This window comes from Petromyzon marinus, unplaced genomic scaffold (genome assembly GCF_048934315.1).
Source record: "Petromyzon marinus isolate PM22_M1 ecotype Great Lakes invasive population unplaced genomic scaffold, UKy_Petmar_22M1.pri1.0 PM_G_Scaffold_35, whole genome shotgun sequence".
Classification (NCBI taxonomy): Eukaryota; Metazoa; Chordata; class Hyperoartia; order Petromyzontiformes; family Petromyzontidae; genus Petromyzon; species Petromyzon marinus.
In genome coordinates this window covers 2,214,142-2,358,320 of record NW_027422928.1, presented here as the reverse complement: position 1 = coordinate 2,358,320, position 144,179 = coordinate 2,214,142, and the positions used below count along the sequence as shown (strand labels likewise).

Sequence of the window (144,179 nt, the reverse complement as noted above, 5' to 3'; positions counted from 1 at the left end):
ACACACACACACAGCACACACACACACAGTACACACACACGGTGCACACACACACACGGTACACACACACGCACGGCACGCCCACACTCCTTCCGTCATGTGACTAAGGTTGACGCGCCGCCCCGTCTCCCGAGGTGACCTCTTTGCTCTCTCGTCTCTCCTCGACACGTAGATTCATTTCTTACTCTTACCTAGAAACGTCATTGTCTGTCTGTCTCTGTGGACACAACTTGCGAGGAATTGTACTCACACACTGTGGGGTTTACGTTTCAAATAAAGTGCCCAGATACCACGCGATAAGCCCCGTGGTGAGCCAGTGCTTTTCCTATTTCGAATCAGTCAACATGAAAGTAGTTAAATTAACAATTTATTACTAATCTCCATATATACCAAAGGCAAAGTTGTGAATGTGTGCGTCTGTTCAAAATGTTTAGCGTAATTCCCGACACGCACCAAGCTGGAAATTTGCCATGTGGGTAATTTCCAGACTGTACACCGTGCAAACATTATAAAAATAGACTTTTGAATATTTTTGGGGGGGGACGCGCAATAATGGATAAGCATAAAAACACCACGATACATAGGACTTACTTTGATTATAATCTTGGAATTGTGTACATGTTGAAATTGTTAAATGAGCATTTTGAGCACACTGCTGTTTTAATAAATGTTCATGATTCTGAGAATATAAGTGTAATTCTGAGCATCATAATGACCATATTGGAATTGTCATCATGAATGGGGGTGCAATGATTTTTATAACAATAGGAATGCGGTTTTGAGCATGACTTGATATTTCGGACTCATTTATGACAATAGATTGATGATTTTGTTTTGCTCATCAATCAGGATACTGTTAATGATGCGCATGCCCATAAATTGTTGAAATGACTAGAAATGCAAGTTGTGTATACTCTCCAACCCCATTCCTCTACCTACCCATTCCCTTGACGGGCTCCGTGCCCACTTAAACCCATAACGGTGATGATTCCACCTCTCGCTGTAACAATCAAAGCACCTCCAACTTAAATTTTGATTTAAAGCTTTCGTGACTGCAGTAATTCATATTCTTAGTTTTTTCGGTAAAGTCACGTTGAAGAGAAACAACAAAATAACAAAATATATATAAAATAAAAAAAATAAAAAAAATAAAAAATGAATGCAAAGGTGCTGGTTGGTGTAACGCCAAAACACATCGTCAACGCCGCTCCCAAGCCCGCCCTACGTTAGTTAAAGCGTTAGAATCAACAAAATAAAAAGTTCCACAGAGGAAACTAAAATGACATTACGCAATCCCCAAAGTTGCACGCGGTAGGCTACACGACTCGGAGAACAACGTCAGACTTCAAGACTTGCATCGCCATCAACATCATCATCATCATTCTTCCTCTCCACAAGTCATCGCACGTCAATATTCAATAAGCTGCACACACATGCAAGTAACCTCTCGACCCGCCACCTGCACAGTTAACGCGATCAGACCCGGGGGTCAAATTAAAATTGTGTCTTTGGTGACGTATTACAATCGATGTAATTTTAATGATGTACGTACAGCAACTGCTGTACGTACATCAAATTATATCATTGACAACGGGGTCCGCTTTTGCGAAATCTGCGTGCGGTCTTTTAATTGTATAGATACGTAGTCAGTTCATTAGTATGGGGTTCCTCTATAAGGAATTGTAATTGTAAAATGTATAACTTAATAATACGCTTCCAGGCCGCACTTAGCTTGTGGCAGTCAGAGCAGTTAAAATGACTGTACATGTAAAATAAATTTGATTAAAACATTTAATTTAATTTTACGTAGGTATAAAATAAATGTAATTTAAATAAAATAAATGTAATTTATTTTAAAAAATGTATTTAAATAAAATAATTTAATTTGTTAAGAATTTAATTTAACGTAGGTATAAAATAAAATTAATTTAAATAAAATGTTAGTTATTAAAAAAAATTAAATTAAACGTGGGTATTAACTAAAATAAATGTAATTTAAATAAAATAAATTTAATTTATTAAAACATTTAATTGAACGTAGGTATAAGATTAAATACATTTTAAAAAATAATTTATAAAAAAATTTAACGTAGGTATAAAATAAATTTTATTTAAATAAAATAAATGTAATTTTTATATATATAAAAAAAAATTACGTAGGTATAAAATAAAATGAATTTAAATAAATTTATTAAAAAATTCAATTTAATTTTACGTAGGTATGAAATAAAATAAATGTGAATAAAATTTATTTTTTTACTAAATTAAATTTAACGTAGGTATAACATAAAATAAATTTAATTAAAATTAAAAAAATATTCATTTATAAAAAAAAATACGTATGTATAAAATAAGTTTCAATTAACTTAATTAAAATATTAAATTAAATTTAACGTAGGTATGAAGTAAAATGTAATTAAATTAAATAAATAAATTTTATTTCCTACCTCCGTGACTTTACCGAAAGAAGCAAAGAGTGTGGGTCCATGTGACATCAAGGCTGTCCTAGTCTAGGCAAGGCCTCAGGGTGTACCGGGCCTTTCACAACAACAGCCGCAGCAGCAGCAACAATGGTTCTCTTGAGAAAATGCTTTAAAAAATAAAGTCAACGTAGCTTACCTTGACACTCGCGAACTTTAATGATTAAAATAATTAAAACAAAACTAAACACTCACACGCACATGGGCGCGCGGCGTTCAGCGTGTAGGGCATTAAAAATGGTAGCGTCCTCCCGCGATCTGATTGGTCGCCGCGTGCCAAAGTGGGGAGGGGGGGAGGGCCAGCGATCCGATTGGTCGAGAAGCAAACCTGGGAGCGTCTCCGGCGATGGTGCACAGCGATTGGTCAACGGTTGTCCTATGCTAATTTTGGCATGCTAATTAATTTTAATATGCATTTTGATTTAAAGCTTTCGTGACTGCAGTGATTAATATTCTTAGTTCTTTCGGTAAAGTCACGTTGAAGGGAAACAATAAAATAATACAATATATAAAACAATAAAAATTATCACGACGTTTCGACCATAACACAAACGGTTGTCATCAGGTGTGTCGGTTTGCATAAATGTATTTATTTTTAAACGGTGTATTTATTTATTTATAAAAAACGTTAGTGCCACGCGCAGCGATTTGGCAGTTTATTTAGAAGGACTAGTCCATCTATGTTCTGAAAAGAGGAGGGGGGGAGACGAAATTTGTTTAATGTATGCTGTCTGAAAGCCACTGTAAGCGTGAACAATCAATTAAGACCCGAAATGGTTTATCAAATCTTTCCAATGATTGCTAAGCCAGAATCCATCTTCTCGGTTGAAATTGTCTCTGTGCTTGTATATGTGGATAGCCTCATGAACGAATCTCTCATGGTAGCCAGATGGCTTACAAAGAACCTCTCTCTTGGAAAAGTCAATGTCAAGTGAGCCTACTGAATTATAACAATGATCTGCCACGGCCGAGGTGTTGGTCCTACCGTGTTTTAGGTCTGCTTTGTGTTCATGAATGAGGTCCGAGACATGGCGTTTGAGTTCACTGGCTATGTGTTCCTGGTCGGATATGCATTGGGCTCTATGGTGCAGAGTCTTGATGAGGGAATTCTTCTGGGATGGATGGTGGTGGGAATCCGGTTTCAGGTAAGCATCCGTATGGGTAGCTTTCCCGTAGACAGAGTTGCTCATTGAACCATCAATTTTTTTACCAATTCCACTTTACAATAAAATTGTAGACACGGCACAATATATATTTCTGAATCTTTATTTTTACCAACATTTAAAAAAATATTCTCCGTTAAGGCAAAATTCTGAAATATTGGATTTTTTACAAAGCCTTGTGAATTCACCTTGTATCTGAACAAGTTCAATTTGTGCAAATATTTTTTTTCAAACGTATAAATAAAAAAGACTGCTTACAAATATCAGCTCTATGTTTTCAAGTAAATACATTTTGGGTAGTGAATAAATTAGTCTAAATAAGCTACACATGACGAATTGTAGGCAATTATAGTTATAATCAAAGACATTTTTAAACAATCACGTGGTCCCTGTAGTCGCTGTTAGAGACAAAATCTGCTTGAAAAGAGTTTATCAACATATATGAATACATTGATTCGAATAAGCAGTGTTAATTTCCTATTTATGGCATGCCAGTTATGTGTCAGTTTTCGATATCAACAGCACCTTATAAAAGAATAACATTTAAAATATGCACAGACAAGTATTCATTCGTAATTATTGACAGGCTTATTAACAAAATTTAATTACTGCAATGAAATATACTGCATTAGGTTACATCGTATTAACAAGAAGCTATTTTAAAAATACGCACCGCCTGCTTAACAGTGTATGTACAACGTACTATTGTAGTGTCATTCAAAACGAGTAGGCCGTTGCCTGCTGGCATCTGGGTCAAAATGTAGCAAATTATAAACATTAGCTACAAATAATAGATCACGGAGTTTAGATCGCAACACAAGCAATCGTCATCAGGTGGGACAAGCACAGCAGCAAGAAGACAAAACTGAAGTAGGCGCCTACTTCAGCGTCTTCTTCTTGCTGTGGTTGTCCCACCTGATGACGATTGCTTGTGTTGTGATCTAAACGCCGTGGTCTGTTATGTTTCTACCCACGTGATGACTACCGAAATAACTAGACAGTGTGGATTCCTGCAGTCATAAAAGCTTCGAATCAAGATTGCCTACAAACTACACAACCGAGATGACGCATCAATCATCGCCCCCTACTGACAGGCTCTTGTCCACATGCAAGCTGGTGCAGGGCCACCACCTTGTGTCACACAGGGGCAGCTGCTACTTTGGGATGCTCTTCGAGTGTCTCAGACAAGATACGACACAAAACTCCGAGTTGCCGAGGCAATTAAGCGAGCAAAGCGGAAAAGCAATTATCATGAGAACATCGTGAATGCTTGGGAGCTTATTGGCTCTCGCTCCTGGTGAGAGATTGACCCATCCCACAGGTCCACAAAGACTGGCCGCTCTTACTCTGCAGGTTGAACCTAAGAACTGAGTGTTCAACTTCACATTCTTGTCATTAAAGGCCTGTGACAAAGGTGCATCTATTGTAGCGACATCGTCTCTGGCTTACACATCTACCGGTTCTCCACTTCACTTTGTATTGTCTAGGAAGTCCACCCACACCTCCACTTCCACAAACTGCTGGGAGTTGTCTCGCTCTTCCTCACAGTCAGAATTCTCCTCCTGCTTCACGTTGCCTCCATCGATGTGAAGGTCCGATTTTGGAGTTGAATCTTCATCTTCACATTTCACCTTCACTTCTTCGCTATTCACCATCACTTCTTCACATTTCACCTTCACTTCTTCGCTCTTCACCATCACTTCTTCCCTCTTCACCATCACCTCTTCATATTTCACCCCGATACCTTTAAAAGTGTCCAAGCTGGGATTTTCTTCCGGTTCTTGTTTCATGAGGGATGGGGTCATGGTGGCACTTTGACTTTCACAAGCTGATTTCAGACTCCACTCCTTGTGGATCTTCTGATGCTTTTGTGTTCTCTGGTGTACTTGAAGTTGTTGTTGCTGTGCAAATGCTATCCCGCACGGAGTGCACCTGAAGGGTTTCTCTCCCGTGTGTGTTCTCTGGTGTGTTACAAGAGGAGATGACTGTGCAAACGCCTTCCCACACACACTGCACTTGAAGGGTTTCTCTCCTGTGTGAGTTCTCTGGTGTATTTTAAGAGCAGATGACTGTGCAAACGCCTTCCCACACACACTGCACTTGAAGGGTTTCTCTCCCGTGTGTGTTCTCTCGTATACTTGAAGATGTGATGAAAGTGCAAACGGCTTCCCGCACAGAGTGCACTTGAAGGGTTTCTCTCCTGTGTGTGTTCTCTGGTGTTTTACAAGATCAGATGACCGTGAAAATGCCTTCACACACACACTGCACTTGAAAGGTTTCTCTCCCGTGTGTGTTCTCTGGTGCTGTGTCAAATTTCCAGTCCGATCCGTGCTGTATGCACGCTGGTCGCATTGTTGACTTGTCGTACCGAGCTGTGCCGACTGCCTTTGCTCCATTAGACCAGCGTCAGCTGCAGACAGAAAAAAATATCCACACCATCGACACGTCAATGCATATATACAGTCACATGTGACTTACACGTCTATACTTATTCATATATTCATGATGTAGTAAAAAAGTGTCCCAAATTCATCACAGGGCTGTTATGGCACACAATGAGAGGGCAAATGGTTATAAACATGCCTGGAAGCCCTCGTATCTTCAAAATGAATGTTAACCCAAAACTCTAAGTACACAATTTCGGCTGTCTGGCTAAAAAACGAATATTTATGAGAGCTAAATTCAGCTTACATAGCAAAGGGTGTTGAAAACAATACTATTTGTGTAATGCAGAAATGCATAAATCAACGTTCAATCGCAACTTAGAGGTGTGAATCCAGGCTCAGATGTCCTTGAATGCTGGGATGAACAGTTCCGACTTCAGCTGAATGTGTGTGCTGTGTTCACCTCCTGTTTCCATTCTTATGAAGAGTTCCAGAGGAAAACAAAAATAAACTATTGTTATGATATAACCTCCGTGTTCAACAGAGTTAATAGACGTTACTGCAAACACAAACTGTACACTGTCACTGGGTAAACAGGCGGTGGCGTGTCTAGAATCACGCCTGGCCACCTTCATCTGCTTGGCATGAATGCTTCCTCACTCCACCAAGTAATTAATTGAGGATCAACGAACATATCCGAGGCTAACTGGAGTTTGCGTGCCTCTCTCCGTGGTGAGATGTTAACTACCTCACCTGGTATACAGGAAGTCGTGGGTTCGATCCCAACCCTGACGCCTGCTGTATATTTGGAGTTTGCGCGTCACTCCGTTTAGTGTCTTTGACCGATAGACATTGACACACTTATTCTTGTTTCTTTCGGTAAAGTTACGTAGATAGAAAATAACAATAACAGATAATACAATTACATTAAATAAAGACCACTTGTGTTGCGATCAAAACGACATGAGTTGTTTTGCTTTATTTGGAATTATTCATTTATTTTATTGTTATTTTCATTTAATTTTCTATCTACGTGACTTTACCGAAAGAACCAAGAATATTAATTCCTGCAGTCACCAAAGTTTTAAGTCAAAACATTCACACACGTTGACAAAGCCTCACCTTGTGTTGTTGTGGGCAGGTCGCTTCTGATAACAAGAGCGGTATAGCAGCTCAAGCGGGCTTGGCCTGGTGAAAAAAATAAAAAAAACTGCGTGAATATTGACAATAAAACAATGTTACAAAGTGGCGAGCCGGGTGAAGACAAATTAAACTTAAGCGAGATAATTAAAGTGAATGCAATCAGGCGAGGGCAGGAGGCAAGGCCCCGCGTGGCTAGGCCCCGCGTTGTAAAGTTCCAACCTGGACATCGATTCCCATGCTCGCTGCTACTCAACTGACATCCCTGCGAGAGAGAGCGAGGCTCTACCTTGGTAAACAACAACAACAACCACCACCACCACAACGACCACCACCACCACAACGATGAGAATTTCTCACCTCGGATTTCAGTGCAAGCGCGCACACGGCAGCTTCCTGTTGCCTCGCGACAGCAGGAAGTAGTCTGACGTCACTTCCCTCCCACGAGCGGCTGTGTGACTGATTAAATTATGTTAATGAGGCCGGCCCATATGTCGAGGGATGGGGGCGTGGGCGCTGAACCCGTCGCAATAAACTCGCGACAGCTTTAACGGACACATTATGTTAATGAGCCGCCAGTCACTGGGCGTAGCTTTGCCCAAATAAGGATTGCCACTGGAACGATATCGGAAGTGACCCAAGCGGAGGTGACGTCACGCTCAAGAGCGCGGTGGACGGGAGTCGGGGTGAATACCTTGGTGACATAACGTCACTAGCGAGGTACACCTCCCCCTGGCGTTTCACGCCGATGAAGTAATGCAGAGTGGTGACGTCACAGAGTTGGAGTTGATTTAGATTCATTTTTCATTGCTCCCTCCCTTGGGTGTGTGAGCTCAGCAACAACGTGGACATTATTGTGTATACACTGTGTGTGTGTGTACACTGTGTGTGTACACTGTGTGTGTGTACACTGTGTGTATACACTGTGCGTGTACACTGTGTATACACTGTGTGTCGCTGTGTGTCGCTGTGTCACTGTGTGTGTAACTGTGTGTGTGTACACTGTGTGTATATATACACTGTGTGTGTACCCTGTGTACGCTTTGTGTATATACAGTGTACCCTGTGTGTACACTGTGTATATACTGTATGTACACTGTGTGTACAGTGTGTGTGTACACTGTGTGTGTACACTGTGTGTACACTGCGTACACTGTGTGTGTACACTGTGTATACTGTGTGTACACTGTGTGTGTGTACACACTGTGTATACTGTGTGTGTGTACACTGTGTGTGTATACTCTGTGTGTGTACACTGTTTGTGTCCGCATTGAACCAAACCCCCGGCAAGGCCATCTACTTAATGACGAGAGAAAATTCACATGAAATGTCCTTTTCAATGAAGTCTTCCAGATGTAAATTGATACAAGCTTTTAATGAAGAAATACAATCATCTAATTCAAAACACAACACAATTCAAAGATGTTTAATTTTAAAACTTCAAAACGGAGCATGGGGTACTTGCGTGAATGCGTCCTTCGTGTGCAAATGTTGTGACTTTCCTGGCCTGAAGGCCGTCAATGTGTTGGACCCTTATTGGTGCACAGTGTCTCAACAACAGCAGTGGGGTTTGCTTCAACCGATAGGTACGAACATCCAGACGTCAATCAGCAAGGACCATTTCTAGTCCCATTTAGACAAAATCTACGTCAACACGTAAGACAAAACTACAGTTCGTGTTGTAGAGAATGTACCTGCTCCTATACGTGTAACTTTCAAGTGGTATGCCTTGTAACTGCTGAATGATCCGAGCGTGCTCCCTATTTCAAAGACAATGAGTTGCTCCAGAGGCAGACGCTTCGTGAAACACAAAAGTACCCTTTGACCTGTATCACAAGAACAACGGGTCTCACCTGAGTTCTCTGTACAGGTTACTTCCAAACACACACACACACTTTGTCCTAATATCACTTATTCAATGTGACCCTCAGACAAAATGTTACATGTACGCGCAGTCAGACAAGTATTCATTCTAAATCATTGACGGGCATATTAACATTGAATTACTGCAGCAAAATTGACTGCATCAGGTTACATCGTATTAACAAGAAGTTATTTTAAAAATACGCACCGCCTGCTTAACAGTGTATGTACACCGTACTATTGCAGTGTCATTCAAAACGAGTAGGCCATTGCATGCTGGCGTCTGGGTCAAAATGTAGCAAATTCTAAACATTAGCTACAAATAATAGATCACGGAGTTTAGATCGCAACACAAGCAATCGTCATCAGGTGGGACAACCACAGCAGCAAGAAGACAAAACTGCTGAAGTAGGCGCCTACTTCAGCGTCTTCTTCTTGCTGTGGTTGTCCCACCTGATGACGACTGCTTGTGTTGTGATCTAAACGCCGTGGTCTGTTATGTTTCTACCCACGTGATGACTTTACCGAAATAACTAGAGTGTGGATTCCTCCAGTCACAAAAGCTTCGAATCAAGATTGCCGACAAACTACACAACCGAGATGACGCATCAATCATCGCCCCCTACTGACAGGCTCTTGCCCACATGCAGGCCGGTGCAGGGCCACCACCTTGTGCCACACAGGGGCAGCTGCTACTTGGGGATGCTCTTCGAGCATCTCAGACGAGATACAAAACTCCGAGTTGCCGAGGCGATTAAGCGAGCAAAGCGTAAAAGCAATTATCATGAGAACATCGTGAATGCTTGGGAGCTTATTGGCTCTCGCTCCTGGTGAGAGATTGACCCAACCCACAGGTCCACAAAGACTGGCCACTCTTACTCTGCAGGTTGATGGTAGGAATTGAGTGTTCAACTTCAAATTCTTGTCATTAAAGGCCTGTGACAAAGGTGCATCTATTGTAGCGACATCGTCTCTGGCTTACACATCTACCGGGTCTCCACTTGACGTTGTATTGTCTAGGAGTAACTCCACCCACACTTCCACAAACTGCTGGGAGTTGCCTCGCTCTGCCTCAGTCAGAATTCACCCCCTGCTTGACGTTGCCTCCATCAATATGAAGGTCCGATTTTGGAGTTGAATCTTCATCTTCACATTTCACCTACACTTCTTCGCTATTCACCATCACTTCTTCCTTCTTCACCATCACTTCTTCCCTCTTCACCATCACCTCTTCATATTTCACCTTGATATCTTGAAAAGTATCCAAGCTGGGATTTTCTTCCGGTTCGTGTTTCATGAGGGATGGGCTTATAGTGGCACTTTGACTTTCACAAGCTGATTTCAGACTCCACTCCTTGCAGATCTTCTGATGCTTCCGTGTTCTCTGGTGTACTTGAAGATTTTATGAATGTGCAAACGCCTTCCTGCAGAGTGCACCTGAAGGGTTTCTCTCCCGTGTGTGTTCTCTGGTGTACTTTAAGATGTGATGACTGTGCAAACATCATCCCACACAGAGTGTACCTCAAGGATTTCTCTCCTGTGTGTGTTCTCTGGTGTGTTACAAGAGGAGATGAATGTGCAAACGCCTTCCCACACACACTGCACTTGAAGGGTTTCTCTCCTGTGTGTGTTCTCTGGTGTACTTTAAGATGTGGTGACTGTGAAAACATCATCCCGCACAAAATGCACCTGAAGGGTTTCTCTCCTGTGTATTCTCTGGTGTTTTTTTAAGAACAGATGACAGTGAAAATGCCTTCCCACACACAGTGCACTTGAAGGGTTTCTCTCCCATGTGTGTTATCTGGTGTTCTTTAAGAACAGATGACCGTGAAAACGCCTTCCCACACACACTGCACTTGAAGGGTTTCTCTCCTGTGTGAGTCCTCTGGTGCCGTGTCAAATCTCCAGTACGATCCGTGCTGTATGCACACCGGTCGCATTGGAGCCTTGTCCTACCGAGCTGCGCTGACTGCATTTGCTCCATCAGAACAATTCTGCGGAGGAAGCGTCAGAGGAAGCGTCAGCTGCAGACAGAAAAAAATATCCACACCATCTACACGACAGTATCGAGGCACAGAGGAATGCATATATAGTCACATGTGACTTACACGTCTATATTCATATATTCATGATGTAGTAAAAAGTTTCCAAAATTCATCACAGGGCTGTTATGGCACACAATGAGAGAGAAAATGGTTATAAACATGCCTGGAAGCCCTCGTATCTTCAAAATGAATGTTCACCCAAAACTCTGAGCACACAATATCGGCTGTCTGGCTACAAAAGGAATATTTATGAGAGCTAAATTCAGCTGACATAGCAAAGGGTGTTGAAAACAATACTATTTGTGTTAGGCAGAAATTCATAAATGAATGTTCAATCGCAACTTAGAGGTGTGAATCCAGGCTCAGATGTCCTTAAATGCTGGAGTGAGCAGTTCCGACTTCAGCTGCATGTGTGTGCTGTGTTAACTTCCTGTTTCCATTCTTATAAAGAGTACCAGAGGAAAACAAAAGTAAACTATTGTTACGCTATAACCTCCGTATTCAACAGAGTTAATAGACGTTGCTGCAAACACAAACTGTACACTGTCACTGGGTAAACAGGCGGTGGCGTGTCTAGAATCACGCCCGGCCACCTTCATCTGCTTGGCATGAATGCTTCCTCACTCCACCAAGTAATTAATTGAGGATCAACGAACATAGCCGAGGCTAACTGGAGTTTGCGTGTCTCTCTCCGTGGTGAGATGTTAACTACCTCTCCTGGTATACAGGAAGTAGTGGGTTCGATCCCGACACTGTCGCCTGCTGTATATTTGGAGTTTGCGCGTCTCTCCGTATAGCGTCTTTGGAAGAGGTACGTGGATGACACTTTTGTCATCTGGCCACATGGCCGGCCTGCTCTAGACCAATTCTTCGACCACATCAATTCCATACACCCAGCCATCAGATTTACCATGGAAGTCGAAAAAGATGGCAAGCTACCTTTTTTGGATGTCCTAATTAAAAAGAGACCTGATGGTTCAATGAGCCACTCTGTCTACAGGAAAGCTACCCATACGGATGCTTATCTGAAACCGGATTCCCACCACCATCCATCACAGAAGAATTCTCTCATCAAGACTCTGTATCATAGAGCCCAATGCATATCCGACCAGGAACACATAGGCAGTGAACTCAAGCACGTACACCAAGCTCTTAGGGCTAATGGTTACTCCGACTATACAATCCGCAAAGCTATCACTCAAACAATGAAGAAGGACCCTCTTGAGGAGCCGTTCAAAACCATCACTTTACCCTACATTGCGGGGATCACAAAAAAGATCTCCAAAATCTTGAATAAACACAAGATCCAGGTCCGTTTCAACACATTACATAAAATCCGTGATCTGGTTCCGTCTGTAAAATATGTGATTCCGGACATACAGTACCCTGGTGTCTACAAACTAAGTTGCCTCTGTGGTAGTAGTTACATTGGAGAAACCAAACGCCATGTCTCGGACCGCATTCGTGAACAGCAGATCACTGTTATAATTCAGTAGGCTCACATGACATTGACTTTTCCAAGACAGAGGTTCTTTGTAAGCCATCTGGCTACCATGAGAGATTCGTTCATGAGGCTATCCACATATACAAGCATAGAGACAATTTCAACCGAGAAGATGGATTCCAGCTTAGCAATCATTGGAAAGATTTGATTAACCATTTCAGGTCTTAATTGATTGTTCATGCTTACAGTGGCTTTCAGACAGCATACATTAATTTTTCGTCTCCCCCCTCTTCTTTTCAGAACAGAGATGGACTTGTCCTTCTAAATAAACTGCCAAATCGCTGCGCGTGTGCTGACTTTTTTTACACTGTTTAAAAATAAATACATCGTTTAAAAATAAATAAATTATTGCAAACCGACACACCTGATGACGACCGTTTGTGTTATGGTCGAAACGTCGTGCAAATTTGTATTATTTTATATATATATTATTATTTTATTGTTTCCCTTCAACGTGACTTTACCGAAAGAGCTAAGAATATGAATAAATTATGCTAATGAAGCCGGACCATATGTCGAGGGATGGGGGCGTGGGCGCTGACCCGTCGCAACAAACTCGCGACGGCTTAAGGATACATTATGTTAATGAGCCACCAGTCACTGGGCGTAGCTGTGCCCAAATAAGGATTGCCACTGGAACGATATCGGCAGTGACCCAAGCGGAGGTGACGTCACGCTCAAGAGCGCGGTGGACGGGGGAGGGCTGAATACCTTGGTGACATGACGTCACTAGCGAGGTACACCTCACCATGGCGTTTCACGCCGATGAGGTAATGCAGAGTGGTGACCTCACAGAGTTGGAGTTTAAGTTGATTTAGATTCATTTTCCATTGCTCTCTCCCTTGGGTGTGTGAGCTCAGCAACAACAACGTGGACATTATTGTGTGTACACTCTGTGTGTACACTGTGTGTACGTATATACACTGTGTGGACATACACTGTGTATACACTGTGTGCGTGTACACTGTGTGTGTGTACACTGTGTGTGTACAGTGTGTGTGTACACTGTGTATACACTGTGTGTCACTGTGTGTCGCTGTGTCACTGTGTGTGTGTACACTGTGTGTGTGTATATATACACTGTGTGTGTACTCTGTGTGTACACTGTGTGTATATACTGTATGTACACTGTGTGTACACTGTGTGTGTACTGTTTGTGTACACTGTGTATACACTGTGTATGTACACTGTGTGTGTACAATGTGTGTACTGTGTGTGTGTACACTGTTGTATACGGCCCCTTTTTCCACAATATCCATAAGAATATTTACGGATGCATACACATAGATTTATTTTTCCTTTCTTTCGTGACAAACAATATTTTTTTATAATGAATAAAACCGTAAGCCAGAAACACGAAAAACCAGATGTCGGTCATAAACAGGCCATATATATAAAGAAATAATAAAACTCTCAAGAGTTTGATGGGCCCCTTAGGAAAGGTCCCTCCGAGGTCAGAACACCAAGAGACTAGACACGGAGACGCCAACAGGGTAAATCGTATACATTTTTTATCCTTATTTGCCAGTAAAACAACAAAAAAATTAAAAGGCAACAACAAGAATAAGATAAAATTAGCAGTCCTAACGCTCACTCCAATTAAGAACAGGCCACCAGACACATCAGTGAATTATTATCCAATGATTAATTCGCTATCAAATGATTTTCACCTTTAATACCTTTACTGTTAAACCAAAGCCTGGAGCAGGAATACCGAGTCACATCAAAGGTTATCGAGAAGGAATGAGGCGAACGGGCAAACTTACAAAAGAGTTTAAACAATATCCCAAGCAACCCCGACCACCTCTGTCTCTCGCAACGCGGAGAAGCAGGAATCACACCTTATCACAAGATGCCATCTGGAAAAGCCAGCCGGGTTTGATGAGGAGACACACCCCACCCCACACACGGCAACCAGGCAAACAAAGTTTTAAAGAAATTGCAATATAACATTAATAATAACGTGTTCACCTTACACGACATTCCATTATAGAACCTTACAGAACCAAGAGACATGGATTCCAACAATCAAGAAACGGACCTCTTAAACTCAGGATGATAATTATTTTTCTTTTTAATAATTCCATCATAATAATTCGAACCTTGGTAAAACCGAGAGGTGTCGGGAGGACGTAGTTACAAACACGAGTCGTGGCGAACATGGGACCAAATGGTATTTGAGAAATCTAAGTCGAAAGTATAAAGAGATAGGTGCTCCCGACCACCTTTGTCTCTCCCGAAGAGCGCGAGAGAGGAATTTCACGCCAGGGCAAACAGATCGTTATCGCAGGAACCATCTGCCACACACGGGACTTAGTAGTGGCCCCACCCCACCCTGCACACGGGCAGCAAAAGAGCGAGCGAGCTTTAAGTTAAATAAACTCACACATTTATAAACACACAAAGTGACGAAAATTAATAAACTAAGTAAGAGCCAAGGTAACGGGGTGGATTAGGCTGGTAGAATGTGGAGTCGAAATGATATTTGCAAAGTATAGAGAGATGGGAAGATCCCGGCCACCTTTGTCTTTCTCTGCAGCACGTGATAAAATGCATAGCCTCGGAAGAGCATCTTCACTTGGAAATAAATCAAATACTATGAATCACAAGCAGGATCATAACTGTGTATGATAAGATACCAACTGTGATGTGAAATGTTAAACATAAAAAAATCTTAACCATTTCTTTGTGCGTCGAAAACGTGTACGAAAAAGGGGGGGGAACCCGCCCCTCTCTTTGGATGGATGGAGTAGACAACCAGACGCCTCCAAGATGAATCGAGGTGTCTGTTGTCTTGATGTTTATGGCTTCAGGAAAGACCCCAACAGAACCGTGTCATAAATGACACACACACAAACATACACAATGACATACGAACCCCCCCCCCCACCACCGACACACGAACCCCCCCCCACCGACATACGATCAGATCAGAGATAGCTCCGCCTCGTGAGGAGGAGCCGAGAAGGAGAGAGATTTTTGGCATAAAAAGGAGCCGTTTCAGCATTGAAATCAGCTCATCAGCCCTCGAGGCCAGCTCAACAGAAGAAGACTCATCTCAACTCAACTCAACAGAAGAAGACTCATCTCAACTCATCTCAGCAGAAGACCCGCTCAACTCATCTCAGCAGAAGACCAGCCATCACCGACGCCAGAGACGCCTCTACAACTCGCCGAATTGGCGAGTGTCGCCGATTGGCGACCCGCTGCCGCTGTTAGCGGCCAGCGCCACCACGAGCGAATCGTGAGCCTGCAATCTACAACCACCAACGACGGAGCACCAGCGTGCCAGCTGCTCGCAGACGCCCTGCGCGCATTACATACCGTCCGCGTACAACCGCGCCGCTGCGGGCGTGCTTCTAACGCCATCTACCAGACGGTCATCGCAGCTACAACAACGTATCTACTCGTTCACCAACGTCCGTCGAGTCCGAACCAACTACTGAAAGAAGAATCAACTGATACGTATGATACACTGCCCCCCACTACACGACAAAACAGACGTCTGCTTGACGCAAAGAATCGATTCCGAACATTGGCCTACTCTTTCACCACTCATACCATTCAACACACACACGGGTCATTAACAAAGCCTAAAACCTCAAGCCATTGAACCATCCGTGATTGTGGAAACATCGCAACGACCGAGTGAATAATCCATCGTTTTTAAGAGTGTTCATAATTTTCCTCTGTAATATTGTGCCGGGGCTGTACTTCTAACCGCATAAATTACCAACTGACCCATTAACAAGGATTCATTATTGGCACCTCACCACGGAGCGCCGCTCGCGGGGGTGAAGAGCGTGTTCAACCGGTTCCCTGTCAAGGGTCTGGCCACAATTAATTAAAAGATTGGCCCGAGATAAGGATCTCAAAAGGAAACATCGCCACCCATTGAGTCGCGTTGAAAAGTCTATTAGAAATACTTGAGTCGTTCGTTAATATTTTTCTTTCTACATAATCTTGCTGGTATCCACGAATGAAATAACGAATTCAAACGCATATTTGTGCCTCCAAGAATAATACTGGTTGGAGTACCCTTTCAACGAGTAGCGTTGCATAATAATCAGTCATCCTATTGTTAACGTGACAATAATTGCATTAAGGGCCGCGCATGATCAATGACCGAATGCTGTGTTGTGTGACAATTCAAGTAACGAAGCATTGCGGCCATCAAGTGGTGTTGATAAGGCAATCAGAATTATTTCAGTCGAACGCTTTAATTGCATAATCGTTGATGAATCAATGAACGAACATCGCCGTGGTACTGTGCTGACGATTTCAAGCATAATAATTTCGCATATCAGAATGTGTTAAGGATTGGATACGAATCAAAGACCGAGTGCCGTGTTGTGTAATCATTCAAGAATACGAGTTTGCATATTATAAGGTTAAGGTTTTGATAGAATAGTTCGCTTGTTTTTAATCTCTCTCTCAACAACCGATCGATTGCGTTACGCATCGGGAATTAACCACAGGTGCCGCTATCGAAGTGAAACAACGCAATCGTGATGGTATCATGTTAACGCTGTGTTGAAATTCCAACATCTAGAGATTGAGTTTTCATATTATCCAAAAATTTAAGTTAGCTAGAAAATAAAATTGATCAAAGCAGAAGGTTTGTGTGTGATTCTTCCTGAAATTCTGCATAATATTGTTCTGCGTATGAGATCTGAATCCTGGGGACCTATCATAAGCACACTATCACCACACATAATCCATAACACACATAATTCATAATGTTCAATCGAGAGTAATCGTATCCTTATCGATAATACGGAATTAAAGAGCAGAGTCGAATCGACTCTCTCTCATTCACGCTCACAACGCCTGCATCACTGCATACGATTAATTGCGTTATTCCAATTCATAACACAATCCTCGTCACCGAGGCTCGACCTTATAATCCATAACGACCTGCATTATCATGACCATGCCCACTCGCATAAATTAATACGATTATATCTCGAATCAGCATAATTTATGCACATAATTACACTGATGAACATAATTTCGGATAAATTATGCAAATTTCAAATTTCATTAATTTTTTATTATTTTCATCAATTTTCATAACACCTATATATACAACAGTTTCTCCCCTGTGTGAGTTTTCTGGTGCAATGTCAAATGTTCAGTACGATCCGTGCTGTATGGACACCGGTCGCATTGATGCCTTTTTGCACCGAGCTGCACCAAGTGCCTTTGCTCCATCAGACAAATTCTGCAGAGGAAGCGACAGCTGCAGAGAGAAAAAAAGAATATCCACACCATCTACACGTCAGTATCGATGCACAGAGGAATGCATATATACAGTCACACGTGACTAACACGTCTATACTTATTCATATATTCATGTTATAGTGAAAAAGTGTCCCAAATTCATCACACGAGCTGTTATGGCACACAATGAGGGCAAATGTCATAAACGTGCCTGGAAGTGCTCGTATCTTCAAAATGAACGTTAACCCAAAACTCCGAGCACACAATTTCGGCTGTCTGGCTTCAAAATGAATATTTATGAAAGCTAAATTCAGGTGACATAGCAAAGGGTGTTGAAAATAATACTATTTGTGTTATGCAGAAATGCATAAATTAATGTTCAGTCGCAACTTAGAGGTGTGAAGCCAGGCACAGATGTCCTTGAATGCTGGGATGAACAGTTCCGACTTCAGCTGCACGTGTGCTGTGATAACTTCCCGACTACATTCTTAGAAAGAGTAGCAGAGGAAAACAAAAATAAACTACTGTTTTTATATAACCTCCGTGCTCAATAGAGTTAGACTTTACTGCAAATACAAACTTGACCCTGTCACACACTCAGAGGTGGAGCCAGGATTTTCAGGTAGGAGGGGCAACCCCTTCAGCAATGAAAAATGATAAGAGTTAGTAAGTAAGGAGTTGTTAGTAGGGAGTTGTTAGTAGGGAGTTGTTAGTACGTAAGGAGTTGTTAGTAGGGAGTTGTTAGTAAGTAGGGAGTTGTTCGTAAGGAGTTGTTACTAGGACTTGTCCCTTATATTCTTAGCTCTTTCGGTAAAGTCACGTTGAAGGGAAACAATAAAATAATAAAATATATATAAAACAATACAAATTCTCACGTTTTATATCTTTTTATATATTGAATATAAATTACTGCAGTCACGAAAGCTTTAAATCAAAATTTAGCTTGTGTTGCGCCCGAAACGTCGTGATTTATTTTATTTTGTACCTACCACGTGATGACTTTAACCTGAAAGGACCAAAGAGCATCACGCTGAAGAATATTCTCCATGTCTCTGGTGGACTGGAGTAGGCTCGTGGCTCGTGGTCACAGCTGTGGGTGACAAGAGTGGCGGATGCGGCGTGCCCAGCCGACTTGGGGACAGATCTGGCTGAAATGAAGCTTTGTACATGACCCGCAGTGGTGAAGTATGGTCAAACAACCTCCCCCTCCTCCCCATTACCGCCATGGAGTTGGGGAAGCCTTCATCCATTGGTGGAATGAGATGGGCGGAGTTTATTCTGTATCAACGATATATTGAAATGACAAGAGGGACCTTGAAAGTGTTTCTCAGAGGGGAGAATCACATTAGGCTTAAGTTTCAACGCGTACCATTGAAGTATTGTTCATTGTAAGAGCTGGCTAAGTGTACATGTTGTGGCGGCTTGTAGAAGAATAAAAAAAGATTTCCCCCAAAAAAATATTGCTCAAAATGCCCCTCCAATATATTGCCATTAAAAATATTTAAACAAAAATAATAATTGCTGTGCTATGTAAATAAAAATAACAATTTTCTAAACCTTGGCCACAATATGTGGACTTGTCTTCATGTAACAATGCATAGATTTCTGTTTATATGATTGTGGTTATGAAGAAAAAAACAGCAATGTTGTAATAGAATAACACTCTTAGACATTTCATATTCTTAGTTTTTTCGGTAAAGTCACGTTGAAGAGAAACAACAAAATAATAAAATATATATAAAACAATAAAAATTCTCACGACGTTTCGACCATAACTCAAACGGTCGTCTTCAGGTGTGTTGGTTCGCATACATTTATTTTTAAACGGCGCATTTATTTATTTATAAAAAAACGTTAGCGCCACGCGCAGCGATTTGGCAGTTTACCCAGGACTAGTCCATCTATATTCTGAAAAGAGGAGGGGGGAGACGAATTTTTTTATAATGTATGCTGTCTGAAAGCCACTGTAAGCGTGAACAATCAATTAAGAACTGAAATGGTTTATCAAATCTTTCCAATGATTGCTAAGATAGAATCCATCTTCTCGGTTGAAATTGTCTCTGTGCTTGTATATGTGGATAGCCTCATGAACGAATCTCTCATGGAAGCCAGATGGCTTACAAAGAACCTCTGTCTTGCAAAAGTCAATGGCATGTGAGCCTACTGAATTAGAACAATGATCTGCTACGGCCGAGGTGTTGGTCCTACCGTGTTTAAGGTCTGCTTTGTGTTCACGAATGCGGTCCGAGACATGGCGTTTGGTTTCTCCAATGTAACTACTACCACAGAGGCAACTTAGTTTGTAGACACCAGGGTATTGTATGTCCGGAATCACATCTTTTACAGACAGAACCAGATCACGGATTTTATGTAATGTGTTGAAACGGACCTGGATCTTGTGTTTATTCAAGATTTTGGAGATCTTTTTTGTGATCCCAGCAATGTAGGGTAAAGTGATGGTTTTGAAAGGCTCCTCAAGAGGGTTCTTCTTCATGGTTTGAGTGATAGCTTTGCGGATTGTATAGTCGGAGTAACCATTAGCCCTAAGAGCTTGGTGTACGTGCTTGAGTTCACTGCTTATGTGTTCCTGGTCGGATATGCATTGGGCTCTATGATACAGAGTCTTGATGAGAGAATTCTTCTGTGATGGATGGTGGTGGGAATCCGGTTTCAGATAAGCATCCGTATGGGTAGCTTTCCTGTAGACAGAGTGGCTCATTGAACCATCAGGTCTCTTTTTAATTAGGACATCCAAAAAAGGTATCTTGCCATCTATTTCAACTTCCATGGTAAATCTGATGGCTGGGTGTATGGAATTGATGTGGTCGAAGAATTCGTCTAGAGCAGGCCGGCCATGTGGCCAGATGACAAAAGTGTCATCCACGTACCTCTTCCATAAGGTTGGGCGCAGAGTGGCAGTCTGGATGGCGTCAGTCTCAAATTTCTCCATGAAAATGTTAGCTATAACTGGAGAAAGGGGGGAGCCCATTGGGGTGCCCTCAGTTTGTTTGTAGAAAGTTCCATTCCAAGTGAAGTATGTATTGGTTAAACAGTGTCTCACCAGGGGGGGTACCTCAGTGTTTAGTCCTTGATGAACCAAGTCTTCAATGATTGCAATGGTGTCAGGTACAGGAACCTTGGTGAATAAGGAAACTACATCAAAACTGACAAGAAGGTCGTCTGGGGACAGGGAAATACCGTTGATTGTCGATACCAGGTGAGTAGAATTTTGTACCGCAGAGGTGGTCTTTCCAGTGAAAGGACGCAGGATTTCAGACAAAAAACGAGCTAGTTTGTAGGTGGGGGAGCTGATAGTAGAGACTATGGGACGAAGAGGTGTATCTACTTTATGTATTTTTGGTAAGCCGTATAATCTTTGTGGCCTGGCAGCAGAAGGTTTCAACGAAAACTGTTTAGATTGATCAATTAATGTGGTTGAATCAGAAATTATAAGTTTTCGTTGAAACCTTCTGCTGCCAGGCCACCAAGATTATACGGCTTACCAAAAATACATAAAGTAGATACACCTCTTCGTCCCATAGTCTCTACTATCAGCTCCCCCACCTACAAACTAGCTCGTTTTTTGTCTGAAATCCTGCGTCCTTTCACTGGAAAGACCACCTCTGCGGTACAAAATTCTACTCACCTGGTATCGACAATCAAGGGTATTTCCCTGTCCCCAGACGACCTGCTTGTCAGTTTTGATGTAGTTTCCTTATTCACCAAGGTTCCTGTACCTGACACCATTGCAATCATTGAAGACTTGGTTCATCAAGGACTAAACACTGAGGTACCCCCCCTGGTGAGACACTGTTTAACCAATACATACTTCACTTGGAATGGAACTTTCTACAAACAAACTGAGGGCACCCCAATGGGCTCCCCCCTTTCTCCAGTTATAGCTAACATTTTCATGGAGAAATTTGAGACTGACGCCATCCAGACTGCCACTCTGCGCCCAAACTTATGGAAGAGGAACGTGGATGACACTTTTGTCATCTGGCCACATGGCCGGCCTGCTCTAGACGAATTCTTCGACCACATCAATTCCATACACCCAGCCATCAGATTTACCATGGAAGTCGAAATAGATGGCAAGATACCTTTTTTGGATGTCCTAATTAAAAAGAGACCTGATGGTTCAATGAGCCACTCTGTCTACAGGAAAGCTACCCATACAGATGCTTATCTGAAACCGGATTCCCACCACCATCCATCACAGAAGAATTCTCTCATCAAGACTCTGTATCATAGAGCCCAATGCATATCCGACCAGGAACACATAAGTAGTGAACTCAAGCACGTACACCAAGCTCTTAGGGCTAATGGTTACTCCGACTATACAATCTGCAAAGCTATCACTCAAACCATGAAGAAGAACCCTCTTGAGAAGCCTTTCAAAACCATCACTTTACCCTACATTGCTGGGATCACAAAAAAAATCTCCAAAATCTTGAATAAACACAAGATCCAGGTCCGTTTCAACACATTACATAAAATCCGTGATCTGGTTCCGTCTGTAAAAGATGTGATTCCGGACATACAATACCCTGGTGTCTACAAACTAAGTTGCCTCTGTGGTAGTAGTTACATTGGAGAAACCAAACGCCATGTCTCGGACCGCATTCGTGAACACAAAGCAGACCTTAAACACGGTAGGACTAACACCTCGGCCGTAGCAGATCATTGTTCTAATTCAGTAGGCTCACATGCCATTGACTTTTGCAAGACAGAGGTTCTTTGTAAGCCATCTGGCTTCCATGAGAGATTCGTTCATGAGGCTATCCACATATACAAGCACAGAGACAATTTCAACCGAGAAGATGGATTCTATCTTAGCAATCATTGGAAAGATTTAATAAACCATTTCAGTTCTTAATTGATTGTTCACGCTTACAGTGGCTTTCAGACAGCATACATTATAAAAAATTTCGTCTCCCCCCTCCTCTTTTCAGAATATAGATGGACTAGTCCTGGGTAAACTGCCAAATCGCTGCGCGTGACGCTAACGTTTTTATAAATAAATAAATGCGCCGTTTAAAAATAAATGTATGCGAACCAACACACCTGAAGATGACCGTTTGAGTTATGGTCGAAACGTCGTGAGAATTTTTTATTGTTTTATATATATTTTATTATTTTGTTGTTTCTCTTCAACGTGACTTTACCGAAAAAACTAAGAATACTCTTAGACATTGTTAAAAAATAACATGGAGTCGATTCCCGTTGCGGCTTCCGACGTTCAGATGGAGTCGATTCCCGTTGCGGCTTCCGACGTTCAGATGGAGTCGATTCCCGTTGCGGCTCCCGACGTTTTAGATGGAGTCCATTCCCGTTGTTAGTAACATGGGAATCGATCGTTGGTGAATGGAGCTCGTGGAATCGATTTTCAATGGAGTGGGGGATAAAGCGGGAATCGAGATGGTGGTAGTGATTATAGCTGATGGAATCGATTACCATTGGGATAATATTGGTGTAGTTATATTATTGTTACTGCTCCTCTGTTTAAATATAATTTACGTGCAAACTTTTCCGACTACACACTTATTAAAACAATGCTCTCGATAACTTTTACCCCGGGGTATAAATATTGTTTTGTGATTTAAAAAAAACCCGGAAAAAGCGGGAAACATTGAACGTCCTGCTCACTGATTGGTCCCAGCGGCACCCGGCCACCTCCCACCATCGCCTTCTCCTATTGGACGCTGCCTTCAGCAGCGTTGCGCTCCTATTGGCTCAGCAAACGCGGACCACGAATCGCGTTTAGTCATCATAGCTCGACACGATTCAGGACGAGGATGAATCGAAACAACGGAATCGCGTTCGAGTCAAAAACATTTCATTTGAATATGGTACGTCAACAATGCAACTTTTATTTTTTACATTTATTTACACCGGCGCGAATGCCAACGTGAGTTTTATTGTCGATGTTGAGTTTTGTAATTTCGTAATGTAAAATTTTTTTGCCTCAAAGTCGCTTCTGCCTCGGAGCCAATCGGATTTGGCGTCTCCCTTCCCACGTGACGCGAAGTTTTTTTGTTTTCCCGCCAATTTGTTTTGGCTCCTCCCCGTCACCCACCGCCATTTTTTTTAATCCGTGAGGGGGGTGCAGACGCCTGCAAATTTATTTTTGTTGCTCAATTAACGACGAGGAGGAGGACGACGACGAGGACCCGCTAGGAGTGTGAGGTCGCGACTTTTGAGAGAAAGCCTGAGGTAAAGAATGCCCTCTACCGTCCACTCCGTGATTTGCAGACGATTTGCAGATGCAGCAGTGTTGAGTTTGTGGACGCTAAAGGGGGCTGCAACTAACCCATCTATCGTGCAGTAAATCGATGTGAAAAAAAAACAAAGTATAAATTACATCAATATAATAAATGTACTCAGTATATTCTTCTTTAAGCTGAGCTATTAACACAGAGCAACTGGGTATACACTACGCTATATAATGAATGCCATATAGTAAACCAATAAAAAACTAAAATATAAACTACCTCAATGTTTTATGAGACCTCCTTTACCAGTAACAAGATATAGTAATAGGTTGTACTCTTTTAACTGGCACAAAAACTGACACCTTTATTCAAGGCATCATGTGTTGTGGTTATTACAAACATGATGCCTTGAATTTTGATTTAAAGCTTTCGTGACTGCAGTAATTCATATTCTTAGTTTTTTCGGTATTGCCGAAAAAACTAAGAATATGATGCCTTGAATAAAGGTGTCAGTTTTTGTGCCAGTTAAAAGGGTAAAACCTATTACTATACCTCAATGTTATCAATAAACTCTATATACTCTCCAACCAGCTGAGCCACCAACAATAAGTCGTTATATATCACAATGCCATATGGCGAAACAATGGGTGGATTCTTATACTAGATTTGAATCTTTCATGACTGCAAGGATCCATGCTCTTTGGTTCTATTCGGTAAAGTCACGTAGGTAACAAAAATAAAATAACAAAAATCTCACAACGTTTCGGCCACAACGCAAGCGGCCTTCATCATGACGGCACGGTCCCTTCACCTGATGAAGGCCGCTTGTGCTGTGGCCGAAACGTCGTGATTTTTTGTTATTTTATATTTTAATTAACCTACGTGGTGACTTTACCGAATAGAACCACAGAGTGTGTGGGATCCTTCCCCTCACCTCCAGCACCACGGACAGCGACGGGCCCCGTTCACACGGACGAGTCCATCCACGCTCCTCGGGACGGAGGAGGGGGGGAGAGAAACAGCCACGAGGCGCTGTTATACTCCACGTTACAAACCACAACGTTAACCGTGCTGTGAGAGGTGTTAAGAGGCGGTGCCAGCAAAAGAGCTGCGGTCTGAGGTCACCGTAAAAATACAATTAGTTAAGAACCGACGTGACTTTACCTAAAGAACCAAGAAGATTAATCCCTGCAGTCACGACAGCTTTAAATCGAAATCTATCGTGTAGTGTTGAGTCTATGGTGTAGTGTTGAGTCTATGGTGCAGTTGAGTCTATGGTGCAGTGTTGAGTCTATGGTGCAGTGTTGAGTCTATGGTGTAGTGTTGAGTCTATGGTGCAGTGTTGAGTCTATGGTGCAGTGTTGAGTCTATGGTGCAGTGTTGAGTCTATGGTGTAGTGTTGAGTCTATGGTGCAGTGTTGAGTCTATGGTGTAGTGTTGAGTCTATGGTGTAGTGTTGAGTCTATGGTGCAGTGTTGAGTCTATGGTGCAGTGTTGAGTCTATGGCGCAGTGTTGAGTCTATGGTGCAGTGTTGAGTTTATGCTGTAGTGTTGAGTCTATGGTGCAGTGTTGAGTCTATGGTGCAGTGTTGAGTCTATGGTGCAGTGTTGAGTCTATGGTGCAGTGTTGAGTCTATGGTGCAGTGTTGAGTCTATGGTGCAGTGTTGAGTCTATGGTGCAGTGTTGAGTCTATGGTGCAGTGTTGAGTCTATGGTGTAGTGTTGAGTCTATGGTGCAGTGTTGAGTCTATGGTGCAGTGTTGAGTCTATGGTGCAGTGTTGAGTCTATGGGCAGTGTTGAGTCTATGGTGTAGTGTTGAGTCTATGGGCAGTGTTGAGTCTATGGTGCAGTGTTGAGTCTATGGTGCAGTGCTGAGTCTATGGTGCAGTGTTGAGTCTATGGTGTAGTGTTGAGTCTATGGTGCAGTGTTGAGTCTATGGTGCAGTGTTGAGTCTATGGTGCAGTGTTGAGTCTATGGTGTAGTGTTGAGTCTATGGTGCAGTGTTGAGTCTATGGTGCAGTGTTGAGTCTATGGTGGAGTGTTGAGTCTATGGTGTAGTGTTGAGTCTATGGTGCAGTGTTGAGTCTATGGTGTAGTGTTGAGTCTATGGTATAGTGTTGAGTCTATGGTGCAGTGTTGAGTCTATGGTGCAGTGTTGAGTCTATGGTGCAGTGTTGAGTCTATGTTGTAGTGTTGAGTCTATGGTGCAGTGTTGAGTCTATGGTGCAGTGTTGAGTCTATGGTGCAGTGTTGAGTCTATGGTGCAGTGTTGAGTCTATGGTGCAGTGTTGAGTCTATGGTGCAGTGTTGAGTCTATGGTGCAGTGTTGAGTCTATGGTGTAGTGTTGAGTCTATGGTGCAGTGTTGAGTCTATGGTGCAGTGTTGAGTCTATGGTGCAGTGTTGAGTCTATGGGCAGCGTTGAGTCTATGGTGTAGTGTTGAGTCTATGGGCAGTGTTGAGTCTATGGTGCAGTGTTGAGTCTATGGTGCAGTGCTGAGTCTATGGTGCAGTGTTGAGTCTATGGTGTAGTGTTGAGTCTATGGTGCAGTGTTGAGTCTATGGTGCAGTGTTGAGTCTATAGTGTAGTGTTGAGTCTATGGTGCAGTGTTGAGTCTATGGTGCAGTGCTGAGTCTATGGTGCAGTGTTGAGTCTATGGTGCAGTGTTGAGTCTATGGTGCAGTGTTGAGTCTATGGGCAGTGTTGAGTCGATGGTGTAGTGTTGAGTCTATGGTGCAGTGTTGAGTATATGGTGCAGTGTTGAGTCTATGATGCAGTGTTGAGTCTATGATGCGGTGATGAGTCTATGGGTAGTGTTGAGTCTATGGTGCAGTGCTGAGTCTATGGGTAGTGTTGAGTCTATGGTGCAGTGTTGAGTCTATGGTGCAGTGCTGAGTCTATGGTGCAGTGTTGAGTCTATGGTGCAGTGCTGAGTCTATGGTGCAGTGTTGAGTCTATGGTGCAGTGTTGAGTCTATGGGCAGTGTTGAGTCTATGGTGCAGTGTTGAGTATATGGTGCAGTGTTGAGTCTATGATGCAGTGTTGAGTCTATGATGCGGTGATGAGTCTATGGGTAGTCTTGAGTCTATGGTGCAGTGCTGAGTCTATGGGTAGTGTTGAGTCTATGGTGCAGTGTTGAGTCTATGGTACAGTGTTGAGTCTATGGGCAGTGTTGAGTCGATGGTGTAGTGTTGAGTCTATGGGCAGTGTTGAGTCTATGGTGCAGTGTTGAGTCTATGGTGCAGTGCTGAGTCTATGGTGCAGTGTTGAGTCTATGGTGTAGTGTTGAGTCTATGGTGCAGTGTTGAGTCTATGGTGCAGTGTTGAGTCTATAGTGTAGTGTTGAGTCTATGGTGCAGTGTTGAGTCTATGGTGCAGTGCTGAGTCTATGGTGCAGTGTTGAGTCTATGGTGCAGTGTTGAGTCTATGGTGCAGTGTTGAGTCTATGGGCAGTGTTGAGTCGATGGTGTAGTGTTGAGTCTATGGTGCAGTGTTGAGTATATGGTGCAGTGTTGAGTCTATGATGCAGTGTTGAGTCTATGATGCGGTGATGAGTCTATGGGTAGTGTTGAGTCTATGGTGCAGTGCTGAGTCTATTGGTAGTGTTGAGTCTATGGTGCAGTGTTGAGTCTATGGTGCAGTGCTGAGTCTATGGTGCAGTGTTGAGTCTATGGTGCAGTGCTGAGTCTATGGTGCAGTGTTGAGTCTATGGTGCAGTGTTGAGTCTATGGGCAGTGTTGAGTCTATGGTGCAGTGTTGAGTATATGGTGCAGTGTTGAGTCTATGATGCAGTGTTGAGTCTATGATGCGGTGATGAGTCTATGGGTAGTCTTGAGTCTATGGTGCAGTGCTGAGTCTATGGGTAGTGTTGAGTCTATGGTGCAGTGTTGAGTCTATGGTACAGTGTTGAGTCTATGGGCAGTGTTGAGTCGATGGTGTAGTGTTGAGTCTATTGTGCAGTGTTGAGTATATGGTGCAGTGTTGAGTCTATGATGCAGTGTTGAGTCTATGATGCGGTGATGAGTCTATGGGTAGTGTTGAGTCTATGGTGCAGTGTTGAGTCTATGGTGCAGTGTTGAGTCTATGGGCAGTGTTTAGTCTATGGTGCAGTGTTGAGTATATGGTGCAGTGTTGAGTCTATGATGCAGTGTTGAGTCTATGATGCGGTGATGAGTCTATGGGTAGTCTTGAGTCTATGGTGCAGTGCTAAGTCTATGGGTAGTGTTGAGTCTATGGTGCAGTGTTGAGTCTATGGTACAGTGTTGAGTCTATGGGCAGTGTTGAGTCTATGGTGCAGTGCTGAGTCTATGGGTAGTGTTGAGTCTATGGTGCAGTGCTGAGTCTATGGTGTAGTGTTGAGTCTATGGGTAGTGTTGAGTCTATGGCGCAGTGCTGAGTCTATGGGTAGTGTTGGTTTTTCTCACACCAGATAACCCTCGAAATTCCGTTTGGTACAGGACCATCCAGACTGTGTGTGCCCCCTTTTATTGCAGTGCAGACGTTTGTCAGAAGTGACAGACTGAACTGTTTAATTTTTAACACGTAGACTTTGGCGACCAATATCATCCATAATAGAGGTTGTTCTGTTTACGTGACAACCCTTACCAGTTGGCCGTGTCGGGTGGTGGCGGGTTTAACATTTATATATTTTGATTTAAAGCTTTCGTGACTGCAAGGATTCATCTTCTTTGGTTCTTTCGGTAAAGTCACGTAGAATGAGAATAAAATAATAAAATAACACAATAAAATTCTCGCGACGTTTCGGCCACAACGCAAGCGCCCATCTTCACGTGAAAGGAACAGACCTGTCGAGACGACAGAGCTTCAGTGAACGATGTTAAGATTCGTAGCGACTTTTAAGCTGGTTGGGAGAAGTGAGGCACCTTGACAACATAGCCATTTCTGTGACCAGTCACAAAGCTAGTCCCTCAGCTATTTGATATGTAAACCCCTTTGTCAAGGTGCGTCACTTCTCCCAACCAGCTTAAAAGTCGCTACGAATCTTAACATTGTTCATTGAAGCTCTGTCATCCCGACAGGTCTGTACCTTTCACCTGAAGACGGCCACTTGCGTTGTGGCCGAAACGTCGTGAGAATTTTTTTGTGTTATTTTCTTATTTTATTCTCATTCTACGTGACTTTACCGAAAGAACCAAAGAAGATTAATATATGTACGCGATCTAACCCCCAAAAAGCCTCTGTTATGGATGAATTGTTTAAACCAAACATTTCAAGTCACTAAAAGATGTCCGTTTTTAATGACGCTTGCCGCCCCAACATTTTTTTGTTCCCGCATTCAGGAGCCGTCGAAGGTGACAACAGGGGTCGTGCCATTTCCCATCGCCGGTTTTTAAACTACCCGTCGAGTCACGAGCTACGAGCCCCGGGATCTCTTCGACGCCTTGAAAGGAGAAGGCCCCGACATTTCTCGAGCGATCTTTAACAAGAGACCCCCGGGCGGACTCGTCCCTCGCAAAAGCATTCTTTTCACCCCAAATCCCCCCGTATTTTTCCCGCCGGGTCGATGCCGCACGTCGTAGACACTCGGGCCTCCCGCAGAGCGGCGTCGGCGGCGGCGAGACGCTCCGCCCCCCCGACGCCCCGCTTCGACCGGATCCCGCGACCGTCGGCCTCGAAGATGCAGAGCGAATCGGCCAGGCTGCTGTCCTTCTCCGAGGGGTGGTCCCGGTCGTCCCCCGTGCGGCCCGCGGACTTGGCGCGGGCCGGACTCTACCGCATGGGCTTCAGCGACCTGGTGGCCTGCTTCCGCTGCGGCGGGACGATGCATCACTGGGAGGAGGGGGACGACCCCGCTCGGGAGCACGCCAGGCACTTCCCCGCCTGCGCTCGCGCGGTGGGTGACGCCAGCGACGGCGCTGGTGACGTCCTGATGCTCGTTTTGGGGGGGCAAGGCCGGGTCCTTCCTAAAACTAGTGCGGGGTGCCGCTGAGAATTTGCAACGATTGGCACGAAGAGATGTGCCTTCGGGCTCTGGGTACCGATTGGAGATGATTCTAGGCGTGTTTAGACAACGATGGCGAACGAGCGGAGGCCCTTTGACTCGTTGAATCTATTGACGCGCATTCGCGGTCAGATTCGTGTTAGATTAAAAAACGATAGTCCAAAAATAAGTGTGAACATTTCTTTTTAAGCACCCTGTGCTGACACAGTTATTCTTGACCTGGCGAAGGCCCTACTCAGCGCTGCAATGACGTAGCTATTTGTCTCAGATGCCGACCCTCTCCGTCACGCAAAGCAGCGACGTTGCTCAACAAAGCGGGCTCAGCATCGTCGCGTGGACATTTATATTTGCCGAATACCCTCGCACGTGGCCTGTATTCTAAATGCGGAGGGGAGAAACCGGAGGTCCCGGGTAAAAATCCACGCGACCATGGGGGAACAGAGAGAGAGAGAGAAACACGGAAACTCCAAATAGGCAGAAGCAGGTGTCAGGGTCGGGATACCGCTGCGCCCTTGTAGATGAGTCTCAATCCTTCAATGCTTTGTGCCTGTAACCATGTTCAGTGATGAGACTTTCACGCTCCCTGCGCTGAAGAGTCGGCTCGCTCATTTGACAGCAGAGCCACGGCAACAAAATCAATTAAACTCTACCCACCGTTGTAAAGACGTTGCAGCTGCCGTGCCGTAGAGGCGATCACGTGGATTTCGGATTAACCGGGGCAACGTATTCGTTCGGTTTAAGCGCCGCGTGACTTGTAATAAAATTTTTGCAAGAATTGCCAATGTTGTATAAACTGTTTTTAGATTATTTGGACTTCAGGGGAATATCCACGAGTTCTTAATCTCCATCAAAATCTCAGGTGTGCGGTTCATACAATCGAACAAACCGCGCGCGGATCATCCAGAGTGTACTGTAATTCAAATCTAGATTCTACTGTGATATTATCTTCTCTATAAATTCCTCCACCTTTTGTATATGCCGGGTCTTGAAAATTTTAATAAAAATAATCAAAATGAAATTAAATTTGGAAAAATGCGTAATTATCTGAAATAACGTTAATTGATGTAATTATGCGCATAAGTTGTGCTAGTTATGGAGATGTAATCGTATTAAGTCATGTAAATGACTTAACCTTTTTAGGCCAGTCTAAAAAGGTTTTGTTTCGAAGATGTCGTTTAATAAAAACGATTCTAATGCCCTCACGGCTTCCTGGGGAGCCGTTCCAAAGGGCGGGGACAATTCGATGAGCTCACTGCGTCACCGTCGTCACCGTCGACGCTGCCGTCGCAGTCGTCATCGTCGTCACCGTTGTCGTCGTTGCGTTTGTCCCTGGGTGGCGCCTTTTCCCCGCAGGCCCCGTTGCCGCCGGCCACTCAGGATGGCGCCGACTCCGCTCTGTGTCCAGAGATGCGTTCGTTCGGGGCGCGAATCAGATCTTTCGCGAGCTGGCCGTACAAAGCCAATGTGTCCCCGCATGAGCTGGCCTACGCAGGCTTCTACTATTCCGGTACAGTTTGTGCTGCTGCTGCTGCGTAGAAGTGGGTGGAGGCCTTCTCCGGCGCTGTAGTCGTCCCCGTTTTGTGGGGGGAGGGGCGGCTCTTTGGGGGCAAGCGCCACAGTGGCTCGGAGATGTTGGCTACCTCGCCTGGAAGGCAGGAGGTGGTGGGTTCCATCCTGACGCCTGGTGTGTATTTGGAATTTTCGTGCCTCCCTCCCCGTGGTCGCGTGGATTTTTTCTACCGGTCCTCCGGTTTTGTGCTTACACATTTAGAAACACGCGTTTAGAGTATTTGGCTGCGTTTAAATTCTCACGCGATAAGCCACTTCGTTGAGCTATCGTTTGTGATAGCCAGGTGGTCGCCTCTGAAAAAGAGCTGAATAGCAACTCAATGGTCCTAACACCTGGTATCATAAAACAGTTTCAATGTTGGTTAATAGTTTTGGTCAAACACCTGAGGGAGGTCAGAATCAGAATATTTATCTATACTGGAGGAATCCATTGAGCTGTGAAGATCTTTTTCGCATGATGTCCAGTCGGGGCACAGGGGGTAAGAACATCACGGCAACGAACAGTTTACAAAAACACGATAGGAGTGCGAAGTCCTGTCGGTTCCAAACGTGTTGTAGAGTGTGTACACGAAACACGGGGAATGCCTTTACAAGTTGTATAATCTCCTGCAGATGTAGATGACGCTGGTTCTTCACGTTCTGTAGATGTAGATGCCACTGGTTCTTCACGTTCTGTAGATGTAGAAGCCACTGGTTCTTCACGTTCTGTAGATGTAGATGCCACTGGTTCTTCATGTTCTGTAGATGTAGATGCCACTGGTTCTTCACGTTCTGTAGATGTAGATGCCACTGGTTCTTCGCGTTCTGTAGATGTAGATGACGCTGGTTCTTCACGTTCTGTAGATGTAGATGCCACTGGTTCTTCGCGTTCTGTAGATGTAGATGACGCTGGTTCTTCACGTTCTGTAGATGTAGATGCCACTGGTTCTTCACGTTCTGTAGATGTAGATGACGCTGGTTCTTCACGTTCTGTAGATGTAGATGTCACTGGTTGTTCACGTTCTGTACATATAGATGACGCTGGTTCTTCACGTTCTGTAGATGTAGATGCCACTGGTTTTTCGTATTCTGTAGATGTAGATGCCACTAGTTCTTCACGTTCTGTAGATGTAGATGCCACTGGTTCTTCACGTTCTGTAGATGTAGATGCCACTGGTTCGTCACGTTCTGTAGATGTAGATGACGCTGCTTCTTCACGTTCTGTAGATGTAGATGCCACTGGGTTTTCACATTCTGTAGATGTAGATGACGCTGGTTCTTCACGTTCTGTAGATGTAGATGCCACTGGTTTTTCGTATTCTGTAGATGTAGATGCAACTGGTTCTTCACGTTCTGTAGATGTAGATGACGCTGGTTCTTCACGTTCTGCAGATGTTGATGCCACCACCTCCATCTATTGTGAGGCGGTTGAACTTACAACTCTTGGTCCGAACGGGCAACTGGATGGGTTTGTTTATCTCTGAAAAGTCGACAGTGTCGATAAGTAGGGGAGAGGTCCCTGTAATGTGTTTTCTATTTTGAGTAGGTCACGGAGATCTTGTGAGGTGCTTCAGCTGCGACGGTCGTCTACAAGAGTGGGCGCTGGGAGACAGCGCTTGGCATGAGCACGCAAAGTGGTTTCCCAGGTGAGGCGCTTGGCACCTGCTGCGCCTGTGAAATTTATATATATACAGTGAGGGAAAAAAGTATTTGATCCTCTGCTGATTTTGTACGTTTGCCCACTGACAAAGAAATGATCAGTCTATAATTTTAATGGTAGGTTTATTTGAATAGTGAGAGACAGAATAACAACAACAAAATCCAGAAAAACGCATGTCAAAAATGTTATAAATTGATTTGCATTTTAATGAGGGAAATAAGTATTTGACCCCTCTGCAAAACATGACTTAGTACTTGGTGGAAAAACCCTTGTTGGCAATCACAGAGGTGAGACGTTTCTTGTAGTTGTCTCTCACTGTTCAAATAAACCTACCATTAAAATTATAGACTGATCATTTCTTTGTCAGTGGGCAAACGTACAAAATCAGCAGGGGATCAAATGCTTTTTTCCCTCACTGTAAATATTAAGTAATTATGTGTTCCCCAACACATCCATCGCATTATATAATAATGATGTGTTCCCCAATACAAACAACGCATTATAAGATAATAATAATAAAATAATAATAAACACAATAAAATAATAAATATAATAAATGTGTTTGTTGTATATATAGGTGTTATGAAAATTGATGAAAATAATGAAAATTAAATGAAATTTGTGATTTGCATAATTTATCCGAAATTACGTTAATCAGTGTAATTATGCGCATAAATTATGCTGATTCGAGATATAATCGTATTAATTTATGCGAGTGGGCGTGGTTATGATAATGCAGGTCGTTATGGATTATGTGGTCGAGCCTCGGTGACGTGGTTTGGTTATTAATTGGAACAACGCAATTGATCGTATGCAGTTCTGTAGGTGTTGTGAGCACGAATGAGAGAGAGAGTCGATTCGACTCTGCTATTTAATTCCGTATTATCGATAAGGATACGATTACTCTGGATTGAACATGATGAATTATGTGTGTTATGGATTATGTGTGGTGTTAGTGTGCTTATGATAGGTCCCCAGGATTCAGATCTCATACGCAGAACAATATTACGCAGAATTTCAGGAAGAATCACACACAAACCTTCTGCTTTAATCAATTTTATTTTCTAGCTAACTTTAATTTTTGGATAATATGAAAACTCAATCTCGGGATTTTGGAATTTCAACACAGCGTTAACATGATACCATCACGATTACGTTGTTTCACTTTGATAACGGCACCTATGGTTAATTCCCGACGCGTAACGCAATCAATCGGTTGTTGAGAGAGAGATTAAACATGCATACTATTCTATCAAAACCTTAACCTTATAATGTAAATTCGTATTTAAACATTGCCCACACAGTACCACATCCATTCATAGACATTCAAGTCAATTCTTATCACGTTTTTAACAGTAGGACGATTGGTTATTATGCAACTCAATGACAGCAGTATTTTTCGTTATGAATTGATTTTTAATGCACCACCTTGGAGTGGCAACCCTTCTTGATTATCCCGATATGCGTATCGTGTGTCTTCGTTATCACTGGTTCAATTCTTTGCGTAAAGCAGACGCCGAGGTTAGCATCTCGTGTGTCCAAAATGTGTTTCCTGTGTGTTGCGGCGCGGTGGGGGAGTGAGGGGAAGAGTGTGGGGGAGGGGTTTGGGCATACGAACGGCTGCCAGTTTCTGTCCACTGCTGGCTGGAAGAGTCAGCATGACGCTCGCCGTCGTCGCGCCGATGGGTGTTGAGTGCGGGGCCGCTTCCTTCTCGGCCCTGGTGACGCGAAGTTGCGCGTTGTAGCACGCTGGTGGCACGCTGTTGGCACGCGCTGGTGCTGATGCTGGTGGCACGCTGGTGGCACGCTGCTGGCACGCGCTGGTGCTGGTGCTGATGGCACGCTGGTGGTGCACGCTCCCTCTCCTTGAAGATGCGCGAACGCGCCCGTGCTGGTTCGCTGATAGCAGTTTTTCTCCACTGCTGGCTAAGCTGCTGCACGCTCTTGCTTGGCGTTGCTGGCCGCGCTCTTTCTCCTTGAAGATGCGCGAACGCGCCCGTGCTGATTCGCTGACAGCAGTTTCCTCCACTGCTGGATGAGCTGCGCCGGTGCGCGCTCTTTCCGCTGCTGTAGTATCTGACGCTGCGCTCGCGGGCGACAGGTCAAGTTTTTCTTCTGCTGAGTGAGCCGAGTCGCACGCGCTCTCTTGTTGAGGTTGTTGGCGGCTCTCTGACAGCAGGTTTCCTCCACTGCTGTATTACTCAAGTCGCACGCGCTTGGTCACTGGTTTGCTGAAGTTGTTGGCGGCTGCTCGTGCTTTTCCGCTGCTGGTTAAGCCACGTTGCACGTGCTTTCTTTGTGGAGATGCTCGAGCGCTCTCAGCGCTGATTCGCTGATACTTTGTTGGCGGCTGGCCAAGCTTTTTCTTCAGTTGAGTGAGTTGAGTCGCACGTGCTCTCTCTGTTGAAGTGCGCGAACGCGCCCGTGCTGGTTCGCTGATAGCAGTTTCTCTCCACTGCTGTATGACTCACTTTTGTTGATACATCGCGACTCAGCGATCCTCGCTACTCAGCTAGGCTCGGAGCCAGCCGCTCCATGCGACTGCTCGTCCTGTGGACGTCTTGACTCGCTGATCTGTCTCGACTCTTGACTTAACTTCACTGACTTTTGAAAATGCGGCTGACCGTTATATTCAAAGACAATTCTCTCTGCGCAGTGGAAAAGGGGGGGGCGGGGTCTGTGTGTGTGAGTTCGTGTGTGTACAGATGGCTCCTGCGATAACGATCTGTTTGCCCTGGCGTGAAATTCCTCTCTCGCGCTCTTCGGGAGAGACAAAGGTGGTCGGGAGTACCTATCTCTTTATACTTTCGACTTATTTTTCTCAAATACCATTTGGTCCCATGTTCGCCAAGACTCGTGTTTGTAACTACGTCCTCCCGACACCTCTCGGTTTACCTAGGTTCGAATTGTTATGATGGAATTATTAAAAAGAAAAATAATTTTCATCCTGAGTTTAAGAGGTCCGTTTCTTGATTGTTGGAATCCATATCCCTTGGTTCTGTAAGGTTCTATAATGGAATGTCGTGTAAGGTGAACACGTTATTATTAATGTTATATTGCAATTTCTTTAAAACTTTGTTTGCCTGGTTGCCGTGTGTGGGGTGGGGTGTGTCTCCTCATCAAACCCGGCTGGCTTTTCCAGATGGCCCCTTGTGATAAGGTGTAATTCCTGCTTCCCCGCGAGCGAGAGAGGCAAAGGTGGTCGGGGTTGCTTGGGATATTGTTTAAACTCTTTCGCAAGTTTGCCCGTTGTCTCATTCCTTCTCGAAAACCTTTGATGTGACTGTATTTTGTCTCCAAGCTTTGTTTTAACAGTAAGTATTAAAGGTGAAAATCATTTGATAGCGAATTAATCATTGGATAATAATTCACTGATGTGTCTGGTGGCCTGTTCTTAATTGGAGTGAGCGTTAGGACCGCTAATTTCATCTTATTCTTGTTGTTGCCTTTTAATTTTTTTGTTGTTTTACTGGCAAATAAGGAAAAAAAATATGTATACGATTTACCCTGTTGGCGTCTCCGTGTCTAGTCTCTTGGTGTTCTGACCTCGGAGGGACCTTTCCCAAGTGGCCCATCAAACTCTTGTTCATCTGGAGATTTTCGCCGATAGCTGTTACATCCTCGCCTTGAGAGTTTTATTATTTCTTTATTTATTTATGGCCTGTTTATGATCTCCATCTGTGTTTGCGGGTTTTTGGGCTTGTGTGTTTTTATGCATTATTTCCTTTATTATTAAAATATATATCGGCAGATATTATTGTTAATATCAATTTTGGAAAAGGCTCATATACAACAAGAGAGAGAGACACGGAGAGAGAGACACACGGGGAGAGAGACACACGGAGAGAGACACAGGGAGAGAGGGACACGGGGAGAGAGGGACACGGGGAGAGAGAGACACGGAGAGAGAGACACACACGGGGAGAGAGACACGGGGAGAGAGAGACACGGGGAGTGAGAGACACGGGGAGAGAGACACATGGGGAGAGAGACACATGGGGAGAGAGACACACGGGGAGAGAGACACACGGGGAGAGAGACACATGGGGAGAGAGACACACGGGGAGTGAGAGACACATGGGGAGAGAGACACACGGGGAGTGAGAGACACATGGGGAGAGAGAGACACGGGGAGAGAGACACACGGGGAGAGAGACACACGGGGATAGAGAGACACACACAGAGACTTACACACTCACATGGAGCCATGAACACACATTGACTAACACACACACATCGACTAACACACACAAAGCAACTGACACACACATATGGACTGACACGCACACTTGGACTTACACACATGGACGTACACACACAGACATCTGGCGTTGCCCGGGCAAAAAAGACAGACACACATCGATTTACACACACACACACGGACCTAAATGCACAGACATGGACTCAAAGACACACACATCGACTCACACAGCAATCCCCGATGATGCCACAGCTAGACCAATTTTCTCTCTCTGGCGAACCTTAGCGAGGAGCAGTTTGAAAACAAAAGTCTTCCCAGTACTGGCAGGTGCATCAAGGAAACAGAAAAGACTCGATTTGTAGTCTCAATGTCTCCCAAGATTTTCGTTTAGGCTTCTATTTGTGCATCCATAAGCTTTGGTTAATTTTCCTAAGTAAATTTAAGAAGCTGTAAAGCATAATAGCATATTTAACGTAGGATCTCTTAAGCAAGGGGCATGCAGGTTGTCCCTGTGGGGGCGTTGGTAGTCCCGTAGACGTGAGGTCTTTTCCACCAATGGAGTGCAGTTTTGTCCTGAAGGAGGATGCGGGCCCAGTCTGAAGGTGACATCAGAAAAGTTGACGTCGAGGTTCATCTTCTTTGGTTCTTTCGGTAAAGTCACCGCCGTGTAGAGTGAGAATAAAATAATAAAATAACACGATAAAATTATCACGACGTTTCGGCCACAACGCAAGCGGCCGTCTTCAGGTGAAATGTACAGAAACTGTCGGGACGACGTGAGAATTTTATCGCGTTATTTTATTATTTTATTCTCATTCTACGTGGTGGTGACTTTACCGAAAGAACCAAAGAAGATGAATCCTTGCAGTCGCGAAAGCTTCAAGTCGAGGTTTGTCTTTTGCCATCGAGCTCCGTGGAGGATGTCCTCGCTCATTGCCCTCTTTGTATTTTGTGCCAGAGTCCCATGGGTTTAGATCACAGACTGCCGGGGCAAGCGCTGTTAGCGCCTATCGAGGCCGGCAACGGCACACGCGAGGGGGTTGAATGGCCAACGCGACGCCCGGGCTGTTGATGTCTGCACACGGCACCGGTTACTCAGCCAAGGCCGAGTTTGGTCGCTCGATCTAGGGAAGAATTAGAACCGCCTTTAGATAATCGACGGCGATGTTGGCCAGGAGTGGGAACTAACCTTGGGTGGGCGTGTAGCACGGCGCGCTCACCGCCGCTCCACCGCTGCTCCCCCCAAGCACCAAGGCTTCGGGGATCTGTCGGGGCGGCCGCGGGCTCCTCGCTGTCGAGGTGGGGAGAGAAAAAACTCAACCAGAGGAGCCAGCACTGAGCAAGGTGCCTGCGTGCCCGTCTTTGTGTGCGAGCGTGACGTCTGTCTTTGTGTGCGTGACGTGTCTTTGTGTGCGAGCGTGACGTCTGTCTTTTGGGGCGTGACGTCTGTCTTTGTGTGCGAGCGTGACGTCTGTCTTTGTGTGCGTGACGTCTGTCTTTGTGTACGTGACGTCTGTCTTTGTGTGTGTGACGTCTGTCTTTGTGTGCGAGCATGACTTCTGTCTTTGTGTGTGAGCATGACGTCTGTCTTTGTGTACGAGCATGACGTCTGTCTTTGTGTGTGACGTCTGTCTTTGTGTGCGAGCGTGACGTCTGTCTTTGTGTGCGAGCGTGACGTCTGTCTTTGTGTGCGAGCGTGACGTCTGTCTTCTTTGGTTCTTTCGGTAAAGTCACCACCACGCAGAATGAGAATAAAATAATAAATTGATTAAACAAAATAACACAATAAAATTCTCACGAATTTTCGGCCACAACACAAGCGGGCCTTCATCAGGCGAAGGGACGAGACTGTCTGATGAAGGCCGCTTGTGTTGTGGCCGAAACGTCGTGAGAATTGTATTGTTATTTTATTTTATCAATTTGTTATTTTATTCTCATTCTACGTGGTGGTGACTTTACCAAAAGAACCAAAGAAAATGAATCCTTGCAGTCACGAAAGCTTCAAATCGAAATGTGACGTCTGTCTTTGTGCGCGTGGCCGTGGTGGGGGGGGGGGGGGGTGCGGGGGAGCCACGCCGACAGTATGAGGGAACTGGGGGGGGCCGTCCGTTTGGAGCAGCGAGGTCTCCGTTGTGCCGCTGGAGTCTTCGCCACCGTCTCGGCGTCGCCGGCCAGGCGGTCTACCGGCTGCCCTGACCGGGAACCGTAGCGAGCAAGTGTGAACTGTTAAGGCCGTTTTAATAAACAGAGCGCCTCCTGCTCTTAGTGTCTCTCCGAGTCAGTTAGTACACCTGCATCGGGAAAGATAAGGCATCGTTTTCCTTTAGCCAGGCGAGGTTTGCGTGTCACGGTCGTGTATTGCAGCACAGTTATTTTGGATTTTGTGTTTGTTTTTGCTGTTGGCCAAGTGTAGATATTCGGCGGAAATCATGCACACCCAGAATGTGTGTGGCCTATAGATGGTCTAAAAAAAGTAGTCCACTCACACCGCAGGCTGAGTCTCCTGTCATTACCCCCCATGGTCACTAGTCCACTCACACTGCAGGCTGACTCTCCTGTCATTACCCCCCATGGCCACTAGTCCACTCACACTGCAGGCTGATTCTCCTGTCATTACCTCCTGTGGCCACTAGTCCACTCACACTGCAGGCTGATTCTCCTGTCATTACCTCCCATGGTCACTAGTCCACTCACACTGCAGGCTGACTCTCCTGTCATTACCCCCCGTGGCTCTAGTCCACTCACACTGCAGGCTGACTCTCCTGTCATTACCTCCCATGGCCACTAGTCCACTCACACTGCAGGCAGACTCTCCTGTCATTACCTCCCATGGCCACTAGTCCACTCACACTGCAGGCTGACTCTCCTGTCATTAACCCCCGTGGCCACTAGTCCACTCACACTGCAGGCTGACTTTCCTGTACTTCCCATGGTCACTAGTCCACTCACTCACACTGCAGGCTGACTCTCCTGTCATTACCCCCCTGTGGCCACTAGTCCACTCACACTGCAGGCTGACTCTCCTGTCATTACCTCCCGTGGCCACTAGTCCATGCATGGGTGAATGAGTGGGTGTGTGACTGAGTGGGTGAGTGGGTAAATGAGTGGGTGGGTGAGTGAGTGGGTGTGTGACTGAGTGGGTGGGTAAATGAGTGGGAGAGTTGGTGGGTGAGTGGCTAAGTGGGTTGGTCAGTAGGTCCGAGCGTCTGCGTGAGTTACACGCCTGGACATGTGACCAAGTCCAGAGACATGGTCACAATGCCGCTGTCGAGTGTGGCGATTTTGTAACATGCAACCCAAACTGTGGAAGTGCGGAGTGGAACAACAACAACATCAGTTTAACACGTATTTATTCATAATGAGGATTTCTGGGTACGATCGCGTAAGTAAAAATGTGTCGCAAACCTCACACCACCCGACACGGCCAATCGGTAAAAAAATTTGTGACGTTGAAGAGTGAATATTTAAAATTTGAGTGCGACGCATCGCTGGAAATTCCCAATCAACATCATAAACAACGCGATTATATTCTTTGGGTTTTTCGGTAAAGTCGCACAAAACAATAAAATAATAAAGTGAATACAAAAATAATTTAAAATATCACGACGTTTCGATCGCAACACAAGCGTTCGACATCAGGAAAAGGGTGGCAGGGGAGATCGAAACTTCGTGGGTTTTTTGTATTTTATTGTTCTATCTGCGTGACTTTACCCAAAGACCCAAAGAATATGAATTCCTGCGGGCACGAAAGCTTTTAAGTCAACAACATTATAAACACCATCAACAACATCAACACCATCAACATCATCATTATCAACAACACCATCAACAACATCAACACCATCAACATCATTATCAACAACACCATCAACACCATCAACATCATCAACACCATCATCATCAACAACATCATCAACAACATCAACATCATCAACAACATCATCAACATCTCTTCTAGATTTAAAGCTTTCGTGACTGCTAGGATCCATACTCTTTGGTTCTATTGGGTAAAGTCACGTAGGTGAAAATAAAATAACAAAAAATCACGACGTTTCGGCCACAACACAAGCGGCCTTCATCAGGTGAAGGGACGAGACTGTCTGGAGGACAGCACTGGAGTGGAAGAAGCCACGCTTAGATCACGACCTTTAAGCTGTGTGAGAAGAAAAAGACCACGCGCCTTGACAAAGGAATTAGCATATAATTTAGCATTGAAATGGCTCATTGAAATAGCTAAGTTAAAGTATACACATCCGCAGAGGTACCCCTTGACAAAGGAATTAGCGCTGGAGTGGAAGAAGCCACGCTTAGATCACGACCTTTAAGCTGTGTGAGAAGAAAAAGGCCAAGTGCCTTGACAAAGGAATTAGCATATAATTTAGCATTGAAATGGCTCATTGAAATAGCTAAGTTAAAGTATACACATCCGCAGAGGTACCCCTTGACCAAGGAATTAGCATCAAATTTAGCATTGAAATAGCTGAGTAATTAGCTTGTAACTGGTCACAGAAATAGCTATGTTAAAGTTAGAGCATATACATTCACCGAGGCACCTAGTACTCATCAAACAGGATAATTTAGCGAAACACAACCACGCTCAGACATCGGACCTGTGTGCGAGCAAACAAGGTGTTCTGACAAAGAAATTAGCATAAAAATTAGCATTTGATTGGCGGATTTTAGGAAAGAGGTGGTGTACATGCCGGTGGACTTGCAGTTTGGCGTGGGGGGGGGGGAAAGGGGGGATGGGGAGTTTACCTATTGATGGTGTGAAAAGGGGGAATTTATAAGAGCTGCGAAAGTTTGGGGTACCACTACTTGAAAAATATACTGTACCACTGAAATTAGTTTAATGTTTAGTTCGATTTAGAACATCTTTCCAATGGTTGCTTAATTTGAAACCATCCTCTCGGTTGAAAACGAATTCTTCTGCCGTAGCTGATCACTGTTACAACGCTGTGGGGGATCACGATATAATTTTCTCCGATACCAAGGTTCTTTGCAAACCCATGGGCTTTTGAGAGATTTGTTCATGAAGCAATTCAGATCTACAAACACAGACACAATTTAAACCGAGAGGATGGTTTCAAATTAAGCAACCATTGGAAAGATGTTCTAAATCGAACTAAACATTAAACTAATTTCAATGGTACAGTATATTTTTCAAGTAGTGGTACCCCAAACTTTCGCAGCTCTTATAAATTCCCCCTTTTCACACCATCAATAGGTAAACTCCCCCTCCCCCCTTTCCCCCCCCCCGCGCCAAACTGCAAGTCCACCGGCACGTACACCACCTCTTTCCTGAAATCCGCCAATCAAATGCTAATTTGTATGCTAATTTCTTTGTCAGAACACTTTGTTTGCTCGCACACAGGTCCGATGTCTGAGCGTGGTTGTGTTTCGCTAAATTCTCCTGTTTGATGAGTACTAGGTGCCTCGGTGAATGTATATGCTCTAACTTTAACATAGCTGTTTCTGTGACCAGTTACAAGCTAATCACTCAGCTATTTCAATGCTAAATTCTATGCTAATTCCTTGGTCAAGGGGTACCTCTGCGGATGTCTATACTTTAACTTAGCTATTTCAATGAGCCATTTCAATGCTAAATTATATGCTAATTCCTTTGTCAAGGCACTTGGCCTTTTTCTTCTCACACAGCTTAAAGGTCGTGATCTAAGCGTGGCTTCTTCCACTCCTGCGTTAATTCCTTTGTCAAGGGGTACCTCTGCGGATGTGTATACTTTCACTTAGCTATTTCAATGAGCCATTTCAATGCTAAATTATATGCTAATTCCTTTGTCAAGGCAATTTGTGTTTTTCTTCTCACACAGCTTAAAGGTCGTGATCTAAGCGTGGCTTCTTCCACTCCAGCGCTGTCCTCCAGACAGTCTCGTCCCTTCACCTTATGAAGGCCGCTTGTGTTCTGGCCGAAACGTGATTTTTTGTTATTTTATTTTCACCTACGTGACTTTACCCAATAGAACCAAAGAGTATCAACAACATCAACATCATCATCAACAACAACATCATCAACAACATCAACAACAACATCATAAACAACATCATCATCAACAACATCATCAACAACAACATCAACAACATCAACAACAACATCATCATCAACTACCACTACTGCTACAACCACTACTACTCCTACTACTGCTGCTGCTGCTGCCTCAGCTGCCTTAGCTGCCACTGCTGCCGCTGCCACAGCTGCCGCTACTGCCGCTGCTGCAGCTGCTGCTGCTGCCGCAGCTGCCACAGCTGCCACTGCCACTGGCGCTGCCACTGGTGGTGCTGCTGCTGCCACTGCTGCTGGCGCTGCTGCTGCTGCCGCTGCCGCTCCAGGCATCTCTGCGACAGGAAGTGCTCCCTGCCCCAGCCGCCATTCCTGAAGCTGTCGTGCAACTCGCGGTGAGCCCAGAGAGCGGCGAGCAGAACCTTGGCGGCAAACCGATCCTGGCTCAGCGCCGTCCTGAGGCAGCAGCAAGCACGGACACACGCCCGCCACAGACGCTCAACAAAGATACAAAGGTCCACCGTGTAGCCTTAACATACCGTAGGGGCGAGTGGTGCCGTTAGCGAGCGCCTGTGAAGGCCGGTAACGGCACGCGAGGGGGTGGGTGGCCAGAACCACGCCCGGCCGCCTTTGTCTCCCTAGTGGCGATGTTTGCTACACACAGCACCGGATACTCATTTGAGGCTGAGTCGACCTAGGGGAGACTCAGAACCGGTTCAGATAATCATCACTGGTGTTGGCCATTGAGCGGGAATCGAACCCGGGTCGCCAGGTTCCTAGCGCGGCGTAGCGCTAACCGCTACACTACCGCTCCCACATACAAGTACACACTCACAGATACACACACAGACACACACACAGACACAAAGACAAAGATCCCCCATATAGCCTTAACAGACTGTAGGGGCAAGTGCTGTTTGCGAGCACCTATAAAGGCCAGACACACACACACACAGACACACACAGATACACACACACAGATACACACAGACACACACACACACAGATACACACACACACACAGACACACACAGATACATACAGATACACATAGACACATACACACAGACACAAACACAGATACACACAGACACACACACAGATACACACACGCAGATACACACACACACACAAAGCCAAAGATCCCCAGCTGTGTAGCCTCAGCGGAATGTAGGGGTAAGTGCTGTTAGTAGCGAGCAGTAGCGCCTATGACAGCCGGCGCTGTGACATACCATGTGGTGGGTGGTCAGCACCACGCCTGGTGAGTGGTGGTGAGTGTGGGTGGTGAGCGTGGTGAGCGTGGTGAGAGTGATGAGAGTGGTGAGTGTGGGTGGTGAGAGTGGTGAGTGTGGTGAGAGTGGTGAGCGTGGTGAGTGAGAGTGGTGAGTGTGTGTGGTGAGTGTGGGTGGTGAGAGTGGTGAGAGTGGTGGTGAGTGTGGGTGGTGAGAGTGGTGAGAGTGGTGAGCGTGGTGAGCGTGGTGAGAGTGGTGAGAGTGGTGAGGGTGGTGAGCGTGGTGAGAGTGGTGAGCGTGGTGAGAGTGATGAGAGTGGTGAGAGTGGTGAGTGTGGTGAGGGTGGTGAGCGTGGTGAGAGTGGTGAGCGTGGTGAGCGTGATGAGTGAGTGAGAGTGGTGAGTGAGTGGTGAGTGTGAGTGGTGAGTGATGGTGGTGAGTGTGAGTGGTGAGTGAGAGAGTGGTGAGTGTGAGTGAGTGTGTGTGGTGAGTGAGTGTGAGTGGTGAGTGTGAGTGGTGAGTGAGTGGTGAGTGAGAGTGGTGAGTGAGTGTGGTGAGTGGTGAGTGAGTGTGGTGAGTGTGTACTTCCCCCCCACCCACCGGCTGGTGTGGATGTCCACGACTCGCCCCACGCCACCGCTGGCCTGCAGGCGCTGAGCGTTGGCGGCGCTGCCGCACACCAGCGCAGTGAGCGCCCAGAGCACCGCCGACACCCTGTCCTCACCCAGCCGGGAGGCCTCACCACCACCCTCACCACCCTCACCACCCTCACCACCCTCAGCACCCTCACCACCACCCTCACCACCACCCTCCTCACCACCCTCGCCACCCTCACCACCCTCACCCTCACCACCCTCACCACCCTCACCACCACCCTCACCCTCACCACCACCACCCTCCACGCCACCCTCACCACCCTCACCACCCTCGCCAACAACCGGCAGCATCAGGGTGAGGATCCTCACGCCATTGTACAGCCCTGGGGAGTGCGGGGAGACGGTGGTGAGCGGCCTCCATCACCACCCCCATCACCACCTGAATCATCATCGTCATGACCTCCATCACCACCCCCATCACCACCTGAATCATCACCTACATCACCACCTCCATCACCACTCCCATCACCACCTGAATCATCATCATCACCTCCATCACCACCATCATCACCTCCATCCACATCTCCATCATCACCTCCCTCCCATCACCTGTATCACCACCCCCATCACCACCTCCCTCCCATCACCTCTATCACCACCCCCATCGCCACCTCCCTCCCCCCCATCACCTCTATCACCACCCCCATCACCACCTCCCTCCACCCCCCATCACCACCTCCCCCGCGTCCCACCGATGAGTCTCTGGCTGTTGGGGTCATTCCGAGCGAGGACTCGCACAGCGTTGACCGAGGTGAACGCCAGCAGCCGTCGATGGCTCCGCAGCTGCTTCAGGAGGCAGGGCAGCCCCCCGCAGTGAGCGACAACCACGCCTGCCAACGCCGACCACTGCTCGCGACGACGCACGGCAACAAGACAGCACCACGCAGACGGCGCGTCACACGGTGAGCGTTGCTAGGGAGCGTTGCTAGGGAGCGTTGCTAGGGAGTGTTGGTAGGGAGCGTTGGTAGGGAGCGTTAGTAGCGAGTGTTGCTAGGGAGCGTTGTTAGGGAGCGTTAGTAGCGAGCGTTGCTAGGGAGCGTTGGTAGCGAGCGTTGCTAGCGAGTGTTGGTAGGGAGCGTTGCTAGGGAGCGTTGTTAGTGAGCATTGCTAGCGAGCGTTGCTAGCGAGCGTTGCGAGCGAGCGTTGCTAGCGAGCGTTGGCAGGGAGCGTTGCTAGGGAGCGTTAGTAGCGAGCATTGCTAGGGAGCGTTAGTAGCGAGCGTTGCTAGGGAGCGTTAGTAGCGAGCGTTGCTAGCGAGCGTTGGTAGCGAGCGTTGGTAGGGAGCGTTAGTAGCGAGTGTTGCTAGGGAGCGTTGTTAGGGAGCGTTGGTAGGGAGCGTTGTTAGGGAGCGTTGGTAGCGAGCGTTGCTAGCGAGCGTTGGTAGGGAGCGTTGCTAGGGAGCGTTGTTAGCGAGCGTTGCTATGGAGCGTTGCTAGCGAGCGTTGCTAGCGAGCGTTGGCAGGGAGCGTTGCTAGGGAGCGTTAGTAGTGAGCGTTGCTAGGGAGCGTTAGTAGCGAGCGTTGTTAGGGAGCGTTAGTAGCGAGCGTTGCTAGGGAGCGTTAGTAGCGAGCGTTGCTAGCGAGCGTTGGTAGCGAGCGTTGGTAGGGAGCGTTGGTAGCGAGCGTTGGTAGGGAGCGTTGGTAGCGAGCGTTGGTAGGGAGCGTTGGTAGGGAGCGTCGATAGCGAGCATTGGTAGGGAGCGTTGGTAGGGAGCGTCGATAGCGAGCGTTAGTAGCGAGTGTTGCTAGGGAGCGTTGGTATCGAACGTTACTAGGGAGCGTTGTTAGGGAGCGTTAGTAGCGAGCGTTGGTAGCGAGCGTTGCTAGGGAGCTTTAGTAGCGAGTGTTGCTAGGGAGCGTTGTTAGCGAACGGGGGCAGGAGGAGCGACGCTCACAACAACGAGCGGAGCGCCGGGGTGGCTAAAACGCGGCGAGTTGGCGCAGTAGGGGGCACGGGTGGTGGTGCAACGGCCGGCGGTCATCTCCTCAGTCGGTTGACCCCACGGCACCTGGCGGGTCCGCACCGCGACCTCCTGCCGGCCCTAGACGTGCACACGGCCTGGCGCGGGTGTTGGTTTTATGGTGCAGTGAGCCCCCACCTCGGTGTCTCTGCTGGCCAGGGTGTAGATGATGCTGGTTGCCGATTCCAGGACGACCGGGTTGTGTGACTGCTGCAGCAGGGACACGTAGCAGCTGACCGCGTCGGGTTGGTACAGCAGCTCACAGCCTGCACAACGCCCGTACATCATAAACTACTACACACCACACTACCATACACTACACTACTATACACAATACTATACACTACTACACTACTATACAGTACTATACACTACACTACTATACACTGCAGAATACACTACACTACTATACACTACACTATACACTACTATACACTACACTATACACCACACTACCATACACTACACTACTATACACTACACTACTATACACTGCAGACTACACTACACTCTATACCATACACAACACATTATATTACACTATAAACTACACTACAGACTACACTAAACTACTATACTACACTATACACTACACCACACTACCATACACTACACTGATAATACGTTTTTCCCCTTTTTCTGGCAACAAAACAGCTGTGTTAAGATGTTAAAACACCAAACTGAAACCTTTTACAAGGAATCTGTACCAGTACACTACACTATACACAACACTATACACTACACTATACACTACTATACACTATAAACTACACTATACACTACTATACACTACACTATACAAGACACTATACACTACACTATACACTACACTATATACTACTATACACTACACTACTATACACTACACTATACACTACTATACACTACACTACTATACACTACTATACACTATACACTACACTAGTAGACACTACACTACACACTACTACACTACACTATACACTACACTATACACTACATTATACACTACACTACACACTAGTGCTGTACTAGTGACGAATTGGCCACGTTCTGTTTACGTGACAACCCTTACTAGGTGGCTGTGTCGGGTGGTGGTGGGTTTTAACGACTCAACATTTATATATTTACGTGATCTAACCCAAAAAAACTCTATTATGTACACTATACACGACTATACACTAACTATACATTACACTACACACGACACGAATATACACTACACTGTACACTACACTGTACACTACACTATACACTACACAGAGAGAAGTAGGCGCGCAGTTTCAGGACTCACTGTGAGGAGGAGGAGGGAGGGGTATGAGGAGGGGGGTGAGGGGGAGAAGAGTGAGAAGGAGGGGGTGAAGGAGGGGGAGGAGGAGGTCGAGGAGGGGGAGGAGGGGGGGAGGAGGATGAGCAGGAGGTGGAGGAGGAGGCGAGGATGAGAAGGAGGAAGGGAAGGAGGCTGCTGCTGTATCTGTGAGTGCTGCGACTCAGGACTGACCGCGGGGAGGAGGGAGGGGGAAGGGAGGGGGGAGGGAGGGGGAGAGGGGGTGAGTGAGGGTGTGAGTGAGGGTGTGAGTGAGGGTGTGAGTGAGTGAGTGTGTGTGAGTGAGGGTGTGAGTGAGGGTGTGAGTGAGGGTGTGAGTGAGTGAGTGAGGGTGTGAGTGAGGGTGTGAGTGAGGGTGTGAGTGAGTGTGTGAGTGAGGGTGTGAGTGAGGGTGTGAGTGAGGGTGTGAGTGAGGGTGTGAGAGGGGTGTGAGTGAGTGAGGGAGTGAGTGAGGGTGTGAGTGAGGGTGTGAATGAGGGTGTGAGAGGGGTGTGAGTGAGTGAGAGGGGAGTGAGTGAGTAAGTGAGGGAGTGAGTGAGGGAGTGAGTGAGGGAGTGAGTGAGAGGGGAGTGAGTAAGGGAGTGAGTGAGGGTGTGAGTGAGAGGGGAGTGAGTGAGGGAGTGAGAGGGGAGTGAGTGAGGGTGTGAGAGGGGAGTGAGGGTGTGAGTGAAGGTGTGAGTGAGGGGGGTGACAGTGGCCACCTGTTTTACGGGTCGTGATGTGCACGCTCAGCTGGTGCATGATGCAGACTGCATCCTCCACCGCCTGCGGACACAGACAGACCACGGCAGATGAAGGCAAAGATCCCCCGTGTAGCCCGTGGCAGACCGTAGGGGACAGTGCTGTTAGTTGCTCATGAGGGGGTGGATGGCCAGCGCCGCGGACATTACACACACACACATACACGCAGACATACAAACACACATACACACACACATACATACACACACATACATACACACACATACACACATACATACACACACGCATACATACACACCTACACACACGTGGACATACACACACGCATACATACACACGCGCACACATACATACATACACACATACACACACGTACACATACACACATACACACGCGCACACACACATACACACATGCACACACAAGCACCTTGGTGTGGGGGTCACCTGAGTCTCGGTGTTGTGCCCTTTGAGTGCCGAGCGGATGAAGTGCAGCACGCAGTCCACCAGCCCCTCGCACTGCCGCACGCTCAGCCACATGTTCGAGCTCAACTCCCTGGAACGTCACGAACGTCACGTCAACCACGACGTCACCGCCGTGACGTCAACCCTGACGTCACCGCCGTGACGTCAACCCTGACGTCACCACCGTGACGTCAACCCTGACGTCACCGCCGTCACGTCAACCCTGACGTCACCGATGTCACATCAACCACGACGTCACCGCCGTGATATCAACCACGACGTCACCGCCGTGACGTCAACCACGACGTCACGGACGTCACAACAACCACGACGTCTCCGCCGTGACGTCAACCCTGACGTCACTGACGTCACATCAACCACGACGTCACCGACGTCACATCAACCACGTCACTCCCGTGACGTCGTGGTTGACGTCACCGCCGTGACGTCAACCCTGACGTCACCGCTGTGACGTCAACCCTGACGTCACCGACGTCACATCAACCACGACGTCACCGCCGTGACGTCGTGGTTGACGTCACCGCCGTGACGTTAACCACGACGTCACAACAACCATGACGTCACCGCTGTGACGTTGTGGTTGACGTCACCGCCGTGACGTCAACCACGACGTCACCGACGTCACATCAACCACGACGTCACCGACGTCACATCAACCACGACGTCACCGCCGTGACGTCTGCCTCGGCGCGCCTTACCGCAGGCACTTCAGGGTGTTGCAGAATGCCGCGGAGGGCGAGGAAGGCGAGCAGGGCAAGGCGGGCGAGGTGAGCGAGGTGAGCGAGGTGGATGAGGTGGGCAAGGAGGGTGAGGTGAGCGAGGTGAGCGAGGTGGATGAGGTGGGCGAGGAGGGTGAGGTGGGCGAGGAGGGTGAGGTGAGCGAGGTGAGCGAGGTGAGCGAGGTGGGTGAGGTGAGCGAGGTGGATGAGGTGAGCGAGGTGGATGAGGTGAACGAGGTGGGTGAGGTGGGCGAGGCTCCCCGGTTGCTGATCCAGCCGCTCTCCGGCACCATCACGAGCTCCACCAGTGCCGGCAGGCAGCACACCAGTGCCACCCTCAGAGACTCGTGGTACGTCAGGTTGCACAGCGTGCCTGGGGCATCATCATCACTGGATCATCATCATCACCATATTATCATCATCATTACCAGATCATCATCACCAGATCATCATCATCACCAGATCATCATCATCACATCATCATCACCAGATCATCATCATCACCAGATCATCATCATCATCATCGTCATCACATCATCATCATCACCAGATCATCATCATCATCATCACCAGATCATCACCACCACCAGCAGGTCACCACGAAGGCTGGTGCGTTGTTACCGGTGATCCTCTCCAGGGCGTGAGGGTTTCGAGTGCGTCCCAGCAGGCTGGCGAGGGCGGCGACGCCGCCCCTGTTGTAAAGCGCCAACGCACCAACACGGCTGGAGCTGAGGGCTTGCAACGCCTCGCACACGAACACAGACACCTGTGGGGGCACGCGGAGGTGAGGAGATGCACACACAAGACACACACACATACACACAGACACACACACACACACCTGTGGGGGCACGCGGAGGTGAGGAGATACACACACAAGACACACACAGACACAACAATAACCGCCATTCGCCACTAAGTGGCGGTGACGTCACCACGACGCTTGTGCCAGGCTATGTGCACCCTGAGGCCACGTGAAGTGTCGAACGCCCGCTGGCAGGAGGTCACGGGGCAGACCCAGGTGCCACGGGTCGACTGAGATGACTGGCTGATGCACCACCTGTGCCCCCTACTGTGCCAACCTGCTGTGCTTTCGCCACCCGGCGCTCCGCTCGTTGTTGTGAGCGTCGCTCCTCCGCCCTCCGTTGTTGTTGGAGGGCGACTACCTCCAACTGCCCAGTAGCATCCTTCACGAGCCTCCTCCACAGAGGCCGATCTTGACACCGCTGGTACCAGTCATCGGCAAGTCCACTCAGCTCCACGTTCCTCCTGTACCATATCACTCCATCTCTTCTCTAGCCCGTGCAGCGCCTGCTTAGCCCCCTCAATCCGGCCGAACAAAAGCTGTTTCGGCATGCGGTGGCTGGGCATGCGGGCTACATGACCCAGCCATCGCAGCCTTGCCCGCCGGAGCTCACCGATGGGACCTTGCCCAGATCTTTCAAGGATTTGTGAGCTCCTCACACAATCCAGTCTGGTTCAACCCGGTATGGATCGTAGGCAGGCCAGCCTAAATGTTTCTAACCGGCGAAGATGTTCCATTAGGGGGGTCCACGTTTCGCAAGCGTAGAGAAGGGAGGGAATGACCGTGGCCGAGAAGACCTGACGCTTAGTGCAGAGCGACAGACCAGGTAGCTTCCACACAGCGTTACGCAACCGATGAAAGGATATTGCCGCTCGACTGATTCGGAGTGAGACCTCTGCTGTTAAACTGGAGCCAGTCATAAGCACACTGCCCAGGTATGGGAAACTCTCCACTTTCTCCACAACTGCCCCATCACCGATTGGGAGTTGTGGGGGTGGAGTGTCCGATGGTACAAAATACCCAGGCAGGTGCTTAGTTTTGGTGGGGCTGATGGTAAGGCCCCACCTCTTAGTGGCATGCTCCAGTCTCAGCAGCAGCGTCTCCAACTCCTCCTCTGACTGAGCAGCTATTACCAAATCATCAGCATACATGTGTTTGAGCAATAGGGAGCCATCCCTTGACCGCACCCGGGCATCAATCAGCCTCCCATTATATCTGTACCATATGGAGATTCCCCCGGTAGAGCTATTGAAGGCTTCACGAACTACGTGGTCAAAATAGATGTTAAATAATGTGGGAGCCAGAGGACATCCCTGTTGCACCCCAAGGTGTACAGGGAATGGCTCTGACTCCCGGGCACGTAGTTTTACCCGGGCCCGCTCACCATCATGAAGGTCCTTAATGATCGTGAGCAGAGGGTCAGGTACTCCAAAAGCACGAAGAACGACCCAGAGCCCAGGCCTACTGATGGTATCATAGGCCTTGACCAGGTCAATAAAGCAGAGATGTCGGTCTTGTTGGAATTCCCTACACTTCTGCTGTAGCAGACGGACAGAAAATATGGCATCTGTGCAGGACCGCCCTTTCCTGAAACCACATTGGGGCTCCGCAAGCCTCTCCTCAGCGTGCCTGGCAAGGCGATGCTGAATAATCCTTGCCAGGACCTTTCCTGGCACACTGAGTGAGATGCCCCTGTAGTTGTTACAGTCTGTGCGGTCCCCCTTCTTAAAAAGGGGGACCACCAGGGCATCCTTCCAATCCTGCAGAACCCGTCCAGTGGTCCAGACTGTTGTTATGATGTCATATAGGGCAGTCTGTGCACAAACGCCACCCTCCCTCAGCATTTCGCTTAGGAGATCATCTCTGCCCGCTGCCTTTCCTGGTCTCAGACTCCGGATCGCCTTCAGTACTTCCTCAGCAGATGTCACCTCAGCCAGCCACTCACAGGGGGTGACTTCTTCCAATATTTGAGGCACCGCAGCCTCAGCAGGGTTATCCTCACTTTGTGCCACGATGTTTTCCTGGCTGAGGGATTTTCCCTCCCCCAGGACCTCACAGAAATGCTCAGCAAATCTGCAAACCTGTTCCTGGGGGTCGGAGATTGGATCACCGTTTTTTCCCCTAATGATGGTAATAGGTGTGGCGCTGCAGGTTACTTTTTTGATGGAGTTAAATAGAGATTTGTGATCACGGGCCACTGAGGCAGACTCCATCTCCTCAGCAACCCGCGACCACCACCCATCCTTGCAGCGCCTCACGGCTCTCCGAACCTCCGAGCGAAGGCTGCGGTAAGCCTCCTCATTCTCTGACGTGGGATTCTGTAGCCGATGACAGTGGGCCTGTCGCTTTTTCTCAACCATCCTGAACACATCCTCTGTCAGCCAGGGTCTCTGGGGAGGTCTGGACCGCGTACCTAAAGCAGCCATTGCAGCTGCATGAGTCACAGTCCTAAACCTCGCCCATTTACCCTCGACATCAGGAGTCGTCGGGGACGATGCCAATCCCAGCCGCAAGCGATGATGAAATTCTCGCTTGCAACTTTCATCAGATAACCGAGACCAGGCCACTTTAGGTCGGAATGGGGTCCTGGGTGTACACCCACCACCGGAGTGGAAGAATGGCAGGCCATCTTACAGATGACTAGTCGATGGTCAGAGGGCAGATCAGCTCCACGGTAGGTCCTGGTGTCAAGAACATGGGCTCGCATTCGCTGGTCCGTCACTATGTAGTCCAGCAGATGTTCTTGCTTGGACCCGGCATGCATCCATGATGTTGTGTGGATGCGCCGATTCCGGAACAGCGTGTTGGTAATTACAAGCCCATGGGCTGCACAAAAATCTAGCAGCCTCTTACCGTTGTTATTGAGCTGATCTGGCCCATGCCCTCCAATCACTCCAGACCAGGTGCCAGTATCATGACCAACTCGGGCATTGAAGTCACCCAACATGATGACTCTATCCCGAGGGGCCACTTTAGCCAGCACCTGTGACAGGAGGTCATAGAAGGCATCTGACTCATCGGCTTTGCCTGCATCCCTCCACGGATGTTCATCTTCGGTGGGGGCATAAGTAACCACGACCATTATTCCTCGCCTCCGGTTGATGGGAAGGCGAGCCCAAAGTAGCCTGGGGCTTACAGCTTCCCACACCTCACCGCCACGCTCCCATGCCCCCTTCATTCTTTTGTTCAAAAGAAGACCCACACTCTGTTGTTTGGCAGTCTGCTGCCCCGAGTAGAGGACTGTCCACCCCTCATGGTGGCAGGAGCCAGAGCCGGTCCACCGGACCTCCTGAATGCCGCATAGATCCAGGCGGTACCGGTCCAGCTCCCGACAGAGGAGTGGCAGCCTCTCCTCTGCAGTGAGCGTTCGAACATTCCACGTGGCCACCCGTAGTGGCTTTTCGTTGTTTCTGGAGTAGCCCCGAGGGTAGGTATTCAATCTCCTGGCTCCGCCAATTGGGGTTTGGCCAGGAGACGTCATAGACGCCTGGCCCCCCGGGGCCTCCGGCACAAGCTTATTAGTTACATATTTCAGTTTAACTCGTGGTTTCGTGGTAATTAATTGAAGGTGAAGGGGTTACCAGCCCCTCGCACCCGTCCAGAGCCCCCGTTTAGCCCCTGTGGTGGACACATATGCCATGAGGGGAGGAGCCAATCAAAATTGGATCTTCCCCCACAGCACTGTCCACGACAGAGTTGCCCGTCCGGCACCGCGAGGAGGTCGGGGGTTGTTTTGCCGGACTACACACACACAGACACACACACACAGACACACACAAGACACACACACACGAACACACACACCTGTGGGGGCACGGGCAGGTGAGGAGATGCACACACACACAGACACACGCACACACACAAGACACACACACACATACAGACACACACACATACACACACACACACACCTGTGGGGGCACGCGGAGGTGAGGAGATGCACACACACACATACAAGACACACACACACACAAGACACACACACACACATACAGACACACACATACACGCACACGAACACACACACCTGTGGGGGCACGCGGAGGTGAGGAGATGCACACACAGACAAGACAAAGATCCCCCGTGTAGCCTTAACAGACTGTAGGGGCAAGTGCTGTTAGCGAGCAGCACCTATGAAGGCCGGAACGGTACACGAGGGGGTGGGTGGCCAGCACTACGCCCGACCGCCTTTGTCTCCCTAGTGGCGATGTTTACACACCACACCAGGTACTCATTTGAGGCTGAGTCGACCTAGGGGAGGCCCGGGACCGGTTCAGATAATCGTCACCGGTGTTGACCGTGAGCGGGAATCGAACCCGGGATGCCAGGTTCATAGCGCGGTGTAGCGCTAACCGCTACACTACCGCTCCCCACACACACAGACACACGCACACAGACAGACAAAGATACAAAGACAAAGATCCCCCGTATAGCCTGAACAGACTGTAGGGGCAAGTGCTGTTAGCGAGCACAGACAGACACACACACACAGACACACACACACAGACACACAAACAGACACACACACACACAGACACACACAGACACACACACAGACAGACACACACAGACTCCCACTGCCCCACACGTGGTCTCACCTGGTCGTCGACCTCACGGGCAGCGAGCAGCGTCAGGAGTTGGCGCAGCGACCCGGCCGCCCTCACCACCGCCAGCACCAACTCACTGGGTTGCTCGCCAACGCCAACGCCAACGCCACCGCCAACGCCACCGCCAACGCCCTCCCCCACGGAGCGGCGCCCTCTCGCTGCCTGCTGCAACACCCTGGTGGCGGCGGTGGTGGTGTTGGTGGTGGTGGTGTTGGTGGTGGTGTTGTTGGTGGTTTTGATGGTTTTGGCGGTGGTGTTGTTGGCGGTGTTGGAGGTGGTGTTGTTGGCGGTGTTGGAGGTGGTGGTGTTAGTGGTGTTGTTATTGGTGTTTTTGGTGGTGTTGGAGGTGGTGTTGTTGGTGTTTTTGGTGGTGTTGGAGGTGGTGTTGTTGGCGGTGTTGGAGGTGGTGGTTTTGGCGGTGTTGTTGGTGTTGGAGGAATTGTTGGTGGTGTTAGTGGTGTTGTTGTTGGTGTTTTTGGTGGTGTTGGAGGTGGTGGTGTTGGTGAAGAGGCGTCTAAAGGTTCCCAGGAAGCAGCTCCACCAGCGGTGCGGGGAGCCAGCAGCAGCAGCAGCAGCGGCGGCAGGGCGCGGGGTCGTGAGGGCCGTGGTGGAGGTGACCATGATGGTGGTGACCATGGTGGTGGTGGCTGAGTCCCTCAGTCTGCGGGGGGAGGGAGAGTGGGGGAGAGGTGAGCGTGTGGGTGGGTGTGAGGGCAGATACTGTACACGGACAGATACTGTACACGGACAGATACTGTGCACTGACAGATACTGTACACGGACAGATACTGTACACTGACAGATACTGTACATGGACAGATACTGTACACGGATGGATACTGTACAGGGCAGATACTGTACACTGACAGATACTGTACACGGACAGATACTGTACACTGACAGATACTGTACACAGCCACATACTGTACACAGAGATACTGTACACAGAGAGATACTGTAAACAGACCGATACTGTACACAGCCACTGTACACAGAGAGTGTACAAGAAGAGACAGACTGCGTGTAGAGACAGACTGCGTGTAGAGACAGACTGTGTGTAGAGACAGACTGTGTGTAGAGACAGACTGTGTGTAGAGACAGACTGCGTGTAGAGACAGACTGCGTGTAGAGACAGACTGCGTGTAGAGACAGACTGTGTGTAGAGACAGACTGTGTGTAGAGACAGACTGTGTGTAGAGACAGACTGTGTGTAGAGACAGACTGTGTGTAGAGACAGACTGTGTGTAGAGACAGACTGTGTGTAGAGACAGACTGTGTGTAGAGACAGACTGTGTAGAGACAGACTGTGTGTAGAGACAGACTGTGTGTAGAGACAGACTATGTAGAGACAGACTGTGTGTAGAGACAGACTGTGTGTAGAGACAGACTGTGTGTAGAGACAGACTGTATGTAGAGACAGACTGTATGTAGAGACAGACTGTGTGTAGAGACAGACTGTATGTAGAGACAGACTGTCTCTACATACAGACTGTGTGTAGAGACAGACTGTATGTAGAGACAGACTGTGTGTACATACAGACTGTGTGTAGAGACAGACTGTGTGTACACACACAGACTGTATCTACACACACACAGAGTACACCACGTCAGGAACAGAGAGAGAGGGTTCGTGAGAGAGAGCTTGGCGCCTTCCCCTCGGTGAGAGAGGCGAGGGTGAGGAGGAGGTGGTGAGGAGGTGGTGAGAAGGTGGTGAGAAGGTGGTGAGGAGGTGGTGAGGAGGTGGTGAGTAACAGAGAGGGAAGGGCGCACACCGTGAGTGAGAGCTTGGCGCCTTCCCCTCAGAGAGAGGTGGTGAGAGTGAGGAGGTGGTGAGGAGGAGGTGAGAGTGAGGAGGAGGTGGTGAGGAGGAGGTGAGAGTGAGGAGGTGGTGAGTGAGGAGGTGGTGAGAGTGAGGTGGTGAGAGTGAGGAGGAGGTGGTGAGAGTGAGGAGGTGAGAGTGAGGAGGTGGTGAGGAGGTGGTGAGAGTGAGGAGGAGGTGAGGAGGTGGTGAGAGTGAGGTGAGGAGGAGGTAGTGAGAGTGAGGAGGTGGTGAGGAGGTGGTGAGAGTGAGGAGGAGGAGGTGGTGAGGTGGTGAGTAACAGAGAGAGGGAAGGGCGCACACCGTGAGTGTGGTGAGAGGGAGAGCTTGGCGCCTTCCCCTCAGAGAGAGGAGGTGAGAGTGAGGAGGAGGTGAGAGTGAGGAGGTGAGGAGGAGGTGAGAGTGAGGAGGAGGTGAGGAGGAGGTGATGAGAGTGAGGAGGAGGTGGTGAGAGTGAGGAGGTGGTGAGAGTGAGGAGGAGGTGGTGAGGAGGTGGTGAGAGTGAGGAGGAGGTGGTGAGAGTGAGGAGGAGGTGGTGAGAGTGAGGAGGAGGTGGTGAGGAGGAGGAGGCGGCTGCTGCTACCTCAGCCACGAAAGTTTTAAAGTAAACATTTACCTGAGACCCGTGAAGACAATGGCGGTCGTGCTTGCTGGCGCCAAACAGGAATGAGGCGGTTAGAAGCCACTAGCCCCGCCTCCAGGGGAGGGGCCACGGCGGCGGGGGGCGTGGCTTAGGATGGCGTGAGTGGCTTAGAGCGGAAGGGGCATGGCTTAGGACGGCGGGAGTGGCTTAGAGCGGGGGGAGTGGCTTATAGCGGGGGGGGGGGGGGGAGTTGGCTTAGGACGGCGAGAGTGGCTTATAGCAGGGGGGCGTGGCTTAAGACGGCGGGAGTGGCTTAGCGGGGGGGGGAGTGGCTTAGAGCGGAGGGGGAGTGGCTTAGAGCGTGGGGGAGTGGCTTAGAGCAGGGGGAGTGGCTTAGAGCGTGTGGGAGTGGCTTAGAGCGGGGGGGGGGGTGTTTGCACAGTCACACAAAGTCACTTTAAGATGTTTTTTTTTATTCTTAGCTCTTTCGGCAAAGTCACGTTGAAGGGAAACAATAAAATAATAAAATATATATTAAACAATAAAAATATAAAAAATATATATTTATTGTTTCCCTTCAACGTGACTTTACCGAAAGAGCTAAGAATATGAATTACTGCAGTCACGAAAGCTTTAAATCAAGATGTTTTTCTTGTTCGTGTTTTTGTGTTTTTGTTTGTTGTGGTTGCACTCCGATTCAAGAGCCGAATGGCTCACAGGGCTATAACCAAAATAAACTGAACTTAAAACTGAACCAGCACGCACATAGTAATCGATACTCGCTTCGTATCAAAAATTGTGAATCGATTCTTCCACCATTTCAACAAAGGGGGCGGTGGAATCAATGGTCGATGCTATGAATCGACGATCAATTATGTTGTCGTGTGGGAGAGTGGTGGGTGTAGTGGTTAGCGCTGCGCTTTGCTACGAAATTGGCGACCCGGGTTCGATTCCCGCTCACGGTCAAACACCGTCAGTGACGATTATCTGAACCGGTCCTGGGCCTCCTCTAGGTCGACTCAGACTCAAATGAGTAGCTGGTGTAGCGGTGTGTAGTAGTCAACATCGCTAGCACTGGGGAGACAAAGGTGGCTGGGCGTGGTGCTGGCCACCCACCCCCTCGTGTGCCGTGCCGGCCTTCATAGGCGCTGCTACTCGCTAACAGCACTTGCCCCTACAGTCTGTTAAGGCTACACGGGGGACCTTTGTCTTTGTGAGTGAGCAAGAGAAAAAAATTCCAAAAATTTTCTTGCTGTGGTTTTCACACCTGATGATGATTGCTCGTGTTGCAGTCGAAACGTCGTGAGAATTTAATCGTTTTATATTTTTATTATTGTATCGTTTCCCTTCTACGTGGTGGTGACTTTACCGAAAGAACCAAGAATATTAATCCCTGCAGTCAAGAAAGCTTTTAAATCGAAATAAAATAATTGCATTTTAACAACTTGTGCATTCAATATTTAAATGGCAGCTATTCAAACTGGGTTTTTTTTTGCCGTTGGGTTAGTTATTTGGTCCAGACTTTGGCGCGTTGCAATCAGAATATACTGGGCGAATATGATGAGCTATGAAGCTCTTTTTCACAGACGTCCAGTACACAGATGAGCCACGGCTAATATTAGCGGGGGAGTGACATCTGCATTGGTCCGGGGCAATGTTTGTATCGAGTGGAAGAGGGCCTAGGCCCTGTTAAGTCTAGGCTCTATTTACAACGAAGCATATTGGTGACCAGCCAAATACTCTAGATGATTACACTGAATGATTTACAGCATTTCTGTCGCATGCTTAGTTTAACATTGGTCTGTTTTGTTTAACAGCGCAGGTGTCAGTGCCACAGCCGTCATTTGCAGATTCAACATTCAAGTGCGTTCACTTCAAGCCCTTTGTCAGAGCTCTTGATAGAACATCGCGTTGCACGAGTATTTGAAGTGCCTATCCGGTCTTCTTTGGTTCTTTCGGTAAAGTCACCACGTGGAATGAGAATACAATAATAAAATAAAGCAATAAAATTCCCATGACGTTCCGTTTCATTTCATTATTTTATTCTCATTCTAGGTGGTTACTTTACCGAAAGAACCAAAGAAGATGAACCCTTGCAGTCGCGAAAGCTTCAAATCGAGATGTCCACCTATCTGGTGTTCGTTTCACCACGTAGCAGGTGCCCAAATGCATTACCTGGGAAACCACGTGGCATGTTCATGCTAAGGGTCGTCACCTTGTTCCCAGTTGGGTAAACCGCAGTCACAGTGGAAGCACTTCACGCCGTCGCCATCGCCTGTGACCACACACACATATATACCGCACGTTATTCTCCTGCGCTGCATTTGACCTATCTCATGGACACGCACGCAGACATTGCTGGAGGGATACACAGAAAGTAACAAAAAAAAAGCGTATGTGCATATTCGATATTAATATTTTCTCGATGAATCATGTTTATGCTATGATATGCAGAGGATATTTCAATACGTTTTAATTTGTAGCTATAGATACTTCCTGAGGCACCACTGCCGAGGGAAAAATGCCCTCAGTAACACAATTAAGGATATGAGTAGAAACAGGGTGGGGGGGGGTTAATGGCAATTCCAACTCCTAATGAAGGTCAACTTTTAAAAAAATCCAAAGCAGAAGTAAACACAATCAAATATTTCATTGCCTACCCCTAATCAAAGGGACCCCCAGCTATTAGATTCCTTCTAATCAGCGACACTGGAAAGTATTTCCCAAACAGCGGATTGCCAAAATAAAACGACAAAAGATAATTGGTAATAGTGCGGCGAGTTCGACCCAGTCGCAGACGTACCCTTTGGAGGCAACGCTTTTATTAACGCCAATCACACGCGATGGTGACTGCCCCTTAGCAGGACAACAACCTGTGGTGGTGACCACCGGGCTAACTACACTAATTACTCCGCCACTAGCTACAACGCACCGGACCACAGCCCGGGTGGTCCCGGTCCACGTGCAGGAGACTCTGCGGCGACGTGGACGAAGCTTTCTTCAGGACGAACAAACAGCGCCGGTCCCTCCGGGGGACGCGGCCGACATCCCCTCCGCCCCTCGGCCACGACCGCCTTCCTGGAATCCTCCGGCAGAATCTCAACCCTGACACGTGACCGCCCCTAGCCCCCCCCCCCCCCCCCCACTCGGGGCCCCCGCGTAGACTTCGGTGTCCCCTGGGGTCAACCGAGAGTGCCACGGCCTACAGTGACCCCGTCTCTCTGCGGCCGGCACTCCCGCAGACCCCATCCTGTAGGGACCGGCGCTGCACGCCGAGCGTGGTGCCATCCAGCGCTCTAGGGCCGGTGCCGCACCCACACCCAGGTGGTGTCCGCAATGTCGCTACACCGCACGTCTCTCTAGGGCCGGCACCACACACTGACATCCCGCCATGTCACTACAGTAGTATTCAACATTTTTTACTTGCTGACAAGTCCTTGTTAGAAGTGTAGTGACATGGAACGGGCCGCCATGGCGCGTAGCACTGGCTGCTGGCAGAGAAGGGGATCCGCCGTTGTAGCAACCCTGTCCGCCAGCAGGTCACGTGATAAGCCGGAGAGAGGGAAGTGGGGCAAAGGTGACAGAGGCAAAGCCCGGGAACCTTCTGGTAGCTTCTAGAAGGAGGGGAGTGGCCGAGGGCGGAGCCGTCGGTTGAACCGAGGTCCTTGCTGTGCCCGCGGGCTGTGGCACGCCGACGGTCATTGGGGGTTACATATCCCCGGCGGCCGGGTCATTGCCATGCATTCGCGATCATTTTGTAATCGTTCCGGTTACTTACTGTTCTCGTTAATTTAGCTCGCGAGCGGGGATGATGGTTGCCGTTGTTGCGTTCGTTGTCCCGCCGCTATGCGAGGTGCGGAGGTCAGCCGGGACGGCTGTTTTTGTTCGCGGGGGGGGGGGGGGGGGGGGGCGATGTAGCGCCGTGTGTTGGCAAGGATGGGGGTCTTGGCCCTCGGTTTAAAAAAAAAAAACAGGGTTAGGACCACCACACATTTACACGTCAGAGAATGTTCCCGCCATACCAGTGTAACAGAAGCCAGCGATCGCAAGTCGCTGCGCAGCTACACAGGCAGTGGACGGCCAGGGCTGGTAGGTTGCAAGCTGCGCCACCACCGAATGCATTTCTGGATTCCTGGCCCTCGTCCTCGCCGTGGGAGATGCGGAGCGCGCACTGTTCTGAGCGCCAGGCAAAAATGAGGCCTGCTAGAAGACGCGCACCAAAAAATAACACGACTACTCATGGAATGTAACATTCTTATTGACGTTCAGCACTTTCTGTCAAGCGATGTCATCCGGATTCAGCAACGTACGGGGTGATCCAGTTATAAATACCCCACCAAATAGCATGGAGAAATTAGGGAGAAACGTGATTTCAATACACTCGTTAGATCGTTTAACACTCTCCTCTGTAAGATATGGAGGCATGGTTTTCACAATATTCACTCTGACCTGTTGGGAAGAGAGTTATAAAAAAAATCAGTAGGGTGTCTATAAACGCAAAGCAAGACATGGCCCAAATGTCGTTGTTATTTTGTAGGATAAATGTAAAAGACATCATCCTGGGTAATGCAAATTTATTGACCGTGCCCGGTGCCAATAAAGCTATTGAAATCTGGTTACACGTCATTAAAGTGGCCATGGCAGCAATAAAGGCCACATACCTAATTATAAAATTCACCCTCAACTTACTGCTTTTAATTGTCGATTTAAAGCTTTCGTGACTGCAAGGATTAATCTTCTTTGGTTCTTTCGGTAAAGTCACCACCACGTAGAATGAGAATAAAATAATAATAAATTAATAAAAAATAACACAATAAAATTCTCGCGACGTTTCGGCCACAACACAAGCGGCCTTCTACAGGTGAAGAGACGAGACTGTCTGGACTGATGCTCCTGTAGTTTGTGGAGTGACTCATGCAGCTGGAGCTCCAGCGCTGTCCTCCAGACAGTCTCGTCCCTTCACCTGATGAAGGCCACTTGTGTCGTGGCCGGAAACGTCGTGAGAATTTTATTGTGTTATTTTATTTTATCAATTTATTATTTTATTTTATTGCTTTCAAGCACAGGAAAGATAGTGCATCTTACAACGCAGAGAACACGGTTATGGGCAAAAAATTCAACAATTGAGACGCACAAGCACGAGACCATTTAGCAACACCCACCTGGGCCTGAGCGAGTTGGACGTCACCGGCGTTGCTGCTGCCCGTCGCGAAAGCGCCGGTTGAGAAATGTCGCTCGTGCTCCTTCACAGGGACATCCCCTTCCTTACTCTTTGGTTCTATTCGGTAAAGTCACGTAGGTAAAAAAATACCTACGTGGTGACTTTACCGAATAGAACCAAAGAGTATGGATCCTTGCAGTCCCGAAAGCTTCAAATATAGAACATCTCCCTCCCTCCTCCCAGTGAGACATTTCGCCGGAACAACAGAGGCAGGACCACCCGGTCGCCGGGACCCACGTAGTACAGTCCGGCGCGTGCTAAGTCCTCAGGCCGAACGGGAGATGACTTCTGGCCACGTGGAGAATGAGAGCGGCCGGTTTGCTTCAACGCGCATCTCCCAGTTGGACGGTGCCCCTTCCTTCACGTGCGGCAGGGAAGTCGGAGCGTTTTGCATAGGCGGTTCGTTCGTGGCAATCGGAGGTTGGCAGAGATTGATGATAATGACGGGTGATTTCGGATGCATCGTTGGTAGCCGCCGCAATATGTCTCGGTGCAGATGCTCCGCCGGAGGTCTGAGCATTTGCAGCTTGTGCCAGTGACCGAGCAAACGTACAATTTGTAAAACTCTGCAAATTTCGATTTGAAGCTTTCGTGACTGCAAGGATTCATCTTCTTTGGTTCTTTCGGTAAAGTCACCACCACGTAGAATGAGAATAAAATAATTCTCACGACGTTTCGGCCACAACACAAGTGGCCTTCATCAGGTGAAGGGACGAGACCTGTCTGGAGGACAGCGCTGGAGCGAACACAGCCACGCTCAGATCGCGACCTTTAAGCCGAGTCACCTGGCTTCCAATTACCGATCACTCCTTTGCAGGAGAAGCATTCAACCTTGTCTTCCTTTCTGGTGTAAAAACAAATCCAGCTTTGGCCAGATCCTGTATCAGTGGCTGTAAATTTGATGGGCAATTTACAAACCGGCCAAGGCAATAAATGTGTTTTGAAAGGTCGTCGATGGGAAGGGACATGCTTCCTTTCTTCACTTTGAGAACTCCTACAAATGGAAAACAAGTTGGATGAAAGTAATTAAGAACCAAGAATATGTTTCAGTCACTTTAAATATTTTCTTTTAGAAAATATATATTTTCATTGGTTTCTGTAAGGCTTTGAGCGCTACCCTTTATAAACCAACCTTCTAAACGTTTACAAAAAATAAACAGTCAATAACACTGCCTGAAATGAAATATACAGGGTGATATTTATTTTAACAAATCACATCGGGGTAATTTAATTTATTTTAACAAATAGTTCAAGCTGACTTCCATTAACGTTAATGCACGTGTGAATTGTGAGGAGGGGCTGAGAAGAACACACACAGTCACACCACACAGTCACACACCACATACACCACACATACACAGTCACAGACACACACCACACACAGGCACACCACACAGTCACACACAGACACACCACAGTCACACACACCACACACACAGTCACACACACCACACACACAAACACCACACACACCACACACAGACACACCACACACACAAACACCACACACCACACATAGACACACCACACACACAAACACCACACACACCACACCACACAGACACACCACACAGTCACACACACCAACACACACAGTCACACACACAGACACACCACACAGTCGCACACACCACACACACAGAGTCACACACACCACACACACCACACACACCACACACACACACACAGTCACACACCACACACACAAACACCACACACACCACACACAGACACACCACACACACAAACACCACACACCACACATAGACACACCACACACACAAACACCACACACACCACATACAGACACACCACACATCACACACAGACACACCACATACAGACACACCACACACAGACACACCACACACGCCACACACCACACCAGATACACCAGACACCACACACAGACACACCACACACACCACAGACAGACACACACACAGACACACCACACACAGACACACCACACATAGACACACCACACACAGACACACCACACACACCACACACAGACACACCACACACAGACACACCACACATAGACACACCACACAGAGGCACACCACACACACCACACACCACACACAGACAAACCACACACACCACACACACACACCACACACAGACACACCACACACAGACACACCACACACGCCACACACCACACACAGACACACCACACATAGACACACCACACACAGACACACCACACATAGACACACCACACACAGACACACCACACACACACACACGACACACCACACACACCACACACACACCACACACAGACACACCACACACAGACACACCACACACACCGCAAACAGACACACCACACACACCACACACACACACCACACACAGACACACCACACACAGACACACCACACACTCCACACACAGACACACACACCACACACACACCACACACACACACGACACACAGACACACCACACACACACAACACACAGACACACCACACACACAGTCACACACACACCACACACACTACACACACACCACACACACAGTCACACACACACCACACACACACTACACACACACCACACACACAGTCACACACACACCACACACACATCACACACACACACACCACACACAGACACACCACACACTCCACACACAGACACACACACCACACACACACACACCACACACAGACACACCACACACACACAACACACAGACACACAGTCACACACACACCACACACACACTACACACACACCACACACACAGTCACACACACACCACACACACACTACACACACACCACACACACAGTCACACACACACCACACACACATCACACACACACACACCACACACAGACACACCACACACACCACACACACACACCACACACAGACACACCACACACACACCACACACACACAACACACAGACGCACCACTCACACAGTGCGCTAACCACTGCACCACCGCTCCCCACACACACAGTGCGCTAATCACTGCACCACCGTTCCACCGATGTATCGATTGGCTCGGCTCACCGTGGCTGCTGCACCACGTGACGAGGTGGAGGACGAAGAGTTTCCGCATCGCCATTCACAACACGCCAAGTCACGTGCAGAGAAAATCGATTTAACGTTCGATTAAATATACACGCGTCGATTCCCAATGGGATGCAATTAGGAATCGATTATAGTAGAGTTATGGATGTATGGAGTCGATTTCCTTTGGTATAACATGGGAATCGATTTATAGTGGATTAGGCTAATGAAATCGATTTCCGTTGTGATAACATGGGACTCAACAGTGGTCTAAAATGAACCTTCATTAATCGATTCTTACTGTGAATACGTGGGAATCGACCGTGTTAGACGATCACGTGTGTGGGCGTGGTCTCCCAACGTCAATCAACCAGGTAGGGTGTTGACTGTTGTGTGAGACGTCTCTGTGTGTGTTTTATTGAATTATATTAATATTATTAACTTTACTAGGTTCGTTTTCTCTTTCATTTAAACCTGATCATGATCGAAACGTCGTGTTGCCATTATTTAATGTATTATTTTCTCGTTTCTACGTGGACTTTCACGAAATAATCGAGTTTGACCACGAGTTTTTGTGAGATGTGCCGCGTAAAATAATTATTATTATACCGTGATACTTACAAATTGCTTCTTCGTCTCATCATACGACGGCTTTGAAATAAATTGAACAGAACAAAAGATTCTACGACACAGTAATTTTTTAGTTTTTTTTGTGCCGTTTGACGGAAGCCTAGGGGTTAATTTGGCGCGCATCCTAACCGCGCGGATGACGTCATGTCGTTGTTTAAATGTGATGACGTTGTTTAAATGTGACGTCATGTCGTTTAAATGTGATGTTTAAACGTGATGTTTAAATCGCCCGCTCGCAGCTGGTATGAATGAACCAATTAATTATTTCACTAAGCCGTCGTACAAAACAAGCCGCCCGGCGCCCGGAATCAATCAATTAATCTCTGCGCGGGAGCGGTCGTCTATTTAATTATTTATTTAGTACGTGGGATCACGCGGTACCCGCACTGATCGGAGTCGCCCACACACACAGCGGTGACGCCGATCGCTGTCCCACCGCTACTTTGAGCCCTCTTCACGCGCAACGCGTCGGCCGGCCAGTCCGGCGCCAAGGTTTTTACTCCCGGCATGAATGGCGACCCCTTGGCTTGCGGGCCTCCCCTCCAGCCAGCTCCCTGCGGACCGCGCCCTGACCTCTTGCCGCCTCCCCTCGGCGGAGAGCGACCGTCCCCCCGGCCGGGGCTCGCCGCGAACTGGGCCCGGATCGGCCGCCCGTGCTCGCTCGTCTTTTCAGCTGCGCGGCGGCGGGAGGGGCGTTGTTGGGGGGGAAGACGCTCGCCTCGGAGACTTTGCTCCGGGCGGTCGTTGTCGGCCGAACCCGGCCCCGGGGGCGTCCGCCGCGGACCGCCGAGGGCGGCCGGTCTTCTCTCTCGCCGCTCCAGAAGAACGCCGATCCCAATTTCCCCCCCCCCATTACGTTCTCAAAGCCCGTCAATCCCCGTGTCACGTGACGTCATCCCGCGCGTCCGCTCGAATCCTTCCCGCGGACGTTTTGAACGCTCTGCGTTCCCCCGCCGCCGCCGACTCGCCGACAATCCCCTCGGTCCCTCGCTCTCTCAGATCCTCCTCCTGTCCGCCTAGGGGCTGTTCCCTCCCACGCCGCCGTGCGCCCTGCCGCAGGGAGCTCGCCTTGGGGGCACCGTCCCCCGTGCCGCGCGGGCTTCGTCGCCGCCGGTCCTGTCAAGCTCTATGCCCCCTTTTAGGGGGGGCCCGCCGTTTAATCCGGTCTGGGAGGGGCTCGGCCAATTTCCCGGTCCGGGGAAACCGCGGGACGTCCCCGCTAGCGGGGGCCCTCGGGTGAAGACCCACCGTGCCGGGTAGATCCCTCCTCGAGACCCTACGGGAGTGCGTGCGGGTGTTTAGTGGGGCGTGCGTGTGGGTGTTTAGTGGGGCGTGCGTGCGGGTGTTTAGTGGGGCGTGCGTGTGGGTGTTTAGTGGGGCGTGCGTGTGGGTGTCTAGTTGGGCGTGTGTGTGGGTGTTTAGTGGGGCGTGTGTGTGGGTGTCTAGTGGGGCGTGTGTGAGTTCGTGGGGGGGGGTGTGACGAGAGGGGACCGCCGGCCCATTTGCTCTCCAGCGATGGAACCACACTTCGCGTTGCTTCCGTCAAACGTCGTGATTTACTTTTATTACTTTTTTTTGCGTTTCAATTTAAAGCTTTCGTGACCGCGAGAGTTCATCCTCTTTGGTTCTTTCGGTAAAGTCACCACCGCGTAGAATGAGAATAAAGTAATAAATTAACACGATTAAATTCTCACGACGTTTCGGCCACAACACAAGTGGCCTTCTTCAGGTGAAAGGAACAAACCTGTCGGAACGACAGGTTATAACAATTTATTATTTTATTCTCATTCTACGTGGCGGTGACTTTACCGAAAGAACCAAAGAAGATATTTTTTTTCATTTTATTTTTTCACCTTCGCGCGGCAGGCAAACGCAGCAGCGTACTACGAGGTACGAATCTTGGCGAGTGCAGCACAATACGATTCGTTACGATACGTTCAGTGTGTGTACAGTACGTAGAGTACGGTACGTGGAGTACGGTACGTAGAGTACGGTACGTAGAGTACGGTACGTGGAGTACGGTACGTAGAGTACGGTACGTAGAGTACTGTACGTAGAGTACGGTACATACAGTACGGTACGTAGAGTACGGTACGTAGAGTACGGTACGTAGAGTACTGTACGTAGAGTACGGTACGTATAGTACAGTACGTAGAGTACGGTACGTAGAGTACTGTACGTAGAGTACGGTACGTGGAGTACGGTACGTAGAGTACGGTACGTAGAGTACAGTACGTAGAGTACGGTACGTAGAGTACGGTACGTAGAGTACAGTACGTAGAGTACGGTACGTGGAGTACGGTATGTACCGTACGGTACGTGGAGTACGGTACGTAGAGTACGGTACGTGGAGTACGGTACGTAGAGTACGGTACGTAGAGTACGGTACGTGGAGTGCGGTACGTGGAGTACGGTACGTAGAGTACTGTACGTAGAGTACGGTACGTACAGTACGGTACGTAGAGTACGGTACGTGGAGTACGGTACGTAGAGTACGGTACGTACAGTACGGTATGTACAGTATGGTACGTAGAGTACGGTACGTAGAGTACGGTACGTAGAGTACGGTACGTAGAGTACGGTACGTAGGTTTAGCGATTTCATGTTAGGGTTAGCACGATACTGTACGTTAAATGCGTGTTAAAAGTTTTTACAGCGGATAGGTTTGTTTCCTGAAGAAACTTTCTATTAAATTGCAGTTCACATAGGTAGGCTAAGAATTTACCTTGTTTTTTTACTTTACATTTTACTGTGCAATACAGTATTGTAATTAATAAATACATACAGTATATAGTTTACACAGTACGGTACTGTAAATTACTCTGTTTTGCTAAATTATCACCATTCTTTAAGACTCCCCGGTAGGCTAGGGCCATCTTAGACTTAACGATATTTTAGACCTGCGGTGAGGGTCGTCGTAACGCATCTCCGTCGTGAGTGGAGGACCGCTCGACGTGTATCGTGAAATGCGTCGCGTTTAATACTTACACTAGGACTAGCGACGGGAAGGCCACGGTGGTTTGACGGCTCCACAATCTGCGGCGAGGACGGTGCCGACCAAATGTTGCCACGGTGTCTGGTGGTGCTGCTCCTCCTCCTCGCCTCCTTCTCCTCCTTGCAAGGTGATGATCGCCATCGTGTACGTCGTCACACCGCAGCACACAGCGGGGGCATCGCTACTGTATACTACACTATACACTACACTACTATACACTACACTATACACTACACTACACACTACACTACTATACATTATACACTACACTATACACTACACTACTATACACTACACTACTATACACTACACTATACACTACACTATACACTACACTACTATACACTACACTACTACACACTACACTATACACTACACCGTACACTACACTGTACACTACACTGTACACTATACACTACACTACACACTACACTGTACACTACACTATACACTACACTACACTGCACACTACACTATACACTACACTATACTGTACACTACACTATACACTATACACTACACTGTACACTACACTATACACTACACTATACACTACACTATACACTACACTACTATACACTATACACTACACTATACACTACACTAGGAGTCTGCGTGCGGTGATCGTGGCAGGTGGCCATGCGGCGATCTCCATCTCCGTGAGGCCGCTGGTCGAGGTGGAACTGGGACGCCCTCTGGTGGTCCCCTGCACGTACAACGTCTCCGTGGCTAGCGGCGTGGTCACCCAGTGGTTCATCGTGAGTACCGCCACCCCCACCCACCCCCCCGCACACCGCCACTTGTCACGGGCAGATACGTACGGTGAGCAAAAGACTCAGCACTGCTACCCATAGACTCAGCACTGCGACCCATAGACTCAGCACTGCTACCCATAGACACAACACTGCCACCCATAGACTCAACACTGCTACCCATAGACTCAACACTGCACCATAGACTCAACACTGTACCATAGACTCAACACTGCACCATAGACTCAACACTGCACCGTAAACTCAACACTGCCCATAGACTCAACACTGCACCATAGACTCAACACTGCCCATAGACTCAACACTGCACCATAGACTCAACACTGCACCATTGACTCAACACTGCACCATAGACTCAACACTGCCCATAGACTCAACACCGCACCATAGACTCAACACTGCACCATAGACTCAGCACTGCTACTCATAGACTCAACACTGCCCGTAGACTCAACACTGCCACCCATAGACTCAGCACTGCTACCCATAGACTCAACACTGCCCGTAAACTCAACACTGCTGCCCATAGACTCAACACTGACACCCATAGACTCAACACTGCTACCCATAGACTCAACACTGCTACCCATAGACTCAGCACTGCCACCCATAGACTCAACACTGCTGCCCATAGACTCAACACTGCCACCCATAGACTCAACACTGCACCATAGACTCAACACCCTACCATAGACTCAACACTGCACCATAGACTCAACACTGCACCATAGACTCAACACTGCACCATAGACTCAACACTGCCCATAGACTCAACACCGCACCATAGACTCAACACTGCACCATAGACTCAGCACTGCTACCCATAGACTCAACACTGCCTGTAGACTCAACACTGCCACCCATAGACTCAGCACTGCTACCCATAGACTCAACACTGCCCGTAAACTCAACACTGCTGCCCATAGACTCAACACTGCCACCCATAGACTCAACACTGCCACCCATAGACTCAACACTGCTACCCATAGACTCAACACTGCCACCCATAGACTCAACACTGCCACCCATAGACTCAGCACTGCCCGTAAACTCAACACTGCTGCCCATAGACTCAACACTGCCACCCATAGACTCAACACTGCACCATAGACTCAACACCCTACCATAGACTCAACACTGCACCATAGACTCAACACTGCACCATAGACTCAACACTGCCCATAGACTCAACACCGCACCATAGACTCAACACTGCACCATAGACTCAGCACTGCTACTCATAGACTCAACACTGCCCGTAGACTCAACACTGCCACCCATAGACTCAGCACTGCTACCCATAGACTCAACACTGCCCGTAAACTCAACACTGCTGCCCATAGACTCAACACTGACACCCATAGACTCAACACTGCTACCCATAGACTCAACACTGCTACCCATAGACTCAGCACTGCCACCCATAGACTCAACACTGCTGCCCATAGACTCAACACTGCCACCCATAGACTCAACACTGCACCATAGACTCAACACCCTACCATAGACTCAACACTGCACCATAGACTCAACACTGCACCATAGACTCAACACTGCACCATAGACTCAACACTGCCCATAGACTCAACACCGCACCATAGACTCAACACTGCACCATAGACTCAGCACTGCTACCCATAGACTCAACACTGCCTGTAGACTCAACACTGCCACCCATAGACTCAGCACTGCTACCCATAGACTCAACACTGCCCGTAAACTCAACACTGCTGCCCATAGACTCAACACTGCCACCCATAGACTCAACACTGCCACCCATAGACTCAACACTGCTACCCATAGACTCAACACTGCCACCCATAGACTCAACACTGCCACCCATAGACTCAGCACTGCCCGTAAACTCAACACTGCTGCCCATAGACTCAACACTGCCACCCATAGACTCAACACTGCACCATAGACTCAACACCCTACCATAGACTCAACACTGCACCATAGACTCAACACTGCACCATAGACTCAACACTGCACCATAGACTCAACACTGCCCATAGACTCAACACCGCACCATAGACTCAACACTGCACCATAGACTCAGCACTGCTACCCATAGACTCAACACTGCCTGTAGACTCAACACTGCCACCCATAGACTCAGCACTGCTACCCATAGACTCAACACTGCCCGTAAACTCAACACTGCTGCCCATAGACTCAACACTGCCACCCATAGACTCAACACTGCCACCCATAGACTCAACACTGCTACCCATAGACTCAACACTGCCACCCATAGACTCAACACTGCCACCCATAGACTCAGCACTGCCCGTAAACTCAACACTGCTGCCCATAGACTCAACACTGCCACCCATAGACTCAACACTGCTACCCATAGACTCAACACTGCTACCCATAGACTCAACACTGCTACCCATAGACTCAGCACTGCCACCCATAGACTCAACACTGCTGCCCATAGACTCAACACTGCCACCCATAGACTCAACACTACCCATAGACTCAGCACTGCCACCCATAGACTCACCACCACCCATAGACTCACCACTGCTACCCATAGACTCACCACGCTGTCATCCGCCCGACCGCCGTCGCCAAAACCCCCCCCCGGCGCAGATTTCGACAACTTCGCGAGTGAGGATATCGTACCGCGACTTACGTCGCTTCGTGGCCGACGGGGACACCGGCTACACGGACCGCATTGATGCCCAACGTGACGATTCCGCCCTGGCGCTGGACGCGACGGTGGTCGCGGATGAGCGAGACTTCATCTGCCAGGTGTTTGCGGGGCGGGCCGGCGTGGCAGAGGCGACCACAAGAGTGCGGCTGTTTTGTAAGCGAGCTCACGGTCGGGGCTACTCACTTTAGAATGACGCGCAGTGGGGGGGAGGGGGGGGGACGTCCCCTACGACGTGGACCCCCCTTACTTACGGACGTTGCTACGGAGACTCCTTAGTGGACATTACGAGGACTCCCCTTACTTACGGACGTTGCTACGGAGACTCCTTAGTGGATATTACGAGGACTCCCCTTACTTACGGACGTTGCTACGGAGACTCCTTAGTGGATATTACGAGGACTCCCCTTACTTACGGACGTTGCTACGGAGACTCCTTAGTAGACATTGCGAGGACTCCCCTTACTTACGGACGTTGCTACGGAGACTCCTTAGTGGACATTGCGAGGACTCCCCTTACTTACGGATGTTGCTACGGAGACCTCTTAGTGGACATTACAAGGACTCCCCTTTCTTACGGACGTTGCTACGGAGACTCCTTAGTGGACATTGCGAGGACTCCCCTTACTTACGGATGTTGCTACGGAGACCTCTTAGTGGACATTACAAGGACTCCCCTTTCTTACGGACGTTGCTACGGAGACTCCTTAGTGGACATTACGAGGACTCCCCTTACTTACGGACGTTGCTACGGAGACTCCTTAGTGGACATTACGAGGACTCCCCTTACTTACGGACGTTGCTACGGAGACTCCTTAGTGGACATTACGATGACTCCCCTTACTTACGGACGTTGCTACGGAGACTCCTTAGTGGACATTACGAGGGCTCCCCTTACTTACGGACGTTGCTACGGAGACTCCTTAGTGGACATTACGAGGGCTCCCCTTACTTACGGACGTTGCTACGGAGACTCCTTAGTGGATATTACGAGGACTCCCCTTACTTACGGACGTTGCTACGGAGACTCCTTAGTGGACATTACGAGGGCTCCCCTTACTTACGGACGTTGCTACGGAGACTCCTTAGTGGACATTACGAGGGCTCCCCTGCTTACGAACGTTACTGCGTGACGCCTCTACTTACGAACGTTACCACAGTGACTCACTCGCGAATATTTTTGCGTGGTCTCTACTACTTACCGACGTTACTTCTTACGAACGTTACCCACATACGAACAAGCCGGGATCCAGAGGGTCCACGTTCGTTAGTCTATTTTGCCCGTAAGTCCAACTTCACTCCCGTCAATTCCACACGCGTTGCACGGCGTGCACACTGCTGCTACTATACATGACGCACTACCCGGCCACATTTCGGAGTGAGGTCGGACTCAGGAGCAAGTGGCCGATGACGGCCCCGCGACAAATTGACGCACGGGACGGCCCCTCCCCTCGCTTCCCTTCCAGCGGCCCCCACGGTGGCCGTGACGGCGAGCAAGCGGCCCGTGCTGCTCAACGGACAGCGCCACGAGGTGAGCCCTTGGCCTACGTTGACATTCTCTTTGGTTCTATTCGGTAAAGTCACCACGTAGGTAAAAAATAAAACAAAAATCACGACGTTTCGGCCACAACACAAGCGGCCTTCGTCAGGTGAAGGGATCAGGCTGTCTCGAGGACAGTGCTGGAGTGAAACACAGCCACGCTTAAAGGTCGCGGTCTGAGCGTGGCTGTGTTTCACTCCAGCACTGTCCTCGAGACAGCCTGATCCCTTCACCTGAAGAAGGCCGCTTGTGTTGTGGCCGAAACGTCGTGATTTTTTGTTGTTTTACTTTTTTACCTACGTGGTGACTTTACCGAATAGAACCAAAGAGTATGGAGATCCTTGCAGTCACGAAAGCTTTAAATCTAGAATACGTTGACATTTTTTTATTTCAAATTCCTGTTGCACCGTCCGCTGACGGTCATTTAAGGGTTGTTTTTTTTTTACCTTCACGGCGTCCCCTTCGCGAAAACGGCCGCACGCCAACAGCTGTGCTGTAGACGCCACCGATTCGTGCGTAGATTCAAACGTGGTTTAGTTTTGGTTAGGGGGATGTCGACTACCTCGCCTGGTACGCAGGAGGTCGTGGGTTCGATCCCGACGTGGACAACGCTACTACCCTGGCAACCCGGGTTCGATTCCCGCTCACGGCCAATACCGGTGACGATGATCTGAACCGGTTCCTGTGCCTCCCCTAGGTCGACTCGGCCTCAAATACCTGGTGCGGTGCGTAAAAACATCGCCAGCACCAGGGAGACAAAGGCGACCGGGCGTGGTGCTGGCCACCCACCTCCTCGTGTGCCATTCTGGCCTTCATAGGTGCTCGCTAACAGCACTTGCCCCTACAGTCTGTTAAGGCTATACATGGGTTCTTTGTCTTTGTTGTGTGTGTTGGTCTGTGTGTGTTTCTGTGTGTGAGTGTCTCTGTGTGTGTCTCCCTGTGTGAGTGTCTCTGTGTGTGAGTGTCTGTGTGTGTCTCTGTGTGAGTGTCTCTGTGTGTGAGTGTTTGTGTGTGTCTCTGTGTGAGTGTCTATGTGTGAGTGAGGAGCGGTAGTGTAGCGGTTAGCGCGCTGCGCTATGAACCTGGCGATCCGGGTTCGATTCCCGCTCACGGCCAACACCAGTGACGATTATCTGAACCGGTCCCGGACCTCCCCTAGGTCGACTCAGCCTCAAATGAGTACCTGGTGCGGTGTGTAAACATTGCCACTAGGGAGACAAAGGCGGTCGGGCGTGGTGCTGGCCACCCACCCCCTCGTGTACCGTTCCGGCCTTTATAGGTGCTCGCTAACAGCACTTGCCCCTACAGTCTGTTAAGGCTATACAGGGGTTCTTTGTTGTGTGTGTTGGTCTGTTTCCCTCTCGTGCAGATTGGTAAATGTTTCGTGCACAACGCTTACCCAGAGCCCCACATCACCTGGTACAAGGCTTCCCTGCCCCTGTTGCCATCACCTGGTAAGTATATCTGCTGGTGAATATATCTGTTGGTTAATGTATCTGCCGGTGAATATATCTGCTGGTGAATGTATCTGTTGGTTAATGTATCTGTTGGTGAATATATCTGTTGGTTAGTGTATCTGCTGGTGAATGTATCTGCTGGTGAATGTATCTGTCGGTTAATGTATCTGTTGGTGAATACGTCTGCTATAGTGCCGTGTATTGCATAGTGTACACTATTACGTGGTGCAGTGAGTAAACATCGCTAGCGCCGCGGGGACAAAGCTGGCGGGGCGTGGTGCTGGCCGCCCACCCCCTCGCGTGTCGTGCCGGGCTGCCACTCGCTAACAGCACTTGTCCCAACGGTCTGTTGAAGTCCACACGGGGGATCTTTGTCTTTGCATGCGTGCGCGTGGCTAGACGTGAAAGTGACGCGGACGGTAGCGACGGAGGCCAACGGCACCTTCGCCGTGACATCCGTCCTGAGCTACAAACCGGAGGAGCGGGATGTGGGAGCCGGGTACCGCTGCGTGGTGAACTACACGATGCCGGGCGGCAGGAGGGAGGCCTTTGCCTCGGAGACGATCCACGTGGGGCTGCATTGTGAGTACACGGGACACCAGGCAGACGCCGGTGCACAACGAACGCGTGTGACGTGCACAACAGACAAATGTGTGTGACGTGCACAACAGAAATTACATGCCTGATGGACCATCTTATTGGGTTAAGGTCAAATTAAACACAGAGACTACCACTGCCTATGAACATTTGACTTTTGAACGTTCAGAGAGACGCTCAAACCTGTTTGTAAGTCCAGTTGCCTGTTCGGAACGAGAGTTGTAAGTTCAACCGCCACGCAATAGATGGCGGTGGTGGCTTTTACATCTGTAGAACATGAACAACCAGTGGCATCTACATCTACAGAACGTGAAGAACCAGAGGCATCTACATCTGCAGAACGTGAAGAACCAGTGGCATCTACATCTGAAGAACGTGAAGAACCAGTGGCATCTACATTTGCAGAACATGAAGAACCAGTGGCATCTACATCTGCAGAACGTGTAGAACCAGTGACATCTACATCTGCCGAACGTGAAGAACCAGTGGCATCTACATCTGCAGAACGTGAACAACCAGTGGCATCTACACCTGCAGAACGTGAAAAACCAATGACATCTATATCTGCAGAACGTGAAAAACCACTGGCTTCTACATCTGCAGAACGTGAAGAACCAGTGACATCTACATCTACAGATAGTGAAGATCCAGTGGCATCTACAGAACATGAAGAACCAGTGGCATCTACATCTGGAGAACGTGAAGAACCAGTGGCATCTACACCTGCAGAGCGTGAAGAACCAGTGGCATCTACATCTGCAGAACGTGAAGAACCAGTGGCATCTACATCTGTAGAACGTGAAGAACCAGTGGCATCTACACCTGTAGAACATGAAGAACCAGTGGCATCTACATCTGCAGAACGCGAAGAACCAGTGGCATCTACATCTGCAGAACACGAAGAACCAGTGGCATCTACATCTGCAGAACGTGAAGAACCAGTGGTATCTACATCTGAAGAAGGTGAAGAACCAGTGGCATCTACATCTGCAGAATGTGAAGAACCAGTGGCATCTACATCTACAGAACGTGAAGAACCAGTGGCATCTACATCTGCAGAACGTGAAGAACCAGTGACATCTACATCTACTGAACGTGAAGAACCAGTGGCATCTACATCTGCAGAACGTGAAGAACCAGTGACATCTACATCTAAAGAACGTGAAGAACCAGTGGCATCTATAGCTGCAGAACGTGAAGAACCAGTGGCATCTACATCTACAGAACGTGAAGAACCAGTGGCATCTACATCTACAGAACGTGAAGAACCAGTGGCTTCTACATCTGCAGAACGTGAAGAACCAGTGGCATCTACATCTGTAGAACGTGAAGAACCAGTGGCATCTACATCTACAGAACGTGAAGAACCAGTGGTATCTACATCTACAGAACGTGAAGAACCAGTGGCATTTACATCTGCAGAACGTGAAGAACCAGTGACATCTACATCTACAGAACGTGAAGAACCAGTGGCATCTACATCTACAGATCGTGAAGAACCAGTGACATCTACATCTACAGAACGTGAAGAACCAGTGGCATCTATAGCTGCAGAACGTGAAGAACCAGTGGCATCTACATCTACAGAACGTGAAGAACCAGTGGCATCTACATCTACAGAACGTGAAGAACCAGTGGCATCTACATCTGCAGAACGTGAAGAACCAGTGGCATCTACATCTGCAGAACGAGAAGAACCAGTGACATCTACATCTACTGAACGTGAAGAACCAGTGGCATCTACATCTGCAGAACGTTTAAAACCAGTGACATCTACATCTACAGAACGTGAAGAACCAGTGGCATATATAGCTGCAGAACGTGAAGAACCAGTGGCACCTACAATAGGCGGCATCCCGGGACGGAATGGCGTGTTGTACTATTTGAGTTGTTGTTGTTTTGTTGTTGTGTTGTTATTGTTTTGTTGTTGTTGTTGTGTTGTTGTTTTGTTGTTGTTTTGTTGTTGTTGTTGCTGCTACGAGGCGGGAGAGATGCCCTGGCCCAGGCGTCGAACCCACGTCGCCTGGGGACGACTTTCCTCGCGCTGAACCGTCGCCTCTGACGAAGGCCGCTTGTGTCGTGCCCGAAACGTCGTGAGAATTTTATCGCGTTATTTTATTTTATCAATTTATTATTTTATTCTCATTCTACGTGGTGGTGACTTTACCGAAAGAACCAAAGGAGATGAATCCTTGCAGTCACGAAAGCTTCAAATCGAGATTTCAGCGGGGGGTTGTCGTCTGTCCTCCTCGCCAGACCCGGAAGACGTGAGGCTTGGCCCCACCGGGGCGACCCAGGTCACGGCCGGGGCGACCCAGGTCACGGCCGGGGCGACCCAGGTCACGCCCTCGTCGTCCGGGATACCCGACTACAAGTGCGCAGAGGTACCCAGTCGCTGCGTCACGATCACCACCAGCACCACCACCAGCGTACCACCACCACCAGCGTGCCACCACCACCACCACCGTGCCACCACCGTGCCACCACCACCGTGCCACCACCACCACCGTCACCACCACCAGCGTGCCACCACCACCGTGCCACCACCACCGTGCCACCACCACCACCACCGTGCCACCACCACCGTGCCACCACCGTCACCACCACCACCAGCGTACCACCACCACCGTGCCACCACCACCGTCACCACCACCACCACCAGCGTACCACCACCACCACCACCGTGCCACCACCACCACCGTGCCACCACCACCACCGTGCCACCACCAGCGTGCCACCACCACCACCGTCACCACCACCACCACCGTGCCACCACCACCAGCGTGCCACCACCACCACCGTCACCACCGTCACCACCACCACCGTCACCACCACCACCACCACCGTCACCACCACCACCACCGTGCCACCACCACCACCGTGCCACCACCACCACCAGCGTACCACCACCACCGTGTCACCACCATAACCACCGTGCCACCACTACTGTGCCACCACCACCACCACCACCACCTGAGTTTGATTCCCGCTCACAGCCAACAGCAGTGATAGCGATTATCTGAACCGGTCCTGGGCCTCCCTTAGGTCTACTCAACCTCTAATGAGTACTTGTAGTAAACATCGCTAGCACGGGGGAGACAAAGACGGCGGTGGTGACGGTGGTGGTGACGGTGGTGGTGGTGGTGACGGTGGTGGTGACGGTGGTGGTGACGGTGGTGGTGATGGTGGTGGTGGTGACGGTGGTGGTGGTGACGGTGGTGACGGTGGTGATGGTGGTGCGTGACATTTACGAAGATGAGAATGAGGTGAGTGGCACAGTAGGGGGTACAGGTGGTGCACCGTGCCAGGCATCTCAGTCGACCCATGGCACCGTGGCACCTGCTGGGTCTGCCTCGTGAACCTCCTGCCCGCGGGCGTTCGACACTTCACGTGGTGGCCTCGACGTGCACACGGCCTGGCGCGAGCGCCGTGGTGACGTCACCGCCGCTCGGCGGTGATGAGTGTGGGCGCGTCGTCGCGTGTCGGTGAGCGTTCACGTGTCGGTGAGCGTTCCGGGGGGGGGGGGGGGGGGTGGTGTAGCAGAGAGAGCGCCCGACGCTCCATGGAGCCTCACGGCCGTCGCCTTCCCGGCGCTCTGCGTGCCTCAGGCCGGGGAGGCGGTGTCCGGCGGGGCCACGCCGGCCCCGCGGCACGCGAGGCCGTCCGGGGGGAGCGGCGGCGACGGCCGCTCCCGGTGCGTCACCTCGCCGCACTCCGTGCCGGGCCTGATGAGGTCGCGATCCGTCAAGGTCACAGTGGAAGGTAACCGGGGCGGCAGGAGAGAGAGAGACTCAGCGATGACGCTGAGTCTCTCTCTCTCTCTCTCACATACCACTAGCAGAGACGCCACTCTCTCTCTCCACTCTCTCCACACTCTCCACTCTCCACTCTCTCTCCACTCTCTCTCCACTCTCTCTACTCTCTCTCCACTCTCTCTACTCTCTCCACTCTCTACTCTCTCCACTCTCTCCACTCTCTCTCCACTCACCACTCTCTCCACTCTCTCTCCACTCTCTCTCTACTCTCTCTCCACTCACCACTCTCTGTCCACTCTCTCCACTCTCTCCTCTCTATCTGTCTCCACTCTGTCCTCTCTCTCTCCACTCTCTATGTTCTCTCCTCTCTCTGCTCTCTCTCCACGCTCTCTGCCCACGCCGTCTCTCTCCACTCTGTCCTCTCTCTCCACTCTCTCTCTTCTCACCATTCTCTCCTCTATCTCTCTCCACTCTCTCTCCTCTCTATCTCTCTCCACTCACCACTCTCTCTCTCTCTCCACTCTCTCTCCACTCACCACTCTCTCTCCACTCACCACTCTCTCCTCTATCTCTCTCCACTCTCTCTCCACTCTCTCTCCTCTCTATCTCTCTCCACTCACCACTCTCTCTCCACTCTCTCTCCACTCTCTCTCCTCTCTATCTGTCTCCACTCACCACTCTCTCTCTCCACTCACCACTCTCTCTCTCTCCACTCGCTCTCCTCTCTATCTGTCTCCACTCTTTCCTTTCTCTCTCCTCTCTCCACGTTCTCTCCTCTCTATCTCTCTCCTCTCTATCTGTCTCCACTCTGTCCTCTCTCTCTCTCTCTCTCCACTCTCTCCATGTTCTCTCCTCTCTATCTCTCTCCTCTCTATCTGTCTCCACTCTGTCCTCTCTCTCTCCACTCTCCACGTTCTCTCCTCTCTATCTCTCTCCACTCACCACTCTCTCCTCTCTCTCTGCTCTCTCTCCGCGCTCTCTGCCCACACCGTCTCTCTCCACTCGCAGGAGGAGCGGAGGAAGCGGAGGAGTCGGGACGTGGTCTACCGTGGATCATCATCATCCTCACCATCATCTTCGTGATCGTCCCCCTCCTCGTCGTCATCATTTCGGCCCTTCATCACGTTTGCTCGGGAGAGTCGGAAGAGGAGGGATCGGGAGGAGGAGAGGCGGCGATCGCGGTCGGCTTCGTCGCGAGCGAGGAGGAGGAGGGCGTTGGCCACACGCTGGCGCTGCACAGGGCCACGGGCGCGGCCACCAGGCACGGCCGCAGGTCGCTGGCCGAGATGTGCGGTCGTCACTGACGAGGCAGCAGCGGTGTTGACGGCCTGCCGCTGCCTCCAAGACACACGGAGCCGTGAGGCAGGCCTGCAAGCAGGCTCCTCGCCACCGCCGCCGCCGCCATCGCTATCGTCAGCGCCAACACCGCCGTCGTCAACATCACAACCATCGTCACCACCACCATCATCACCACCAACATCATCACCTTGTGTCTTTTGTGTTTTGAGCTCAGGTCGCAAACACGGATCGAGCCGTGACATTTTGAAGATCAGTGTCTCTTATTTGTTTAAACACGAATCTAACTGACATTTTGTAGATCAGTGTCTCTTATTTGTTTAAACACGAATCTAACCGTGACATTTTCAAGATCAGTGTCTCTTATTTGTTTAAACACGGATCTAACCGTGACATTTTCAAGATCAGTGTCTCTTATTTGTTTAAACACGAATCTAACCGTGACATTTTGAAGGTCAATGTCTCTTATTTGTTTAAACACGGATCTAACCGTGACATTTTGAAGGTCAGTGTCTCTTATTTGTTTAAACACGGATCTAACCGTGACATTTTGAAGGTCAGTGTCTCTTATTTGTTTAAACACGGATCTAACCGTGACATTTTGAAGAATCGTGAGCAAACAGCCAAGGAACAGGGAAAGCTGATACCCTTAGACAATGCAATTTGTTTTTACGCAGAGATGGTTACAGTAAATCAAAGAGTACAGTTACTTAATCAATTTTCCAGTAGCAAACAGCCAGTTTCACCTTAGACTCCACCCTGATTAGCCAAATGTGTCTGAGCACATGTTTAATGTGCAGTTGTATTTTTTATTTTACTATTTTTCTGAATGCTTAACTATTTATGTTCCGAATTGTAATATCGAAGCCAATACACAAGGCAGGGAAATTCCTACTGGCAGCAGATCGATGTCTCAATTAGTAAAGATGCCACAAGAAACACCACGAGAATATCTTCTGGCATCTCTTCAAGAGGTCACACTTAACCAGCACATTCCTGTGCTCCATTAGAGCAGTTCAATGCGTGTCAGTCATCTGACATGTGCTACTTATATCTCACTCTCAGAGTTGGTCGAATCCAAATTAAGTGAAAATGCAAGGTAGCTCTCTGATGTAGGTGTAACAATGATGTCACTAGTTGCACCTCGTGATTAGATGAATTGCCGCAATTTAAATAAAATCATCTATCCGTTTTTTATAACATTGTAGTGAATTTGGGCCCATTGCATAAACATTCAGATACAAATAATCCATTGTTTTCATATTCTATTCAATGCATGCTTAATTAAATGCGAAATCGATATTGATATCAATGGATCAATCCATCATTCTATTTTACTGTCTGTCATAAAAAACGGTGCTGGCTCATTCTAATGTGGGCATTAGCTACCCCAAGTGATACAGCCAACTTCGAGGGATGGATGAGTAAAGAATCCGCTTATTTGGCTAATCTTAGCAAAGGTCAAGGCAATCGTCGAGAAGACTTAAACCTATCACCTGGCTCTCCTGTGGAGTCACGCCGTGAAATAGGTGGCGTTGGGTCATTACGACGTCTTCCTTCTATTTAAACAGTAACATGAAAGTAATATATATATACTGTACACAAGCAAGTGGAACAAATCTTGGCAACAAATCTCAGCAATGATCACTTGCATTGTCTTTAGTCACAGAAACAGTAATCTGAGATGCACATTGAATAATGGAAGGTGATTTAATCCTTTGAGCAAGTAATTTATTTCTTCAACAGATGTAATTTTTCATACAGTTAGCTTGCAAAGAAAAAACACATTTTCATTTTGAACTCATCTATATTCCCGCATTGTATTTTATTAGCATTATTGGTTCGTGCCTTTGAAATTAAATGATGTCGCATTTGATTTACAATCAGGTATAACCTTCATTAAAACTGCACAGGGCTTAGAGTGAATAAATAAGGTTGGTTGCTGTGTCCATATTCTTTGAAGTCTATGGGAGACTTTAACATTGAAGTCTATGGGAGACTTTAACATTGAAGTCTATGGGAGACTTTAGCATTGAAGTCTATGGGAGACTTTAACATTGAAGTCTATGGGAGACTTTAACATTGAAGTCTATGGGAGACTTTAACATTGAAGTCTATGGGAGACTTTAGCATCGAAGTCTATGGGAGACTTTAACATTGAAGTCTATGGGAGACTTTAACATTGAAGTCTATGGGAGACTTTAACATTGAAGTCTATGGGAGACTTTATCATTGAAGTCTATGGGAGACTTTAACATTGAACTCTATGGGAGACTTTAACATTGAAGTCTATGGGAGACTTTAGCATTGAAGTCTATGGGAGACTTTAACATTGAAGTCTATGGGAGACTTTAACATTTAAGTCTATGGGAGACTTTAACATTGAAGTCTATGGGAGACTTTAACATTGAAGTCTATGGGAGACTTTAACATTGAAGTCTATGGGAGACTTTAACATTGAAGTCTATGGGAGGCTTTAACATTGAAGTCTATGGGAGACTTTAGCATCGAAGTCTATGGGAGACTTTAACATTGAAGTCTATGGGAGACTTTAACATTGAAGTCTATGGGAGACTTTAACATTGAAGTCTATGGGAGCCTTTAACATTGAAGTCTATGGGAGACTTTAACATTGAAGCCTATGGGAGACTTTAACATTGAAGTCTATGGGAGACTTTAACATTGAAGTCTATGGGAGACTTTAACATTGAAGTCTATGGGAGACTTTAACATTGAAGTCTATGGGAGACTTTAGCATCGAAGTCTATGGGAGACTTTAACATTGAAGTCTATGGGAGACTTTAACATTGAAGTCTATGGGAGACTTTAACACGTATAAAATCAAATAAATCACGACGTTTCGGGTGCAACACAAGCGTCCATCATCAGGTGGGGAAGCATGGCCTGCTGCTGAGGCAGACTGTTTTATATGTGCATATTCATGCACTTCATATCAGAGCAATATTAACAAGTATGAGACCATCAGCTCAGAAATATCCACCGCTGAATGAAAGCATTCCCACGCCAATACAATTCCGCATGGTCTTTCGATGATGCTAATACCATCCATCTCATGCCTGCGCGTTATCCTTTCACATTACTCCACGTCCATGGTGATAATCCTTGAGGGAGTCATTTCTGCTTTGGCTACCATTCCATCAGCAGCCTTGACCATCCCTGAAAGCGGTGTGAGTGTCTTTCTCAAGCCCACTCCGGTGGTCCATCCTAGAACACGACTTTAGGCACGTAACTTGTAATGTACAAATGTGGTTCTTTTTTCACAGCCTCTTTTATCTGTATCTGCAGTTACATCATTGTCATTTTTTTATTTACCCGAGCCTTAGCCCACGCTAGCTCCCTGGTTCCCTCTATCCTGGTCCTCTCCCGGGAGGCTGTCTGACCTGGCCCAGCTTCGGTGCAGGTCCCGACCACCAGCCACACGAGTCCGGCCCTCAGAAGGTCATCGGCCCTCTTGGCTCTGGGGTCACACCCTGGCTTGCCTTGCCCGGCCCTCAGAAGGGCAGCGGGCCAAAAGAGTTCCAGGGTCTGGCTAGTCGATCTTCGTTCTTCACTGGCTCTTCATCTTGCTTGAGTCGAACTAAACCTCAGCTCCCCGGGTCCCACCTTTTATAGTGTCCCTCACTGAGGGGCGGGGCTGGGAGGGATCACAGCGTCCCCCACAGTCCCCCAGGGTGGTGGCCGTATCGGACGTGTTTGTGGCCACCGTTACACAACCGCGTGTCACCCTCCCGTAACGCCTCTACACGTGTTTGTGGCCACCGTTACACAACCGCGTGTCACCCTCCCGTAACGCCTCTACACGTACAACACTCTTCATGTGCAAGGCAAGGTGGTCTGACCCGGAGAAAGACCTGCAAAGATCACAAGCTCGCATTACAATTGTGGACTGTGGGGATGAGAGTGTATTTTTCTGTCTCCACCAGCATAACCACAACCTTAGTAACGTGTGAACAACAGATCAATGTTGGTGAACCGATATACATGGGTTATCTCCACTGTAATGAAGATGAGCGGTGCTGTTCAACAAAGCTGTAAGTATATTTGTACAGCCACTATACTGCAGTCTTTTTTCGGAAAGACTGGTTCCCATTAAGTGAAAAATGGATCTCCCCTTCTCACGCATCAAATTAGAGCAGAAATGTAAATATATACACACACACAGCAGATTGAGCAGTTGCTAACATTCATCATCCATATTTCATTAGAATATTTACCCAGGAAAGCACCACCGAGACTGAAGACTACGTGCATAGATCAAAATGAACGCTCTTACAGACACCACAGTGCTGCCCTGCAAGTCGGGCGTGCAGAGTTTTACGATCTCTGCGTGATCCATAAACTCAAAGAGTTGCTGTGTAAGAGGAGTGTGGCACCGTACTCCGCTGATGAAAAAAAGAGCTCCATCCTCTGCTTTCACATATACCATTAAACATTAACTTTGTTTATATAAAGTGTTTTAGACATTCTTGACAAATTTCTTCACTTGCTGGGAAGACTGTTAGAAAGTTCACAGACCTTCAATAATGCGCACCATAAATTTCATCAATGTGGTATACTTTCATAAAACATTTATTTAAGCTTATTTCCATTCACATTAATGAATGGCATCTCGGCTTAAATAAAATGAATGTTATGCACACTTGAAGGTCAGAAGCTGTATTCCTGTATAGTCATCTGTTTGAATGCAAAATGCAACCTATTAACCTTATCCAGAAACACAAATCAAAGTGTCACCATTGTCAAATATACATTTGACGGCTCTTATCTGAGCTCGAGGGTGGAAAATTACACATTTATTGGCAGGTACCGGTCTCTGCATAGGATGACTATCCTATTCTATTTAGGATGTATAGCAAGGTTGGCTACGTACTGTGCGAAAGAAGTTCAACATACACATGAGGATTACAATAATCATAATAATAACGCGAATGATTTTGCCCAGAATAGCCTCCTTGAGTCTCGAGATATTCGTGTCGAGAATACTGCCATTGGGATGCTGTGATGACGTTGATCGGCGCCTGCAAACGTGGGAGGAGGAGCACCCGGAGAAGATTCCTGACCTTCACGCTTCAAGGTCGCCCCTTCTTCATATTTCACCGTCACTCGTGGCCACGTAGCGAAGCGTTTTTCTGAATTTTGTTGTTGTTGTTCTGTCTCTCACTGTTCAAATAAACGTATCATTAAAATTATAGACTGATCATTTCTTTGTCATGGGGCTAACGTACAAAACCAGCAGGGGACCAAATACTTTTTTCCCTCACTGTAGACTCAACACTACCATAGACACAACACTACCATAGACTCAACACTACCATAGACTCAACACTACCATAGACTCAACACTACCACAGACTCAACACTACCATAGACTCAACACTACCACCCATAGACTCAACACTACCACCCACAGACTCAACACTACCATAGACACAACACTACCAGACACAACACTACCACCCATAGACTCAACACTACCATAGACTCAACACTACTATAGACTCAACACTACCATAGACTCAACACTACCACCCATAGACTCAACACTACTATAGACACAACACTATTATAGACTCAACACTGCACATACAATCAGCACTGCCCATAGACTCAGCACTACCCATGGACTCAACACTGCCACCCATAGACTCAACACTGCTACCCATAGACTCAGCACTACCCATGGACTCAACACTACCACCCATAGACTCAACACTGCCATAGACTCAACACTACCCACAGACTCAACACTGTCTACACACTCAGCACTACCCATAGACTCAACACTTCCATAGACTCAACACTGCCATAGACTCAACACTGCCCATAGACTTATGGACCACAAAGCCTGTGTCACCAGACTTATGGACCACAACCCCTCTGTGTCACCAGACTTATGGACCACAACGGCTCTGTGTCACCAGACTTATGGACCACAACGCCTGTGTCACTAGACTTATGGACCACAACGCCTCTGTGTCACCAGACTTATGGACCACAACGCCTCTGTGTCACCAGAATTATGGACCACAACGCCTCTGTGTCACCAGACTTATGGACCACAACGCCTCTGTGTCACCAGAATTATGGACCACAACGCCTCTACGTGTACAAATATTTTTTATTTACCAATTCCACTTAACGTATAAATAAAAAAGACTGCTTACAAATATCAGCTCTATGTTTTCAAGTAAATACAGTTTGGGTAGTGAAAAAATTATAGTCTAAATAAGCTACACATGACGAATTGTAGGCAATTATAGTTATAATCAAAGACATTTTTAAACAATCACGTGGTCCCTGTAGTCGCCGTTAGAGACAATCTGCTTGAAAACAGTTTATCAACATATATGAATACATTGATTCGAATAAGCAGAGTTAATTTCCTATTTATGGCATGCCAGTTGTGTGTCAGTTTTCGATATCAACATCACCTGACACGTGGAGCGATTTCATTGTTTCGTCTCCCCACTGGGCATCCTCTCGGGTGACCCCCTCGCCGCCCATCGGCATCACTCGCCCCCTTCGCGCCCTCCACCGTCACCCTCAACTCCACCCGCGGTGGTTTCAACAGCCTGGTTGGCCACTGGAACGGTATCCCGGACAGTGCCGGATTAAGCTCATGCGGGTCCTGTGGCATGTATTATAAAGGTGCCCAAAATAAAATTAAAAAACAATTATTAAAACGCAAAGTTTACACATCTACCGGGTCTCCATTTGACTTTGTATTGTCTAGGAAGTCCACCCACACCTCCACTTCCACAAACTGCTGGGAGTTGCCTCGCTCTGCCTCACAGTCAGAATTCTCCTCCTGCTTCACGTTGCCTCCATCGATGTGAAGGTCCCATTTTGGAGTTGAATCTTCAGCTTCACATTTCACCTTCACTTCTTCCCTCTTCACCATCACTTCCTCACATTTCACCTTCACTTCTTCCCTCTTCACCATCACTTCTTCCCTCTTCACCATCACTTCTTCCCTCTTCACCATCACCTCTTCATATTTCACCTCGTTACCTTTAAAAGTGTCCAAGCTGGGATTTTCTTCCGGTTCGTGTTTCATGAGGGATGGGCTCATGGTGGCCCTTTGACTTTCACAAGCTGATTTCAGACTCCACTCCTTGTGGATCTTCTGATGCTTCTGTGTTCTCTGGTGTACTTGAAGAAGAGATGAATGTGCAAACGCCTTCACGCACACACTGCACCTGAAGGGTTTCTCTCCTGTGTGTGTACTCTGGTGTATTACAAGAGCAGATGACTGTGCAAACGCCTTTCCACACACACTGCACTTGAAGGGTTTCTCTCCCGTGTGTGTTCTCTGGTGTATTACAAGAGTAAATGAATGTGCAAACGCCTTCCCACACACACTGCACTTGAAGGGTTTCTCTCCCGTGTGTGTTCTGTGGTGTGCTACGAGATTTGATGAACGTGCAAACGCCTTCCCACACACACTGCACCTGAAGGGTTTATCTCCCGTGTGTGTTCTCTGGTGTTTTACAAGATAAGATGAACGTGCAAACGCCTTCACGCACACACTGCACCTGAAGGGTTTCTCTCCTGTGTGTGTCCTCTGGTGTATTACAAGAGCAGATGACTGTGCAAATGCCTTTCCACACACACTGCACTTGAAGGGTTTCTCTCCCGTGTGTGTTCTCTGGTGTATTACAAGAGTACATGAATGTGCAAACGCCTTCCCACACACACTGCATTTGAAGGGTTTCTCTCCCGTGTGTGTTCTCTGGTGTACTTCAAGATTTGATGAACGTGCAAACGCCTTCCCACACACACTGCACTTGAAGGGTTTCTCTCCCGTGTGTGTTCTCTGGTGTACTTCAAGATTTGATGAACGTGCAAACGCCTTCCCACACACACTGCACCTGAAGGGTTTATCTCCCGTGTGAGTTCTCTCGTGCCGTGTCAAATCTCGAGTACGATCCGTGCTGTATGCACACCGGTCGCATTGTTGCCTTGTCCTACCGAGCTGCGCTGAGTGCATTTGCTCCATCAGACCAATTCTGCGGAGGAAGCGTCAGAGGAAGTGTCAGCTGCAGACAGAAAAAAATAATATCCACACCATCTACACGTCAGTATCGATGCACAGAGGAAAGCATATATACACAGTAACACGTGACTTAGACGTCTATACTTATTCATATATTCATGATATAGTGGAAAAGTGTCCCAAATTCATCACACGGGCTGTTATGGCACACAATGAGAGGGCAAATGGTCATAAACATGCCTGGAAGCCCTCGAATCTTCAAAATGAATGTTCACCCAAAACTCCGAGCACACAATTTCGGCTGTCTGGCTACAAAAGGAATATTTATGAGCTAAATTCAGCTGACATAGCAAAGGGTGTTGAAAACAATACTATTTGTGTTAGGCAGAAATGCATAAATTAACGTTCAATCGCAACTTAGAGGTGTGAATCCAGGCTCAGATGTCCTTGAATGCTGGGATGAACAGTTCCGACTTCAGCTGCATGTGTGTGCTGTGTTAACTTCCTGTTTCCATTCATATAAAGAGTTCCAGAGGAAAACAAAAGTAAACTATTGTTACGCTATAACCTCCGTGTTCAACAGAGTGAATAGACGTTACTGCAAACACAAACTGTACACTGTCACTGGGTAAACAGGCGGTGGCGTGTCTAGAATCACGCCTGGCCACCTTCATCTGCTTGGCATGAATGCTTCCTCACTCCACCAAGTAATTAATTGAGGATCAACGAACATATCTGAGGCTAACTGGAGTTTGCGTGTCTCTCTCCGTGGTGAGATGTTAACTACATCACCTGGTGTACAGGAAGTCGTGGGTTCGATCCCGACCCTGACACCTGCTGTATATTTGGAGTTTGCGCGTCACTCCGTTTAGCGTCTTTGACCGATAGACATTGACACACGTATTCTTGGTTCTTTCGGTAAAGTTACGTAGATAGAAAATAACAATAACAGATAATACAATTACATTAAATAAAGACCACTTGTGTTGCGATCAAAACGACGTGAGTTTTTTTCCTTTATTTACATTTTTTTGTTAGTTTCATTTATGGATCCTAGCAGTCACGAAAGCTTTAAATCTAGAATAGAAATGTAATGCAATACAACACAGAGAGTCGGCCAACATAAGAGTCAACACCCCACCTGGTTGATAACGTTCTTCCAAAGATTGCTCAATTTGAAAGAGAGACAAAACACAGACACGGAGACACATAGACAGAGAGAGATAACACAGAGACACACAGAGAGAGATACACACATACAGTGAAGGAAAAAAGTATTTGATCCCCTGCTGATTTTGTACGTTTGCCCACTGACAAAGAAATGATCAGTCTATAATTTTAATGGAAGGTTTATTTGAACAGTGAGAGACAGAATAACAACAAAAAAATCCAGATAAACGCATGTCAAAAATGTTATAAATTTATTTGCATTTTAATGAGGGAAAAAAGTATTTGACCCCTCTGCAAAACATGACTTAGTACTTGGGGGCAAAACCCTTGTTGGCAATCACAGAGGTCAGACGTTTCTTGTAGTTGGCCACCAGGTTTGCACACATCTCAGGAGGGATTTTGTCCCACTCCTCTTTGCAGATCTTCTCCAAGTCATTAAGGTTTCGAGGCTGACGTTTGTCAACTTGAACTTTCAGCTCCCTCCAGATTTCCTATGGGATTAAGGTCTGGAGACTGGCTAGGCCACCCCAGGACCTTAATGTGCTTCTTCTTGAGCCACTCCTTTGTTGCCTTGGCCATGTGTTTTGGGTCATTGTCATGCTGGAATACCCATCCACCATCCATTTTCAATGCCCTGGCTGAGGGAAGGAGGTTCTCACCCAAGATTTGACGGTACATGGCCCCGTCCATCGTCCCTTTGATGCGGTGAAGTTGTCCTGTCCCCTTAGCAGAAAAACACCCCAAAGCATGTTTCCACCTCCATGTTTGACGGTGGGGATGGTATTCTTGGGGTCATAGGCAGCATTCCTCCTCCTCCAAACACGGCGAGTTGAGTTGATGCCAAAGAGCTCCATTTTGGTCTAATCCGACCAAAACACTTTCATCCATTTGTCCTCTGAATCATTCAGATGTTCATTGGCAAACTTCAGACGGGCATGTATATGTGCTTTCTTGAGCAGGGGAACCTTGCAGGCGCTGCAGGATTTCAGTCCTTCACGGTGAAGTGTGTTATCAATTGTTTTCTTGGTGACTATGGTCCCAGCTGCCTTGAGATCATTAACAAGATCCTCCCGTGTAGTTCTGGGCTGATTCCTCGCCGTTCTCATGATCATTGCAACTCCACGAGGTGAGATCTTGCATGGAGCCCCAGGCCGAGGGAGATTGACAGTTTTTTTTGCGTTTCTTCCATTTGCGAATAATCGCACCAACTGTTGTCACCTTCTCACCAAGCTGCTTGGCAATGGTCTTGTAGCCCATTCCAGCCTTGTGTAGGTCTACAATATTTGTCCCTGACATCCTTGGAGAGCTCTTTAGTCTTGGCCATGGTGGAGAGTTTGGGATCTGATTGATTGATTGCTTCTGTGGACAGGTGTCTTTTATACAGGTGTAGTGTTGTAAGGACGAGCAGACTTCTTTAGGAGGCACACTCTGTTTATTGTATTATTTCCTTATACAACGCTTAACACACACAGAGGGATATTCGGTCCCCTCACTCGATACCCTAGCGAGGTACAGCCTCCGGACCTGGCGGGACTCTCACGTCTACCGCTAACCTCCTTGATACCTAAGGAGGTACAACCTCCGGACTTGGCGGGACTCACACGTCTACCGCTATCCTAGTCCTCCGGCTAGGACCTAGGGGAGTCTATCTGACCCACCGCTGGCCCGGTGGGTCCTGACCACTGGGTATGCCGAGCCTTAGCCCTTAGAAGGGCTGAAAGGCTGGTCCAGGGTCCTAGCTAGGCTTCAGCCCAGTCTTCTATCTTCGTGCAGGGAGAGAACTCCCCGAGGTCCGTTGGGTCACCCGTCTTATACCCCTTCGTGGCCAGGTAGAACCAATCATACATTCCCACGTGGAACCGTCTGATTGGTTCGCACCAAACCCTGGCCACGATCCGTTTCACCTCGACTGACCCCAACCGTTGTACCCAGGGGTAATGCTGCACTGCCCTGGTTGCAACGCAGGTTACGCAACAGCGCGTAGTTAACACCTCTACACAGGTAACGAGCTGAGATAAGGGGCACTCCCTTTAAGAGTGTGCTCCTAATCTCAGCTCGTTACCTGTATAAAAGACACCTGGGAGCCAGAAATCTTTCCGATTGAGAGGGGGTCAAATACTTATTTCCCTCATTAAAATGCGAATCAATTCATAATTTTGTCTCTCACTGTTCAAATAAACCTACCATTAAAATTATAGACTGATCATTTCCTTGTCAGTGGGCAAACGTACAAAATCAGCAGGGGATCAAATACTTTTTTCCCTCACTGTAGGCACACAGAGAAACAACGCCTCTGTGTCGAGGCCTTAAATAGAGAGAGAGGGGGGCAGAGAGAGAGGGGAGGGGGTGTAGAGAAATCCGCGAGTCAATGCAAGGCCGTGGCCATGGAGTCAACATTGGTGGGGACCAAATCTACCAGGCGGTCTGGGGTCCCCCCCCCCCAGAAAGAAAAATCTAAATTTGAAAACTAATTTCCTGACATTTCCTAAAATATTGAAACATTTCACTAACACATGGGATGGAATTTTTTTTGATACAATAATGTATAATATTGTATTGTATTACATTGCTCTGTTGTTTATTTTTTTAACTTTTCTTGTTTCATAGTATGTAATGGCAGAGATTAGGGATTCATAAAGTACAAGGCAATCATATAAACAAAAATCTACGTATTGTTACATGAAGACAAGTCCACATTTTGTGGCCAAGGTTTAGCAAGTTGTTTTTATTAACATAGCATAGCAATTATTATTTAAAAAAATATTTATTTTTATAGCAATATATTGGGGGGGGCATTTTGACCATATTTGATTATTGTGGGGGGATATGTCCCCCACCAATATATTATAATTATTATAACATATTATAATTATAATATATTATAATTACGGCCTTGTGTCAATAAGAGAATTGGAACTTTGGTGACTGCAGGAAATAATAATAACACGAGGACACGCAGAGAGAGAGAGAAAGCTCACTTATATTCTTGATTCTTTCGGTAAAGTCACCACCACGTAGAAGGGAAACAATAAAATAATAAAAATATAAAACAATAAAATTCTCACAACGTTTCGACTGCAACACAAGAAGCAATCATCATCAGGTGTGAAAACCACAGCAAGAAACCACAGCAAGAAAATGTTCTTTGGCGTCTTCTGGTCCAACACCAACGTGAGACGAGGCTCTAAAGAAAGCTGTCTCGGGTGTGGACCAATAAATTTCAAGGACAGTGCCACATACATTATCAGAGTTGTTGTTTTGTGTTTGCAGTCCGACCGCAGGTATTGTGGTCAATGTAAACATGACTCCTTGTAAAAAAAAGGTGTGAGTTTTGTTGCCAGATAAAAGGGTAAAAAAACAATTATTAGGTCATTGCATACTGGTGTCACGGTCAAAATTGTGGCAATTCCAAACATGATCCAGAAACTCCACAACAGAGACACGCACCCCCTGTACCAACGACGGAGGCGCAGGGACAGACGCTCGATTACGTTTTAATCGATCTGCAGACGGCCAGCAGCTCCGTGTCGCCTCATCTCGATCCCGCAATCCCAAACAGGTGAAAGTCCGCATCGAACCGAACCCCCGGCAAGGCCATCTACTTAATGACGAGAGAAAATTCACACGAAATGTCCTCAACGAAGCCTTCCGGATGTAAAATGAAATAAGCTTTTAATGAAGAAATAACAATAATCTAATTCAAAACACAACACGATTCAAAGATGTTTAATTTTAAAACTTCAAAACGAAGCATGGGCCGCTTGCGTGAATGCGTCCTTCATGTGCAAATGTTGTGACTTTCCTGGCCGAAGGCCCTAAAATGCTTGGACAAGATGGCGCCGATGATGGCAGCCTCGGCCGGTTGGTGCGCCCTGTTTTGTCCAGTTTTGTCTTGAGAGAGGCCTGCTGTTCAACACACTCGTGCTGGTGAGAGAGGCCTGCTGTTCATCACACCCGTGCTGGTGAGAGAGGCCTGCTGTTGAGGGGCCTGCTGTTCATCACACCCATGCTGGTGAGAGAGGCCTGCTGTTCAGCACACCCGTGTTGAGGGGCCTGCTGTTCAGCACACCCGTGCTGGTGAATGGGGCCTGCTGTTGAGAGGCCTGCTGTTCAGCACACCTGCGCTGGTGAGAGAGGCCTGCTGTTGAGGGGCCTGCTGTTCAGCACACCTGCGCTGGTGAGAGAGGCCTGCTGTTGAGGGGCCTGCTGTTCAGCACACCCGTGCTGGTGAGAGAGGCCTGCTGTTCAGCACACCCGTGTTGAGGGGCCTACTGTTCAGCACACCCGTGCTGGTGAGAGGGGCCTGCTGTTCAACACACCCGTGCTGGTGAGAGGGGCCTGCTGTTCAGCACACCCGTGCTGGTGAGAGGGGCCTGCTGTTCATCACACCCGTGTTGGTGAGAGGGGCCTGCTGTTCAGCACACCCGTGCTGGTGAGAGGGGCCTGCTGTTCAACACACCCGTGCAGGTGAGAGAGGCCTACTATTCATCACACCCGTGCTGGTGAGAGGGGCGTGCTGTTCATCACACCGGTGTTGGTGAGAGGGGCCTGCTGTTCACCACTCCTGAGCTGGTGAGAGAGGCCTACTGTTCATCACACCCGTGCTGGTGAGAGGAGCCTGCTGTTCAGCACACCCATGCTGGTGCGAAGATGGCGCCGATGATGGTAGCCTCAGCTGGTCTGTGCGCCCTGTTTTGTCTTGTTTTGTCTGTCAATTCAGTGTTTTGACAAGATTTCCGGAGTTCTCTAACAAGAGACGAACTTTTAAATATCAGGGAAACAACTCCTGCGGATTTATTTCCTACTTTTCTGCTTCCAGCGGCAGAATTAGTAGGCATTCTAGTCAATGCCGCGCTAGGCTTTGCTCAAGCAGCGAAACTCCGCCCAAGGGGTAAACGGTCGGGGGCTCTAGTACGGCTACACAGACGTGGGATCCGAACAGTGCTTCCGAGCTTTTTCCTCTCCAACGTACGTTCACTGTACAACAAAATGGATGAACTTCAGCTACTGATGGTAAAAAACAAAGACTTTCTTTCAGCTTCTGTTTTGTGCTTCACGGAAACATGGCTGTGTGATTTGATTCCGGACACTTCGCTACAACTATCAGGATTCCATCTTGTAAGATCGGATCGTGACATAGCACTCTCCGGCAAGACGAAAGGCGGTGGTATTTGTTTTTACATTAACAGTGGCTGGTGTGTAGATGTCACAGTGATTCTGCAACATTGTTCTCCACTCCTTGAATCAATTTTTATAACCTGTAAACCGTTTTACTCGCCTCGCGAGTTCGCGTCGCTCATTTTGGTCGGAGTTTATTTGCCGCCTTGTCCACAGGTTAAAGAGGCCCAACGCATGCTCACCGATCAGATTCTGAGTGTGGAGCGAGCAAATCCAGATTCGTTGGTTATCGTACTTGGCGACTTTAACAAAGGTAATCTCAGCCACGAACTCCCCAAATACATACAATTCAATTTTGATTTAAAGCTTTCGTGACTGCAGTAATTCATATTCTTAGTTTTTTCGGTAAAGTCACGTTGAAGAAAAACAACAAAATATATATAAAACAATAAAAAATTCTCACGACGTTTAGACCATAACTCAAACGGTCATCATCAGGTGTGTTGGTTTGCATAAATTTATTTTTAAACGGCACATTTATTTATTTATAAAAAAAACGTTGGCGTCACGCGCAGCGATTGGCAGTTTGCCCAGGACTAGTCCATCTATTTTTTTTTAAAAGAGGAGGGGGGAGACGAAATTTTTTATAATGTATGCTGTCTGAAAGCCACTGTAAGCGTGAACAATCAATCAAGAACAGAAATGATTTATCAAATCTTTCCAATGATTGCTAAGATAGAATCCATCTTCTCGGTTGAAATTGTCTCTGTGCTTGTATATGTGGATAGCCTCATGAACGAATCTTTCATGGAAGCCAGATGGCTTACAAAGAACCTCCTTCTTGGAAAAGTCAATGTTTTATATATATATTTAGTTGTTTCTCTTCAACGTGACTTTACCGAAAAAACTAAGAATATACATACAATTCATTAAATGCGCAACCAGAGAAGGGAACACTCTGGATCACTGCTACACTACAGTCAGTAGAGCCTACCACGCCGTCCCCCGAGCAGCACTAGGACACTCTGACCATGCCATGGTCCACCTGATTCCTGCATACAGGGAGAAACTAAAACTCTGTAAACCTGCTGTGAGGACATCTAAACAGTGGACCAGTGTGGCTGTGGAAGATTTGCGGGCGTGCTTAGACTGTACTGACTGGGATATGTTCACGACTGCTACCAATAGTCTGGATGAACTCACAGAGGCTGTGACGTCCTACATCAGCTTCTGTGAGGACTGCTGTATCCCAACACGTACCAGGGTGAACTTTAACAACAATAAGCCCTGGTTCTCAGCAAAGCTCAGAAGGGTGAGGTTGGAGAAGGAGGAAGCGTTTAGGAGTGGGGATAGAGACAGATTCAAGGAGTCGAAGAACAGGTTTAGCAAAGCGGTGAGAGAGGCTAAACGACTGTACTCAGAGAGACTAAAACACCAGTTCTCTACTAACGACGACGCTGCTTCTGTCTGGAGAGGGCTCAGGCAGATCACCAACTACAAACCCAGAGCCCCCCACACCACTAACGACTCCCGCCTAGCCAACGACCTGAACGAGTTCTACTGTAGATTTGAAAGACAATTGGACTGTCCTGAACCACCCCTTCCCACCCAAGAGGCCCCACCCCCCACCCATACTACAGAGACGACTCTCTCCTTTCAGGAGGGAGAAGTTAATAGACTTTTCAAGAGGCTGAATCCACGCAAAGCAGCCGGGCCGGACTCTGTCTCTCCAGCCATCCTCAGGCACTGCGCTGACCAGCTGTCTCCGGTGTTCACCAACATCTTTAACACCTCCGTGGAGACATGCCATGTACCAGCCTGTCTCAAGTCCTCCACCATCATCCCTGTGCCCACAAAGCTAAGGCCAACAGGACTAAATGATTACAGACCGGTCACCCTTACATCTGTGGTAATGAAGTCTTTTGAGCGCCTGGTCCTGGCACACCTCAAAGCCATCACAGACCCTCTCCTGGACCCCCTTCAGTTTGCCTACAGAGCCAACAGGTTTGTGGACGACGCAGTTAACATGGCCCTCCACTTCACCCTACAGCATCTGGATGCCCCAGCATCCTACGCCAGGATCCTGTTTGTGGACTTCAGCTCTGCCTTCAACACCATCATCCCTGCCCTGCTTCAGGACAAGCTCTTCCAGCTGAACGTGCCCTACACCACCTGTAAATGGATCACAGACTTCCTGTCTGACAGGAAGCAGTGCGTTAAGCTGGGAACACAAATCTCCGACTCCAAGTCCATCAGCACCGGAACTCCTCAGGGCTGCGTCCTTTCCCCACTGCTCTTCTCCCTGTATACCAACAGCTGCACCTCCAATCATCTGTCCGTCAAACTCTTGAAGTTTGCGGACGACACCACCCTCATTGGGCTGATCTCTGGTGGGGATGAGTCTGACTATAGGTGGGAAGCTGACAACCTGGTGACCTGGTGTAGCCAGAACAACTTAGAGCTAAATGCTCTAAAGACAGTTGAGATGGTTGTGGACTTCAGGAAGAATACAGCCCCCCTCAACCCCATCACACTGTTAGACTCCCCAGTCAAAATTGTAGAGTCCTTCCGCTTCCTGGGCACTATTCTCTCCCGGGACCTCAAGTGGGAACTGAACATCAGCTCCCTCACCAAGAGAGCTCAACAGAGGATGTACTTTCTACGGCAGCTGAAGAAATTCAACCTGCCAAAGACAATGATGGTGCAATTCTATACAGCGATCATTGAATCCATCCTCACCTCCTCCATAACCGTCTGGTACGCTGCTGCCACTGCCAAGGACGAGAGCAGACTGCAGCGTATCATCCACACTGCTGGGAAGGTAATTGCCTGCAATCTACCAACCCTCGAGGACCTGCACACGACAAGGTCCATGAGGCGAGCGAGGAAGATTATGGCCGATTCCTCCCACCCTGGACACTCTCTGTTTCAGCTACTCCCCTCTGGCAGAAGGCTTCGGTCCATCAGGACCAAAACCTCACGCCATAAAAACAGTTTCTTCCCATCTGCTGCTGGCCTGTTAAACGAGGCCAAGGGCTAACACTGATTTTAACATTTTATCTACATGATGACACCTTGCCGATATTAACTATGTTAACCTGTTTGTATTTTTTATTTTTAAATTATATCTTAAAGCTATTTTATATTCGATATTTATTCAATTTTATATACTTCAGCCCCTTGGTGTTAGTTAGACTTTTAACCCTTATTATTATAGTAAGACTTGTTTAAAACTTATTTAAGATTTTAGATTCCTATATGTTGAATGTATGCACCATCCTGCCAAAGTAATTTCCGTGTCGGTGTGAAATGTCATGGCGAATAAAACCCTTTCTGATTCTGATTCATTCTCAATAAGAATCGATTCTGAACGCTCTCCTTTTCTAACACAATCGATTCTCATGGTAGGTATCCCAATGGGATTCGATTCTATGCGCTTTAAATCACTAGCTAGATCGATTCCTATGTTAGAACAAATCGCCATAATCAATTCCCATGTTATCGAAAATGTATTCGATTCCATTTTACACTCACGACCAACGTCAATTCCAATGCAGTCTCAATAGGGATCGATGCCATCGGCTACATTTTTGACCACTATCGATTCGCATTTGTTATCCACATAGGAATCGATCCGAGTTTTTAATTAAACCTTGAATCGATTTCCTCAGCACGTGACTTGGGTGAGGCGGACGCGTGGCTGCGTGTGGGGTTAATGGCGATGTCGAAACTCTACAAACTTGGCCTACTCTTCCCCTTCATCCTGCCTCTCCTCCTCCTCCACCACCTCGTCACGTGCAGCAGCCACGGTGAGCAGAGCCCGAGGTGGTCGATAAATCGGGTGCCAGGTTGTGATTGTGGGGTGAGTGGTGGTGCAGTGGTTAGCGCACTGTGTGGGGAGTGGTGGTGCAGTGGTTAGCGCACTGTGTGGAGAGTGGTGGTGCAGTGGTTAGCGCACTGTGTAAGTGTGAGTGGAGAGTGGTGGTGCAGTGGTTAGCGCACTGTGTGAGTGTGGAGTGGTGGTGCAGTGGTTAGCGCACTGTGTGTGTGTGTGGGGAGTGGTGGTGCAGTGGTTAACGCACTGTGTGTGTGTGGAGTGGTGGTGCAGTGGTTAGCACACTGTGTGTGGAAGTGTGTGGGGAGTGGTGGTGCAGTGGTTCACGCACTGTGTGTGTGAGTGAGGAGTGGTGGTGCAGTGGTTAACGCACTCTTGAATGTTTTTCCCCATCTGCCCAGCTCCGCTGTTCCCACTGAATGTTCGTTTGGAGTCTCGAGACCTCCTGGCGACCCTTTGCTGGGACCCCGTTGAAGCGGCTCCCAGTGGGGATGGAGGGGATAGACCCCCACTTGTTGATCCTTTCACCATCAACTCGACCACCACGACCACGACCAACTCAACGTTCCTGAATGTTACATACACAGTTCAGAGCAAACTGTGAGATGCTCACTCACTCAGCCACTCACTCACCAACCCACTCACTCACCCACTCACTAACCCACTCACTTACCCACTCACTCACCAACCACCTCACCCACTCACTCACCAACCCACTCACCCACTCACCCACTCACTCACCCACTCACCAACCCACTCACCAACCCACTCACTCACCCACTCACCAACCCACTGACCCACCCACTCACCAACCCACTCACCAACCCACTCACTCACCAACCCACTCACTCACCCACTCAATCACCCACTCACCCATTCACCCACTCACTCACCAACCCATTCACCCACTCACCAACCCACTCACCCACTCACTCACCAACCCACTCATCCACCAACCCACTCACACACACACACGTCTCTCTCACCCACTGGCTCCTCACCACCCTCACCACTCCTCCCTGTGTCTCTGTCTGCGCAGCTTCAGACGAGCCCGCTGGCAGACCGTCTGCGCTTCCACAACGGAGACACGGTGCGACGTCTCCTCGGCGCTGGACGATCCCGGTGACCGCTACCTCCTCCGTGTGAGATTCTCCTTCTCATCCTCGCCGTCGTGATCCTCACGCTGGGTCGCCGTTGTAGTCCTGCCCTTGATGGAAAGTGAGTGGCACGAGATTGTACATATGCCTCTGTCTTTATGTGTGTCTCTCTCTCTGTGTCTCTGTGTGTGTCTTTCTCTGTGTCTCTGTGTGTGTGTCTCTCTGTGTCTCTCTCTTTGTGTCTCTGTGTGTGTGTGTCTCTCTGTGTCTCTCTCTCTGTGTCTCTCTTTGTCCGTGTCTGTCTGGTGCTCACTAACAGCACTTGCCCCAACGGTCTTTTTCAGGCTACACGGAGGATCTTTGTCATCTTTGTCCCCCTGTCCTACAGAGTGAGTGAGTGGAGTTTGTGTGATCTCCCTATTGGGTAAAGTCACGTAGGTAAAAAATAAAATAACAAAAATCACGACGTTTTGGCCACAACACAAGCGGCCTTCATCAGGTGAAGGGACAAGACTGTCTGGAGGACAGCGCTGGAGTGGAAAAAGCCACGCGAAGATCACGACCTTTAAGCTGTGTGAGAAGAAACAAAGCGCCTTGACAAAGGAATTAGCATATAATTCAGCATTGAAATGGCTCATTGAAATAGCTAAGTTAAAGTATACACATCCGCAGAGGCACCCCTTGACAAAGGAATTAGCATATAATTTAGCATTGAAATAGCTGAGTGATTAGCTTGTAACTGGTCACAGAAATAGCTATGTTAAAGTCAGAGCATATACATTCACTGAGGCACCTAGTACAAATCAAACAGAAGAATTTAGCGAAACACAACCACGCTCAGACCGCGGACCTTTAAACTGTGTGCGAGCAAACAAGGTGTCCTGACAAAGAAATTAGCATAAAAATATCATTTGATTGGCCGATTTTAGAAAAGAGGTGGTGTACGTGCCGGTGGACTTGCCGTTTGGCGCGGGAGGGGGGGGGGGGAGTTTGCCTATTGATGGTGTGAAAAGGGAATTTATAAGAGCTACAAAAGTTTGGGGTACCACTACTTGAAAAATATACTGTACCATTGAAATTAGTTTAATGTTTAGTTCGATTTAGAACATCTTTCCAATGGTTGCTTAATTTGAAACCATCTTCTCGGTTGAAATTGTGTCTGTGTAGATCTGAATTGCCTCGTGAACAAATCTCTGATAAAAACCCGTGGGTTTGCAAAGAACCTTGGTATCGGAGAAAATTATATCGTGATCACCCACAGCGTTGTAACAGTGATCAGCCACGGCAGAAGAATTTGTTTTGCCGTGTTTCAAATCTGATTTGTGCTCGCGAATTCGGTCAGAGACATGTCGCTTTGTCTCCCCGATATAGCAATCACCGCAGGTACAACTCAATTTGTAAACCCCGGGGCACTGTAAGTCAGGAATCACATCCTTCACGGATGGGATCAGATCACGAATTTTGTGTACTGTATTGAACCGGACCTGGATCTTGTGTTTGTTTAGAATTTTGGAAATCTTTTTAGTAACGCCTGCTATATATGGTAGTGTGATGGTTTTGACCGGAGTATCAAGTGGTTGTTTCTGTATGGAGGGAGAAACAGCTTGGCGGATGGTACGGTCAGAGTAACCATTCCTTTTGAGGGCCAGGTGTACATGTTTTAATTCACTGGTCAGGTGGTGTTGGTCCGAAATGCAATGAGCCCTATGGTATAAAGTTTGATGAGAGAATTATTTTGGGCTGGGTGGTGGTGGGAATCAGGTTTCAAGTAGGAATCTGTGTGGGTGGGTTTCCTGTAGACAGAATGCCCCAATGAGCCATCAGGTCTCCTCTCAAACAGAACATCTAAGAATGGTAGCTTGTCATCTTTCTCCACTTCCATGGTGAATTTGATGGCGGGATGTTTGGAATTGATGTGGTGTAGGAAAAGGTTCAGAGCTGGGAGGCCATCTGGCCAAATGACGAAAGTGTCATCCACATATCTCTTCCACAGGGAAGGTCTGAGGGTGGAAGTCTGGATGGCATCTGATTCAAATTTCTCCATTAAAATATTGACTATCACTGGTGATAAGGGGGATCCCATGGGGGTACCCTCATTTTGTTTGTAGAAGGAGCCATTCCAAGTAAAGTAGGTATTGTTGAGGCAGTGCCTAACCAGTGCAGATGTGTCGGGGTCTAGTCCATGTTGGACCATATTTTCAATTATTTCAATGGTATCAGGTACTGGGACCTTGGTGAACAAAGAGACCACATCGAAGCTGACAAGGATATTGTCAGGGGACAGTACAACGTCTTTGACCATGGAGACCAATTAGGCTGAGTCAAGTACTGCTGAGGTGGTCTTGCCAGTGAAAGGCAGCAAGGTATCTGACAGAAAACGGGCTAGTCTATAGGTAGGGGAGTTGGTCGTGGATGCGATGGGTCGTAATGGGGTGCCTTCTTTATGAATCTTGGGAAGAACATAGAATCTAGGGGGTCTTGCAGCAGAACGTTTTAGGGAGGGACGTTTTGTTGGGTCGATTAGGGAGGTCGAACTTGCGATGATCTTGTTAGTTTTCATCGCTAGGCTATTAGTAGGGTCATTTTTTTATTTTTGAGTAACTTTCATCGTTGAGCAGATTCTGGATTTTGTTGTTGTATGAATCTTTATCCATAATAACAGTAGCGTTGCCTTTATCGGCTGAGAGGATGACTATATCACTTCTGTTTTTTAAATTCGCGAGTTCAGAGCGTTCATTTTTGCTGATGTTACTAATGGGTTTCTTAGCATTCTTAAGAATAGTGGCTATTTCAGCTCTCGCAACGTCTGCTTGGATGTGTCCTACGCCTTTGAGGGCTACATCGACCTGAGAGATGATATCATCTACTGGTATGTGTTTTGGGGTGACAGCAAAATTTAGTCCCCTAGCCAGTACTGTTTTCAGAATGTCCGAAATCGGGGTGCTACTCTGATTAATGACGATTTTGTTAACATCTAGTTTTGTTATATGTGGAACTGGGTTCTTCTTTGATAGGTGGTTGAATTTAGAAATCAGGTTAGCTTTACATTTGACTAACAGTGACTCAGCAGAAGAAGCAGTCATGTTGTCTACGTGATTCCAATCAGAAGGTGACATTTTTTGTGTTAACATTAAATGAGCTTGTAGGAGAGGCCTGTCTAAAGTATCGAGTTCAAATCGGAGTAGCCTTATCCTCTCTGAGATTAAAGATAGGCTGGCCTTAAGCAGAATCTGTTTAGAATTCGGAGAAGATACAGCAGCAGAAGTGAGTGTGAAAGCGATGGGTATTACCTTGTGATCGCGGCATCTTTTGAGGAAGGTCAGCGTCTCGATGAGTTGCGACTTCTTGTCCCGTTGTCTGTTAAAAGCTCTAACAGATAGGTGAAAACTCTCCCCATAGAGGTTATCAATTCTAGATTTAAAGCTTTCGTGACTGCTAGGATCCATACTCTTTGGTTCTATTGGGTAAAGTCACGTAGGTGAAAATAAAATAACAAAAAAATTAACAAAAAATCACGACGTTTCGGCCACAACACAAGTGGCCTTCATCAAGTGAAGGGACGAGACTGTCAGGAGGACAACGCTGGAGTGGAAGAAGCCACGCTCAGATCACGACCTTTAAGCTGTGTGAGAAGAAAAACACCAAGCGCCTTGACAAAGGAATTAGCATATAATTTAGCATTGAAATGGCTCATTGAAATAGCTAAGTTAAAGTATACACATCCGCAGAGTTACCCCTTGACAAAGGAATTAGCATAGAATTTAGCATTGAAATAGCTGAGTGATTAGCTAGTAACTGGTCACAGAAATAGCTATGTTAAAGTTAGAGCATATACATTCACCGAGGCACCTAGTACTCATCAAACAGGAGAATTTAGCGAAACACAACCACGCTCAGACAGCGGACCTTTAAACTGTGTGCGAGCAAACAAGGTGTTCTTCAGAATGCTAAGAAACCCATTAGTAACATCAGCAAAAATGAACGCTCTGAACTCGTGAATTTAAAAAAAACAGAAGTGATATAGTCATCCTCTCAGCCGATAAAGGCAACGCTACTGTTATTATGGATAAAGATTCATACAACAACAAAATCCAGAATCTGCTCAACGATGGAAGTTACTCAAAAATAAAAAAAAATGACCCTACTAATAGCCTAGCGATAAAAACCAACAAGATCATCACAAGTTCGACCTCCCTAATCGACCCAACTAAACGTCCCTCCCTAAAACCTTCTGCTGCAAGACCCCCTAGATTCTGTGGTCTTCCCATGATTCATAAAGAAGGCACCCCACTTCGACCCATCGTATCCACGATCAACTCCCCTACCTATAGACTAGCCCGTTTTCTGTCAGATACCTTGCTGCCTTTCACTGGCAAGACCACCTCAGCAGTACTTAACTCAGCCCAATTGGTCTCTATGGTCAAAGACGTTGTATTGTCCCCTGACGATATCCTTGTCAGCTTCGATGTGGTCTCTTTGTTCACCAAGGTCCCAGTACCTGACACCATTGAAATAATTGAAAATTTAGTCCAACATGGACTAGACCCGACACACCTGCACTGGTTAGGCACTGCCTCAACAATACCTACTTTACTTGGAATGGCTCCTTCTACAAACAAAATGAGGGTACCCCCATGGGATCCCCCTTATCACCAGTGATAGCCAATATTTTCATGGAGAAATTTGAATCAGACGCCATCCAGACTTCCACCCTCAGACCTTCTCTGTGGAAGAGATATGTGGATGACACTTTGGAGAAAGATGGCAAGCTACCATTCTTAGATGTTCTGTTTGAGAGGAGACCTGATGGCTCATTGGGGCATTCTGTCTACAGGAAACCCACCCACACAGATTCCTACTTGAAACCTGATTCCCACCACCACCCAGCTCAAAAGAATTCTCTCATCAAAACTTTATACCATAGGGCTCATTGCATTTCGGACCAACACCACCTGACCAGTGAATTAAAACACGTACACCTGGCCCTCAAAAGGAATGGTTAGTCTGACCGTACCATCCGCCAAGCTGTCTCTCCCTCCATACAGAAACAACCACTTGATACTCCGGTCAAAACCATCACACTTCCATATATAGCAGGCGTTACTAAAAAGATTTCCAAAATTCTAAACAAACACAAGATCCAGGTCCGGTTCAATACAGTACACAAAATTCGTGATCTGATCCCATCCGTGAAGGATGTCATTCCTGATTTACAGTACCCCGGGGTTTACAAATTGAGTTGTACCTGCGGTGATTGCTATATCGGTGAGACAAAGCGACATGCCTCTGACCGAATTCGCGAGCACAAATCAGATTTGAAACACGGTAAAACGAATTCTTCTGCCGTGGCTGATCACTGTTACAACGCTGTGGGGGATCACAATATAATTTTCTCCGATACCAAGGTTCTTTGCAAACCCACGGGCTTTTATCAGAGATTTGTTCATGAAGCAATTCAGATCTACAAACACAGACACAATTTCAACCGAGAGGATGGTTTCAAATTAAGCAACCATTGGAAAGATTTTCTAAATCGAACTAAACATTAAACTAATTTCAATGGTACAGTATACTTTTTCAAATAGTGGTACACCAAACTTTCGCAGCTCTTATAAATTCCCTTCTCACACCATCAATAGGTAAACTCCCCCCCCCCCCCCCCCCCGCGCCAAACGGCAAGTCCACCGGCACGTACACCACCTCTTTCCGAAAATCCGCCAATCAAATGCTAATTTTTATGCTAATTTCTTTGTCAGAACACCTTGTTTGCTCGCACACAGTTTAAAGGTCCGCTGTCTGAGCGTGGTTGTGTTTCGCTAAATTCTCCTGTTTGATGAGTACTAGGTGCCTCGGTGAATGTATATGCTCTAACTTTAACATAGCTATTTCTGTGACCAGTTACAAGCTAATCACTCAGCTATTTCAATGCTAAATTCCATGCAAATTCCTTTGTCAAGGGGTACCTCTGCGGATGTGTATACTTTAATTTAGCTATTTCAATGAGCCATTTCAATGCTAAATTATATGCTAATTCCTTTGTCAAGGCGCTTGGTGTTTTTCTTCTCACACAGCTTAAAGGTCGTGATCTAAGCGTGGCTTCTTCCACTCCAGCGCTGTCCTCCAGACAGTCTCGTCCCTTCACCTGATGAAGGCCGCTTGTGTTGTGGCCGAAACGTCGTGATTTTTTGTTATTTTATTTTCAACTACGTGACTTTACCCAATAGAACCAAGAGTATGGATCCTAGCAGTCACGAAAGCTTTAAATCTAGAATGCATTTAATAACCCAACTTGTTTCTGTGATACTGTGCAAGCCCAGAGTTAATAAATACTCGTCAGGGCGCTTTGTCCGAGCTGTGTGTGTGTGGCGCTGACCCCTGGTGACCAGCACAGAGGGCACGGCACGGAGCCACAGCAATTCCACCACAGCTGTTGACGACCACGCCTTGTTCAACACCACACACACGTGACTTCCTCCTCATGCACCTAGCCTGGCACAGCAGTACAACACACACACGTCACCTGCTGGGTCTGTCACGTGACTTCATGCAACTAGCCTGGCACAGCAGTACAACACACGGCACCTGCTGGGTCTGTCTCTGTCACCTCCTGGTGCACCTAGCCTGGCACAGCAGTACAACACACACGCCACCTGCTGGGTCTGTCACGTGACTTCCTCGTGCACCTAGCCTGGCACAGCAGTACAACCCACGTCACCTGCTGGGTCTGTCTCTGTGACCTCATGCACCTAGCCTGGCACAGCAGTACAACACATGGCACCTGCTGGGTCTGTCTCTGTGACCTCATGTACCTAGCCTGGCACAGCAGTACAACCCATGGCACCTGCTGGGTCTGTCTCTGTGACCTCATGCACCTCGCCTGGCACAGCAGTACAACCCATGACACCTGCTGGGTCTGTCTCTGTGACCTCCTCATGCACCTAGCCTGGCACAGCAGTCAACACACGTCACCTGCTGGGTCTGTCTCTGTGACCTCGTGCACCTAGCCTGGCACAGCACTACAACCCACGGCACCTGCTGGGTCTGTCTCAGTGACCTCATACACCTAGCCTGGCACAGCAGTACAACCCATGGCACCTGCTGGTCTGTATCTGTGACCTCATGCACCTAGCCTGGCACAGCAGTACAACCCCGGCACCTGCTGGGTCTGTCTCAGTGACCTCATGCATCTAGGCTGGCTGATTTTAACGACACAACATTTATATATTTACGCCATCTAAACCAACAAAACCTCTATTACGGACTCAATCACTCACTCGGCACTCACTCACTCAGCCAGTCACTCACTCAGCCAGTCACTCACTCAGCCAGTCACCCACTCAGCCAGTGACTCACTCAGCCAGTCATTCACTCAGCCAGTCACTCACTCACTCAGCCAGTCACTCAGCCAGTGACTCACTCACTCAGCCAGTCACCCACTCAGCCAGTCACTCACTCACTCAGCCAGTGACTCACTCAGCCAGTCACTCACTCACTCAGCCAGTCACTTAGCCAGTCACTCTGCCAGTCACTCACTCAGCCACTCACTCACTCAGCCAATCACTCACTCACTCACTCAACCACTCACTCACTCAGCCAGTCACTCACTCAGCCAGTCACTCACTCACTCAGCCAGTGACTCACTCACTCAGCCAGTGACTCACTCAGGAGCTCAGCTGCTTACTCAGTCGCTTGCTCACGAAATTACTCAATCACTGAGCCAGTTTGACAGTAAACTTTATGTTTATATATCCAACAACACAGCACGAAATAACATCATCGTCTGGCTAATCAGGACCTCCGTCAGCCTACCCCACACCACACAATGGTACCCACATGCTTACCCCTCCACCGTGGTGGTGGTGGTGCTGGAATTGGTGGTGGTGGTGCTAGCATTGGTGGTGTTGGATCGTGGTGGTGTTGGTGGTGTCGTTCAGTGGGTGTTAGCGGTGGTGGTGTTGGTGGTGGTGGTGTCGTTCAGTGGGTGTTAGCGGTGGTGGTGTTGGTGGTGGTGTCGTTCAGTGGGTGTTAGCGGTGGTGGTGTTGGTGGTGGTGTCGTTCAGTGGGTGTTAGCGGTAGTGGTGGTGGTGTCGTTCAGTGGGTGTTAGCGGTGGTGGTGTTGGTGGTGGTGTCGTTCAGTGGGTGTTAGCGGTGTTGGTGGTGGTGTCGTTCAGTGGGTGTTAGCGGTGGTGGTGGTGGTGTCGTTCAGTGGGTGTTAGCGGTGGTGGTGGTGTTTATGGTGGTGTTGGTGGTGGTGTCGTTCAGTGGGTGTTAGCGGTGGTGGTGGTGTTGGTGGTGTCGTTCAGTGGGTGTTAGCGGTGGTGGTGTCGTTCAGTGGGTGTTAGCGGTGGTGTTGGTGGTGGTGTTGGTGGTGGTGTCGTTCAATGGGTGTTAGCGGTGGTGGTGGTGTTGGTGGTGTCGTTCAGTGGGTGTTAGCGGTGGTGGTGGTGTCGTTCAGTGGGTGTTAGCGGTGGTGGTGGTGTTGGTGGTGGTGTCGTTCAGTGGGTGTTAGCGGTGGTGGTGTTGGTGGTGGTGTCGTTCAGTGGGGGTTAGCGGTGGTGGTGGTGTTGGTGGTGGTGTCGTTCAGTGTGTGTTAGCGGTGGTGGTGGTGTTGGTGGTGGTGTCGTTCAGTGGGTGTTAGCGGTGGTGGTGGTGTTGGTGGTCGTGTCCTTCAGTGGGTGTTAGCGGTGGTGGTGGTGGTGTCGTTCAGTGGGTGTTAGCGGTGGTGGTGGTGGTGGTGTCGTTCAGTGGGTGTTAGCGGTGGTGGTGGTGTTGGTGGTCGTGTCCTTCAGTGGGTGTTAGCGGTGGTGGTGGTGGTGTCGTTCAGTGGGTGTTAGCGGTGGTGGTGGTGGTGTCGTTCAGTGGGTGTTAGCGGTGTTAGCGGTGGTGGTGTTGGTGGTGGTGTCGTTCAGTGTGTGTTAGCGGTGGTAGTGGTGGTGGTGGTGTCGTTCAGTGGGTGTTAGCGGTGGTGTTGGTGGTGGTGTCGTTCAGTGGGTGTTAGTGGTGGTGGTGTTGGTGGCGGTGTCGCTCAGTGGGTGTTAGCGGTGGTGGTGTTGGTGTCGTTCAGTGGATGTTAGCGGTGGTAGTGGTGGTGGCGGCGTCGTTCAGTGGGTGTTAGTGGTGTTGGTGGTGGTGTCGTTCAGTGGGTGTTAGCGGTGGTGGTGTTGGTGGTGGTGTTGTTCAGTGGGTGTTAGCGGTGGCGTCAGCGATGTGCTCCAGCTCGTCGAGGTACCGCTGTCTCAGCGACCCCAGGTACGTGGCCAGGCTGGCTCCGTCCAGCCGCGAGTGTCGCGCCGCCTGGCCCAGCCGCGTCGCGAGGCGGTGGACGGCCGCTCGGCGCAGCACGGGCGCGGAGTCGGCCTGACGCTCCATCTGGGGGGGGTCGCGGAGGGGTCACGGGGGGGGGGGGTCACGGGCGGGTCGCGGGGGGGTCGCGGCGGGGGTGTCGGCGGGGGTCAGCGTTGTTACCCAGCTCTTGCCGCCGATCCGAGCCAGAAGCCCCGTGGCGTCGCGCAGCAGGGAGGGCGGCAGCGATGACAGCGTGGCCATCTCCAGACCTGGACGCGGGGCACGCGGAGGGGGAGGGGGAGGGGGGGTGGGAGGGGGAGGGTGGTGGCCGTGAGACGCCGACCGCGTCGCGGAAGGCGACGGCTTCTTCTTCACGATGTTTGAGGCGCCGGCGGCCTCGGCAGGGCCGTCCCCACTTTGTGCCGCGATGAGTTTTTCCGGGCCGAGGGGTTTCCCCCCTCCCACTACCGGGACCTCGCGGAAATGCTCGGCAAATCTGAAAACCTGTTCCCTGGGGGTCGGAGATCGGGTCACCGTTCTTTCCCCCAATGATGGTAATTGGTTGTGGCGCCGCAGGTTACTTTCTTGATGGGAGTTAAAGAGCGATTTGTGATCGCGGGCCACTGATGCAGACTCCATCTCCTCGGCAACCCGCGACCGCCACCCATCCTTGCGGCGCCTCGCGGCTCTCCGAACCTCCGAGCGAGGGCTGCGGTAAGCCTCCTCATTCTCCGCCGTGGGATTCTGTAGCCGATGATAGTGGGCCTGTCGCCATCCTGAACACCTCCTCTGTCAGCCAGGGTCTCTGGGGAGGTCTGGACCGCGTACCCAAAGCAGCCATTTCAGCTGCATGAGTCACAGTCCTAAACCTCGCCCATTTACCCTCGACATCAGGAGGAGTGGGGGACGATGCCAATCCCAGCCGGCAGAGCATGCCACTAAGGGTTTGAATGGGGTCCTGGATGTACACCCACCACCGGAGTGGAAGAATTGCAGGTGCATCTTACAGATTACAAGTCGATGGTCAGAGGGCAGATCAGCTCCACGGTAGGTCCTGGTGTCAGGGACATGGGCTCGCATCCGCTGGTCCGTCACTATGTAGTCCAGCAGATGTTCTTGCTTGGACCCGGCATGCATCCATGATGTTGTGTGGATGCACCGATGCCGGAACAACGTGTTGGTATTTACAAGCCCATGGGCTGCACAAAAATGTAGCAGCCTCCTGCCGTTGTAATTGAGCTGGTCTGGCCCATTCCTTCCAATCACTCCAGACCAGGTGCATCATGACCAACTCGGGCATTCACCCAACAAGATGACTATCCCGAGGGGCCACTTTAGCTCGCACCTGTGACAGGAGGTCATAGAAGGCATCCGACTCATCGGCCTTGCCTGGATCCCTCCACGGATGTTCGTCTTCGGTGGGGGCATAAGTAACCACGACCACCACTCCTCACATCCGGTTGTTGGGAAGGCGAGCCCAAAGTAGCCTGGGGCTTACAGCTTCCCACACCTCACCACCACGCTCCCACGCCCCCTTCATTCTTTTGTTTAGAAGAAGAGCCACTCCCTGTTGTTTGGCAGTCTCCTGCCGTGAGAAGAGGACTGTCCACCCCTCATGGTGGTAGGAGCCAGAGCCGGTCCACCGGACCTCCTGAATACCACAGAGATCCAGGCGGTACCGGTCCAGCTCCCGACAGAGGAGTGGCAGCCTCTCCTCCGCAGTGAGCGTTCGAACATTCCACGTGGCCACCCGTAGTGGTTTTTCGTTGTTTCTGGAGGAGCCCCGAGGGTAGATATTCAGTCTCCTGGCTCTGCCAAATGGGGTTTGGTCAGGAGACGTCATAGACGCCTGTCCCCCCGGGGCCTCCGGCACAAGCTTATTAGTTACATATTTCGGTTTAACTCGTGGTTTCGTGGTAATTAATTGAAGGTGGAAGGGTTACCAGCCCCTCGCACCTGTCCAGAGCCCCCGTTTAGCCCCTGTGGTAGACACATTTGCCATGAGGGGAGGAGCCAATCAAAATTGGATCTCCCCCCAAAGCACTGTCCACGACAGAGTTGCCTGTCCGGCACCGCGAGGAGGTAGGGGGTTGTTTTGCCGGACCACACACACACACATGTACACACACACACACGTACACACACACACACGTACACAACAACAACAACAACAACCGCCATTCGCCACTAAGTGGCGGTGACGTCACCACGACGCTTGTGCCAGGCTATGTGCACCGTGAGGCCACGTGAAGTGTCGAACGCCCGCTGGCAGGAGGTCACTGGGCAGACCCAGGTGCCACGGGTCAACTGACTGAGATGACTGGCTGATGCACCACCTGTGCCCCCTACTGTGCCAACCTGCTGTGCTTTAGCCACCCGGCGCTCCGCTCGTTGTTCTGAGCATCGCTCCTCCGCCCTCCGTTGTTGTTGGAGGGCGACTGCCTCCAACTGCCCAGTAGCATCCTTCATGAGCCTCCTCCACAGAGGCCGATCTTGACACCGCTGGTACCAGTCATCGGCAAGTCCACTCAGCTCCACGTCCTCCTGTACCACATCACTCCATCTCTTCTCTAGCCCGTGCCGTGCCTGCTTAGCCCCCTCAATCCGGCCAAACAAAAGCTGTTTCGGCATGCGGGCTACATGACCCAGCCATCGCAGCCTTGCCTGCCGGAGGAGCTCACCGATGGGACCCTGCCCAGATCTTTCAAGGATTTGTGAGCTCCTCACACAATCCAGTCTGGTTAAACCCAGGATGGATCGTAGGCAGGCCAGCCTAAATGTTTCTAACCGGCGAAGATGTTCCACTAGGGGGGTCCACGTTTCGCAAGCGTAGAGAAGGGAGGGAATGACCGTGGCCGAGAAGACCTGAAGCTTAGTGCGGAGCGACAGACCAGGTAGCTTCCACACAGCGTTACGCAACCGATGAAAAGATATTGCCGCTCGACTGATTCGGAGTGAGACCTCTGCTGTTAAACTGGAGCCAGTCATAAGCACACTGCCCAGGTATGGGAAACTCTCCACTCTCTCCACAACTGCCCCATCACCGATTGGGAGTTGTGGGGGTGTAGTGTCCGATGGTACAAAATACCCAGGCAGGTGCTTAGTTTTGGTGGGGCTGATGGTAAGGCCCCACCTCTTAGTGGCACGCTCCAGTCTCAGCAGCAGCGTCTCCAACTCCTCCTCTGACTGAGCAGCTATTACCAAATCATCAGCATACATAACGTGGTTGAGCAATAGGGAGCCATCCCTTGACCGCACCCGGGCATCGATTAGCCTCCCATTATATCTGTACCATATGGAGATTCCCCCGGTACAGCTATTGAAGGCTTCACGAACTACGTGGTCAAAATAGATGTTAAATAATGTGGGAGCCAGAGGACATCCCTGTCGCACCCCAAGGTGTACAGGGAATGGCTCTGACTCCCAGCCACGTAGTTTTACCCGGGCCCGCTCACCATCATGAAGGTCCTTAATGATCGTGAGCAGAGGGTCAGGTACTCCAAAAGCACGAAGAACACACACACGTACACATACACACAACAACAACAACAACCGCCATTCGCCACTAAGTGGCGGTGACGTCACCACGACGCTTGTGCCAGGCTATGTGCACCCTGAGGCCACGTGAAGTGTCGAACGCCCGCTGGCAGGAGGTCACGGGGCAGACCCAGGTGCCACGGGTCGACTGACTGAGATGACTGGCTGATGCACCACCTGTGCCCCCTACTGTGCCAACCTGCTGTGCTTTAGCCACCCGGCGCTCCGCTCGCTGTTGTGAGCGTCGCTCCTCCGCCCTCCGTTGTTGTTGGAGGGCGACTGCCTCCAACTGCCCAGTAGCATCCTTCACGAGCCTCCTCCACAGAGGCCGATCTTGACACCGCTGGTACCAGTCATCGGCAAGTCCACTCAGCTCCACGTCCTCCTGTACCACATCACTCCATCTCTTCTCTAGCCCGTGCCGCGCCCGCTTAGCCCCCTCAATCCGGCCAAACAAAAGCTGTTTCGGCATGCGGTGGCTGGGCATGCGGGCTACATGACCCAGCCATCGCAGCCTTGCCTGCCGGAGGAGCTCACCGATGGGACCCTGCCCAGATCTTTCAAGGATTTGTGAGCTCCTCACACAATCCAGTCTGGTTAAACCCAGGATGGATCGTAGGCAGGCCAGCCTAAATGTTTCTAACCGGCGAAGATGTTCCATTAGGGGGGTCCACGTTTCGCAAGCATAGAGAAGGGAGGGAATGACCGTGGCCGAGAAGACCTGAAGCTTAGTGCGGAGCGACAGACCAGGTAGCTTCCACACAGCGTTACGCAACCGATGAAAAGATATTGCCGCTCGACTGATTCGGAGTGAGACACATACACACACGTACACACACACACGCGTAGTACCATAGTGCGTGTCCGGCGTGTGCCCCTGCGTGTCCGGCGTGTGCCCCTGCACCAGCTTGTACGTGCACGTTACACGTGGCACCGTCCGCGAGTCGTCGGCACCAGCGGCTTTACCGTCACGACGGCCGGCCCAGGGCAGCTGCTGCTGCTGCTGCTGCTGCTGATTGCGCGACTCCACCAGGAAGTGGCTGTTGGAGACGTTGGGGTAGAGGGTAGAGAGGTGGCTCAGCTCCAGGTGGTGGGTGGCGAAGATGGTGAACGTCTGGGGGGGGGGGGGGGGAGACACACAGGGGTGGTGAGGGTGGTGAGGGTGGTGAGTGTGAGTGGTGAGTGTGAGTGGTGAGTGTGAGTGGTCACCACCTTGCGCTGCAGGAGACACTCACAGACCGAGTGACAGATCCCCAGGGCCTCGTGGACCCCGGTGCCCCTCCCGAGCTCGTCGATGATCACCAGAGAGCGGTCGGTGGCTGTGCGAACTATGTAGTTCACCTGGGGTCATGGGGTCACCGGGGTCACCCACCCACCCACCACACACACACACCACTCACCACTCACACTCACTCACTCACCACCTCACTCACTCACCACCCACTCACCCACCCCCACCCACACCCACACCCACACCCACCCACCACCACCCACTCACCCCCCACCCACTCACACACCACCCACCACCCACACCACTCACCCACCCACTCACCCACCCCACCCACCACCCACCCCACTCACCCACCACCCCACCCACCACCCACCCACTCACCCACTCACCCCACCCAACCACTCACCCACCCACTCACTCACCCACCCACCCACTCACCCACCCACTCACCCACCCAAACCACTCACCCACTCACTCACTCACCCACCCACTCACCCACCCACTCACCCACCCAACCACTCACCCACCCACTCACTCACCCACCCACCCACTCACCCACCCTCTCACTCAACCACCCACTCACCCACTCACTCACCCACCCAACCACTCACCCACCTACCCACTCACCCACCCACTCACACACCCACTCACCAACACACTCACGCACCTACCCAACCACTCACCCACCCACTCACCCACCCAACCACTCACCCACCCACTCACCCACCCACTCACTCACACACCCACTCACCCACTCAATCACACACCCACCCACCCACTCACCCACCCACTCACACACCAGCCCACCCACCCACTCACCCACCCTCTCACTCACCCACCCACTCACCCACCCACTCACACACCCACTAACCCACCCACTCACCCACCCACTCACCAACCCACTCACCCACCTACCCAACCACTCACCCACCCACTCACCCACCCAACCACTCACCCACCCACTCACTCACCCACCCACTCACACACCCACCCACCCACTCACCCACCCTCTCACTCAACCACCCACTCACTCTCTCACACACCCAACCAACCACTCACCCACCCACTCACACACCCACCCACTCACCCACCCAACCACTCACCCACCCACTCACTCACCCACCCACTCACACACCCACCCACCCACTCACCCACCCTCTCACTCAACCACCCACTCACTCTCTCACACACCCAACCAACCACTCACCCACCCACTCACACACCCACCCACTCACACACCCAACCAACCACTCACCCACCCACTCACCCACCCACCCACCCACTCACCCACCCACCCTCTCACTCCCCACCCACCTCTCTCATCTCGATGGTGAAGGTGGAGGAGAGTGGCTGGATGTCGTCGTCCACACCGATGCGAGTGAAGATCTGATCAGCGATCCTCACGCAGGCAAAGTCGGCTGGCACGAAGCAACCTGAAGCAGTGGTAGCACCCAAACACTCACTCACTTACTTACTCACCTACTCACTCACTCAAACACTCACTCACTCACTTACTCACCTACTCACTCACTCAAACACTCACTCACTTACTTACTCACCTACTCACTCACTCAAACAATCACTCACTTACTTACTCACCTACTCACTCAATCACTCAAACACTCACTCACTCACTTACTCACCTACTCACTCACTCAAACACTCACTCACTTACTTACTCACCTACTCACTCACCAACTCACTCACTCACCCACCCACTCACTCACCAACTCACCCACTCACTCACCAACCAACTCACTCACCAACTCACCCACCCACTCACCAACTCACTCACTCACTCACCCACCCACTCACTCACTCACCAACTCACCCCCCCACCCACTCACCGATCTGTGCCATCACCTGGCAGAGTGCCACCTGTCTCAGCAGCGTGGACTTGCCGCTGTTGTTGGGCCCCGTGACAATGAGGAAGTTGGAGGCGTCCGACAGGAAGACGTCGTTAGGCACCAGCGGCCAGCCCAGCACCCGCTCCAGGATGGGGTGGCGAGCCCCTTTGAGGGCCAGCGTGTCAGAGAATTCCGGACGGACTGCAGCTCACCACAGACAGTGGGGGGGAGGTCACGGGAGGTCACGGGGGTGAAGGTCATGGGGGTGGAGGTCAAGGGGGGGAGGTCACGGGGGGGAGGTCATGGGGGGGAGGAGTCAAGGGGGGAGGTCGCGGGGTAGAGGTCACAGGGCGGAGGTCACGGGGGCGGAGGTCATGGTGGCGGAGGTCACATGGGGAGGTCACAGGGGTGAAGGTCACGGGGGCGGAGGTCACGGGGGCGGAGGTCACGGGGGGAGGTCACGGGGGGTGAAGGCCACTCACTCACTCATCCACTCACCCACTCACTCCCTCACTCACTCACCCACCCACTCACTCACCCACCCACCCACTCACTCACTCCCTCACTCACCCACTCACCCACTCACTCACTCACTCACCCACCCACCCACTCACTCACTCCCTCACTCACCCACTTACCCACTCACTCACCCACCCACCCACCCACTCACTCACCCACCCACCCACTCACTCACTCACCCACCCACCCACTCACTCACTCACTCACCCACCCACCTACTCACCCACTCACCCACTCACTCACCCACCGACTCACTCACCCACCCATCCACTCACCCACTCACTCACCCACTCACTCACCCACCCACCCACCGCGTACCGGACTTGGTGAGCGTGGTGCGGTGAGCAAATGCCAGCAGCATGTCCACCATGGACACTGCGTCAGCAAGCTTGTAGAGACACACAATGTCCTCCCGGATCTCCGCAAACAGCTTAGACAACACCCTGGGCACGGAGACAGAGCGGGGGTCACCCTCCCCCCCCCAAAGGGTGTTGTGTAAAGAGTAGTGTACAGTAGTGTATAGTGTGCATAGTGTAGTGTACAGTAGAGTATAGTGTAGTGTATAGTGTAGTGCATAGTGTAGTGTAGTAGTGTACAGTAGTGTATAGTGTAGTGTATAGTGTAATGTATAGTGTAGTGTAGTAGTGTACAGTACTGTATAGTGTAGTGTATAGTAGTATAGTGTAGTGTATACTGTAGTGTATCGTGTATAGTGTAGTGCATAGTGTAGTGTATAGTGTAGTGTACAGTAGTGTATAGTGTAGTGTATAGTGTAGTGCATAGTGTAGTGTACAGTAGAGTATAATGTAGGGTATAGTGTAGTGTAGAGTGTAGTGTATAGTGTAGTGTATAGTGTAGTGCATAGTAGTGTATAGTGTAGTGTATAGTGTAGTGTATAGTGTAGTGTAGTAGTGTACAGTAGTGTATAGTAGTGTATAGTGTAGTGCATAGTGTAATGTATAGTGTAGTGTATAGTAGTGTATAGTGTAGTGTATAGTGTAGTGCATAGTGTAATGTATAGTGTAGTGTATAGTGTAGTGTAGTAGTGTACAGTAGTGTATAGTGTAGTGTATAGTGTAGTGTATAGTGTAGTGTATAGTAGTGTATAATGTAGTGTATAGTGTAGTGTATAGTGTAGTGCATAGTGTAGTGTATAGTAGTGTATAGTGTAGTGTATAGTGTAGTGTATAGTGTAGTGTATATTGTAGTGTATAGTGTAGTGTATAGTGTAGTGTATAGTAGTGTAGTGTATAGTGTAGTGTATGGTGTAGTGTATAGTGTAGTGTATAGAAGTGTAGTGTATAGTGTAGTGTATAGTAGTGTAGTGTATATTGCAGTGTATATTGTAGTGTGTAGTAGTGTAGAGTATAGTGTAGTGTATAGTAGTGTAGTGTATAGTGTAGTGTATAGTGTAGTGTAGTGTATAGTGTAGTGTATAGTAGTGTATAGTGTAGTGTATAGTGTAGTGTATAGTAATGTATAGTGTAGTGTATAGTGTAGTGTATAGTAGTGTATAATGTAGTGTATAGTGTAGTGTATAGTAGTATAGTGTAGTGTATAGTGTAGTGTATAGTAGTGTATAGTGTAGTGTATAGTGTAGTGTGTAGTGTAGTGTATAGTGTAGTGTATAGTGTAGTGTATAGTAGTGCAGGGCATAGCCAGGGGGTTCCTCTGCAACCCCCACAGGTAGAAGCGGCAGTGAGTCAAGGAACAGATGGAGATTAGTCCACCACACTCTGCCTGGGGCAGGGGTGTTCCCTCACACGTTGGACATGAGGTAGATCTCCTCCACGGCCTCTTGGCTGCGGCAGTTCAGCCTCATGAGGTCCATGGTGGTGTAGCTGAGAAGGTTCCCACGTTTGCTCACCTGGTGAGTGAGGGGTGTTGAGTGGTGAGTGAGGGGTGGTGAGTGAGGGGTGTGGTGAGTGGTGAGTGAGGGGTGGTGAGGGGTGGTGAGTGGTGAGTGAGGGGTGGTGAGTGGTGAGTGAGGGGTGGTGAGTGGTGAGTGAGGGGTGGTGAGTGGTGAGTGAGGGGTGGTGAGTGGTGAGTGAGGGGTGGTGAGTGGTGAGTGGTGAGTGAGGGTGGTGAGTGGTGAGTGAGGGGTGGTGAGTGGTGAGTGAGGGGTGGTGAGTGGTGAGTGAGTGGTGGTGAGTGGTGAGTGGTGAGTGAGGGTGGTGAGTGGTGAGTGAGGGTGGTGAGTGGTGAGTGGTGGGGTGAGTGGTGGTGATTGGTGAGTGGGGGGTGGTGAGTGATGAGTGAGTGGTGGTGAGTGGTGAGTGAGGGGTGGTGAGTGGTGAGTGATGAGTGAGTGGTGAGTGAGGGGTGGTGAGTGGTGAGTGAGGGTTGGTGAGTGGTGAGTGAGGGGTGTGGTGAGTGGTGAGTGAGGGTGGTGAGTGGTGAGTGAGGGGTGGTGAGTGGTGAGTGAGGGGTGGTGAGGGGTGAGTGAGGGGTGTGGTGAGTGGTGGGGTGAGGGGTGAGACTCACACGTAGACACATAGACTCACACATAGACTCACACATAAACACATAGACTCACACATAGACACATAGACTCACACATAGACTCACACATAGACTCACACATAGACACATAGACTCACACATAGACTCATAGACTCACACATAGACACATAGACTCACACATAGACTCACACGTAGACACACACATAGACTCACACATAGACACATAGACTCACACATAGACTCATAGACTCACACATAGACACATAGACTCACACATAGACTCATAGACTCACACATAGACACATAGACTCACACATAGACTCACACATAGACTCACACATAGACACATAGACTCACACATAGACTCATAGACTCACACATAGACACATAGACTCACACATAGACTCACACGTAGACACACACATAGACACATAGACTCACACATAGACACATAGACTCACAGATAGACTCACACACAGATACACATAGACTCACACATAAACACATAGACCCACACATAGACACATAGACTCACACATAGACTCACATATAGACTCACACGTAGACACATAGACTCAAACATAGACTCATAGACCCACACATAGACTCACACGTAGACACATAGACTCACACATAGACACACACATAGACACATAGACTCACACATAGACACATAGACTCACACATAGACACAGACCCACACGTAGACACATAGACTCACACATAGCCTCACACCTAGACACATAGACTCACACGTAGACACAGACTCACACATAGTCTCACACCTAGACACATAGACTCACACATAGACTCACACATAGACACAGACTCACACATAGACACAGACTCACACTTAGACACATAGACTCACACATAGACACAGACTCACACCTATACACATAGACACACCTAGACACAGACTCACACCTATACACATAGACTCACACATAGACTCTGGGTCTATGAGTGGTGAGTCTGTGAGTGGTGAGTCTATGAGTGGTGAGTCTGAGTCTCTGTGTGATGAGTCTATGGGTCTCTGCGTGGTGAGTCTGTGGGTCTCTATGTGATGAGTTTATGGGTCTCTGCATGGTGAGTCTATGGGTCTCTGTGTGATGAGTCTCTGGGTCTCTGTGTGATGAGTCTATGGGTCTCTGTGTGATGAGTCTATGGGTCTCTGTGTGAGTCTATGAGTCTCTGTGTGGTGAGTCTGTGGGTCTCTGTGCGATGAGTCTATGGGTCTCTGTGCAATGAGTCTATGGGTCTCTGTGTGATGAGTCTATGGGTCTCTGTGTGATGAGTCTATGGGTCTTTGTGTGATGAGTCTATGGGTCTCTATGTGATGAGTCTATGAGTCTCTGTGTGGTGAGTCTGTGGGCTCTGTGCGATGAGTCTATGGGTTTCTGTGCGATGAGTCTATGGGTCTCTGTGCGATGAGTCTATGAGTCTGTGTGGTGAGTCTGTGAGTCTCTGTGTGGTGAATCTGTGAGTCTCTGTGCGTTGACCTTGATGAAGACCTCTGGCAGACGCTGTTCGGGCTGCAGGGAGTGAGCGGACGTCTGGATGTAAAAGCCACGCACGGCGCTGTAGCTCATGGACATGGGCAGGTTGTGAATCTCGGAGAGCTGTTTGATGATCTCTGGGAGAGAGAGAATGGGCAGGTTGTGAATCTCGGAGAGCTGTTTAATGATCTCTGGGAGAGAGAGAATGGGCAGGTTGTGAATCACGGAGAGCTGTTTGATGATCTCTGGGAGAGAGAGAATGGGCAGGTTGTGAATCACGGAGAGCTGTTTGATGATCTCTGAGAGAGAGAATGGGCAGGATGTGAATCACGGAGAGCTGTTTGATGATCTCTGGGAGAGAGAATGGGCAGGTTGTGAATCACGGAGAGCTGTTTGATGATCTCTGAGAGACAGAATGGGCAGGTTGTGAATCACGGAGAGCTGTTTGATGATCTCTGGGAGAGAGAGAATGGGCAGGTTGTGAATCTCGGAGAGCTGTTTGATGATATCTGGGAGAGAGAGAATGGGCAGGTTGTGAATCTCGGAGAGCTGTTTGATGATCTCTGAGAGAGAGAATGGGCAGGTTGTGAATCTCGGAGAGCTGTTTGATGATCTCTGAGAGAGAGAATGGGCAGGTTGTGAATCTCGGAGAGCTGTTTGATGATCTCTGGGAGAGAGAGAATGGGCAGGTTGTGAATCACGGAGAGCTGTTTGTTGATCTCTGGGAGAGAGAGAATGGGCAGGTTGTGAATCACAGAGAGCTGTTTGATGATCTCTGGGAGAGAGAGAGTGGGCAGGTTGTGAATCACGGAGAGCTGTTTGTTGGTCTCTGAGAGAGAGAGATTGGGCAGGGGAGAGAGGGGGAAGAGTGGGGGAGAAAGGAGGAGAGGGGGGGGGAGATGATGGTGGAACCCACGACCTCCTGCGTACCAGGCGAGGTAGTTGACATCTCGCAGCCACCGTGATGATGACGATGATGAGAGAGACACGCAAACTCCAAACGTACAGCAGCAGGCGGTAGAGAGAGAGGAAGAGAGAGATACAAAGACGGCCGGGGAGGGCTACGGGTGGGTCAGCCGTGCCGTGCCTTCGATGTCTCCGACGGCCTCGGAGAGGATGCGCCGAGCGAGGTCCAGGAAGCCGTTGAGGCCGGGGCGCACGACGTGGCAGCGCCGTGTCCTGGCCGAGAGGAGGTTGCCCTTGCGGAAGGGCAAATCGTCGGTCAGCACCGTGCGCAGCTTGGCCAGGATCGCAGGGAACCTGGCACGGGGACAGCGGGGGAGGAGACGCGGTGGGGGTTGTGGTGTCGCCGCCGCCATCGACGCCGCCACCGTCGCCGACAACAACAACGACAACGGCAACCGCCGTTCACCACTAAGTGGCGGTGACGTCACCACGACGCTTGTGCCAGGCCATGTGCACTTCGAGGCCACGTGAAGTGTTGAACGCACGCTGGCACGAAGGTCACGGGGCAGACCGAGGTGCCAGGGGGGGACTGAGTGAGATGAGTGGCTGATGCACCACCTGTGCCTCCTACTGTGCCAACCCGCTGTGCTTTAGCCACCCGGCGCTCCGCTCGTTGTTGTGAGCATCGCTCCTCCGCCCTCCGTTGTTGTTGGAGGGCGACTGCCTCCAACTGCCCAGTAGCGTCCTTCATGAGCCTCCTCCACAGAGGCCGATCCTGACACCGCTGGTACCAGTCATCGGCAAGTCCACTCAGCTCTACGTACTCCTGTACCACGTCACTCCATCTCTTCTCTAGCCCGTGCCTCCTGTACCACACCACTCCATCTCTTCTCTAGCCCCCTTGATCCGGCTGAACAAAAGCTGTTTCGGCATGTGATCGCTGGGCATGCGGGCTGCATGACCCAGCCAACGCAGTGTTGCCTGCCGGAGGAGCTCACTGATGGGACTTTGTCCAGATCTTTCAAGGATTTGTGAGCTCCTCACACAATCCAGCCTGGTTAAACCCAGGATGGATCGTAGACAGGCCAGCCTAAATGTTTCTAACCAGCAAAGATGTTCCATTAGGGGGGTCCACGTTTCACAAGCATAGAGAAGGGAGGGAATGACTGTGGCCGAGAAGACCTGAAGCTTAGTGCGGAGCGACAGACCAGGTAGCTTCCACACAGCGTTACGCAACCGATGAAAATATAATGCCGCTTGACCGATTCCGAGTGCTGTTAAACCGGAGCCGGTCATGAGCACACTGCCCAGGTATGGGTAACTCTCCACTCTCCCCACAACTATCCCATCACCAATTGGAAGTTGTGGGGGTGGAGTGTCCGATGGCAGAAAATACCCAGGCAAGTGCTTAGTTTCAGTGGGTAAGGCTCCACTTCTTAGTGGCAAGCTCCTGGTTCAGCAGCAGCGCCTCCAACTCCTCCTCTGAGTGAGCAGCAATTCCCAGATCATCGGCATACATTACATGGTTGAACAATCGGGAGCCATCCCTTGACCGCACCCGGGCATCGATCAGCCTCCCATTCTATCTGTACCAGATGGGAATTCCTCCGGTACAGCTACTGAAGGCTTCACGAACTACGTGGTCAAAATAGATGTTTAATAATGTGGGAGCCAGAGGACATTCCTGTCGCACCCCAAGGTGTACAGGGAATGGCTCCGACTCCCGGCCACGTAGTTTTGCCTGGGCCCGCTCACTATCATGAAGGTCCTTAATGATCATGAGCAGAGGGTCAGGGACTTCGAAAGCACGAAGAACAACCCAGAGCCCAGGCCTACTGATGGTGTCATAGGCCTTGACCAGGTCAATAAAGCGGAGATGTAGGTCTTGTTGGAATTCCCTACACCTATACTATACTGTAGACAGAAAATATGACATGTTGCAGGAACGCCTTTTCCTGAAACCGCATTGGGGTTCCGCATGCCTCTCCTAAGCGTGCCTTGAAAGGCGATGTTGAATAATCCTTGCCAGGACCTTTCCCGGCACACTGAGGAGTGAGATACCCCTGTAGTTGTTACAGTCTGTGCGGTCCCCTTACTACAAAGAGGGGGACCACCAGGGCATTCTTCCAATCCTGCGGAACCCATCCAGTGGTCCAGACTGTTGTTATGATGTCATGTAGGGCAGTTTGTGAACAAACGCCACCCTCCCTCAGCATTTTGCTTGGGAGATCGTCTCTGCCCGGTGCCTTTCCTGGTCTCAGACTCTGGATCGCCTTCAGTACTTCCTCAACAGATGGCACCTCAGCCAGCTACTCAAGGGGGTGACTTCTTCCAATATTTGAGGCACCGCAGCCTCAGTAGTGTCATCCCCACTTTGGCCCACGATGTTTTCCAGGTTGAGGGATTTTCCCTCCCCCAGGACCTCACAGAAATGCTCAGCAGATATGCAAACCTGTTCCTCGGGGTCGGAGATTGGATCACTGTTCTTTCCCCTAATGATGGTAATAGGTGTGGCGCTGCTGGTTATATTTTTTATGGAGTTAAAGAGCGATTTGTGATCGCGGGCCATTGAGGCAGACTCCATCTCCTCAGCAACCCGCGACCACCACCCATCCTTGCAGCGCCTCACGGCTCTCCAAACCTCCGAGCGAAGGTTGCGGTAAGCCTCCTCATTCTCCGACGTGGGATGCTGTAGGCTATGAGAGTGGGCCTGTCGCTTTTTCTCAGCCAGCCTGAACACCTCCTCTGTCAGCCAAGGTCTCTGGGGAGGTCTGGACCGTGTACCCAAAGCAGCCATTGCAGCTGCATGAGCCACAGTTCTAAATCTCGCCCATTGTCCCTCGACATCAGGAGGAGTGGGGGACGATGCCAACCCCAGCCGCACTGAGACCAGGCCACTATGAGTTTGAATGGGGTCCTGGGTGTACACCCACTACCGGAGTGGAAGAATGGCAGGCGCATCTTACAGATGACTAGTCAATGGTCAGTGGGCAGATCAGTACCACGGAAGGTCCTGGTGTCAAGGACATGGGCCCGCATCCGCTGTTCCGTCACTATAACATCCAGTAGATGGCCTTGCTTAGACCTGGCATGCATCCATGATGTTGTGTGGATGCGCCGATGCCGGAACAGCGTGTTGGTAATTATAAGCCCATGGGCTGCACAAAAATCTAGCTGCCTCCTGCCGTTGTTATTGAACGGATCTGGCTCATGCCTTCCAATCACTCCAGACCAGGTGCCAGCATCATGACCAACTCGGGCATTGAAGTCACCCAACAAGATGACTCTATCCCGAGGGTCCACTTTAGCTAGCACCTGTGACAGGAGGTTATAGGAGGCATCTGACTCATCGGCCTTGCCTACATCCCTCCACGGATGTTCATCTTCGGTGGGGGCATAAGTAACCACGACCACTACTCCTCACCTCCGGTTGATGGGAAGGCGAGCCCAAAGTAGCCTGGGGACTACAGCTTCCCACACCTTACCGCCACGCTCCCACGCCCCCTTCATTCTTTTGTTTAGAAGAAGAGCCACTCCCTGTTGTTTGGCAGTCTCCTCCCCTGAGTAGAAGACTGTCCACCCCTCACGGTGGCAGGAGCCAGAGCCGGTCCACCGGACCTCCTGATTACAACAGAGATCCAGGCGGTACCGGTCCAGCTCCCAACAGAGAAGTGGCAACCTCTCCTGCGCAGTGAGCATTCGAACATTCTACGAGGCCATCCGTAGTGGCTTTTCGTTGTTAAAGGAGGAGCCCCGAGGGGAAGGATTCAGTCTCCTGACTCCGCCAAATAGTGTTTGGCCAGGAGACGTCATAGATGCCTATCCCCCCGGGGCCTCTGGCACAAGCTTATTAATTACATTTTTCATTCATGGTTTGGTGATAATTAATTGAACGTGGATGGGTTACCAGCCCCTCGCACCCATCCAGAGCCCCCAATTGGCCGCTGTGGTGGCTACAAACGTCATGAAGGGAAAAGCCAAAAATCTAAATAGGCACCTCCCCCCATGGCACTGCCCACCACAGCGTTGCCATCCAGCACCAAAGAGGAGGTAGGGGGTTGTTTTTGCCACCGTCACAACCCCCACCATCACCACCATCACCCTCACTACCGTCACCACCACCACTATCACCACCACCCCCACCACCACCCACACCACCACCCCCACTACCACCACCGTCACCACCGTCACCACCGTCACCACCACCCCCACCACCACCCCCACCACCAGCACCACCACTACCACCGTCACCACCATCACCCCCACCACCACCACCACCCCCACCACCACCCACACCACCACCCCCACCTCCACCACCACCACCAGCCTGGTCTCCTCGTCACCTGCAGTCCAACAGGGAGCTCTGGTAGGCTGTCAGCAGTGGAGTCTTGCAGGGGCTAAGCGCTCGCTGGGAACACAGCAGGGGAGAGATAGGTGAGGGTGACACCTGCACCTGTCACTCACCACTCACCACCTCACCACTCAACTCACCTCACCCTTCACTCAACACTCACCCACCCCTCACCAACCCCTCACCTCACCACTCACCACCTCACCACTCACCACCTCACCACTCACCACCTCACCACTCACCCCACCACCCACCTCACCACGCACCACCTCACCACTCTCCTCACCACTCAACTCACCTCACCCTTCACTCAACACTCACCCACCCCTCACCAACCCCTCACCTCACCACTCACCACCTCACCACTCACCTCACCACCCACCTCACCACTCACCTCACCACGCACCTCACCACTCACCTCACCACTCACCTCACCACTCACCTCACCACCCACCTCACCACTCACCTCACTACTCACCTCACCACTCACCTCACCACCCAACTCACCACGCACCACCTCACCACTCACCTCACCACCCAACTCACCATGCACCACCTCACCACCCAACTCACCACGCACCACCTCACCACTCAACTCACCTCACCCTTCACTCAACACTCACCCACCCCTCACCAACCCCTCACCTCACCACTCACCTCACCTGCCACTCACCCTACCTGTGGGTGTTGTGGAGGCACCCCCAGTGGCAGCTGTCTCTGTGTGTGAGTCTGCTGTTGCCTAGGGGCACCCCCAGTGGCAGCTGTCTCTGTGTGTGTCTGCTGTGGCCTAGGGGCACCCCCAGTGGCAGCTGTCTCTGTGTGTGAGTCTGCTGCTGCCTAGGGGCACCCCCAGTGGCAGCTGTCTCTGTGTGTGAGTCTGCTGTGGCTTAGGGGCACCCCCAGTGGCAGCTGTCTCTGTGTGTGAGTCTGCTGTTGCCACGGGCACCCCCAGTGGCAGCTTAATGATAATGATAGTGATGATAGTGATGATAGGGATTAACGATAATTAGTGATGACAGTGATTAATAATAATTAGTGATGATAGTGATTAACAATAATTAGTGATGATAGTGATTAACAATAATTTGTGATGACAGTGATTAATAATAATTAGTGATGATAGTGATCAACAATAATTAGTGATGATAGTGATCAACAATAATTAGTGATGATAGTGATTAACAATAATTCGTGATGATAGTGATTAACAATAATTAGTGATGACAGTGATCAATAATAATTAGTGATGATAGTGATCAACAATAATTAGTGATGACAGTGATCAACAATAATTAGTGATGATAGTGATTAACAATAATTAGTGATGATAGTGATTAACAATAATTAGTGATGATAGTGATTAATAATAATTAGTGATGATAGTGATTAACAATAATTAGTGATGATAGTGATTAATAATAATTAGTGATGATAGTGATTAATAATAATTAGTGATGATGGTGATCAACAATAATTAGTGATGATAGTGATTAATAATAATTAGTGATGATGGTGATCAACAATAATTAGTGATGACAGTGATCAATAATAATTAGTGATGATAGTGATTAACAATAATTAGTGATGATAGTGATTAATGATAATTAGTGATGATAGTGATCAACAATAATTAGTGGTGATAGTGATCAATAATAATTAGTGATGATAGTGATTAACAATCATTAGTGATGATAGTGATTAATGATAATTAGTGATGATAGTGATTAACGATAATTAGTGATGACAGTGATTAACAATAATTAGTGATGATAGTGATTAACAATAATTAGTGATGACAGTGATTAATAATAATTAGTGATGATAGTGATTAATAATAATTTGTGATGACAGTGATTAACGATTAGTGATGATAGTGATTAATTTAGTGATGATAGTGATTAACAATAATTAGTGATGACAGTGATCAATAATAATTAGGGATGATAGTGATTAATAATAATTAGTGATGATAGTGATCAACAATAATTAGTAATGATAGTGATTAACAATAATTAGTGATGATAGTGATTAACAATAATTAGTGATAGTGATTAACAATAATTAGTGATGATAGTGATTAATAATAATTGGTGATGATAGTGATTAACAATAATTAGTGATGACAGTGATCAATAATAATTTGTGATGATAGTGATTAACAATAATTAGTGATGATAGTGATTAATAATAATTAGTGATGATAGTGATTAACAATAATTAGTGATGATAGTGATTAACAATAATTAGTGATGATAGTGATTAGCGATAATTAGTGATGATGGGTGATCAACAATAATTAGTGATGACAGTGATCAATAATAATTAGTGATGACAGTGATCAACAATAATTAGCGATGATAGTGATTAACAATAATTAGTGATGATAGTGATTAACAATAATTAGTGATGATAGTGATTAACAATAATTAGTGATGACAGTGATTAATGATAACTAGTGATCATAGCGATGAACAATAATTAGTGATGACAGTGATCTTGGGCAGGCGATGTAACCTGCAGTGGAGACACCAACTCCAGGACATGCTTGAGGTGGATGGCGTAGTTGATCTTAGACTCAGCAGTTCTCAACTGGAACAGGGTAGATGGATAGACAGATACATAGATAGATACATTTTGATTTAAAGCTTTCGTGACTGCAGGGATTAATATTCTTAGTTCTTTCGGTAAAGTCACCACGTAGAAAGGGAAACTATAAAATAATAAAAATATAAAACAATAAAATTATCACGAAGTTTCGACTGCAACACGAGCAATCATCATCAAGGTGTGAAAACCACAGCAAGAAAATGTTATTCTTTTATATTTATATTATTTCCCTTCTACGTGACTTTACCGAATATAGATAGATACATGTAGAGATAAATATAGACAAATAAATAGATCACTAAATAGCCTCTCTCTCTACATCACGGGTGGGGAACCTTTTTTCTACCAAGGGCCATTTGGATATTTACAACATCATTCGCGGGCCATACAAAATTGATCAACTTAAAAATTAGCCCGTTATATCTGGTCAAACGTTTAATTAACTCGCCCCTAATGTGATGGCCTGGAACTGCTTCTCTTTGGCGAGGCGTTTGGTGATGTTAGCCGGTATTGACGATGTTGTTGCTACTCACAACTGCTCTTCCAGGATTGCTCTACCTAGATTTATTGAATTTCGAGTCCCGCCTGCGGTTGCCTTGGCAGGGCCAGAGGCTGGACGTTCCCCACCCCTGTTTAACGTGATGAAGGGGTACTGTGTGGTGCTGAGCGAGGTGATGCTGATGATGATTAAAGTGATCATCTCACCGTCTCTGTCTTAGGGATTTGAATCAGCATTGAGAGCAGGTGGTCTACATCCAGAAACTGACTGATAGCTGCACACACATACACACAAACATCACACATATACACACAGACACACACACACAGACATACACAACAACAACAACCGCCATTCGCCACTAAGTGGCGGTGACGTCACCACGACGCTTGTGCCAGGCCATGTGCACCTTGAGGCCACGTGAAGTGTCGAACGCCCACCGGCAGGAGGTCACGGGGCAGACCCAGGTGCCACGGGTCGACTGACTGAGATGACTGGCTGATGCACCACCTGTGCCCCCTACTGTGCCAACCTGCTGTGCTTTAGCCACCCGGCGCTCCGCTCATTGTTGTGAGCGTCGCTCCTCCGCCCTCCGTTGTTGTTGGAGGGCGACTGCCTCCAACTGCCCAGTAGCGTCCTTCACGAGCCTCCTCCACAGAGGCCGATCTTGACACCGCTGGTACCAGTCATCGGCAAGTCCACTCAGCTCCACGTCCTCCTGTACCACATCACTCCATCTCTTATCTAGCACAAGCAGCATCCGTTTAGCCCCCTCGATCCGGCCGAACAAAATCTGTTTGGGCATGTGGTGATTGGGCATGCGGGCTACATGGCCCAGCCAACGCAGTCTTGCCTGCCGGAGGAGCTCACCGATGGGACTTTGTCCAGATTTTTCGAGGATTTGTGAGCTCCTTACACAATCCAGCCTGGTTAAACCCAGGATTGATCGTAGGCAGGCCAGCCTAAATATTTCTAACCGGCGAAGATGTTCCATTTGGGGGGTCCACGTTTCACAAGCGTAGAGAAGGGAGGGAAGACCCAAAGCTTCGTGCGGAGCGACAGACCAGGTAACTTCCACACAGCGTTACGCAACCGATGAAAAGACATTGCCGCTCGACTGATTCGGAGTGCGATCTTTGCTGTTAAACCGGAGCCGGTCATGAGCGCACTGCCCAGGTATGGGAAACTCTCCACTCGCTCCACAACTGCCCCATCACCCACCCACCCACTCACCCACCCACATACCCACTCACCCACCCACGCAACCACTCACCCACTCACCCACCCACCCACTCACTCACCCACTCACGCACTCACTCACCCACTCACGCACCCACTCACCCGCCCACCCACATACCCACCCACCCACTCAGCCACCCACCCACCAACCCACCCACCCACCGGCCTGCACTCTATAGAAGTTGTCTTCCTGCATCAGCTCATCCACACAGTCGAGACGGCCTCTGAGCGTCTCTTCGTCCACCAGCGGCTCGTGGATGTTGGCTCTGAGCCGGCGCGCTCCTCCACGCGTCCTCGTGTAGTTGAGCACCCCGAATAGCGAGTGGGAGCTCCTGGGTGCACGCTCGCACGCACACACACACACACACGCACACACACGGGTGGAGGAGGGTCACACACACACACACACCAACACACACCCACACACACTCATACCACACTCAAACCCACACATACACGCACACACACCAACACACACACACACTACCACACTCGCACCCACACACACCCCCACACACACCAACACACACCAACACACACACTAACACACACACACCAACACAAACCACAAAACAACAACAACAACCGCCATTCGCCACTAAGTGGCGGTGACATCACCACGACGCTTGTGCCAGGCTATGTGCACCCTGAGGCCACGTGAAGTGTCGAACACCCGCTGGCAGGAGGTCACGGGGCAGACCCAGGTGCCACAGGTCGACTGACTGAGATGACTGGCTGATGCACCACCTGTGCCCCCTACTGTGGCAACCTGCTGTGCTTTAGCCACCCGGCGCTCCGCTCGTTGTTGTGAGCGTCGCTCCTCCGCCCTCCGTTGTTGTTGGAGGCCGACTGCCTCCAACTGCCCAGTAGCGTCCTTCACGAGCCTCCTACACAGAGGCCGATCTTGACACCACTGGTACCAGTCATCGGCAAGTCCACTCAGCTCCACGTCCTCCTGTACCACATCACTCCATCTCTTCTCTAGCCCGATCCGCACCCATTTAGCCCCCTCAATCCGGCCAAACAAAAGCTGTTTCGGCATGCGGTGGCTGGGCATGCGGGTTGCATGACCTATCCGAGGGGCCACTCTATCCCGAGGGGCCACTTTAGCCAGCACCTGTGACAGGAGGTCATAGAAGGCATCTGACTCATCGGCTTTGCCTGCATCCCTCCACGGATGTTCATCTTCGGTGGGGGCATAAGTAACCACGACCACCATTCCTCGCCTCGGGTTGATGGGAAGGCGAGCCCAAAGTAGCCTGGGGCTTACAGCTTCCCACACCTCACCGCCACGCTCCCACGCCCCCTTCATTCTTTTGTTCAAAAGAAGAACCACTCCCTGTTGTTTGGCAGTTTGCTGCCCCGAGTAGAGGACTGTCCACCCCTCATGGTGGCAGGAGCCAGAGCCGGTCCACCGGACCTCCTGAATGCCACATAGATCCAGGCGGTACCGGTCCAGCTCCCGACAGAGGAGTGGCAGGCTCTCCTCCGCAGTGAGCGTTCGAACATTCCACGTGGCCACCCGTAGTGGTTTTTCGTTGTTTCTGGAGGAGCCCCGAGGGTAGATATTCAATCTCCTGGCTCCACACACAACCACACACACCACACACACCCACACACCCACACCACACCAACACCCACACACACACACCACACACACCAACACACACACCAACACACACACCAACACACAGAAGGGGGAGTGGCTATCCCCGCTAGCGAGGGAGGAGGAGGAGGAGGCATCGTCTACCGAGGGTCGTGGGAGTTGCGCAGCAGCTCCAGGTTGGCGGCCGTGGTGCCGTCGATCATGGCGGTGCGCTCACTGCCGCAGAAGGAGACGCGCACGGAGGCCGGGGCGAGCACCACGCCCTGGATGAACTCCACATACTGCAGCAGCGCCGCCAGCGAAGCCAGGCAGTAGTATCTGGGGGTGGTGGGCAGGGGCGAGGGTGAGTGGGAGGGTGAGAGGGGGGTGGGTGAGTGGATGGGTGAGTGGGTGGATGAGTGGATGGGTGAGTGGATGGGTGGGTGGGTGAGTGAGTGGGTAACCCTAACCCTAACCACTCCATCTCTTCTCTAGCCCGTACCGTGCCCGTTTAGCCCCCTCGATGCGGCCGAACAAAAGCTGTTTGGGCATGCGGTGGCTGGGCATGCGGGCTACATGGCCCAGCCAACGCAGCCTTACCTGCCGGAGGAGCTCACCGGTGAGCTCCTCACCCACTCACCCACACACTCACCCATAGACCCACACACTCACCCACACACTCACCCACACACTCACCCACACAATCACCCACAAACTCACCCACTCACCCACATACCCACACACTCACCCACACACTCACTCACCCACTCACCCACCCACTCACCCACCCACACACCCATAGACCCACACACTCACTCACCCACCCACTCACCCACACACACCCACACACTCACCCACACACACCCACTCACTTCCCCTGCACGTCCATGAGCACGGTGGCCATGTGGGGCACGCAGAGCCTTCGCACGGCGTCCATGCCCCGCTCCTCGTTGAAGTATTTCCTCAGCACCGTGGTCACGTGGGCCTCCTGCACACGCACTCACCACGAGGTGGCAGCACCCACTGTGGTGCGTCTGTGGGTCTCTGTGTGATGAGTCTATCGGTCTCTGTGTGGTGAGTCTATGGGTCTCTGTGTGGTGAGTCTGTGGGTCTCTGTGTGATGAGTCTATGGGTCTCTATGTGATGAGTCTATGGGTCTCTGTGTGATGAGTCTGTGGGTCTCTGTGTGATGAGTCTATGGGTCTCTGTGTGATGAGTCTATGGGTCTCTGCGTGATGAGTCTATGGGTCTCTGCGTGATGAGTCTATAGGTCTCTGTGTGGTCTGTGGGTCTCTGTGTGGTGAGTCTATAGGTCTGTATGTGATGAGTCTATGGGTCTCTGCGTGGTGAGTCTATGGGTCTCTGTGTGATGCGTCTGTGGGTCTCTGTGTGGTGAGTCTATGGGTCTGTATGTGATGAGTCTATGGGTCTCTGCGTGGTGAGTCTATGGGACTCTATGTGGTGAGTCTATGGGTCTCTGTGTGGTGAGTCTATGGGTCTCTGTGTGGTGAGTCTAGGAGTCTCTGTGTGATGAGTCTATGGCTCTCTGTGTGATGAGTCTATGGGTCTCTGTGTGATGAGTTTATAGGTCTCTTTGTGATGAGTCTATGGGTCTCTGCGTGATGAGTCTATGGGTCTCTGTGTGGTGAGTCTATGGGTCTCTGTGTGGTGAGTCTATGGCTCTCTGTGTGATGAGTCTATGGGTCTCTGTGTGATGAGTCTATGGGTCTGTATGTGATGAGTCTATGGGTCTCTGCGTGATGAGTCTAGGAGTCTCCGTGTGCTGAGTCTATAGGTCTCTGTGTGATGAGTCTATGGGTCTCTGTGTGATGAGTCTATGGGTCTCTGTGTGATGAGTCTATGGCTCTCTGTGTGATGAGTCTATGGCTCTCTGTGTGATGAGTCTATGGGTCTCTGTGTGATGAGTCTATGGCTCTCTGTCTGATGAGTCTAGGAGTCTCTGTGTGATGAGTCTAGGAGTCTCCGCGTGGTGAGTAGTGGCGATGCCGTCCGTGCGTGCTCACAGGGAAGTAGTCCCTCAGCAGGGTGAACATTTTGCTGGCGTTTGGGTTGCAGGCCGTGTGGGGCATCACCACCTCCAGTGGGCGTAGCACCTGCAGCTTGGTGATCGCCTGAACAAGCAGCAGCAGCAGCAGCGCCAGCAACGAGAACAACAGGCTGAGGTGCAGCAGGAGGAAGTCACGGGACAGACCCAGGTGCAGTGGGTTGACTGCTGTGCCAGGCTAGGTGCACCAGGAGGAGGTCACGGGACAGACCCAGGTGCAGTGGGTTGACTGCTGTGCCAGGCTAGGTGCACCAGGAGGAGGTCACGGGACAGGCCCAGGTGCAGTGGGTTGACTGCTGTGCCAGGCTAGGTGCACCAGGAGGAGGTCACGGGACAGGCCCAGGTGCAGTGGGTTGACTGCTGTGCCAGGCTAGGTGCACCAGGAGGAGGTCACGGGACAGACCCAGGTGCAGTGGGTTGACTGCTGTGCCAGGCTAGGTGCACCAGGAGGAGGTCACGGGACAGACCCAGGTGCAGTGCGTTGACTCCTGTGCCAGGCTAGGTGCACCAGGAGGAGGTCACGGGACAGATCCAGGTGCAGTGCGTTGACTCCTGTGCCAGGCTAGGTGCACCAGCAGGAGGTCACGGGACAGACCCAGGTGCAGTGGATTGACTGCTGTGCCAGGCTAGGTGCACCAGGAGGAGGTCACGGGACAGACCCAGGTGCAGTGGGTTGACTGCTGTGCCAGGCTAGGTGCACCAGGAGGAGCTCACGGGACAGACCCAGGTGCAGTGCGTTGACTCCTGTGCCAGGCTAGGTGCACCAGGAGGAGGTCACGGGACAGACCCAGGTGCAGTGGGTTGACTGCTGTGCCAGGCTAGGTGCACCAGGAGGAGGTCACGGGACAGACCCAGGTGCAGTGGGTTGACTGCTGTGCCAGGCTAGGTGCACCAGGAGGAGGTCACGGGACAGACCCAGGTGCAGTGCGTTGACTCCTGTGCCAGGCTAGGTGCACCAGGAGGAGGTCACGGGACAGACACAGGTGCAGTGGGTTGACTGCTGTGCCAAGCTAGGTGCATGAGGTAAGGTAAAATAAAAAAAACTAGTGTTTAATAGTTTAAGACTAACCTAACCTGTCAATGTATATATACTGCATACCGCCAGAATAACGACACGCACACATTGGCACGTAGCTACTTACGTGGCTATGGGGCCCCGCACTTTCAAGGGCCCCGCGCTAAACGCTTTCAAGCAATCAATTCCGGTTCGGTGATTCCGCTCTCTTACCAGAGTTCGAAACCGCCCTTCAGCTTTTACGAACGGCCGAGTGTGTTGAAGGTTCAGTTTCAGTTTTCAGTTTATTTTGGGTATAGTCCTGTGAGCCATCCGGCTCTTGAATCGGAGTGCAACCGCAACAAACCAACAAAAACACGAGCAAGAAAAGCATCAAATTTTGACTTAAAGCTTCCGTGACTGCAGTGGTTCATATTCTTAGCTCTTTCGGTAAAGTCACGTTAAAGGGAAATAATAAAATAATAAGCACAGAGACAATTTAAACCGAGAAGATGGATTCTGGCTTAGCAATCATTGGAAGGATTTGATAAACCATTTCAGGTCTTAATTGATTGTTCACGCTTACGGTGGCATTTAGACAGCATACATTAATTTTTCGTCTCCCCCCTCCTCTTTTCAGAACATAGATGGACTCGTCCTTCTAAATAAACTGTCAAATCGCTGCCCGTGGTGCTAACGTTTTATAAATAAATAAATGCACCCTTTAAAAATAAATACATAAATGCAAACCGACACACCTGATGACGACTGTTTGTGTTATGGTCGAAACGTCGTGAGAATTTTTATTGTTTTATATATATTTTATTATTTTATTGTTTCCCTTCAACGCGACTTTACCGAAAGAGCTAGGAATATTAATTACTGCAGTCACGAAAGCTTTAAATCAAAACAACCACAGCCACAAGCAAACTTAGGTTAGAGATGCGTCGCATTATCCGGCCGTACGGCAAGTGACAAAAATGACAATCGCTATACCGCACAGGTGAAGAATGTGCGTGTTTTAGTTTTTAATTCAGGGCCCGCTTCATAACACGCACTGCACGGGGGGGGGGGGGGGGCCCTTTATGTTCATGCACGGAGAGAGAAGGAGGCTGACCTTGACGTAGGGCTGGCTGTCGGGGAACTGACACAGGACCAGCTCGGGGCAGCGCAGGTCGATGCTGGCCAGGCCGACCTCGCCCCGAGCGATACCTCGGCCCTCTGCCAACGCCACCACCACCGACCTCGCCTCCACCTCCTCCTCCTCGTCGTCGTCGCCGGCGTCGGCGTCGTCAGTCGTGGAGAACGAGGTCGCTGCGGGGCCACAAGAGAGACGGGGTGCTGCCTCCTGTCGTGAGTCGATGAACGGTGGTGAGTCTACGGGTCTCTGTGTGAGTCTACGGGTCTCTGTGTGAGTCTACGGGGCTCTGTGTGTGAGTCTACGGGTCTCTGTGTGAGTCTATGGGTCTCTGTGTGAGTCTACGGGTCTCTGTGTGAGTCTACGGGGCTCTGTGTGTGAGTCTACGGGTCTCTGTGTGAGTCTATGGGTCTCTGTGTGTGAGTCTACGGGTCTCTGTGTGAGTCTATGGGTCTCTGTGTGTGAGTCTACGGGTCTCTGTCTGAGTCTATGGGTTTTTGTGTCAGTCTATGGGTCTCTGTGTGAGTCTATGGGTCTCTGTGTGATTCTACGGGTCTCTGTGTGAGTCTATGGGTCTCTGTGTGAGTCTACGGGTCTCTGTGTGAGTCTATGGGTCTCTGTGTGAGTTTACGGGTCTCTGTGTGAGTCTATGAAGGGTGGTGAGTCTATGGGTCTCTGTGTGAGTCTATGGGTCTCTGTGTGAGTTTACGGGTCTCTGTGTGAGTCTATATGTCTCTGTGTGAGTCTATGGGTCTCTGTGCGAGTCTACGGGTCTCTGTGTGAGTCTATGAAGGGTGGTGAGTCTATGGGTCTCTGTGTGAGTATATGGGTCTCTGTGTGAGTTTACGGGTCTCTGTGTGAGTCTATGTGTCTCTGTGTGAGTCTATGGGTCTCTGTGCGAGTCTACGGGTCTCTGTGTGAGTCTATGAAGGGTGGTGAGTCTATGGGTTTCTGTGTGAGTCTGTGGGTCTCTGTGTGAGTCTATGGGTTTCTGTGTGAGTCTATGGGTCTCTGTGTGAGTCTACAGGTATCTGTGTGAGTCTATGGGTTTCTGTGTGAGTCTATGGGTCTCTGTGTGAGTCTATGGGTCTCTGTGCGAGTCTACGGGTCTCTGTGTGAGTCTATGAAGGGTGGTGAGTCTATGGGTCTCTGTGTGAGTCTATGGGTCTCTGTGTGAGTTTACGGGTCTCTGTGTGAGTCTATGTGTCTCAGTGTGAGTCTATGGGTCTCTGTGCGAGTCTACGGGTCTCTGTGTGAGTCTATGAAGGGTGGTGAGTCTATGGGTTTCTGTGTGAGTCTGTGGGTCTCTGTGTGAGTCTATGGGTTTCTGTGTGAGTCTACGGGTCTCTGTGTGAGTCTACGGGACTCTGTGTGAGTCTACCGGTGGACGTGGTGGCCCTGCTGCTGCTGCCGGGCGCATGCCTCTGGCGTTGCCGCCGCGAGCTGCCCGGCGCTGCACGGAACCGGGAAGCGGGGAGGGGCACCCGCGGGGCCCACGAGGAGAAGCCTGGCATCACCATGGTGGGAGCATCACCGCAGCCGCCACCGCCACCACCGCCGCCGCGGGCCCTGCCGCCGCCGCTGGTGGTTGTGGCGGTGTCGGCGTTGCCGCTCCGGTCGGCCCAACCCGACTCTGGGAACAAGAGAAACGGGGGGGCGGCGGACGGAGACTTAATTAAAGCGATCCGTTTTCTTTGAGGCTTCTCACGCTCTCGGCCCTGTTCTAACGTGGCACGTGGGGAGTGCGATGGCGTCCCCAGTGGACGCGGGCCCCAGAAGACCGACATCGTTCAAGAGAGAGGCTTCACCAAAAACAGAAGCGAGAGAGCTTGCATACTTCGACAGCTGGCGAGGAACGACGCCTCCCTCTCGTCTCCCACCCACCAACCCCAGCGAGGTCTTCTGCAAAAATCCTGTTCGGCAGGATTAACGGTGCTCCCCTTTGACAAGACCCTAGCGGAGGGTGCGAGCTGATTTTTGAAAGGGGGGGGGGGGGGTGGAGAGGCTGCGTAGGGCCACACATTCGCTCGACGCAATATCACAGAACGGTGCCCGGAATGGAAAGCCGTGGGCTTGTTGGGGCCTTAACGCTCCGCAGGGAGCGGAGAGCAGCGAGATGCAATCTGTTCCTTAAAACTGCCGTGACCGCAGGAATTCGTGTTGTTGAGTTATTTCGGCAAAAACTCACGTAGGTACGAAAACATTTTAATGGATCACGACGTTTGGATCGCGACACAAGCAACCGTCACCAGGTGTGAAACGAACACAGAAGGTGGACCGCCGACGTAGGAGCTGACGTAGGAGCAGTCCACGTGACCTCACCGAAAGAACCAAAGGATAAGGAGCAAGAGGATCCAAAGTACGGTAATCCGTCAACATCAAAATAATCCGCGGAGAGGCGTCATCCCCCTCAGGGGCGGAGCCAGGATTTTCAGCCCGGGGTGACATTCAACAAATGTTAACTTCAAAAATGATTAGAGATTTCGATTTAAAGCTTTCGTGACTGCAAGGATTCATCTTCTTTGGTTCTTGCGGTAAAGTCACCACGTAGAATGAGAATAAAATAATAAAACAATAAAATTCTCACGACGTTTCGGCCACAACACAAGTGGCTTTCTTCAGGTTTAAAGGGACAGACCTGTTTGGACGACAGCTGGCCTGAAGAAGGCCACCTGCGTTGCGGCCGAAATGTCGTGAGAATTTTATTGTTTTATTTTATTATTTTATTCTCATTCTACGTGGTGGTGACTTTACCGAAAGAACCAAAGAAGATGATTAGAGAGTCAGGCTTGTTGAACCAGACGCCATCGGTTTGGCGACACGCTCTGACGGTGCAGTTACACGAAGTCCGCCAGACCAAGTGTCGTGCACTTACACGCACAATGTTTCAGATTTTTCGATTTTTTATTTTTTTTCAGGGGTGACAATTGTCTAACCCTGTCACCCCCCCCCCCCGCCCCCTGGCTCCGCTGCTGATTGCCCTCCTGCACTCTCTCCGACCTTGCATCCTGGAGTGGCGTGCCGCGGGCGTGGAGCTGAGCAAAGACGAGGAGGCGGAGGAGGTGGTGGTGCTGTGTAGCTTGGCTCTGGTCTTTGTGCGCCGGGGAGGAGAATCCAGCAGTAGGCCAAACGAGTACTTGGGACCCTTCGTGGACATCCTGCAACCAAGCCTGGGGGTGAGCGAGATGTTGACTACCTCACCTGGTATACAGCAAGACGTCGTGTGTTCCACCACCATCATCATCATCACGGTGGCTAGGAGATGTTGACTACCTCGCCTGGTATACAGCAGGAGGTTGTGGGTTCCACCATCATCATCATCACGGTGGCTAGGAGATGTTGACTACCTCGCCTGGTATACAGCAGGAGGTCGTGGGTTCCACCACCAACATCATCATCACGGTGGCTAGGAGATGTTGACTACCTCACCTGGTATACAGCAGGTCGTGGGTTCCACCACCACCATCATCATCACGGTGGCTAGGTGATGTTAACTACCTCGCCTGGTATACAGCAGGAGGTCGTGGGTTCCACCATCATCATCATCACGGTGGCTAGGAGATGTTAACGTCTGAGCCTGGCAGTGATTAGGAAGCTTGGGGAATATTCAAATCTGTGCGAGGGGCTTAACGCTGCTCAAACGATGAGGATCTGCGAGATTACCTCATCCGATTTCAAAAGAGCGGATCACCTGTCAGACACACACACAGACATCACACACACACACACAAGACACACACAGACATCACACACACACACAAGACACACACAGACATCACACACACAAGACACACACACAGACATCACACACACACACATCACACAAGACACACACAGACATCACACACACACAGACACACACAAGACACACACAGACATCACACACACAGCCATCACACACACACAATACACACACAGACATCACACACACACACAAAAGACTCACACAGACATCACACACACATCACACACACAGACATCACACGCACACAGCCATCACACACACACACAAGACACACACAGACATCACAAACACACAAGACACACACACAGACATCACACACACAGACATCACACACACAAGACACACACACACACAGACATCACACAAGACACACACACATCATACACACAGACATCACACACACACAGACACACACAAGACACACACAGACATCACATACACACAGCCATCACACACACACACAAGACACACACAGACATCACACACACATCACACACACACAGACACACACAAGACACACACAGACATCACACACAGCCATCACACACACACACACAAGACACACACAGACATCACACACACATCACAAAAGACTCACACAGACATCACACACACATCACACACACAAGACACACACAGCCATCACACGCACACAGCCATCACACACACACACACAAGACACACACAGACATCACAAACACACAAGACACACACAGACATCACACACACAGACATCACACACACAGACATCACACACACAAGACACACACACACACATCACACAAGACACACACAGACATCACACACACATCATACACACAGACATCACACACACACAGACACACACAAGACACACACAGACATCACATACACACAGCCATCACACACAAGACACACACAGACATCACACACACATCACACACACACAGACACACACAAGACACACACAGACATCACACACACACAGCCATCACACACACACACGCACAAGACACACACAGACATCACACACACATCACACACACACAGACACACATAAGACACACACAGACATCACACACACACAGCCATCACACACACACACAAGACACACACAGACATCACACACACAACACACACAGACATCACACACACAAAGACATCACACACACACGACACACACAGACATCACACACAGACATCACACACACACACAGACATCACACACACACGACACACACACAGACATCACACACACACAGACATCACACACACATCACACAAGACACACACAGACATCACACAGACACACACAAGACACACACAGACATCACACACACAGCCATCACACACACACACACAATACACACACAGACATCACACACACACACAAAAGACTCACACAGACATCACACACACATCACACACACAAGACACACACAGACATCACACGCACACAGCCATCACACACACAAGACACACACAGACATCACAAACACACAAGACACACACACAGACATCACACACACAGACATCACACACACAAGACACACAGACACACACACAGACATCACACAAGACACACACAGACATCACACACACATCATACACACAGACATCACACACACACAGACACACACAAGACACACACAGACATCACATACACACAGCCATCACACACACACAAGACACACACAGACACACACACACAGCCATCACACACACACACACAAGACACACACAGACATCACACACACACAGACACACATAAGACACACACAGACATCACACACACACAGCCATCACACACACACAAGACACACACAGACATCACACACACAACACACACACAAGACACACACAGACATCACACATACAAAGACATCACACACACACGACACACACACAGACATCACACACACAGACATCACACACACATCACACACACACAGACATCACACACACACAGACATCACACACACACAAGACACACACAGACATCACACACAAAGATCCCCCGTACAGCCTTAACAATCTGTAGGGGCAAGTGCTGTAAGAGAGTAGCAGCACCTATAAGGGCCGGCACTGTGGCACACAAGGGGGTGGGTGGCCAGTACCACGCCCGACCGCCTTTGTCTCCCCCAGTGGTGATGTTTACTACACACCACCACACCAGGTACTCATTTGAGGCTGAGTCGACCTAGGGGAGGCCCAGGACCGGTTCAGAGAATCGTAGCGCGGCGTAGCGCTAATCACTACACTACCGCTCCCCACATACACACACACAGACACACACACAGAGACACACACATCACACACAGAGACACACACACATCACACACAGAGACACACCCAGAGACACACACACAGAGACACACACATCACACACGGAGACACACACATCACACACAGAGACACACACAGAGACACACACACCACACACAGAGACACACACACAGAGACACACACAGAGACACACACGGAGACACACACACATCACACACAGAGACACACACCACACACAGAGACACACACACAGAGACACACACGTACACACACAGAGACACACACCACACACAGAGACACACACACGTACACACACGGACACACACGGAGACACACAGAGACATACACAGATACATACTCACATACACACAGATACACACACATACACACAGATACACATACACACACAGAGATAAATACACATACACACAGACACACAGATACACACAGATACACACACACTATTACACTATTCAACTACAGACGAGAGACCTTCTGCAGTGATCTATCAGTGCAGGAGCGGAGCTGCTGTGAGGCGAGGCGCTTGGAGCTCTCTGATTGGTCCAAGCGGCGACTTGGAGCCAATCAGATTTGGTTCCTCCCTAGCCACGTGACGCGGGATTTTTTTCCCGCCAAATTTTTGAGACTCCTCCTCGGCCAGGCGCCATTTTGAGAGTCGTGAGGTGCGTATTTGAATTTTTTTTATTTCGGAGCAGAAATTAACGACGATGACGACCCCCCAGGGGTGCGAGATCGCCTCTCGTGAGGGAAAACGTGAGGTAAAAAGTGGCCTCAAATGTCCAGCCCGTGATTCGCAGATAGTTTAAATATGCACTGTTGAATTTATGGGCAGTGTTGGGTCTATGGGCGCGGTACTGAGTCTATGGCCATTGACAAAATACAAACGATTTAATTTGTG

At 49.2% G+C, this 144,179-nt stretch overlaps 4 protein-coding genes and 1 long non-coding RNA gene across 5 annotated transcripts; 3 read left to right on the top strand and 2 right to left on the bottom strand.

Moving 5' to 3' along the window:
• The first annotated feature begins 23,896 nt into the window (after positions 1 to 23,896).
• On the top strand, positions 23,897 to 36,941 carry LOC142915803 (baculoviral IAP repeat-containing protein 7-like). Its single transcript, XM_076061476.1, has 5 exons — positions 23,897 to 24,018; positions 29,320 to 29,873; positions 31,335 to 31,488; positions 33,076 to 33,175; positions 36,719 to 36,941. Exons 2-5 carry the CDS (start codon positions 29,544 to 29,546, stop codon positions 36,732 to 36,734), a joined length of 600 nt encoding a protein of 199 aa, XP_075917591.1. The 5' UTR covers positions 23,897 to 24,018; positions 29,320 to 29,543; the 3' UTR covers positions 36,735 to 36,941.
• Positions 36,942 to 45,472: 8,531 nt separating this feature from the next.
• LOC116937259 (catenin delta-2-like) lies at positions 45,473 to 58,478 on the bottom strand. Its single transcript, XM_076061463.1, has 10 exons — positions 58,318 to 58,478; positions 55,874 to 56,543; positions 51,092 to 51,236; positions 50,450 to 50,843; positions 49,713 to 49,821; positions 49,265 to 49,328; positions 47,396 to 47,523; positions 45,990 to 46,143; positions 45,522 to 45,620; positions 45,473 to 45,480 (listed from the first exon to the last, which is right to left on the bottom strand). Exons 2-10 carry the CDS (start codon positions 56,516 to 56,518, stop codon positions 45,473 to 45,475), a joined length of 1,746 nt encoding a protein of 581 aa, XP_075917578.1. The 5' UTR covers positions 56,519 to 56,543; positions 58,318 to 58,478.
• Positions 58,479 to 70,167: 11,689 nt separating this feature from the next.
• Positions 70,168 to 84,191, top strand: LOC142915802 (basal cell adhesion molecule-like). The gene is made up of 9 exons (XM_076061475.1): positions 70,168 to 70,295; positions 70,802 to 70,926; positions 73,543 to 73,759; positions 75,070 to 75,134; positions 76,513 to 76,597; positions 77,000 to 77,182; positions 79,454 to 79,581; positions 80,806 to 80,959; positions 81,961 to 84,191. Exons 1-9 carry the CDS (start codon positions 70,235 to 70,237, stop codon positions 82,254 to 82,256), a joined length of 1,314 nt encoding a protein of 437 aa, XP_075917590.1. The 5' UTR covers positions 70,168 to 70,234; the 3' UTR covers positions 82,257 to 84,191.
• A 16,015-nt stretch (positions 84,192 to 100,206) lies between these two features.
• LOC142915774 (uncharacterized) lies at positions 100,207 to 101,574 on the top strand. Its single transcript, XR_012936096.1, has 3 exons — positions 100,207 to 100,362; positions 100,790 to 100,988; positions 101,428 to 101,574. It is a non-coding gene; the product is annotated as an uncharacterized LOC142915774 (long non-coding RNA).
• A 7,628-nt stretch (positions 101,575 to 109,202) lies between these two features.
• On the bottom strand, positions 109,203 to 143,736 carry LOC142915787 (mutS protein homolog 4-like). The gene is made up of 21 exons (XM_076061462.1): positions 140,914 to 143,736; positions 140,251 to 140,408; positions 138,632 to 138,883; positions 137,230 to 137,426; positions 135,078 to 135,185; positions 133,926 to 134,041; positions 133,219 to 133,392; positions 131,631 to 131,800; positions 130,436 to 130,503; positions 129,638 to 129,712; positions 127,116 to 127,180; positions 122,949 to 123,126; positions 121,870 to 121,998; positions 119,668 to 119,771; positions 118,223 to 118,347; positions 117,386 to 117,586; positions 116,853 to 116,971; positions 115,520 to 115,648; positions 115,160 to 115,421; positions 110,951 to 111,039; positions 109,203 to 110,854 (listed from the first exon to the last, which is right to left on the bottom strand). The coding sequence occupies exons 1-21, from the start codon at positions 140,916 to 140,918 to the stop codon at positions 110,663 to 110,665; spliced, it is 2,916 nt and encodes a 971-aa protein (XP_075917577.1). The 5' UTR covers positions 140,919 to 143,736; the 3' UTR covers positions 109,203 to 110,662.
• Positions 143,737 to 144,179: the final 443 nt, after the last annotated feature.

Coding starts and splice junctions, on each gene's coding strand:
- LOC142915803 (XM_076061476.1), top strand. CDS start 29,544: ATGCCGCACGTCGTAGACACTCGGGCCTCCCGCAGAGCGGCGTCGGCG. Junction 29,874..31,334: donor TCCCCGCCTGCGCTCGCGCG/GTGGGTGACGCC, acceptor TTTTCCCCGCAG/GCCCCGTTGCCGCCGGCCAC. Junction 31,489..33,075: donor CGCAGGCTTCTACTATTCCG/GTACAGTTTGTG, acceptor TATTTTGAGTAG/GTCACGGAGATCTTGTGAGG.
- LOC116937259 (XM_076061463.1), bottom strand. CDS start 56,518: ATGGTCACCACCATCATGGTCACCTCCACCACGGCCCTCACGACCCCG. Junction 50,844..51,091: donor CGCCCTGGAGAGGATCACCG/GTAACAACGCAC, acceptor ATGATGCCCCAG/GCACGCTGTGCAACCTGACG. Junction 49,822..50,449: donor AACACCCTGAAGTGCCTGCG/GTAAGGCGCGCC, acceptor GTGACGTTCCAG/GGAGTTGAGCTCGAACATGT.
- LOC142915802 (XM_076061475.1), top strand. CDS start 70,235: ATGTTGCCACGGTGTCTGGTGGTGCTGCTCCTCCTCCTCGCCTCCTTC. Junction 76,598..76,999: donor GCCCCTGTTGCCATCACCTG/GTAAGTATATCT, acceptor GCGCGTGGCTAG/ACGTGAAAGTGACGCGGACG. Junction 77,183..79,453: donor GATCCACGTGGGGCTGCATT/GTGAGTACACGG, acceptor CCTCCTCGCCAG/ACCCGGAAGACGTGAGGCTT.
- LOC142915787 (XM_076061462.1), bottom strand. Junction 118,348..119,667: donor ATCTACCTCATGTCCAACGT/GTGAGGGAACAC, acceptor CTCCGTGCCCAG/GGTGTTGTCTAAGCTGTTTG. Junction 110,855..110,950: donor GGATCGGCGGCAAGAGCTGG/GTAACAACGCTG, acceptor GACCCCCCCCAG/ATGGAGCGTCAGGCCGACTC.